The 144,179-nt window shown below is 39.7% G+C and overlaps 1 protein-coding gene across 9 annotated transcripts; it reads left to right on the top strand.

The window, feature by feature from the left end:
• The first annotated feature begins 25,769 nt into the window (after positions 1 to 25,769).
• On the top strand, positions 25,770 to 142,222 carry MBNL2 (muscleblind like splicing regulator 2). Of its 9 annotated transcripts, none has more exons than XM_064504565.1 (10): positions 25,770 to 25,912; positions 69,866 to 70,721; positions 107,661 to 107,825; positions 110,959 to 111,159; positions 112,531 to 112,611; positions 116,849 to 116,902; positions 117,550 to 117,703; positions 121,079 to 121,114; positions 122,455 to 122,549; positions 139,289 to 142,222. In XM_064504565.1, exons 2-10 carry the CDS (start codon positions 70,548 to 70,550, stop codon positions 139,301 to 139,303), a joined length of 975 nt encoding a protein of 324 aa, XP_064360635.1. In that variant the 5' UTR covers positions 25,770 to 25,912; positions 69,866 to 70,547; the 3' UTR covers positions 139,304 to 142,222. The 9 variants fall into 9 exon arrangements, with proteins under 9 accessions (XP_064360635.1, XP_025975213.1, XP_064360643.1 ...); XM_026119428.2 differs by having other exon boundaries at positions 112,348 to 112,611; XM_026119427.2 differs by lacking the exon at positions 25,770 to 25,912 and adding an exon at positions 46,468 to 46,702 and having other exon boundaries at positions 112,348 to 112,611.
• Positions 142,223 to 144,179: the final 1,957 nt, after the last annotated feature.

The raw sequence follows: 144,179 nt of genomic DNA, 5'->3' as shown, positions 1-144,179 counted from the left end.
TGTCTGGGTATGTCCCCTCACGTCTGGTAACTTTGGAATAGAAATTCTGCAGTGCTCCTACCACCCTATGTATGAAACATACTGGCAGTCTGAGCATAATTCTTCCCTTGAGGAGTCTGTGAACATGACATCTTAACAAAATGTTTTTTTAAGATTAAAGCAGATTTTAAGAGTCAAGACAAATTATAATTTTAAAGGATTTTAACAGGATTTACGATTCTCCAGACACTATGTGGGTATCTAGCTTGGCAAAGCTTTGTCATCATAAACACTCTTCCTCAGCCTTCTTCCAGGCAGAGGTTTGTTCGGTGCAAACAACTCCCCAGATCTCTGTAAAAAAAAAAAAAAAAAAAAGAAAAAAAAAAAGTCTTTGTCAATTTAGATTTTTGCTGTTTCATTTCCTAGAGTTTTTGACCTTGCTAGTCAAAAATGATTTGGTGAGCTCTTGGAATAGGTCCTAACCTTCAACGGACTGTGGCCATGTTCTATATCAAATTGCAAGACTTTGCTAAATGATTGTCTTGTCTTCTGCTTGCTTTCTGACAGCGTATCAACAAATTGCTATCAAACTAGAGTAATATAATCTGACTGTGACTATTCTAATAACCAAGCCCAGATCCCTGACTGTTTTCAGGTACTTAAGCCCTATTAAAACCAAAGACGCTTACAGATTTATGAGTCTGGGTCCCTGTTGCATACTGTACACGTAAATTACCACAGGCCTGCTGTATCCTTCCCAAGAAGCAAACTCTTGGAAGGGAGACAGACAACAAGCTAGAAAATATTCAAAATTATAGCACAGGAAGGCAAAACTCTGACTATAACTAGACTGACATAACTCTGCTCCTTCCTAAGCCCAGCCACCAAGTATAGCATAATACAGCAGGAATAAAAGTGATGATTAAAGATGAGGAAAAAACAGCCTAAGAAAGAGAGAGATAACAATAGATGTAAGGCAGTTAGCAGCACGTGATTCCAAAATAAAGCAAAACTTACGAAAGGTTAGAAAAGGAGCCACTGCCATCATCTCTTTTTGTACAAGACAGAGGTGGAAGAGAGAGTTCTGTAGCTCCAGCACAGATTTAAGGAGGGAACTGGAGGAGGAGCAGAACCGATGGTCTGACAGAGCCAGCTAGAGGAAAATAGTTTCAGAGAAGAAGTGGGCAGAGCTGAGAGACCACAGAAGGAACTTAAAGTGTGACAGAACGATAGTTTCTAGTGCTTCTTTGAGGTCTCAGCTTTCCTTCAAAAGAGAAGTACAAGTCTCAGGAAAACTGAGCAGTTGCTGTAATTTTATTCCTTCGAGGGGGATGTGTTAGCTCCAAGAAACTGAAACAAGCCCATCCCTTGTTTTTACATCTTACCCCAAGTGCATCACGTGGCTTTCTCTTGTTGTCTTGTAACATAAATGCAGCATGACAATTTTACTCAGAATTGTTTGGCACAATACAGTTGGCACTCGAAAACCACACACCGCATCATTATTTTCCTAACACCTTCTGCAGGATTATTTAACATCCAGCCCCAAGCCTCAGAGATCTTGGTGTTGAGAAGTGATTAAACCGACTGCAAGTGCAAACTCCCCAAGAGCCGAGTGACTCACTGCCAACCACTCCACCACCGCTGTTCAACACCCGTGTGCCCTCGTGCGAAACAAGGCAATATTGTCAACAGGGAACGGAGAAATGCGGATGGGCTGCAATGTCACGGACAGGCCTCCACCGTGACAAGAAACGAGCACACTGCGGGTGAATGCGGGGGAGCCCACTCCTCCGGGGCCTGGTGGCCCAGCCGTGACACCCACCCCGTGCACTTGTGAAACCGAGAGGTGTCGGGGAACAGCGGCTAGTCCTGCCGCCCTCCCCTCCGTAAGGAGGATGGATTTCGGGCCCAGGCCTCTCTCACTCGCAGGAGACGAGGGGCCGGCGCCGGGCACCATGGCTGCGGGGGAAGCAGGGCAGCCGTTAGAGGGCTGCCTCATGGCGGCCGCCCGCACACCGCCAGCCGCGCCCGGGGTTGGCGAAGGGGAGGGGGAGGAGGAGAAGCAGAAGGAGGAGGGACGCCCGCCCGCCCCCGCAGAGAAGGAGCAGGAGGAGGGACGACCGCCGCCCCCGCAAGCGGGAGCTGCTGGCCGCGCCGACGCCAGCAGGGAGGGGAAATGGCACCGGGGCGGCCCGCCCCGGCATTGCGCAGGCGGCGAGCCCGCCTGGCCTTCCGCGGCCGGCCTGCCCCTTCATTCCCCCTTCCCTGCGCCTCACCGCCGCGGGGCGGGGGGGACGTCCCGGGGCTGCGGGGCTCGGTGGGGGCCGTGTGAGCCGGGCGGCCCCGGTCGCCGCCGCCACGGAGGGGCTGGCGAGGGGGCCCTGCGCCCGGGGCCGGGGCCCGCTGTGACTAGCACAGAAATTGCGTCATTAAAAAGCTTATTTTTATCCCCACGCTGGCGAGCTCGCCTTTATTAATGGGTTTATTAATGGAGTGTCGATGCCGGTGGGTTGTCCTCCGAAGTAGCTGTGAGGTCTGGGCTTCCGCACGCCTTGCGTGGTTCGGGGTCGCTCAGACGCCCTGTGGGGGATTAGGAGCGTGGGATTATGAGAGCCGAAACCACCAGCACTGAAATATGGCTGCATCTAGCACAGTTTTGTTCTTCAACTCACTTGCCTTTAGCAGGTGATGGGGGGGGGGGCAGGTAATGTCACCTGTCAGCAGTCTGCTCTGAAATATTACTTCGTTTTCCAGGAAGTATTTTATGTACGGATTTTTTTTTTAATTTAATTCGCTTAATTCTGTTAGTTCCAAAAAATGCAACCTTCCTCTTGTTCCAAAAATAATCCATGAAGATGACTTCATGTCTTTCTGGACTTCACCGCCTGTCCTGTGTACCTAGGGCCAGATGCCTCAAATTGGCCTCAGTCTTCAGACGTGACAGCGAAGCAGAACAGAAACTCACTGTTGTAACCTGTCTTTTCTGTCTGCTGTGAAAGTCCCTTTGCAGCCCGTTCTTTTTTAGGAAATCCCCTTTTACATGGTTGCGTGTTTGTGCGCATTCAGTCCCATAAAGCGAATGTTTGACTTCCTTTGAATAGACAGCTCCTACCTTAATCAAAAATAGGCACTTCTGCTGTTTATTTAATTGAAAGCCCCTCAGCGAGGCAACAGATGGATGGTTACAAGGCTGGACAGAGAGCGTGTTAGTGTGGGTTGTTCTGTAGTAACTACTTAAGTTTGTGCTTTTTTACCCTACCCTCTGTGGTAAGTAGCTTATTCTTTCACTGAGAGATAAGCAACCTCAAATTACCCCCCTATACTCAAACTTCCCAACCATGCCTCCCCACCATGTCCTCTAATTACATATTGTGTTAAAAAGTGTTAATTTTTACCAGTTTTTAATTTGCTACCTTGCAATTTCACTGAATGTCTCGTTAGTCTTGTGTTGAGCGAGGGAACAAAGCTGTTTCAACAAAGCTTTTCATCTACCTCTCGCTGTACCATTTGTTACTTTAAATACTATTATCATGCTCAATTTCAACTGTCTTCTTTATAAAATGAACGATCCCGATCTTTTCAATCTCTATTCATAAGTTTTTTCTCTACTCCTAATGACTCTTGTTGCCTTTCTCTTAATACCCACCCCCTCTGTTTTGTACAGTATTCTGTCTGTGATGGAGCCATCACTTTTGCAACCTGTATTATAGAGGAGGATGAACTTCTGGTTATACAATGGGTTTGTAATATTTTCTGGTGTTTTTCTCTGTCCCATTCTCAGGCATTTTAATACCAGTTTTTGTTTTTGAACTGTAGTTGCATACTGAGGAAGGGTCTTCATTTGAGCTGTCCCTAGTGGTAAGCAGGTATCTTCCCTGAATAAGAATCCTGAATAATTAAAAATTTCCCCTAACACATGAATTATCTTGTATTTAGCAACATTGAGCTCAGTCTGCCATTATGCTGTCTATTTACCTAGCTAAATTAAGTCCGTTTGATGTTCCTTAGGGTCTTTTCAGGACTTGACCAGCCTAGGTAGCCATCACTGCCTGTGGCCTATAGCCAAGTCTGTCATTTGAGGAACTCTTTAAGCCAGAATAAGCTTTCACCAGTCCCCAGATGCTCATTCTCTGCTTTATAGTCACATGTTTGCATGGCTACGCAAGGAGCTGGATTGGGAGACGATTGGGCTGAAAGTTAATATACAGCCAGACCAGGTCTCCAGTCTGATTGAGCATGTAGCTGCAAAAATAGTCATGTCAGCAAAAAGGAGGCAGCGACACAGAGGTGGGAATGAGCTGTTGAGAGTGGAGGAGAGTGGTGACCCCTTCTTTCAGCAGCAATGCTATCTTATGCCATTAAATAACTGTCTTTGAATTACAGCCTTTCTTACAAATGAGCAAATATGGATTTAGAAGAACAAGCTTTGTGTAGAAGTTTCTGAATCTGTTATAAATGAACAGATGGATAACACCCAAACTGAACACCTCTCGTGAACTCTTCCAGCCCCTACTGTGTTTTGCTGTGTATGTATTTCTGTGCAGCAGAACTCTTAATTCTGGAATCCAGTAAGAATTTTTAGATCTTTCATCCAAATTTTCACATTACATATGTTGAAAAGCAGAGCTGGAGCACTGCATTAAAAAATTAAATTGAGTTGGTTTGTTTGTATATCAAATGTCAGATACATAGAGGCTATTAGAAGCTTGCAACAATAGGCAAAGGAAGAATCATTAGGCTTGGAAACTTAGAGGATGAGATCACAAAGATACAATCCAATAAATCACAGTTTGGTTTTGGAAGAGCTGATGTGGTATAACAGCAATTTGTTTATACTGTGACGGGTCACTTGGATCACTGTCAAATCTTCTGTGGGATAAAAGATTTTTCGTGCTCTTCCCAAAAGGCTTCTGTGCAGCTTTTTAAAATCAGACATCCTTGGTCAACTTCAGGATTACAAACAGAAAATTGAAAATAGATGAAACTGTTAAAACAGAATTCTTGCAGATTTCTTTAAAGATGCAGACTTGGCATTGGAAAATCTCTACAGTGAAGTCGCATTATATGATTTAAGTTCAATTTGTTCCCATTGCTATTAAATGTTTCTGGTGAATCCTTATAACCTCAGCTTTAATTACATCTCCTTTTGAGAGAGAATTCCTTAATCCATGCCTTGCAGAGGGCGACTTCAGAGCTAAGGGGATATTCTTACTAACGATTCTAAAATCTTGTCTAACATTGTCTAATCATTGTCGGAAGATCCAGAAATAGTAATAAAGTTGGAAAGCATGATACAGATAGAGAGCCTTGTGTTTTTTATGGTTGTAACACTAGTTCAATTGCTATGAATTGATTTGATACCAAAAATCCCTAGTTATGAAAGCCTTCCCTGCAATAAGGCTCAAAATATTTGTAACATAAATATCCTATTTATTAATGTAATGAAAGTAAGAAAATACAACTAAGGCAAAGAAGAGATAAACAGAGTCTACAGTGTGTGGCAAGCAAAAGATAATCTAACTACTCTTAGTGTTTTAACAGAGGTGTAAGTAATATTTTATGTTTCTTGCCATCTGTGCTTTTGTCTGAGTTTACTTTGAGGGGTTTTTTTGTAGCTGCTAATAGACAGAAAAACAGTTAAACAATGTGAATAAGTCCTTTCCTTCCTCTTGTGCTAACTTTCTACTGCTGCATCCTAGATCACCATCCCTTTTGTTCTCCACATATTATAGATCACAATTTCAAATGTAACCTATTGGCACATCAGAAATATTTTTTAGATTGCCTTTGTGCCTCATAAAGAAATCAAGTTTGACATAATCTCATCTTTATTTTCATTTGTAGGTCACTTTTGGTAGGAAGTGAAGCTTTGATAATGAAGAGTCATCCTGTACTTAGTTTTTTTTCTTTTTGTTTTAATGGTGGTTTCTGGCTGCTGTAAACCAAAAGGGTGATAATTAATGTCTCCGATTGTTTATGCGTGCTGCCATCTACAAGAATGAACTATTATTATTCTGTCTGCTAATACTTAGAAGGGATATCACTTGGACAGCTAATCCAAAATAAAGCATGTAAAGATCATTGTCACAATTGGAGACATTGGTACAGATGTTACAAATTGAAGATGTTCATTATATTGGGTCATCCAGTCCATTTGGCAAGACCATGCTTTACTGTGCACACTTTAATGTCTTATACAAGTGCTAGGATATCGTAAGGATTAAATATATTCCTTGAAATGTGTAATGTTCCCTTGAAAGAGTGCTCCATAATTAAGGTGCTAGGCAGACCCAATCTTGAAGTGCAGTCCAGCTCAGTGGGCTTTATAGCAATGCACTGATCTTCCTGCACAGGTCCAGCTACTGACCTGGAGTGAGTCTGAAGCAGCTGTTAGATTAGCCAGGCTTCCTGTGAGAACTAGACTGCAAAACAGTGCAGAATAAAAAGCTGGATTCATCTCTATACCACTAGGCTGAATATAGGAGGGAAAGACTAGAGAGAGGAGAGAAAAGACTGGTTTGGGGGCTGTGTGTTTCCTTTTTGTTTCCCCCTCCTTTTTTTTTTTTCGGAATTAGGATTTTGTGGAAAAGAAGCCCCCACTGATAAAAAAAAAAAAAAAAAAACAACAACTTTGTCAGACTATAGTTGCAGTTGTGAGTTTCTGTGTGGTTTCTTCATGGGGATGTATTATACATTCATCAAGCAGACAAAAATGTGAGGCTTTTGTACTTATGTTCATTGTTACTCTCCCAGGTTTTCTGGTAGAAATCCAGAAGACAAGGGCCACTAGAGTGCTCCCAAAATGTGGAAATCACAGTCTTTTTGGCTGCAGAGATGCGATCCCCAGCAGCGGTATGGTAGAAAGTGGCCCCTAGCAACCTGGAATGATGCATGCCACCCTGCTGATTTATGTGATGCAGGACGACTCCTTGCAGCTCATCATATGGGATCCCCTGTGCTCTTCTTTTCTCGATTCTTCTCTGCTATGGGAGGTGTGTGTGTGTGTGAGTGTGCGTGTGTGTGTGTATGTCTCAGAACACATGCTGCTCCACACAAATGATGTAGAAGCCACCTCATCTGTCAGTCTTCCTATTGCAGATAGTGCAGGACCCACTCCACCCCTCGCAAAGACCTCCTTTACTGTTCCTTATTGCCTTCTTGCCCTCCAGAAAATCTGGCCTTGGCTACTGTGTGACAACCTGTTGCAATCAATACCTAGTGCTAATTAAGCCCTGACCACTAGGAGAAAGTTGCAGCAAAGGGTCTTACTGATTATAACCATAGGTAAAAGACCATAATGCTTGAGTATTTCAAATAGGATTTAAGTCTTGACTGCAAGTCCTTCCAGTTTGGTGGTCTGTGCAAACTTTTGACTTGCTTCTTGGAAATGAATGTGGCTGAAAAAGAATCATATTCCCTCATGACATGTAAGGGAGGAAAAGACAACATTATCGTATGGAAACTCGTGAATGGCAGCAGCTGAAAGTTAATCTATTTGATCATTCCTTCAGCCTTCCAAGCCAACTGCTTAAATACATTGAAATGTTTCCGTGGGATGTTGAAATGTCGAATGTACCTAGGAGGGATCTACACAATGTAGGGGACGAGGAGACAGTGCTGCTCATAGTGTACTTGTAAAAATAATGAAAGTAGGTGCTTTCTTGCAGTCGATAAGCTACTGATTCCAAAAAAGCAGGGCTTGAAAAGGAACCTCTCTGAAAGGGGAGGTTCAGTCCAAAAATCTTGGATAATTGACTTGCACCTCAATTTTAGTTGCTTGTTGAACTACAACTCCTAAAATGAGGGCCCAAGATCTTTAAGAAGCGAATGTCTGGAGGCCTTCAGAGGCACCAATTTCTCTTTCTATAGGGAAGTCTTAGTGAACCAGTCCCTTTAAAATAAAAGTGTCTAAATGCTAAAATAAAGGTGCCTAAATTAGGCAGAATGGATTGCACCTAGATTCACTAACCAGATTGCTAATTTTTCCCCCTCAGTGCAATTCCTTGAACTATATCTGTTGTAATTTAAAGTAATAATACAGTATGCTGTTTATTGTATCTTTTATGTAATTGTTACTACTTGCAGTCTGTATTTGTTAAATAGAGAAACTCAAAATATAATATACTGCTACAGCTGATCAAAGCAGTAAAAGAGCTGTTGTCTCTCATGGCTTATTCAATGCATGCAAATATCTCTTGCTTTTCCCTTACCTCTCTGTCTCACCATCGTTTTCTTGTTTAAGTAGTGTTTACTGTCACTATACATTTTTAATAAGGTGTTCACAGCTGTCTTTTTTGCCTAGTTTCCTAAGAAACTATTGATACTGTCTATGCACCTGTCAGTTAATCCTTTTCAGTCTGCCAGCTTTTCAGCTGAATTTGACAGAGATAGAAAGTTCAGATATTAAGTTTTTATGAGTTTTAAGGAACTCAAAGTTTTGCTAGGTAGGCAAGACAGACTCACATCAGTAGGCCACTGTTGGAAAGGCTCCAGCAGGACTTTGATCTGTTTGGCTTGCCTGTTAGCCAGTTAGCATGTATATCCCTGGCCAGCTGGGCAGAATCGACAGAGTTTGGCACACACCCAGGCATATGACATGAATCATGTTCCCCCATAGTCATCATTTTGCTAGACTAAGCAATCCAAACCCTTTTAATTTCCTCTTGTAAAACAAGCTCTCCATTCCCTGAATTATCTGAATATCATTTGCAATTGTTGGAACTTAAACTCCTCTCTCTGAAGCATGGGTGGGCAGAACTATGCATGGGAGTCCAGATGAGGTCACGTTAGGACTGGGAGATACTAATTTTTGCTTGACTCTAGTAGGACTATCTTGACTGATTTAAGACTCATTCTCAAAAACAAGAGAGTGCTAACATTTGTGCAGCAAATGTGTTTGAAGAATTGCTGAGGGCAGGGGTCCCTTTTTCACCCATAATCAACTCATTCATCCATTGAGTTGCATTGGAGCAAACTGCCTTGGCTATGACATTTCTGTTGCTGTACATCTTCTTAAATGCCTTGAGTTGTATGATGACTTTGAACCTCTGGCTGGTGACTACAGTTTCAGTGAATATCTCCAGAATATGACTTGCCTTGGCCTAGGACAGTCAGGAGTTACTGAACTTATGTTTTCCTTTTTTCTCTTTTAGTTGCATGATGTTTTTAGCAGTAAGATCAATTTTAACTAGCTAGAATGTATTTCAAGGTTACATTCAGAATTTAACTTATACAGGACATTAATAGGTACTCCATCATTTCTTGAGTTTGCCCTCATTTGCTTCAGAGGAATAAATGTGCTAGAAGGAAATTTTGCTGCTTAGCCATCCAGTCCTTTCCACTCTGCAGGAATAATGCTATTTTTTTGGACAAACTGTTATAGGAATTAGTCTTACAATGTCCCTAAGTCTGATAAGAAACTATAGACAAGCAGCTGAACTTACTGGAAGACAGAAGAGGAAAATGAGAAGCCTTTTTTGCATGGTGGTTCTAGGAATGGTAGAGCATTTAACACTGGGCATTAGAATTTAGGACTTGAATGTGTGCTCGAACTGTCCTCTCTAGTTTCTAAAAGATTCTCTGTCCAAATGAGTGGGTCTTCTAGTAAATGTCTTTTGAAGTTGTGTCATGAGATAAAACTGTCTTTTGGCCTGTTTGAAGTTTGGCTTTTTCAAACATACTGGTGGATATTTAACTGAAATACTGAACATACGTTTGAAATTTGCTCATCTCTAGTTTGGTTGGTAAAGAGAAAAGAGTGAAATGAAAACAGAGATTTTTTTTTAACAAGGAAGGATTCATTTTCCTACCTAGGGAAAAGTATTGAGTTCTGCTATTTCTTATGAAAGCCAGTTCTCAATAATGAAACTGTTTTTCCTTTTATGTGTTAAGATTGGTAGACTATAAAATATAAAAGAAATACGAATAGGAAATATATTGCCATAAAGAGCTACACTGTGTGCTTTTTGTTAGGATTGTTTTGTAAAACTGAGTTGCTGAAAGTAATTCAGAAATAGGCTTAAAAATGAATAAGCTTCAGAATTTTATTCTGAATATCCCATCAACAACAATAAGAGAAACACTGTATATTGACAGAAATGACTCTTTGTATCAGGTGTTCATTGTAATTTTAGAGCTGTTGCAATTTTAAGTGTGCTTGCAATACATCTTTGAGTCTCTTGGACCCACTAAAGTCACAATTATTTTAATCTCCTGTCGGAATCTGATTTTCCATGATATCTGTTGAATAATGCAAAAAAAGGCAATGACCCACATACATTTAGATAACCAGAGCTATAAGAAGCATCTGTTTTCTAGACAACTCTGTGTAGTGCGTGACCTATAGTCCTGATTTGGCTGAAATTTGATAGCGTTGTATAATTTTGCATTCCATCATCAGAATGTTCCTCAGAGGTGTAGCAGAACAAGCCCTGAACCTGGGAGCTGCCTGTTGGTGGTGTCTCCAGAAAGTGTCTTCTTGCTCTGGAAGAAATCCCTGTGCAGCATCACAGTGAGCCCACATGGAGGTCTGCCCTGAGGGCGAGCACAGGGTTTTCGTCAGGTAGGCACGAGCTAGCTGTGCAGTGAGCCACACAGAAAATGTGTAGCAACGTTCATGTGATGATTAATGTGTCTTCTGGTAAGGCTTAGTTGCTGCAGTTCAATCAACCGCAGTGATGGCTGTCTCAGAGTGGAGGTGGAGCTCAGCCACATCAGTCTGCAAAAAACTTGCAAACATGTTCCTCCTTCTAGGTGTACCAGGTCTACACATGCAAAGAAAGCTAAGGCTAATGGCATGTTAGGTGCATTAGAAGCAGATCAATAGATCCACTGTCAGGTCTTGAGCCTCCTACATCTACAATAGATGGGGTTCTGGAGATTTTATTCAGACTAGGTCTAATCTGTTGCCTTTGACCAAATGTCTTGTACACATGTGGTTTGAAACTGTCTGAAGTCTGGTTTTGGCATTATGGTTTGGACCCCCGCATTGGATTGGAGCACATTTGGGGAACATCCGGTGTCGTGCTTCTGCTTTAGTTCCTCTGAAAGGAATCTAGTCTGAATACACCAAAATCATTCCTCATATGCACCAATATGTTGTAAGTGTGAACAGCTGGTGACTTTGATTCAAAACTGCATTAATGCTCCAAGCCAAAATGCTGATTTAGACACAGCCTAATTAATTTTCTATTTATATTTGGTCACTTTCTTAACATTTTGTTTAGATCAATAAGACGTGTCGAATTCATGTAACTTAAAGACAGTGTCATTGCATATGCATTCTCTTTCAAAAGGGCACTTAAAAGTAGCTTGAAAATGAAGAATGAACTATCATGAGGTAGAAGAATCTGTTTTTGTTTCAATGGCTTTCTCTGGAAAGGAGCGTGAATTTTATCAAAACAAATTTTAATTATGTTGTGATGCTGCACATATAATGGATCCAAAGCCAGAGAAACAAGTTAAGCTATCAGAAGTTCTGAGCTGATGGTGAAATACTATGTATTTTTCATTCTGCCACTGCATTGTTTATGCAAACTTCTGGGTTTGTTTTTTTTTTTCATTTTTTCAGTGCAATGTGTAGAGGAGGCTGAACAAAGAAAGTCGTTTGAATCCAAAGCCTGCGTAACTACTTTGAATGCTTAAGTGCATCTACCTTGCAAACCTGGGGAAAATGCAGCAGAAGAAACTTAAAAAAAAAATTTAAATTTGAGTTATAATTTCTAATAAACAATTGGGAGTTGTACCAAGGAAGAATGAAATATGCATGCTATCCATTAACATTCAAAGAAGAAAAGTCCAACTATAAATCAGTCTTAAAGTTAATCTCTTCATCTGTTATTCAAAACAAGTCCAAGTCAATAGTGACTGAAGGCTGTTATCATCAGCATGACCATTTCCTAAAATGTCAGTCTGAATTCCCTGAAAGCTTGTGGGTTTATCACAAAACTCTCCATCATGCTTCCACAGACCTGACAAATAACTGAACAATCTGGACAATAAACAAGTGGAGGAGCACAGAGATGGAATTGCCTTCTTGAGCCCACTACCTCTTTCATTTGAGGTTCAGACAAAATGGTGAGACAAAGTAAGCAAAACTGCAGTACTGCACCTTCTCTGTGAGACAAGATGTCAGATTCCAGGGGTCTCCCAGTCCATCACCTTTCATAGCTGTGTAATTCTTAAAAAAAAATGGTATTCATGTTGCACTAAAATTGAGTAATAGGGTAATATTTTAAAGCAGTTTACCAATGTGAAGTTCAGAGGTAATAATTGCAAAAACCGCTCAGGAGTCTCAACAGAAAAATACCATCAGAGAGGGGAACTTAAATGTCAATCCCAATGTAAATTCTCAAGTGAAGATATGAAAAAACTGAAAAATCCCAAATAACATCATAATTAAATAAATTCAAAATTTTTACCTCATATTCTACAAATCAGGCATACCTTTATGATCTGATATGGGGCAAATTTGGATTTACATCATTACACATGAGGATAAGAGTTGTCTGAGTATCTTTAACCCGTACTGTCGACAGAACTGATGCCAGAATTATTATAGTGAAGTCACCACTCCAGACGACAGCAGTGTAAAGCATTACCAGCCAAACAAGTTTAAAAGGGAAAGAAAAAGGTGAATACAAGCATCATAAACAATCTTCTGTAGCAATACGGAAAGTGCTTTGAAGCAACCATTCATTTCTTACTCAGAAAAGCTGGAGGCTGAAAAGGTCTCCTAGATTACCATAGTAACTAAAAGAATAATTTAATTCTGCCTTTTAAAGAGTTGTAAATAATGCAAGTGTAATATCAGTCACTGCTCCTTGCCATTTCACATGCTCCAGAAGACAATTCAAAGAAGACCGTGGTGTCACAGTTTCTCTTGTAAGGAATTCCAGCATAATAAAATGATGTCTCCAAATCTATCCTTTTCTCTGTTATTTCTTTCTGGATCTAGCTGATGATATGCAAGAACTTGTAAATCAGACTTCATTTATGTGCCTCTTTGGGAAGCTGAAATGCTTATAGACATCTACTTCTCTTTGTGTGCCCAAAACCCATCATCATAAAGGATCAAAAATATTAATAAGACTATATATGTTTGTGTGTATGCTGAGTGTTGAAGGATATGTTGGAAGCATTACAGTGCTGATACACAGCTGCAAAACTCATGTAAGGGGCTTCAGCATGATCTGCAGGAGTGGAAATGTGGAGATATATGGGTGCTGCTTTCAATACTATAAAGAAGATTTTCAGAGAAAATCTTTTCAACAGGTTTAAATACAAAGATGAAATGGTACCGATGATCTACAGATTACTGTAAGAAAAGGGAATGAAAGATTCTAATCTTGTTTGTTTGACTAAGAAATACAGCAGACCAAGAAATTCCTGAAGAACCACAGAGAAAACCTTTTTGGTCATCTAGAAAGTAGGCATTATAAATAAATGGGAAGCTATCCAAATATATGTATTAGCAGGATAGATGTAGTCAAGAATTATATGGAAATTTGGAATTCTAAGCCAATTCCCATATGCTATTTTAATTCAGTAAGGTATGCAGTGATTTCACAAAACACAGTACAGCAGTGGTATGTGATTTGGAAAAGCAAATGCAAGCGAGCATGCTTTTAAGCTTTAGGTCTTTGTCCCTGTCATGTGTAGGTGTGGAATTTCATAGCATTCCTCCCCTTTGACTGGAGTCAAATAATACTGTATCTCCCAGGTCAATCTCTTGTTGTCATGATGATCCATCTGGAAGATTATTTTTTGTTGTTGCTGGGGAGCCTTGGGACTAACTCCATCAGGAATGAGAGAAGAGCCTTCTGAAAACAAATACACTTATTAGCAAATTGAATAAAGTGCTGCTTTGAAATGATTTTCTTTAGCAAACAACCTATGCATATTTTTGTCTCATCTAATCTTAGCGGGGTGTCCCTCTTCAGATACAGGAAAAGAACAGATCCAGTTTACATCCTTTTAGACAGCTCAGCATCTTACGTCTGTTTTCCTTCCAGAGTGTCTGTCACCGTGTTCGTCTTCCCCCTTGAGAAGCTGTATTTTCTCAAAAAGTTCATTCTCTCTGTGCTCTCTGACTCTGCATTAGTATGTTGCTTGTTAGCTTTGTTACAGGGCCTAGAAATTAAGTCTTCCTTTTGCTTCAGACTACTCTAAGTCTCGGCAGCTTGATCTGTTGAGAATGTATAACTGTGATGTTTGCTCCATGGCTGTTTGGCAATGATCCAGTCAGCCTTTATGTCTTGTCCTAAGGGAAAATGTGCCTTAGCTCCCTTTTCTCCTTGACATATGAGGCACCATCTCAGGAAACCTATACAAAAGATTTATTTTGAAAACAATAATATTTACCACTGACCTTTGCTTCTATTATGCCTGTGATAAATACAGGAAATAGGAAAATCCACTAGTATAGAAAACGGTACACCCATGATTAAAAGACAAAAAAGAAAAGGGGGGCATTCTGTCACAGGCATTAATCTGTTAATGTATATTCAATACAAAGAATCAAGTTCAGTGGGAATTATTAGAGGACATGAGCCTTTGCCTCTTTAAAGGTACAGGGACTTTGTTTATGTTGCCATATTGGTAGGAAGTATACAAACCCTATGATGGCTCAGCCAGGAAGACATTAATAGAAAGGAGAGCCTTGGGATTGGTGTTAGTCTTGTGTTAAAATAGACAGGACCAGCATAGATGGACTAGCACGGAGCCTTAGAAGAAAGCTTAGACAGTTCTAATCAATAACACAAACAAGAGGACTTTAATGCAATTTTTGACTTGATAGTATTCTTTTAAACAAATATAATCCTTAGCCTATTAAACTTTAGTGTAACATTATACTGAATTCTTAGCACTTATGTTGTGCTTTGAAGAGGCAAAGTGCTATAAGTATTGATCATGCAGCAAAGAGCTGTTATTGAGTATTTAAAAAGACTGTGGTAGTATGTGGCTATACTTGGGGGTAGAAAAGACACTATCAGTTACCCAGCTTTTGTTTTTGGTAAGGAGAAATTGAAGCCCAAAACTGAGATTCCACTGAGTTAATTACTCTGTATAATTCTTTGTTTCTCCAAGTTTATCAGAAAAGATCAGCAACAGAAATCGTTCTGGAATAACCCCCTCAATTTATATAGTGTACTTTTTTATTATTCAGTGATTTCATATTCATTTTGCCTGACTTATTTTCTTTATGGTGCCATTCTTACTTTGCATTATTGTTCCACTGAATTGAATCTGCTTTGCGGATACTCAACTGCCCCAGCAATAGTACATTTAAAGGCAGATGATGGTAGGTAAAATAACAGGATAAGAAGGGCTAAATCCTACTGACTTTTCTTATTACCTGGGAATTCGCATAGCTGGAATTTGTAACTGCAGAAGGTTTTCCCAATCCAATTTAAAATCCATCAGAGAGGAACTGAAATATTCTTACATAATTTGAACCTTATCCAGTTCCCTTAAGGTGTGTTGCAGCAGAGTAACTGTACTTTTGAGTTTTGACACTACAATATATAAAATCCCCCAAGCATACAAAGAACCTCACATACTTTGAGCACTCCAGGATAGTGCTTGGAGACATGAAAATTTAGAATAGCACAGACCAAGCAGGTCAAACAGCGGGGATCAGATTACGACTATGGAACATCATTTACATCCCAATCTACTTGTCACCAGAGGCTTTGAATGCTACTGCTCCCTCCTCATGAAATGTATAGATTCTTCTACCTACCAGAAGTGTTGGTCTCATTGAAACTATGTATGTAAGGTTAATTACCTAGAAATGTATTATAGTATTAAATTAAGCTAATTACTTAAATGTTATTGGCATAGTATTATTGCAAAGGAAACACTATGCCAGTCCCTAAGAAGGGACACTACAAGCAGATAACATATTTCAGAGGGACAAAAAGGATAGTATTCAACTCACCTAATTTCATATGTCTATGATGCAGATGTCTATGTATGAACTAACTGTCTAGACTTCTTTTTCAGTCAACAGACAGACATAAATCTAAGATGCAATTCATCTCTTCCTAAAGTAGGAATCTAAAGTTGGTAAAATAAACAAAGCTATAAAAGCACAAATCTCCACCGGCCATAAAAGGCGTAAAGTTAGCTCAAACACAGATTTTTACAGTGTAGATATCAAGTGGGACTCAGCTGTCCGAGTCTACAGCCTAGGTGTATATATGTGAACTATCTGTCTGAGCTTGCAATATAGTCGATGAACACCTGGTCGACATAGTCAGCAGAGCTTAGAGAGAGATTCAGCCCATTAGGTATCAACATCAGGGTGAGCTACACTGCTTTCCAGGTGCCACTAGCAGTACTGACTAAATGTCTGTAGATACCTGTCTTATGTATAGATACCTACATTTATTTATTTATAATCTGGAGTTCAGTCCCACACCCACATTACAGACACCTTTAGGTAAGTCTTTTGCTCCTAAGGTTAGGTGAGATGAATCCCAGTGAAAGGGCTCATGCTACATGCTATCACAGTTTTAAACAGAATTTTTATATATATGTGTGTGTGTGTGTAAGTGTGTGTATATATGTTTGTATATATATGTGTGTATATACATATATGTATTTATGTGTATACGCTATGTAGAGTAGATGTAGTGTATATATACACTCTATATGTTTACTCTCTCTCTCTGTATATGTATATATACACTACATAGCATACCTTCTTCTAGCATCACTAATCACAACCGAACTTTCACTGATGAACTACCATGTTTCTATAATGCTTTCAGGTAGAATAGGTTTCACAGCCTCATTTTTTAAGCCTTTCTGCCAGATAAAGCTCTACTTAAGTTTTTAAAATAAAAAAGATTTTAATCTGGGTAGTCAGAGGACTTCCACTGTTAAGTTCCTTTGAGTTTTGGTGTTTTAACAAAAAAAATGGCACCCAAAACGTAGTAGGAGAGAAAAGCCAAAGATAAAATAGCTAAGTGAGATTATACCTAACATACGCGCCTACTCAGATTTGTAATACAATGTGTAGACAGCTATTTAAGTGTAAAAGCATACATTCGACATACTTAAGACAGAATTTGTACCCTACATGCTGTAAATTTGGTCCAGACTAGCAAAGTCACACTTAGAAATAGTGTGATGGCAAATCAGAGTTTTACTCCGTATGTAACATCAGCAAGTACAAAATTTCCCAGTTTGGTGCCAGATGCTCTGTTACTTAACCTACAGATGCACTGCCTCTTCATAGTACAGCTTTGGATTTATCCACAATAAAATGTTTATATGAATCATATATTAGTGGTGAATCGTATAGGTGTGAACACGTGTCATTTTCCAAACTGTAACTTCGTTTTGTGTTGGTATATTTATTGGTTTTGAAATAAAACTCTTCTGTTGTTTCTCTGGTTGCTCAGTCGCAGTTGCATGTTCTGCCAGGGTCACCCAGCATTAGCTTGTCCTCCACAGCTACGAGCTGGCCTCACTGAGCATTTGCTGTCTGGATGCACTGACTGTGGGGTAACACACAGTTTAGATGGCACAGTCAGGACTGGAGCACTCAGTATTAACTGGTTGTGAACCTGCTTCATGGCAGTTGGGACAATTAAACTGTATAATTTTCCCAAGAGACACTGGATTTTATTATTTAAATGAATCAGCTGCTTCCTGTTTTCAACGCTTATTTTGCATGTCAGAATTTACATGACTGCGTTCTCGATTATTTTACTTTTGCACCCTTCTGCATTTCCAGAAACTCTCGGACTGTTTTATCACACCATAACTGAGGTTCAGGTAGCTAGCAGGGGACCTACGCTTATCAATGCGCTGCATGTATAAGGGAATGAATTATTTAAACAGTCTCCATCTGCAGCAGTACTGCATAGGTATAAAACTCTGACACAGCTTCTGTGAAGTGGTGCCAGTAGCTTCAGGTATCTGTTAAGTATTCATTGAACATAGCCCTATACAAGTCATTTGAACATTTTAAAAATTCACTGTAGATTTATAAGTCACTGCATATTTCAATGCTTTGTTCTGTATTTCAAAGGATAAATTATGAAAAATATTTGCATATATTTCCTAGGTAATTTTTAATTTAGAGTTCTCAAACAGCTATCATTCTCAGACATTCAATAGGAAAAACACTGAAAGTATTTATCTTGTATATTTGAAGTATATACTTGAAAATATATACTGCAGAACAAGTTGCTACTTCAGGAAAAGAAAAAAAAAATCTGAGTATGTGCTCAAATTCATCTCTATTCATCAAATCATTTAAACATACCAAAGCTCCACTGGAACTTCAAGACATACTTAAGTGTTCTGACAAATAGTGGTCAACTTAAACAAATGCTAGAAGTTAAGTGGTTTGTTGAAACAGAATTCAGTGATGCAATTCCCAACCTGTGAATTATTAAAATAGATGTAGGAGCAACTGTAAAGTATCAACTTTACCAACCTTACTAATGAGTCTGAGAAAACTTCTCTGGCAATGAACTAACGACAGTTACAAATGTTTATGCTGTCTTTTTACAGAGTTTTACAGTTTTACTACATTTAGGTTCAAAAGTGATATTTTAAAAAGCAGGTGTAGAAACAGATATACAGAAGAGTTTTGTTTAAAGCAAAAAGAATACTGCTTTAGAAATACAACTACCCTAGCAAATGAGTATCTGCAGCATTAAATTTTGCACTGATTTATAGTGTGTCACAGCAGTAGGAATAACCGGTGCAACATATGGCCTCTTGGTGCTAGGAGTCATTAAATGAACAGTTTTATTGTGTGTACCATTGTGTGCCAATACATCATTTTTAAGCTAAGGAGTTCCATGATTCCAAACCTAAATACATTGGGCCATGGATAAGCTAGATATTTTAAAGTGAGAGTAATTATCATTGGAACAACTTACTAAGGGTCATGATGGAATTTTTCAGCCCTTGAAATCTTTTGATTATCTAGAAATCTTTCTAAAAGAGGAGGATATGGGCTTGATGTAGGTCCTTTTTTAATGCACATGTAATTAGATTATTGCTGTGGCCTCTGGTTACATTAAGAAACTGGGGGGCAAAATGCATGAAATAGGTTCTTATATATATGAATTGTCAGAACATTAGGATCTTACTCTATGATGAATTGTTTCAGACTAATGCTTAGGATCTGTATATGGAGCCTCAAGAAAGAAAATACATACCATTGGTTAATTCCACCTAGGAAACATTTTCTGGATAGCTGATATGGCCAATGAAAAAATATGTGACAAACATTAAGGGAAAGGGGTTTTCTTCAAAGCTTCTCAATCCAGTGTGCACTGCTTCCAATATGAAATGACTCATTATCAGACCTCTTGACAGACAAAGAATAGTTCATTGTCAATCTAAAAATTACTCTGTTCATGTATTTCTGATTAGAATCTGATTACTCTCCATTTGTGTAAACATGTAATGGTACCACCAATATTCATCTATGGAACTCTAAAAGAGGTAATTGTCCAAAGCTTAGAGTAATTGTCAGCTAATGGACAGAGAACATGGCTTTGAAGTAGCAAGCGTTAACAGAAAATGCCAGTTGTTCAAAGATACCCAGTTGGATATGTAAAAAGCCATGATTTCATCAGCATGTAAAGCTTTTACTGGGCAGAAAGCCATCCTGGTTAAAAATGAAATGAGGAAATGAGAAAATACAAAATCAAGGTGGGAAAAAAGAAATTAATGACAGGGTTTAAAAGTAACAACAAAAAAGTTACTTGCTGTAGTACTAGTGGGCAGCTGGATTAAAGGCAGTAATAGATCATTTTAAATAAGTACTAGGAGGAAAAAAGAAGAATCCTACATCAAATATATAAGTAGACAATGTAAGAAAAGCAAAAAATGTTCAACAGGTTTCTGTTTCGTATTTGGAACACAGAAATATGTGTCCATGTGAGAAAGTGACAATAAGAACAAGTATCACCTGTAAGAAAGAAAGGGGGGCAGGATCTGTTCCAATTAAACTTCTGTCTTAACATAGCTAGATGAGGACCTGTCTTCAGCTAATAATATATATTTTGTCATGGAAAATTGACAAAATTGTTTCAATTTTTAAAAAGCTTAAAAGGACCTACAGATGTCATTTACAACCATAACAAAAAGATTGCTAATTTGGGATTTTATCAACAAAAATTAGAGGTTAAAATATAATACAAGTCAATAAAGCATCAAAGAAGGTAGATTTTATTAAAGCTGGTTGGCTGGGGGTGCGGGTGTTTCCTGTGCTTCTTCGCATGCTTTGAAAAGAATATAATTCTGAGTGCTAAGGACAACTGTGTTCACATAACAGCCATTGATTTCTTCAAAGCATCTTAGTCAATATCACAACAACACTTTGGTTTAAAAAACCGTCTATTATATGAAATTAAAATTACATAGATTAAAAACTGACTCACTGGTTCATCCTCAGATGTCACTGTTAATGAAGAGACCTCACCAAAGAAGGTTATTCTGATGAGGTTTTTCCCAGGGATCGATTTTTTGCCCAATACTTTTATCAGTTATCTAGACAACATAAAATACTATGGTTGAGTTTGCAGATGATACAAAGATTAGTAAATATTGAAAAGCATGTATTACTTTTGACAGTGGGACTGAATCATATGATTTAGAGAGTTACAGTCCAACAAAAAGGCAGTTTTAGAGGGCAGAATGCAATGTATTACACACAGGATACAACAATAGTAGCTATTGCTATAGAGTAGGGGACTCCTGGGGTCAGTAAAGAGTTTTACACTGTGAGGTTTGAGGGATGCAGTGTGCTCTGTTTATCAAAAACAGTGAAGAGCATTAAACTGATCACTTAGTATAGCAGTCTCAATAATGGCTGGCTTTTCAACCTGGATGTCAAAGGCACAACATTATTTGGCAGCCGAAAGTTTGAAGATGGGTAAAAACAGACTTGAAATCAAAAGGAACTGGCTACCAAGAAATACAGCTAATTATTGGAGCAAGTTATTGGGGAAGGTGAAAGACTCACACTCAGGAACTGTGTGCAAAACCTGATCAGAATTCTTTTCAATACGCATAATTTAGGCTAGTTTCAGCATGGATGGTTGTAGTGCTACATGTTTCTTCTGGCCGAGGAGTCTGTAAGGGTATGTGTGTACAAATGAACTACACATGGCAATGATGTGGGCTCAGTATTGGCTATTTGCTTGGTTCAGGCTGTTTAATGGTTACCTGACCCATGGTATAGTTAGTTGACAACTAACACTCTTCCAGACAATGCTGAGCGTGTTGGCAGACCATACTATCCCCTGAGATCAGGGAATAACAGTGTACACCATGCAGTATAGATGTGGCCAGCTTTTGGGGGGAATAGAAGAAAGTTTAGCTGCCTGTGTGCAATGCACACTGTGTCACTTGGCCGTAGGGTCAGAGACGAGTCCCTATCCTGTCTAATTTAATAGTATAAAGATGGCCTAAGTGTCCCTTTGTAGGCCTCCTGGAGAATATGAACACTGTATTGCCCTGAACATGCTCATAACATCTACAGCTCTTCATTAAGACAACAAATGTACTAAAATCTTGTATGTCTGGACTTCAGCTGGTTGGCTGAAATAGCGAGGAAAGGCTCCTCTGTGATGCACACTATCCCAATTGTATTTTGTGGGTGGAGGGTTATCTTCCTCTGAAGCACTGGAAATTAGTCTTTCTTAGAGCTAGAACATCAGTAGGAATGCGCTTGTTTTCTGAGATCATATGAAGAACCTTTCTTCTCAGATGGTTGTCTGCTGTGGCTTGTTCACGAAATGAACAAAGTGTCAAAGTGTTCAATAAATTTACAAATGGGAAGGAATTTTCTTCCAAGTCAGGGGAATTCCTAGCTTCCTTTGGAGCACAGGGTATGGGTTTTCTGCTAGGATCATCTGTAAATATGGCACCATTGCAAATTAAGAAGAAACTTGCCCTTGCCTGGCTCTTGGTCAACCTTTGTTTCTCCTGTTCTTTGAGAATAGCATGCGAAGCTCAGTCTGCAGTAGGATAAGATATATTCTATTGTGACAGTCTGTTGAAGATGAGTAACAAAGCCACTGGTCTGGCTCTCTAAGGCAGTGTCTATATAAAATTAATAGGACATGGCATACAGTGGCCATAATCTATTGACCCACTGTGACCCTTAAGTGCTGAAATAATGAAGATCTGTGAAACTTCCTAATAGATATATCACAAAAGTATTTGAAGTATTATTTCCAAAAAGCCTCCTGAACAGATGGGGCAGATATACTCATCACATAAACACATTTATTGTTGTATACATAAAAAAGGCAGCCCAAACCTTGTAAAGAAGCAGCAGGTTGTAAACTTGATTTCCTTGGATGATTGCTTTCCACAAACTTGGAGTGAATTGTTCCCACATATGGGAAAACTTCATACAGCACTGAATTTTTTTTCTTTTAAAAAGCATGGGATATAGTTGAACTACCCTGTTCAACCTGCATTTGAAACAACAACTTAATCTCAATTTGTGTAGACAGGCATAATTTCAATGAAAACATGCCAACTTTCCCTAGATGCAGCATGTAAACAGAGACTAAGAAGGGTCTTTTGTAAAGTTTTTTTTCACTGGTGGTCTTGGAAATTAAGAGGCAAAGAGAACTCATGTCAGAACTTATATTGACTTTGCCATGATCTAGAATAGGTTGTTTTATTTCCTTGGTACCTAAAGGCATGGCTTATGCACAGTATGGGCTCAAGCTATTTCACTCCATACATCTTCCTTTGACTGAAATTCCTAAACTGATTTGAGATTGCGGAGAAAGGGGTTACACCGTGTACAGATTGTGTGTGCCAGATTTCTAGTGTCATGTAAAAGTCAAACAAATTGCTGGAATCCCAATGTTTGACATTCATGTAGGGAGATACATGAGGGCACCACTGGGTGGGGGGATGGCTTGCAGTTACAGGCTGCTGCTGGAAAATTTATGTCTAGTGGCACATTCCTCAAGCTAGCTATGCTCCTGGACTCCCTGTACATGACATAATTGGTTGTCTCACTGCAAACACCTGAGATGCAGGTGGCATGGCAGGGGAGTACAGTGGAGACCAAAAGAATGAATCTCCTGTACTCTTTAAAGATTTGATAGATTCTCTTTAAGTGCACTTAAAATCTCTGTTTATAATTTTATCTTTTTTCAAAATATTAATGGCTCTATTCATACTCCCTGTTTTAATGGTAGGATACCTTGAGTCTTTGAGGTATGTTTTTGGTAAAAAGTATTAATACAAATATGACAAAAACCTCCAAATATTAAAGAATTAATGATATTTAACTTTTCCTTGTTTTCTCATAAATTTTCTAGGCTGTAGCTTTTCAAAATGAGATAATATTGACTAAGCCCCATTAAACTGTTCAGAGATTTTTTAAAATGTGAAATTAATAAACCATGTTCAAATATCAATATGCTACTTCAGAATGTACATCGCTAAACTGTTCCTACTAAAACATACTCTCAATTGGTGGAGAGATGATCTAAAATTAACAAGATAAGGATAAGTATTAGGTTCTAAACTTAGGAAGGCATAAAATTCATATATGGAATAGCAGGCTAAGAAGGGGTGCTATCGGTATCAGCTTGGTTTTATAAAAGAACCACATACTGAATAAGTCAACATTAAGTAGCCATTGCAACAAAGACAGATCTTATCGAGGGATTTATTAGAAAAAATGCTAGACATAAGATACAGAGGTCTATTATTCTACCTTGAGGAGAGCAACAAGTATGATAAAATTTTTGGAAAATATGACAATTTGAATCGAAAGGAAAAGTGTGACTAGAATATGATACCTCCTGATGCCTGTATACATACATGTAAAAGATTGTCATAAACAGGGGAACAATCAATTGTCCTCCACAATCTAAACAGAAAGACAAAATTTAACTGGCTTAATTTGCAGAAAGAGAGTTTTGGGCAAAAACAGGTTAATCGGCACAACAGGTTGCTTGAAGAGGTAATATGCTCTTCACTTGAGGTTTTTAAAAGCGGCATAGAAAACCATGTTAGATATGACCTAAAATATATTTAATCCTGCTTCGGTGTGAGTAGATGCCTAATAGAAGGCCCCTTGAGATCCTACATTATATGATTTCACTTGTGCACTAAAATCTGACTGGTGGAACATCCTGTTGAGGCTTTCTGCATATTTAACAATGCCTTTTTCCATTTTTCTTCTCTCATTTAATGAAGACAAAAAGAGAATGTGCAAGGAAAGATTTTTACACTCTTGTTTATTTTCTTTCATAGAATTGCAATTCACCAAGAGCAAAATTGTAAGGAGGGAAGGAAGGTGTAGAGATGTTGCTGCTGCTCCTGGTAGCGTGAGGACTACAGTCTTCAGCAGTGGGATGAGCTGGAGCACCAGCGGCTTTTTTCTTTTTTTTTTCCTTTTCAAAGCCATTCTCTCCTCCTACCAGCTGGGGGAGGGTGGGTGCTCATCATATCGTGTTCTTCCTGGTAGCATCTTCAGTTAGGATCTAGCTGGTCTTTGTACTTATTCCATTTATTATATTTCCTTTTCAAAGTAGAGCAATATTAGCATACTTTTATGATTGGTTATGTTCAAATACCTTTATTCACAGGGTCGCCTTTAACAAACTGGTTTCCAATTACCCTTAAAATATTAATCCATCACTCTATTCATTAGTTTAAAAAAAGGATTTTCTTTTCATCTCTCTTTCAGCCTTGGAATGCCAAAGGAAGTGAAACTCTGAGATAATAAGTCTAAAAGCTTACTTTCTTGCTCAAAATGTAACACATTTTGCATTAACAGAAATTTGAAAGTTCACTGATTCTTCTTGCAAAAGACTTCAGGGATAGCTTAAAGCCATTTAGTTGAAATTGAAATGTAGATGCTGATTTTTTTTTCAATATATTGTGATTCTACAACAGTTTAAATCTACTTGAACTAGCTGTTTGTGGCCTCACTGTTGGTCATGCATTACCATCTCTTCATTAATGGTCTTTCTGGAGAACCTCCTGCTCAGGGAGCCAAACCGCCTGGAAGCGAATCGTTTTTTGTCAAGTGAGGCTTTAGCTCTTGTGGCTCCTGAACTGTCACAGCGTGGGGCTTAGCTAGACCAGTGCTGGGGCGAGGGGATGGCAGGAAGGCACCGCCGCAGTGGGCAAAAGGAGTGGCAACGGCAGTGCCATGATGGGCCAGGTTCAGGTATTGCTGAACTGCACTGGTAGCTTCATCCAGCAGAGGAGCATGAGTGGGTGAGGCCAGAGGGAAACCAGGGAACATTACAGCTTCTTCTTCACTCTGCCTGTGGATATTTTGTTTTTTAGGGAAAGCTGCCAATCCTTGTGCCATGGAGACCACGGTCCTGCTGAAGGATCCGGGCTGCAGCGGGCACTGCGGGCCTCTGCTGGCTCTTAGCTGTGAGAGGAAAGCGCACTTTTTGCCTGTGGATGTAACTTTAGGGGAACGCAAACTATTCAAGCATTTGGGTAAAAATCTGTGCAGAAAGAGCGCTGGAAGCAAAACAATGTGTTTTCTGCAGGCATTGCCTACGCCAACCACACTTCACGGCTCCACAATAAACAAAGCAGAACAACATGCGCCGCCGGAGACCAAGTACTTTGTGTCCCCGCGCCCCTCCTCGCCCCCGCCGCCCCTCCCGTCTGGCCGCGGACACGCTCGGCTCTGTCCCCCGCGGCCCCGCTTGGCGAGCGCGGCCGGCGCGGCGCGGCGAGGCGGGGCTGGCGGCGGCGAAGCAGGCAGGCCGCAATCGCGGGACGGGGCGGGGCGGGGCGGGGCGGCGGCTCGGCCCCGGCAGGGAGGGGCCGGACCGCCCCTACGCGAGCAGCCGCCGCCGTCGCGGCGGGAGAGGTGACAGGCTGCTCCGCGGAGGCGCCTCAGCGCGGCAGGGAGAAGCGGGTGCGCCTTCCCCTCCCCTGCGAGGTAAGGGAAGGGAAGGGAAGGGAAGGCAGCCCGCCCGCGCCGCCGCCGCCAGCCTCGCCAGGCCCCGCGCCTCGCCCCCCCTGTCCTCCGCAACGGCCTCCCGCGCGGCGGGTCGGCGGCGACGCGGGTCCCGCGCCGCTTCCTCCCCGCCCCCGCCTGGGGCCGGCGCGCGAGGGGCCGTTGGCGGCGCCGGGCGGGCGGCGGGACTTGGGCGTCCGCGCCGCCCCGCAGAGGAGTTGGCGCGTCGGGGCCGGCAGCCCCGGAGAGGGAGGGTGGAGGGGCGCGCGGCGGCGGCGCCTCCCTCTGAGTGGGCGCCCGCCGCCGCCGCCGTGCGTTTCCTCTGGGGCGCGCCCGGCTGAGCCGTTGCCCGTCCCGCGGCACCGAGGCGGCCGCTCGCCAACCCGGCTCAGCCTCTCTCCGCCTCTGCCCCGCAGGCGGGTGTCGGCAGCCGCGCACTTGTTCGGCTTCCCCCCACTCCCGCTTTCATTTTTTTCCTTCCTCCTGCTCGGAGAAAGCAGCGGTGGCTCGGGAAGGTCCCGCGGGTGCGAGGCGCCGGCCAGCCCTCGCGCCGTGGCGGGGCGGCGGAGGGCTGCTCCCTGCCCATTATACCTGGTTCACTGGTGATTTATGGTTTTGTTAACTCAGCATTTGGCAGCGGGTGCGTGCTGGGGAGTCGCAGTGAGCAGAAGTAATAAGTTTTTGTTACTTCTGGAAAGGAAACGCTCTCCGAGGCCTTGATTGCATGAGCGTTTTCCTTCAAATTTAACCCCCCTCTTGACTCCACCATTAAAACTCTGCAGTTGGTAGCGATGGGCTGGGGCCTGTGGGGGCTCCCGCTCGATATCAGTATAAAAAACACTAGGCAACACTGAAAGATTTTTTCTTTAAAAAAAAAAAAGGCACTCACTTTCTAACCAAGCTTTTGCTTCACACCATCAGTGAAGGTGAATATAAGGAGGGAAAAACTGAAGAAAAGCAGTAGCATAAATGCAGCCTGAGAAACTCTTGTGTGTGGAAATCAAATGTTCTTCTTTCATTCAGAAGCTATTTATTTTTATTTATTTATATACATATGCATGTACACATTGCACGCATGCACATATTTCTTGATGTATGACAACATTGCCTATAGGCTTCTGTTTTCAAATGTTTTGTTTTCTATTTAGAAATAGTTGTATGTCTGAGCAGATGTACAAATAACAGCAGAATTTTTTTCTGTATATGTGTTTGAAACAACGTGGAACAACTTGTATGTATTTAATTCAGCTATAGAGCAAATCCATGTAGGATTAATATACTTAAGTGGTGGTGTCAAACTGCTATGTCTCGTTCAGGGTTGTAGGTTGTTTGTTTGTTTGTTTTTTAAAGCAATGCAGACTTGTAGGTAGTAGCGGAAGTGTAATTAATTTTAAATGGGTGACTTGGCCTAGTGCTTATGATTTTAACATGGTATTCATACGTTGGTAAACATGCATAGGTGTAGCCATCTGTCTTCCCTTTCCCCTATGTGTGCACATACCGCAATGTGTATGTGTACACAAACAGCAAAAGTACTTGTAGTAGGTTTGAGGGACAAATAGGCATTTAAACACCTCTGGGAAACTCTCTAAAGTTGTTGTCCAGGGCTAAAGAAAAGCTTCTTCGACACATTTTTGGAGTACGTTTCAAAAAAAAACCATGTTGCTTCAGCATCAGTGATACAAATTTGTAACTTGCAATGTAAATTTGGTGTTGACTATTTGCATGCATACAATACAGCTGATATTGCTGCTGAAAAGCATGTAATTCTTCCTAGTATGGACAAGGCCCTTTTCTGTAGCGTCAACTTTGTAGGCTTTTAGAGTGTATGTGAACCCCTGGTAGAATGCTGCAGTTTCTCTCTTCTGCGATAAGGTGGTCTGGGGGTGCTAGCTCCTACTTTGCTTACTTAAAATTGAAGGTTGTGTCAGAAATTTTGTTGCTAGTGTTCCACCTTAGAGCATTTCAATCATTGGCACTTGCTGTAGTTGCTGGTATATACTATGGCGTACTTAGATTCTGCATGAAGGTGACGTTTGGAATAGCAGTGGACTACAGGACTGATCTGCACTGGTCTGTCTGCCTGAAGTAACTTGCAGGATGAGGGCTATATAGTAATGTTTTTCTATAGCTTGAGAGATAGTAAGGATACTATGACCAAACAACCTGTCACCACAAGACTGGAACTTCTGCATTGTGCAGATACAGTGATGGCCCGCATGGCATGAGTCACTTCAACATACTTTCCCTCTGTAACTTGTCTTTTATCATTTACGGAGTTCACTTTGAAGAATTGGCCTGTTTTTAGACCTGAGCAGACCTGCCAAAATCTCAAATCTTTGGCAGTGATATGTTTGGGATTGTGATGCTGAAATCTTCATTTGAGCATCATTTTCTTAAATTTGGCTTTTACAGAATAACAGTTGTCATAAGAAGATTAAAAATAAAGTCTACTTGCTGTTAACACTGGGTGGGTGAAATTTTCATCTCTTCTATTACATCTGCTCTGTAGTTTCATTCGTGATTGTCTAGTTTCTGGAATTGTAGTATGCAATACTAAATAAATTAATGCTTTTACTGTGTGCTATCTAAACTAGGGATTCCTAAACTGCTGTATATGTACTGTAGCAGAAGTGGCAAATGAGTCCTGCCACCAGTGAGATGTAACCGCTATAAGTTTGGGAACCTCCCTGGTCTTTCTTCTTAGGTTAAAAGCTGAATTGTAAGACAGTGAAAAAATTCTGTTAACAATTTATGCCAGTTAGAAGTGCTGGGCAAGCATAGTAAATTGGTATTTCTATTGCTGCCTGATGGTCTTAGATGTTTCTGCATCCTCTAGGCAGCTTTTGGAATCTCAGTAACACGGTATGGTAATTTCACTCCTTACACTGCTGAGTAAAATCATACAGCCTAATTTATTTAGGTTTGGCAGGTTCTCACTGAAACTAATTCCATGCTAGGTGAATGAACAGCCTGCTTGTATATATTGCCTCTTTTTCACTTTTAATAGTCCCCAATAGGTCTTATTTTGGTACTACTAGAATCTTTCAGAATTTGGTCCAGTCCGCCTATAGAAACAGAAATAAAGAACCATGAACCAACTTAAACCTGTTATCGAAGAGGATATTTTAATACCATCAGTTATCAAGGTAGAAATCTCACTTCAAATGGCTGCATCAAGTCCTACAATCACATTTATTGCTCTTCTATAAATTTTTCTGACAGTCTATTATTTGGTTTCTGGTGCTGAAGTACTCAGGACAGATGTGAACATGCTGCCTTATTGCAGAATTGCAGAGTAATCTAATTGAGTTCTAGATCTTGCTGGGGTTTTTTTTTTTCCCCCTGTCCCTCTATCATATTTCAGACTCTTTCTGCCTACTCGTTACTCCTTTCCAAATGTCTTTTACCAATTGAATCTTTGCTGGATCACTTTTCCCCAGGTGAATTATTATTCATTTTCTCATAGACACCCAGGAAAGAAAATGGCTGATGGAATTTTCTTTTTTTTTTTTTTTTATTACCTTTCTTCAATAATCTCCCACGTTCATTTGCAACTTTATGTAAGTAGAGCTAGTTAGAAAGTGTTCATTAAAATGCCATTGAAGTGAAAGCCAGGAAAAGTGTTGATCAAAAATACTTTTCATTTTCTAGTCACTCATTTCTGGTGAATAAGCCTTTAAAAATAAAAACAATCTCCTTTTTCTACTGATGATATTTTCCTTGCACTTTTTGTATAGTCTGGATTGTTATTGTTGGATTCTTTGTGATAACTGTATTTGCCACCATTCATTTGCTTAAGGCTTCAGAGAAAAAGAATATTGAAACACTTACTAAATTTGGAATAAAAATGTGCTCAGCTATGGCTCAAACAAATATGGCTATGAAGGAAGAGTAGAACTCTTCAGAGAGCTTAAAGCAGTGAACAACTCAATAGTTTAGAAATGTCTCTATCCCTGACTTGCAGCTTCACACTAACATCTTTGGCTTGTGTTCAGTGACTGATGAAAATGATTACTGTCTGTGGTTATTCTTCTGTGCAACCTTAGATAGTTCTTTTGTTGCCCTGGGCCTAGGCCACAGAATGTTTTAAGATAGTAAGCAGATTCTTGAAAATGTGAGCGTGCAGTTTGGAAGATGGGAGGACAAGTTTAATGATGGTATGCAGCCATGTTGCTGAGGAAAGACATGGCATGTTCTGGTTTAATAAAACTTCCTAGAGTGGAAGGCTTCATGCGCTATTGTAATGTGTTATAGATATGTCACTCTTTGTCTAAGTAGAGCCGAGATGGCAACACTGTCATTGAGCAATAGTCTCAGTATGAAAGTATAATTTCGGTGTAAAGTCCAGGAATACTTTTGACCTATGACCAGCTGGGATCACGTATCATAAAGCAACAAAACCAGAGTCTGTCTGTGGCTGTAAACTCTCAGAAATTTTTTCCTCTGCCCACTAGTGAATTCTAGGGTTAGGTTTGACTTAAACTGCTCCTCCACAGTGGGTCATTTTGATGGTGCTGTAGCTATTTGTGGTGAAGGATGGGTAGGTCTGTTGTTTGCATATTGAGACAATTTGAGTCTGTGCTTTCTAACTAGTTCACCTAGTGGTTTGATGCTGATGTTGGAAAGTAGTATAGACAGAATTGAGCTTTGTAGGTCTGCACAGGGCAAGGTTTGAGTGATGGACTTTGCTACTAGTTTGTCCAGAAAGGACCTGGACAGTTTATCATATTTTTGTGGGCCCTCATGAAGTTTCCCCCCCACAAGGTGAGACATAACTATTTCATGCCTGATGGTATCAAAAGGAGACCAAGGAGGCCAAGTATGTATCAGCCCGCTATCCTCTGACAGGAGATCATTTAAAGTATATCAAGGTCCATGTCCTCTTAAATTTGGTGTCCCTGGTCTATAGCGTTGAGTTCAATTAGGTCAGCCTATAGCTGGCTTTGCTACTGAGCTTTCTCAGGAATGAGAGATTTGGCACTAGCCAGTGGTTGCTAGGGGTGGTACATCCATGGTGAGTTCCTTCAGTAATGGTAGGACTGTTACATTTCCAGGGAGGAAGGGAAACATTTGAACATTTTGTTGATTTAAGACTGGAAGTAGTGGAGTTCGAAGGTCTTAGAGGAAAAACTTTTAAGGTACAGAGATGTTTAAATCTTGATGTCTAAATGTATTCAACTTGGGTTGTCTGAGCTGCCTGTTAAGTGTGTTCATGTTAGCTGAGAAAGCATTCCAAGTGTACACAAGGTTTTCAAGGAAGTAGAGCATTTCCTTGCAGTGCTCTATGGTTATATGGACATTTTAGGCTCTCAGCTTTGATGACCTAGCTTACAGGCCTGGACAATTTCCTGAAGAGGGGATTCGAAAGCTTCAAGGTAACAGGAATGTTTTCCTTGCCTTTTCTTGGCTTTGATGAATTAAGTATTTCAGCCTGTATTTGCTGTCCTCAAATGTGGAATTTCTGTCTTATGTGTGTATACAGTGAGATGTCAAAACATCAAGGTGTTTTTTGTGAGCATTACTGGAACAATGGTTGTTGGGGGTTAAGTGTGTTTATGATCAGTGTTAGTGATACCAGTTAGTGATTCCCTTGGCCCTCAGGCCCCTGTCCTGCTGCTGTCCTTTTATGAGCTGTAGAGGTTCTTTGAATTTCTCAGTCTTTGCTCTACTGGGGTTTCTCAAGTTGCAGAAAAACTGGAAGTTCTTTCACTTGCTTAAATGAGATGATGTTCTTTCTAAAACAGCGGTAGTGTTGTGATATCCTTTGATTTCTACGCCAAGGGTCCAGCCCAAAATATGGTGAACTGTGCAGGCTGGACCAGAGGTAGCCTGTGAAGATGCTGAGGAAGGTATAAGGAAATTGGCTTTTGGTATGAAACTATGAAAAAGATGAGTTTTGGGGACTTCAGCATGTTCAGCCTTGTCAGTATGTTTGTTGAAATTCCCAAGATTTTTTCATCCCAAGAGATTAACCTTCCCTTACAAGATACTGGGGTTAGCCTTCCTAACTCCGTTTGTTTGTTATAATATTTAAGTGAATAAATATTAGCTTTAACTTTTTGGATGAATGAAATCTAAGGTGCCTCTAATAAGGCATCTTTATTAGATTTCATGTTTGCAGAACAAGTGAATGAAGTGCTTCTTGCCTTCTGCTTATGTCCGAGTCTTTGACTTACAGAGCATCATGGAAGAACGAACAGGGGGGAAAAAAAGGGGAAAAGAGAAGAAGAAAAAAAAAAAGGCACAGGATGTAGATATCGGCCAGACAGCTTTCAGTGATGCAATGTGTATTTGGTATTTTGCTCTTTGGATTCACAGAATTATAGAATATTTGAGGTTGGAAGAGACCTCTGGAGATCACCTGGTCCAATCCCCCTGCTCAAGCAGGGTCAGGTAGAGCAGGTTGCCCAGGCCCATGTTCAGTTGTGTCTTAAATATCTCCACAGCTTCTCTGGGCAACCCGTTCCAGTGATCAGCCATCCTCACAGTGAAATGTTTCATAGTCATAAGGAATTTCCTGTGTTTCAGTTTGTTCCCATTGCTTCTCACCATGTCACTGGGCACCACTGAGAAGAGTCTGGCTCTGTTTTCTTTACACCCTCCAATCTGGTATTTATACACATTGATAAGATCCTCCTAAGCCTTCTCTTCTCCAGACTAAACAGTTCCAGCTCTTTCAGCCTCTCCTTGTATGAGAGATGCTCCAGCCTCTTAATTATTTTTGCAGCTCTTCACTGGACGTGCTCCAGTAGGTCCTTGTCTGTCTTGTACTGGGGAGTCTAGCACTGGACTCAGCACTCCAGATGTGGCCTCGCCAGGGCAGAGTAGAGGGGAAGAATCACCTCCCTCAATTTGTTGGCAACGCTCTTCCTAATGCAGCCCAGGATACAGTTGGCCCTCTTTGTCACGAGGGTGCATTGCTGGCCTGTGTTCAACTTGTCCATCAGGGACTCCCAAGTCCTCTGCAAAGCTACTCTCCAGCTGGTTGGCCACCCGCCTGTCCTGGTGCATGAGATTCCTGCACAGGTGTAGAACATTGTATATCCATTTGTTGAACTTCATGAGGTTCCTCTCTGCCCATTTCTCCAGCTTGTTGTTGTTGCAGTTCAACCATCTGGTGTGTCAGCTACTCCTCACAGCCACTCCAATCTGTAAACTTGCTGAAGGTGCACTCTATCCAATCATCCAGGGCATTAATGAAGAGGTTAAACAGTATTAACCCCTTAGGTATGCCAGCAGCGACTGGCCTCCAGCTGGACTTTGTGTTGCTGATCAGAACCCTCTGAGCCCAGCAGTTCAGCCAGTTTCCAGTCTACTTTGCTGTCCCCCTATCTAGCCCATATTTCATCTTATTTTCTGTGAGGATGTTATGGGAGACAGTGTCAAAAGCCTTAATAAAGTCAAGGTAAACAATATCTGCTGCTCTTATCTTCCAAGTCAGTCATCTCATCATAGAAGGCTATCAGGTTGGATAAGCACCATCCCCCCTTCATAAATCCATGCTGACTACCCGCAATCACCTTCTTGTCCTTCATGTATCTGGAAACGATATCCAGGATTACTTGCTCTGTTGCCTTCCCAGAGATCGAGGTGAGGCTGACTGGTCTGTAGTTCCCTGGATTCTTCTCACCTTTCCTGAAGATAGGTGTGACATTTGCTCTCTTCCAGTCCTCAGGAAGCTCTCCTGATCAGCAGGACCATTCAAAGATAATCAGTAGTGGTCTAGCAATGACATCAGCTAGCTTCCTCAGCACCCGTGGGTGCATCCCATCAGGTCCCAGGTACTCGTATGTCCAGTTTGTTTAAATGTGCCCTAACCTGATCCCCCTCCATTGAGGGTAAGTCTTCATTGCCCCAGACTTCCCTTTGGTGTCAATGGCCTGGGATTCCTGAGGGGGCCAGTCTCATGAGTAAAGACCAAGGTGAAGAAGGCATTCGGTACCTTGGTCTTTTCCATGTCTTTTGTCACCAGGGCCCCTGCCCCATTCAGCAGTGGGCCCACGTATTTCCTAGCCTTCCTTTGGCATAAGCTTATGCTTATGTACTTGTAGAAGCTTTTCTTGTTGTCCTTCATGTCCCTGGCCTGATTGAATTCCAGATGGGCTTTGGCTTTCCTAACCCCATTCCTGCATGTTTGGACAGTGTGTCTGTGTTCCTCCCGGGTCACCTGTCCCTGCTTCCAATTCACATACACTTCTCTTTTATGTTTGAGTTTAGTCAGGAGCTCCATATTTATCCATGCAGGCCTCTTGCCACCTTTGCTTGAATTCCTGCTTGTGGAAATGGACCATTCTTGAAATTGGCGGAGGTAATTCTTAAATATCAGCCAGCTTTCTTGGAAGTCTTTTCCCTCCAATGCCATATGCCACGGGATTCTTTTCCAAGCAGGTCCCTGAACAGGCCAAAGTCTGCTCTCCTGAAATCCAGGATTATGATCCTGCTTTTTGCTCTACTCCCTCCTTGCAGGATCTTGAACTCCACCATCTTATGGCAAAGGCTGCCCCTAGCTTTCACATCTTTGACCATTTCTTCCTCATTTGTAAGTAGGAGTCCCAGCATAATGCCTCCCTTTGTTGACTTCTCAGTCACCTGTGTTAGGAAGTTGGGATTCTGTTGGCAGTTACAGATAAGTGTTAATGTTACTCAATTCATTCACTTAATTTCATACTGCTTTATGCTGTTTGCTTCCTGTTTGTTGTGGAGTGTATTTTTTGTGCTACTGGGAGCTTTTAGAAGGTTTCTCTGGTTCTTTTCATAATTCCTTGAACAGCCTGTTCTGGTTTATACCATGGCAGATAAAGGAGATTGTGCAATTCAGATTGCTAGTTGTCACAGGAGAGGTATGGATACCTTGTGCTTCTTTCTAGAGACATAAGCAGTTGAATCCTGGGCTTGGTCAGAACTAGAAACGCATCCTCTGGGAGTAGTGGTGAGTGTGGACAGGAAGGGTGAGGACATAATAGCAGTAATGGTAAGATTAGTGTACATTCCAGCAGAAGGAGGAATTGTCAGTGGCCTCAGTCATTCATTTTCTTGAAATAACCTGTCCTCACTGTTGTGAATTGGAGGAAGAGGGAGGAAAAAATCAATATATTTTCTGAGCTGTAAAGTGGTCTCTTGACTAATAGTGTGGCACTAACTGGAGGCCAGAGCTGGGTGGAGCTCAATACTCCTCCCTCATGAAGCAGCAAAGTGATCTGGTAGTCTGAGTTGTGGTGATGGCCCAGGGCTGACAGACGGATTATCAGAGCATTCTTTTCACTTTCTGGAAAGCTCATCTCCTTCTTCTTTAAAAATTTCAAAGATGATTGAAGCACTTTTTTCTTACAGGGGCACAGGCAGTAGCAAACATACTAGAGCTGATCACCGCTACTATTAAGTCCCCGATGGAGAAGTTTCTTCTGAGACAATCTCACACTGGAAAAAAAAATGAAAAAAGGGATAACATGGAACTTCACGCTCAGAGCTTTTAGGATTGAGCTGTTGCCCAAGAATCTTCTAAACTGAAGGAATGATCGAAATTGCTGTAGTTGCTTCAGCAAGATTTTTTCAGTTTGTTCATTGTTTGTGTCTTTCAGCAAAAAAGACTGAAAAAAGGAGTGAAGGGCATATTATTAAAGGTTATGTTTTTCAGATACCAGTACTCTTGAAGTTATGTTGTCCCAAAAATAAATCTTTGGAGACAGCCATACATGGAACTGTCCATACCAAACTTTGGATTCTGAAGGATCTATAAGGAACTCTGCTAGGATATAAGCACTGATGACTTTACTCTTCTGTTGGTCAGGTGTCTTTCAGTAGTTGGAAGAGATTTTGATGAAATTTTGTGTGTGTCATTTGTAGATATCTTTGTAAAATGGAAGTGCACTCAATATATGAAATATCTGAGAGGATAGAAGTAGTAGGGCCAAAAATTCTGTGGACCTTTATGTGCCCGATTCTGGGCATTTTATCTGTTCCTTCTGTCAGTAGTTCAAATAAGAATCAAAAGAAGCAAATGCAAAACATTTGAGTGATATTCCCTTACCCCCACCTGTGCTGCGCCAACAGGAGATGGAAGAGAGAAAGCTAGAAGTCTTTCTAGTTCTTCCATTGGGAACTGAGCACATGGTGACTGCTTTTGCTGAAAGGCGATGCTTTTAGCTCAGGTTAAGTGATGTTGTCATCTCTAGATCCAGCAAAGGTCTACTAATATGAATAGGGGATTAGAGCTAGGAAGAGAGGTTGATGGTGCTGGGCTGCTTTAGGCTGATGAAAAGGAGTCTAAGAGACAATCTAAGGCTTAAAAAAGGAGGTTAAGGGACAGCTGCTTACAGCTACTGGAAGAGTAGTTACAAAGATAATAGGGCCAAACTTGTCTTCGTAGTGCGAGATGACATAACAGCAGGCAATGCCCAAAAATTATTGCTTGGAGATTAATATTGGACATTAGGAACATCTCTTTCACTAGAAGGGCGGTGCAGCACTGGAACAGGTCATCCAGAGAGGCTAATATCTGTCCTAGGAGCTTTTCAGGACTTGAGACAAAGCCACAGCTGATCTGATTGAGTGTTGCTCATAGTCATCTCTGAGTGAGAGGCTGGACTAGGTAACCTCCGGAGGTCTCTTCCAGGCAGTGTTTCTGTGATTTTTCATTCTCAGAATGTGAAGCAGTATCTTTTGTACAACTTTGAACTGAGCTGACCAGCTACCTTGTGATCCTTGGTGCTAAGCTTAATTTTGTGTTCTCAGTACTGCTTTTCTAGTGCCTACAGTAATGCTCCAGTGATCGATCCTGAGATCAGTATGGTGGGCCTAAATATGTACAGCCTGATGACCTACAGGATACTTCTGCCTTGACAGGTTTTGTTGTCACTCCCAACCCAAAGAGAAGGGGCGGCACCCTCTGGGTGGTTAATATGGCCCAAACAAGCAAATTCCTCCTTGTGTGCCTGCCACAGGTGGCTTCGGCGGGTGAGGTGTCACTGGGGTCCCCAAGAGCACTGTGCACTGTGGTGGAATTAGCCTTACAGTCTTAAGTTCACAGGACTATGTACAGCAAAAGATCCAGTCTTCATCTTGCTCTTTTCTTCTGCAGTCCCTTTTATCTAGTGCTTAAGTAAGCCAAAGGTAGCAGACAGGATGCCTTCTGAGCTTACTTTGGATGTACTAATATCTCTTGGTGCCAATATTTCATCATTATTAGAACTGGTATAAGGGGGAATAGCCAAATGAATGGCTCTGTCAATTTTACTTAGGGTTTTGGGGGGATTTTTGGTTTTGGTTTGGTTTGTTTTTTGAAAGGAGAGTCAAAGTAAATACAGAAGAGGTAAAGCACATGCTGTTAGAGAGCTGGAGTCTATCTGCTTACAGACTTCTCCCTACAGATAAATTCTTGGTTCTGTCTTTGAACCCCTAGTGAAAGAACTACTGCTTTTTTTTTTTTTTTTTTTTTTTGAGGCATTTTTATATAATTTTTTACTTCAATTTTGGGATGGTGGGATTAAATCTTGACATATGCTGTGTGAGCCATACTGCCATCAGAGATTAGGCTTTTGGATGCTATTTTATCACACACTTAGTGCTTCTGCTACAGACATAAGGACTTTGTTTCTTGTCTTTCATTACTTCTACTTGTTTTTTTTCTTGAGTGAAAGCAATTCTTGTTTCCTTCTGTTTATACAGCTACTTATTTTTTATGTTTCTGTTAATTTTTGCTGATGTCATCTGAAGTTAAGGTTAGTGATTGTATATAGTATTATGTGGCAGAGTAATTAGGCCAAGGACCACATGCAATGAATAAAACTGTTATACAAATAGAAGTATTGCAGGCACTTCACAGTAATCAGACAGCAAGTTAAAACAAAGCAACCTTTTTTGAGGTGAAAGTTGAAATTTGGTGCAAAACTAATGGCTGTTTGAATCCATATAACTCTGATGTTTAAAGAAAAACTTGCCTAGGTGAACACAAACGCGTAGACCTCACAAAACAGAGCTGCCTGCTAACGAAAAGACTAGTTGCTTGCCAGCAGTTCGCTTGGCATTGCTTTCTCCTACCTGTCATCCATACTTCATAGAAAGAAATAAAACCCTGTACTTACATACTCCAGGCCTCCCTTCCTTGCCAAGGTAATGCGTTGTTAATTATATGGAGTCCTCTGCTCTCACATATACAGGCCATTAATTGTTGTAAAAGAGTGAGGGATTCAATCGTACTCTTAGTGATTTTAAAAAACAAAAATTATCCAATTGGCTCTCATTTTCTGTGAAGTCTCTGAGAGCCTATTTTCTCTGCTTACAGTGAAGATTGCTTGCTGGTTTTGCTGCGTGCCCCTGGGGGTCTACCTTACAGGCTCAGGCTGTTAAGTGGCAGCTTGTAGGGAAATGGTAGCTAGCATCACCTGTTAAATGGCAACAGAACATTTTACACATATATTGCAGTAGTGTGCAAAACCAATAGAATAATTTTAATGAATTAAAAAGAGTGAGCTGGATTACTTTTGTGCTAATTGAAGATGGGGAAATTCAGAATACTAGTTTAGTTTCAGTAGCATCTTTTTCCCTGTGAATTTATAATTGAGTAATAAAATACAGCTTTTGGATTTAAAAGATAATTCAAAGGTCTTCATTACATCACTGGTCAGAAGATTTATTATTTGCAGCCATTGCTTCAATTGTATGTAGGATTTCGGATACATTGGAGGCTGATAATTGAAGTTTCATAGATGATTTTAAAAGTACATATTTGGTTTACCTGCACAAAACATGATTACATAAAAAAGTATTCCAATTATGTGAAGGATTAATTCTGGTAATTTAGGAACTGCTTAGATGACAAATCTTACTGCTTTGTCTTCTCAGTAGATCGGCTATTATAGGAAGCCAGTAAATTTTAGCTTCTCAGATTAAGCGGCAGGAATTTAAGTATACACATCCTCCACCTATGCTTCCTGAAACACAAGGGGGTTTTCCTATATACTGTATATGGCTTTGTGGATGGGGTTAGCAAGTTCTCTGCCTAGATGATTTATCAAATGATTTCCTCTTGTTGTGAGTTTGAATAGGAACTACTCCAAATCTGAGGCCAGAACAATAGCAATGGAGGAAATTAGTCATGGAGGAATCTGAGGAGGAAGGAGCATGTTTTTACCAGCAATGGAAGAACTTTCCAATACTCAGTGTCTTGTTAAAGCTTGTTTAGGCATTACTGAATAGTGGCAGTTTACACCTTTCCATTGTTTCTAGCTGGATATTGAAGACTTAAAGCACAACTCTTTTTTTCTTTTTACATTTGACACGTTTGGAAAGTATTCTTCACAACCACGTGGATTTAAAATATGTTTTTATGAAGGCTGGAGCATTCAGCATTTATTTCAGCTAGAGTAAGACTTGGGAGACTTCCATCAGATCTTTCCCTGATTGTGGTGGGTGCTGTACAGAATAAGGGGGCATGAAGTCAGTTAACCAAGGGAAGGATTTATCTTGAATTTATTACATATGTTGCTGGCTTAAATACTGTTTGTACCCTTACCATATGATTTCTTGTAAATAATAAATTCTAAATAATAATAATAAAAAAATTCCTTGTAAATAATGTAAATAATTCCTCGTAAATTCCTTGTAAATAATAAAAAGAGCTCTTCTGAATAGTGTTCAGGGGTTGAGGTAAAGGACTTGGCTTTGGGTTTACCTCTTTCATATTCTGCTAAAAGAGTTGGAAACATCTGTTCTGAAGTGTGTTGAGGAAATGATTCACATTTTGTGGTGGGTTCAGATATCTAAATATACAACATCTGAAATGATACCAGGCCACTTTATATCTGAGACATCTGCATGGGGCTGACAGATATGACCCAGGACATGCCAGTGACCCAGTCTTTTCTGCAGTGGTGGATGGAGGCCAACGGGAATTCCCTAGGCTGTCTAAAATGGCACTAAATGTTTGCTTTTTGGATGGCTAAACTTTTAAAGATTAATATTTTAATAACACTTCTGTGATTTGATATTTCAGATCATCAGCCTGCAAACAGCTTTTTCAGCTGTCATGAAGAAAAAGTCGTTTTCCTGATAAAACTTTTGCATAAGTCTGCATTCTAAAAGTTGATTAATATATATGGTTTGCCCGTTATATATTACTGAACTTATACAGACAGAGTCAGCAAGAAAGCAGTTGTTTTACCAACCCTCCCTCGCAAAAAAATCCTCAGCAAAACCAAAAACAATCAGAAAGACAATCCCAGTCCAACTCCTTTTTGGTTAACTTGGTTTCACTCAGTCATTGAGAGGAAATGGAAGAAAGCATGAACAAATGTAAGAATTGATGTTTAGTCAGAAAAAAAAAAAGAAATGTGTTCAACATAGAAGAACATGCAACAAAGGAGAACAAAAGTTTGTGGCTTATATAGCAGCAGAGCTGGGACATGCTTATAGCAAGCTGAGGATTTACACCGAAGTTCTCACTGCATGTTGTCAAAACACAGGTGTTCTTCAGCTATGTGTTAACGTCTGTAGTTATTTTAAATGAATTTGAAAATCAAAAGTACTATCCCATGTGTGTAACTTAAGTATCTAAATTTTAGGTTCCTACTAAAGCTTCTTGTATAGTAAGATTTCATCTTTTATATGTTTAATGAAAGACTTAATAGAAGGAAAGTAAGGGTGACAAGCTCAGGTAATCAATAGAGAGACCCAGGCACTTATAGGATATGGTACATCTGTTAGAATTCAGATACCTACGTTTGGATAAGATGAATCACAGCCTACGAATGCCTATTTCTCTTCAGTGACTATAAAGAGAGAGGGGGAGTAGAATGACTCAGTGAGATGTGGTTGTTTATATTTGGTCAAATAATATTTCGGGCTAAGTGCATAAAGCTATATGCAGAGGCAGCTGAGCTCTCCAGTGCACCTGGGATGTGTTTCAAATATTCAGCTATAAAACCTTGTTGGAGCATACTACAGCTCACTTTTGAGAACATGCCAGCCCCAGCCAAAACCAGTGTGTGAAGGGAGGGTGCATATGTACTCAGTTTTCATCCTAATGGGGAATTGGTGTCATCCCAAAATCAAGTCAGGATGCAGACAGGGTGTGTGCCTGAACCCATGTGTTTGGATCTCTCAGTTTAGATGTGGCTTAAATTCCCTCTGCAACCATTGGAATGAGAGAGGGTATTTGGAAGGCCTCCAGAAGCCACCTTAAGTTTGGTAAGATTGAATCCTAACATGTAATTTGCATATATAATGTTTGCTTTTGTGGTGTGTTTTCATTTCGTATTTCTCTCAGCATAGATGATGAAAATAGAATAGCCTGTTGTCACGTCTGTTTACAATCAACTTTAAGTTGTTCTAGGTTAGGGAGACCTTACAATGTTTGGTTGCTAGGATGTTTAAACAATGAAATACTGTTTTTACTGATAAGTGTATTTTTAAAACCAAAATTAGACCTAGCAGTGTCTTTTCAGAACAGTAAACCTGTTTCCAATTACTAACTTGAGTATTGGGTAATGCTGGTGGGTTTTTTTTGTGTGTGTGGTTTTCTTTTTTTTTTAAGTAATTCACAATGTTTTCTACCAGCAGTTCAGCGCCATTAGAGATGGGAATAGGGAGGTAGCTTGCAAGGGCAAGGCTCTGGCATCAGTGGTATTATGTATAAGTAGGTCTAGATATCTAGACTTACACTATCGGCAGCTGCCTCAAATTTTCTGTATGCTACTGCTCAGTCCATAGCTACCAAGGTTGAGTTTTGCTTGTAGTAGTGGCTGTGAAAGTTACTAGTGGAAGAGTCTGTTACTGACAAAAGAAATAGTTTTGAAGTTGTTCTCACCATTGCCGAACTTATGAAAATGTCACTGTTGCCACAAGTCATCTATGCGTGGCTCAAAACATCTTTCTGCTATAATAAATATCATGTAAATTGCTTAGCATCTTAAGCGCTCAGTATTATACATGTTCCACACATCTCACCTAACTCTGTTTAAATTGAGAAGTTGGATGTTTCTGGGATTAGATCTAATTCTTATTATTCAAGACTAAAGAAAAAAATGCAAGCCTTGTATGTTTCAGTTTTTTTTTTTTTTAACCTCCCAAATAGTGCAGTTTTCTGTAAAAGTTACATCTGCACTGTTCAGAAAATCATTTGTAGCAGTCACCTTTTGTGGCATTTTTACTTTGAGTTGTTAATTACAGAAGCATGTCTGACAGAGCAGATGGCATTTTCTGTATTCAGAATTTACCTTTCATTTGTTATTCTTTGTCGTGTTTGACATCTGAATTTCTCTGCTCCTCTTTGATTATGCCATTTTGCAATTAAATATATAATAAGATTTTATAAATAGGCCTGAAAGTTAAAATTGTGTCCTTTTGTAACTGATGTGAAAGATGAGTGATCAGCTGGATATGTCTCAGCTCTGGATCAGTCACTATGGAACACCTCACTCAATGCACCAGAGCAGGTATTTTTAAAAATCATTTTTTCCCCCCCAATGAACTCATGCATTATTTGCTGCACACTACTCAAACACCACTTTTGAGACAGATTATGTATTTTCTCATGAGCTATGGGGCATACCGGATGGGTTCACAAATATGACATGATTTACTTTCAGCACTGCCTTGTGAGTTAAGGGGCGTTTTATCCTTTGACTTGAGAGGGACTAAAATGTAATAATGCACAAGAGGATCAAGGTGAGCATGTGGCTGCTGGTTTTGGGCTCAAAATCTGAGAGGCATAGGAATAACTTTTTGGAGCACTTGAGCTTTATAGATCACATTATGTATACAGACCAGAATGCCCCTTTGACTTCAGCTGAAGCTCTGCAAAATCAAATCTAATTCTGCAAAAAATTCTGATTCTGCAAATCTGACTCTACATGTTTCACACTGAACTAGAAGATGAGGAGACATTGCCCAGTTGCCAGCTAAATGTTTTTAATTTAACTGATTGACTTATCTTTGTATGGGAACTTTTTGGCAGAGACGGGAAAAGCTCCAGTTTTTCAGAACAATGCTTGGCTTTTCCTTAATTGTGAGACTACCTCTTCTCCTCCTGCAATCCCTTGTCTTGTTCACTCACTTTATGCCTTCCAGCTTTGTGAGGAAGGAGGCAGGAGTCCTGCCCACAAAGCTGTCATTCACCACAGGACTGAGTGATTCCCCTAACAGTCTGTCCTGTACGTGGACTGAGGCAGTGGTTTGTGTAGTTAAAGATGGAGCATATGCATTATGGAGCGAGGATGCTGAAGCAAGGTTGTGTGGACGGCATTGAATCCCAGTGCTTCTTGTCTTAGTCTTAATGTTTTTGAGGTAACTTGCTAATTTCCATCTTAGAAACAAACTAACCTCCTCCAAAAACTCATAGTATCTGTTGTCAGGTGAGTGTGGATATGGTTCATGGGTGAGACCTTGACTGTGTGCGCTGCTGCACAGAAAAGGGCCAGGGACTGAGGGCTGGCCCTGAAGCCAGGTAACATGATCAGCTTGCATCTACAGTGCATAGGGCTAGCTCCTTTGAGAGCAGACTGGCAGTGTCTAGGCTATGTACCATTTGGCTGTGGGTCATCTTTGGACCCTGTGTGGTGTGCCTGGGCCATAAGGCATCATTATTATTTTTGGAGGGTGTGTTTTGGGAGGGAGTTGACTCAGTGCCCGAAATAATCATAAGGGCTGTATTGCAGCCAACTGGTGTGGTGGTCTTGCAGCTTGAAACTGAGGATGTTTCATGCCCTCGCGTGTTTGAGAGTGTAAGGCCTTCTGGGAGAGTTTTAAAGGACTGCATAGGCTGAAGGGAGCTGGATTTGGCACATATTCATCCTTTGGAGAGACATGCCCAGTACTGTATCCAGGTATTGACCATGAGAGCTGGTGGGAATGATTCAGAACAGATCTGGGGAGGGGGCCAGCTGTTAAGAAACCTGTACAGCCGGTACCTGCACTAGCCCCATGGCCCACTTCTGCTTAGCAGTGAAGAGGTACCCTTACAATCCAGGTTTCTGACAGTTGGGCTGTCTTTATTTGGGAGCAATGATAGTGGGGAGCGTTGCCAACTTCAAAGCATGCTGTGCTCTACGGCTGTTTCACTGAAGTTTAATGGCCACGGAGGGAGTGGAGGGGATTTAAGTTGTGGGCTCCCTCGAGGATGAAGGACGGAGTGTGTTAGCAGGCATGTTTCTCTCTGAAAGTGCCTCTCCATTTTGTCCTGTCCATATGATATCTTGCTGCCCCTCACTGGCAAGTCCACCGGGTCTCTGCCGGGTCTTCTGCCTAACTTCATGCTTCATGTTAGCTTTCTCCTGCTCCCACTGCAGTTCTCTCTCAAGGGTGGTCTTCCTCTGGTATGTCCTTGGGGCACTACCAGAAAGGGTCACAAAAGCAGCAGGAGAGACTGTCATCCCACCAGCAGTTCCAGCCTCTGAGGTTTGGCAGATGGGAGCAGCAGTTACAGGGGAAATCCTGCTAATCTCCTACAACTTGAGCCCATTACATGCTCAGTCGGTCCAGACTCGCAGTGTCTGGACAGTGCCTTTCTAGTTGCATACAGACATTTGGAGGAGTTGAGGGGCGCTTACTGCAGAAGGTTTACATTGCAGAGTTCAAAAAAATGTTATGGTATTTATTGACTGAATTCTAGCAGGTTTTGTAGCTTTGCCAAATATGAGCATGTTTTCTTAAGACTAGCAAGAGGGGTATCCTTGATTTAAAAAAAAAAAAAAAAAAAAAAAGAGAGAGAGAGAGAGAGAGCAATCAGCACTGTCAAGTTTGAAGACTACCCTGTCAAGGGCAGGGGAACCAGAGAACCTGAGTAAACCGGTGAGAAGAATGGCAGAGCAACAGATTTTTGTCTAGGCTACCTCAGAAATGGGCAAACTGTTTGTGGCAGAAAAACAAATCCTGCAGCAGATGTCCAGCGCAGAAAATTTTAACACGGGCAGTTCACGTTTGGCAAAGTCGAAAGAATGTGAAAATACCAGTAAGAAGCACCAAGCCCCATTAATAATAGCTGGAGTGGCCAACCCTGCCAAGAGCGTGGACTGTCTCCGGGGTCTCCCGAGACCTGGCAGAATCAGCTATTTTGTTTTTGGTTTTTTTTTTTTTTAAATAGTGCGTGAATAAAGCGAGACTGGAGGGGGTGATTCAGCAAAGAGGAGGCTGCCTGGTAGGAGCCTCCTGGGCAGGAGCGAGCAGCCCGGGCGCGAGGCAGTGCAGGAGGGGGAGGCGAGCGAGCAGCCCGGGCGCGAGGCAGTGCAGGAGGGGGAGGCAGCGTGGGCGCAGGGAGCCAGGGCGCATGGGGCTGGGACCGCGGAGCCACCCGCTGCAGCCCGCAAGTGGACCAAGGCCTGACCGGCCTGCGCTGGAGGGGAAGCAATTTTAGCAAATTGGATGAGAGCTGATGAAGCCCAAAGGAGAGTTTTCACTTGTGGCAAAGAAAAATAGTGGGGTTTTTCTATTATTTATTTATTAACATTATGCAAAACGGTCAATTGGAAACAATGGGGCCTTGGGATAGGACTGCCAGTTGAATGAGAGCTTTGTTTTTCTCTTGTCTATTCATATTTCTAAACTTTTAATAGATTTTTTTAAAATACATTTTATGCATTTTTGTACAATACAATCCATTTAGTACAGTGTTTTCCAAAATAATATTGTGCTGCAATCTCCACCCTTTTTCATTGCCTTTCAGGTTGTGTTCCTTTCTGTATTTTTCCTTTTTGCAGCTGTTGCTCAATAATCCTTGGCTGCTTTGATTTCTTGTCCTGAAACTTCAGCAGAATTTGTGAGAAAACTGGTCAACATCAGGCATTGCGTACAAAGTACATCAAGCTGCCAACAGTTGGGCCTGAAAATGGCAACTGGTATCATGGTTCTTATGCCTGAACCTCGATACAAATGGACATGAGTTGTAAGCTGATCACACATACCACAGTTTGGATGCTGCTAATATGATCTGTCTGCCAGGGATATTAAAATAGTTATCATATTGATTATGTTTTCATCAAGAAGCATCCTATACCTGTAGTCCGTAGTAACTGTTTTCAAATTTTCTGGAAGATACTATGTATATATTGCTGTTAAATGCAGCGACTACACAGTAAGGATATGCAGTATTAAAAAGGAAACACATTTGTCTGAATTTGGCTGCATTTGAAAATAAAGGGTAGATTATGTGGTTTGTGCTGCAGGACTAACTCTTACCTGCAAAAGGGATAGCACCATTGCAGTTCTAGTGTTTAAAAAATGTTGTTTGCCTATGCATTTATGATTAACAAAAGCTTTTAAAATGATTGTGCAAGGAAGGGGTTGGCTGCGTTTATAACGGAGGGGAAGGGAGTTGTTTGCTTTTGCTACGTATGTTCTTTCGCGAAGGTGTCACCTTACCCCGCCAGCAAAACTCCTTTGCTGCGCAAGGGAAATTCCTGGTTCATCAGTATGGGTGCATTGTTTTTACACATTACAAGCACTGTGTTGCCATGTCAATCATCCTATTACAATCAGTTTAAGAGCAGTAGGAGTGACGAGCTTGGGTGCGATTGGCTGCCATATGCTGGGAGGGATTTGTTAGAAGGGAGGGCTGCAGTCTTTCAGCAACAGAGTTTAGGCTGTGTCTTTGCTTCATCATCTGAGGAAAAATCCCCCGATAAGGCACAAGGCTTCCTGGGCACAGAAAAGCAGCAGTGTTAACTATTTCACGTGAAAATTATTCATCATCATGATGCAATGGGAACGAGACAGTTATTTGTGTATATCCGATGTTTCAGTTGGTGCTGGAAATGTGCCGAGTAGACAGAGCTAAACAAGGTAGGAGGATCACTGTCTTTTATTGAATGTTTAAAGAGTTTGCTGCAGTATGCTGCATACCATATGTGTTGCTCGGGGGAGTCGGGAAACAAGATTTCTCTGGCGATTTGGGTGTAATAAGTGAATTTTATGTTATCTTGTTTGCTAAGGGAATTTAATTTACAAATATAAATAGCTCTCTTCAGAAATAGAACATGAGTATATGTATATTAAAAATAACACAAGTAAAAAAAGAAATAGGTCAGTATGTTTTAGAAGTGCTGTACCCTAATTGGATTTTTAGCTGGGTTGTCATCTGGTAGTGCTTCCTAGCTTTAATACAGAGAATGAGTCAACCTGGAAATCTGTGAAGTTTATAACAGATATGTTTGAAGATTTATGTGAATTAGAGTGGCTGATCTAAATAACTCCCTGTCGGAGGCTTTAACTAAACCAAGATAGACTATATTAGATATGAAGGAGCCATACAGTAAGATTACAATATTTTATTCCCTTGTGAAAGTATGGGTATTTCTGAATACACAGTGGTTCCTTGTGTTCTTGAAGGCAAGCTGCTGGAGTTTTTGACATTGTAGTTCAGTTGAACATTTCCCCTGCCATTTCCAGGTCTTTGTCTTGGGGGCAAAATAGAACCTTTATATGAAAACAAGGTTGTTAATACTTACTGCAATTATCTGATCTTTATACATTTTTAATGAGAGAACACACAGCTAGCAGAATAATTTAATGAGCAGGAGGGCTTTTAAAGCGATGATTTCACTATGCTGAGACACATTAACTTTCTCGCTAAGGAGGAGCCTCAGCAAGCAGTGGTGAAGATTTATGTTAAATGCTATGGAGAGGAGGAAAAGGATATTTAGACAGAAGCCTGTAAAATTTTGGAAGGAATGAGGAGGTTCCTTTTTTTTTTTTTCCTTGGAATTGTTGTTATTATTATTAGACTTTGGAAACAAACTGCACTAGGTTATTGCTGGGAGGGTCTGAGAACATTGCCTCATCATAGGAGGTCCTAAAGATCAAGGAAGGCCAACTTTCCTTGACTGCTGTATGCATTGATGGTGCTCAGTACCTTTCAGGATCCCACCCGATCAGCTATCTGAATTAATATGCTGGCCTCAGCTATGTTATAGGAGCATAATGTGTATACATACAATATATTGCATAGCTTTTTTTTCCTTTTAATTTTCTGCCTTTTTAAGGCTAGCAGACCATTGGTGAAACAGCAAGAAAATGTTGTCTTATTTTTCCTGTAATGCCATAAATACTGCATTCAATATTTGTAATTAAATGGGATGTGCATGGAAAAATTAAGTGTATAAGCTGAGGAGGACTCAAGATCAGTGTCTTAAAGAAGAAACTAGATAAAAGGACGTTTTTATGGCCTAGAAAAGCTTTCGATAGTATAATTTCGAGGAATGTTTAAAATTTTTTTCCTAGTAACAATCTAAACTAGTTTTAAAGCATTGCACTAAATAATTCCTTCCAGACCAGCCTTTTCCCCTTCCCCCTTCAAGGAGAAGTGCAGGACACAGCTCAAAACTTCTGTTGCCATCTCCCAACTCCTCGGAGCCTGCTCGCTGTGCAGATGAGCTTGACTCAAGCTCCCAGTTACCTGCCTATGTGCTTGGTAAAGACCTGGAGCGAGGATGTTGACACATCTTCAGTTTATGAACCGGTCGTTTTTAAATGCTAAGCTCCTCTAAGTATAATCAACTGTATATGTCTTCTGAGAATTTCAAACCCAGTATCAGGATCACTTTATATCTATATCTTATATCAGGATATAGAATGTTGTTGTTAAAAATCCTTTTTTTAAATGCAGTGGGATATGAATATGTACAGTGTGTGTTTAACCCATTCGCTGGCTATGTTTAAAGCTAGCGTTTGTGTGCAGAGTATGTGTTAAGTATGTGAAGCAAAGATTGATCATGAGAAATGTCATCTCTTTCAAGCTATGAAATGTGAGCTAATATTTTAATTTTCACAAATAAAACTATTTTCATGCGTAGTTTAGAGACAACTTCTTGGTCTTATGTTTTCAGACTGTCTTTCAGATGATAATTTTTATTTTAAGAGGCTTTTTTTCATATCACTGAGATGGCAGTGTACAGAATTACTGTCCCTGTGCCCAGCTGACAAGGAGAAAATTTGTATTCATTACTCAATGAAATAGTTTGTATCCAAAGACCAGGCAGAATACGCAAGCAAGCAGACAAAGGGATTAGAGAGAGAAAAAAAATCTTTCCTGCTCGAGGTATACTTATATGGATAGTTAGGTAGACTTTGACCTCAGAGGATAGCGATAGTACTAAATAAGCAATATTTGCATTTGCTATATGAATACTTGGTAGTAAAATTATTTCAGGCCAAATTCTGGTACCTCTTTTTATTCAGAGTAATATCTTTTTTCCCTTAATTGTTCTGTGAATTTAATCAGATCTATTTGTGCAGTAATATCTTAGTGTGCAGTCTGTCTGTTTACAAGCAATAATTATGTTTATAATTAGTTTCTTCATTTTCCTAAATTAGTATTTACTAATAAGTTACTCATGCTGAAGGATAGTGTTGTGCTTACAGAATGTTTCATAAAATCAAATCAAGTTTTTCACTTACAAGTATGTATTTTATAGACACCTTGAAAAAACCCATATACTCTAAGTATTATTTTCTGGGGCAAGGAAAACAGCTGTTAATGTGATTTCAGGTACTCATGTCTGGGTAACTCACCTCTTCTGTAAACGAATGTTGTTCTTTTGTTCACAAGTATGTCAGAAATAATCTATATTATGTTTATTTGTAAAGAGCTCTGTAAAATGTTTCTTTTTTGTAGTATTGAGAGAAAAGAAAAGAAGAATTGTAGCGTTCAAATGAAATTCCTCATTCATAAGCGCACATATGGTTTTAATTTCTTGTATCACTGGTTAGACACATTGCTGAGCTTAAGCTTCAAATATTAGCTATTAGTGATTTCTTGTTTTCTAATGTTATTAGAAATCCCTGGCTTCAGACATTTTTCTTGCTTTCAGGGAAGAAACACTTTTTTTCTTTTTCTTTTCTTTTTTTTTTTTTTTTTTGTAAGCCCAGTCATTTTTGTTCCCCTTTGACTAAAAACACATAGTTGTTACACAACTGTAGCAAAAGAGAATATAATTGCTTGCTTTAGAATTTGTTAGTATGCGTTTTCTTTTTAAAAAAACATTTATTTTCTTAGCCTTTGACTGTGAGACTCATTTGATATGTTGTGTTTAACACAATGTGCTGTGGGTAACTGGTGTGAACCAGTGCAGTGCAACTTGTCTGCAAACAGGCAGAAATTATAGCCTGAGGAAAATAAAAGTCATTTTAAGAGGGTGGAAATAAAACTCATTTTAAGAGGGTGTCAGTGCTGAAAACAAGTACAAATAATAGTAGTATTAACTGCTAGTGTAATTAAACTAATCTTCTTACACATTACTAGCAAATGCAGTGACAGTCGTTGGTCATTGATAAATGGAGTCCAAAGTCTCCGTTTAAAAACAAACTTTTCAGCTGTATTTGGGATAGAGGGTAGTTGAGAAGAAAGAAATTATGCATCTCCTTTCCAGAATCTGCCAGTTTTTTAATCTTCTTATTTCTCTCTCTCTGTATTTTTAAAGAAGACTTGTAACAACATCAAGCTCTCCCTTTGACAACATTGGTGATGTCAAGTTCTGTGTTATTAGCTATTTTGAGCATGGTGAAAAGGAAAATTTGGGAGCTGTGAAAATGGAAGAATATTTCCAACACGAGATTAAATGAAAAATCCTTATAACTGATAAAAAGGGAATAGTAATTATGCAGAGCACTTTTTGTGCTAGCAGTTTTTATTAAAGCTGTTGAGAATTGCCAGCATTGTGCAGAATTCATCATGCTGCTTTGCAGAAGACCCACAGGTCTCCTGGAGCTGCAAATCTGGCATCAGATCTGGTGTGCTTGTGATACCACCAGCTCTGCCAGTTAAGAGCTCAGCTCTAGTTCTGGTAAGTAAAAGGCAGGAACGCGCACACACGCCCTTTCTCCTGTTTTGTATGTATAGATGTGCGATGTGCACACGCACGCATACTGTCTTTCCTTTTTGTGATTTTGAAATACAAAAAACCTCTAATAAGACAGTAGGAGAGTTTTAACAGTACAATTCTTGCACAAAAAGCAGATGAAGAAGTAGGAACAGATGGTTCACATCAGAGTCTATTAATTTTTTCTTTTTTAGATCAGTAACTTAGAAATGTCTGAGTGGTCGATCAACACCAGTGCAAGAGTGTCTGGTTATCACACAATGAGCTGCTAGAGACAGGATTGGTATGGAGGTTCACGTGTTGGTAAAAGTCTTTCATTCTGTGAGAGTATAGTACTTCTTACAATAGGCAGAGTTAGAGAACTCAGATAAGGAAAAATATAGAAATATTTTACCTATTTTGTAGTTTTATGGAAGGGAGCTAAGGTTCAGTAGAAATGCTTTTTATTCTTTTTCTGCCCCCTCTCCTGTTCGTCAATTCTGATGGTAACTTTCAAAATGGATTTTTTGTGATCGCTTTTAATAGGCAGGCCCAGTAAATAACATTTCTTTTCCTCTAACATTGTCTCCTATCTAGGCATAATATTTCTTTCTTGGGTTTTTGAGGATTTTTCTTTCTTTACATGTTCTGTTTTAAAGCTTTGTGTATACCAAATGGCTCAAAATCCTTTTTTCACCCCGGTTCCTGAATCTGTTGTCGTTTTTGTGGTTTATATATACAATAGACAGCGTTCTGAACTTACAGGCTGAAACTAAGATTAAATTGTGAAGTGACAAGATTTCCATTTATTTTCAAGAGCTCAGAATATGATTTTCAATGATGGATTTCAGTGTGTTTGTTTTCTGCTTTAAAGCTTTCAGCTGAAGCTTTCTCTGAGACTCCTTGACATTGAGGCAGGGGAAGCGGCGGCCTTGTAGAGTATCAAAGCCTACCTTTCGTCCAGTTTTCTTTATTATTCCTTTCCCCTTTTTAGACAGTTTACCCCACTGTTATCAACAGCTATATAAATATTTCAGCCCTACAGCTGTTGTGGTTTGTAAACAAACCCCTCTAACTGTGTCTCTGGTCTCCTGGTGGGTCGTTCCCTTCCCCTATCTGCAGCAGGAGTGTAGGTGTGTACCCGGTTAATGATGCAGGGCTTCAGCACTGCCTTGTGTTTTATTTATTTAAAAGGTTGCCATGATAATTATGGGATTTCCCTGACAGCTGTATTGGTTGATAGCACAGTATTCCTGTGTACTGCCTCTTACTGCTGTGAGGAAAGCAATGGTTGTCTTCCTCTCCTCGTCAGTCTGATCGTGACCCGCTGCCCAACGGCGAGGTTTGGGGCGCCACGAACAAGTGGAGCTGGGCTGCTGGCCACCTGTCGTCGCAAGTGGAAGAGCAGAAATGCCCCTTGCAGTCCTGGGAGTGAGGTGTGGAGCTGCAGGGCAAGCAAGAACTCGATGATTCCTGTGTTTTTTAGCAGACCTTTATGTAGTGAGAGGTTTCTGTACAAGAGCTCACTTGCGTGTGGAATGCTTGTGCTACAGATTGCAGTGCCGCAGTCCTTATTGGCATGCTAAACAGGCGCTAGCAGGACCGTGTGCCACTGTCCTGGAGCTGTAGCATGTACATTTAAAAACTTTTCACTTCGTATGTATTTTTCCAGTTCTCTTGTGCATTTTAGTCCCCTCTGCTAATCCTGGGATACACTTCCAGCCTGGATTTTTTTTTTTTTAAACTGCCATAATTTGCAGGGGGGACCCCAAAACCTGAAGTTTTTCTTTGCCCTGGTGGACAGGGCATGAAAGCCTTTGAAAGTGACTGTATTGAAATGTTTAGAAAGCAATTTTTTTTTTCTTTTTAGCCTTCATTTAATGCTCACTCCTTTGACTGCGCAGTGAGGTCACTTTCAAAGGCTTTGCAATCCATGGCTTAATCTTCGGCATTAAAAGACCTAAGTGGTAAGAAGCCACAACTTCCATCTTAAAGGAGGAGGGTTGAGCTTGAGAGCAATACATGGAATTAAATCCATCTCATGGACCTGGACCTCATCCATGGAGCTGGAAATGGTTGGACTCTTTGGTAGAGCATAAGGGTCCTCCTCCCCTCTGTTTTCCTATTCTCCTTTTGTCCTTCCTTCTTTCCCCAGCTTCTTGAGGAGGAGAACGCAAAACCTGAAGGGCAAGGGAGGGTGGCCTGAGAACAACCACATGTTTCTGAGCGTTTCTGCCTGCCCAGGTTGCTAAATCATTCCTGTGCAGCACAACCACTCTTCCACTCTTTTAGGGATTCCTATGTACAATAACATCATCAAGGTCTGTAGCTTTTTGGTATCTCCAGGAGATAAAGCTGTGTCTTTAAGGTCTGAATACCTCTTTGGAGGAAACCTGTCTCTCCCTTGGCACTGAAGAAGACTAAAGAGACTGTGCTTTTCAGTCACCAGTGGCACCTTTAGGTGTCTGAAGATAGGTGGTACAAATCTCCTATCTTTGAAATCTGTTTGTTTGAAATAAAAGATGAAAGTGTTAGCTTTCTCATGGCTGGATTTGAGGACCAGTATGTCCCTATGGATCTGTAGCCAGTTGTAGTCACAGAACTAGGCTATGTGTAAGGAATTGCAGTCCTAAAGTTGAGAAGGAAAAGAGGTCAGCTGAGGACAGGAATATATCACCCGACTGGCAAATGATTCTGGCTTCTAGTCATCAGAGGGTGGAGACTTTCTGATGAGGAGTTTCCATCTGAACCTATTTAGTGATTTTGATGACTGTTAAATATTCTGAATTTTTTCAGTTGAAAATTTGACATTTTAAACCAATTTGTATTTCTGACCTTCAGCAGATCACCTATCCTAAATCACCTCACCATCAGCTAAATTTCACACCTTAGTTGTTTGCCCTGAGCAAAAATGACTGCCTTCTGTATGTCTTCCTGAGTGGTAATTCACTGGCTGCTAGTCGTATTTAGTAATCTTCATCATTCTATATGAATGTCATATTCTTTCTGCTGCAAAAGCCTTGTTGTTGTCTCTGCATGTATGGCGTCTTTTTCATAGCAGTGATCATGCTGCTGCTTGCTCTCTTTTCTAGTTCTGCTGCAATCTTTTTTGAGATGAGGCAGATCAGAACTTCATTTCTTATGCAAGATTTATGTCCTTCATGACTTCATGTACTAGTGTAACTTTTTTCTGTTTTCTGTCAATATTTCTAAATGTTCTTCTACTTTTATACTCTGTCAGCCACTGAGTATTTTGCTGACATTTCCATAAAATTGCCCATAATCTACAAGATCCCTTTCCTGAGTGGTAGTGTCTTGTTGTGTGTGTATTATTGCTTTTGTTTTGGTTTTTTTACCCCATGTGCATTGTTTTGCCTATATTTATGTTATATTTGGATGTCATTTTATCATCTGGTGTACTTGGTTTAGTGAGATACTTTTGTAACTCTTCACAGTTGGCTTGAGGTCTGACTTCTAAATATTTTGGTATCATCTGCAATCTCTTTATTTTTCATGGATAGGTTGCAAAGAGCAGAAGGGGGGACTCTGCTGGTAGTTGTCTTCATGAAAATTACAGCAGATTATTAGAAATAAAAGCATCCTATTTAACCACGTGAATTTGTTGATTTTGGACGCTTTTGTAGAATTTGTTGGCCCAAAACTTCTACTCTAACTTCAGTCTTCATGCTGTCTGCAAGTATTTTACACTTTTAGCTGCTTCTTTTAACTAAATTTCTCGAAACAACCATGAGATTCATAGCATCAAGACTGCTGTGCCTCCAAAATCATGAGGACTAAGTCTCGCAAAGATCATCAGGTTACAGACAGAGGGGATTCATTTGCTTTCTTTTTGTTTAATTTTAAAATTTTAGGATTTGTATTTTCTAGCTTCTCTCTGCAGTTGTAAGAATTGTACTTTTAAAAACACAAACTGAGGCTCCCTTGTAAACATATTTGTAGGTGATACGGCGCTATGAAAGGCACTCAGCGTTTTAAGGCTTCCAGTGAAATGGGTGAGAGTTAGCTGTGCCACAGTAGAATTGTGTGGTGGATCCTTAAACTTAAGTGTGTATGATTCTTGTGATAGGAATCAGTATAGGTTATTTTCTAAAAGCTAGATGAAAATAAAGCAGAATTAGTAGTAGTGTTCTGCTTTGTTATATGTGGTAGACGTTAGGGAGATAACTACCTTGATCTCAATCCTCTTGGCCTCTGGATACCAGAAAGTTAGCATACTTTTCACTTAGGAGGAAGGTACATGATGATTTTCATCTTTGAAGTGCCTCATGTGGAAGGTAAAAATGATTGGCTTAAAATAGGACTTCAGAAACAGCAGAGTGGTTTTTATTCTTGTGTGTTTCTATTCTTCTGATTTAAAGATTCTGAACTTTTTTGTTCGTGTGCCTCTGTTGATTCTGGTACTGCAGTTACAAGATTTAGACGGTGTTGTGCCTTGTGCATCAGCAGGGTTGCTCTTTAAGTTGTCCTTACAGAGCTTGCTCATTTGGTGAAAGTGTGCCAGTAAGGAAGCCAGAAAACAGGGGACCTTAAATTATGAATCCCCACTGAACTTTACAAAACCATGATAATTAATTTTTAAAAATCTTTTAATGTGCAAATAGAGCAAGCTTTGTTTGTATGAAGTCATGAAAGCATAAAACTAGAATACCACTGCACCTTTTTTTAGTCTCTCCCTTTTCTGTCTTTTCAGAGTATAATAGTGCTTTTTTTGGTAGCGGACAGGCAGTTGAGTTGCTGTAAAGTGGTACCATGGTTACTACTATTTCAGATGATGGACAGAGAGATAAATATGGAGAAAGGCCTTTGAAATAAGTCTTCAGTATTATGAGAGTCCATGCATTGTAATAAATTGGGTATCTCTGTGAAAGCCAAATATTGGTAATGTATACTTTTGCAGCCCATAAAGTTGCAGAGGGTTGCTTGAGGGCATAATTTTAACTGAGAGTGAGTTGCTTGGTTTGGGGTTTTTGTTGTTCTGGTTTGATTTTGCATGTTACTTGCTTTTAGTTCTGGGAATAATGTAGGAAATGAAAAGAACTCCTACCGAGTGTTGCAGGCCAGTATGTGTGTATAGGCTGGAGGTTAGAAAAGATAAAATCTCTGATTTACAAGCTAAGCAAATATTGCATAAAAATGAGGCACGTTCAACATAGAAATCTGTTAAGTCATTTTTACAAAGTTCGTTTCTGGGGTAGAAACATGTTTAAGCATAATAAGAGCCGTCCTTTTTTTTCCCCCATTTCTTTTTTTCTTTTTTTCTCAATGTTCATAAACACGCAGTATTTGAAACCTGAGTGACATTTTTGGTGTTATTTGACCAAATCAAGAGTATTTTTTTGCACTATGTGGTGTCCTGAAAGACCTTGTAACACAGGAACTTTTCTTTAAGGAAAGAAGTACTAGGAAAAATCTGACATTATCTTTTAAAAATAGCGTTGTCTATCAAGGTGAGATTTATGCAGGGTTAAAGCAAGTTTCTGAATTTGAATTTAACACAAGTTATTCAAGACGAATAAAAATGATATAGTGTAAAACGAAATGTGGATTCAAATACCCATCTAGGACTAAGCCTGAAGTACAGCAAAAAAGTTAAGCTTTTAAAAGGACGAAACTGTTGAGACTTATTTTTAACAGTCCAAGTTTTATATTGGACTATGAGCGGAAACCCGTCTCTTGCCCAAAGCCAGCTGGATTGACTTGCTGTCATGAGCATATCCATTGCACTGGAAACATGCCTGAATGCCAGGCTGTGCTTAGCTACAATGTTATCCCCGGCAGGGGAGATAAATCTCTACAGTTTGAGGTAAGCAGAGATTGTAGAAAAAGGTCTGGAAAAATACTCCCATCAAAACATTTCTGTATTCAGTTGAAATTTTCGCTGAAAAAATATCGCGCTTTGTTTCAGTAAGACGAGAGAACTCTGTTTTAACTTTCATACTGAAACACTGTTTATAACTTATGCCGGAATAAATGTGTACTTATCTATGATAATATTTAAGTTACGATAAAATGATTCAACTATATGTAAATAAAGTGTTCAGGTGGAATTGCTTCAATATTGCTAAAATTCTTTTTTTCTGATACTCTGACCTTTCAGCTTTGGGGAAGCATCAAGATGCTGAAATTCTCTTCAGGAAAGTTTTCAGCAAGTCCTAGTGAGAGAGGGAAAGACTTTTTCCTATTGCTGTCTTTCCTTATTAAATGAGTTAAAATAGAGTGGGATAGTCATTTAAAATATTGAAAAAAATTTACAATTTGTTGATTTGAGTCAGTGACATGCCTTTGTGTAGAACTGAGGAATGGTAGGACTGACACTACCTAATTCGGTTAAGTAATGTCCCCAAGGTGAGTGTTGCTTCATGAGTCCGATGTCTTTTTAACTTTCAAGCTAAGAGAAATAAAAAAAGAAGGACTTTGTACGTTAAAATTGTTCTTACAATAGTTGTTTTTCTTCCAGAAATCTGCATGTGATTCATTTCTGCTTTTACTGTTGCAGGCAACTGAACTATAGTTCTGCTTTTTGCATGTGGCAGAAAAATAGGTATGAACTCATCTGATGTCATCACTACAAGCTGATAAGCCTTCAGAGTTTGTTCCTAAGTACCCTCTCCTCCTTTTAAGTGCTTTGTCTACCATTATTTATTCAAAAACATGCATTTTATTTTCTGAAATGAAAAAGGAGTTAAAAAGTAATTTTCTTCAAGTGGCAACAAAGCAGTGGTGAGCTGCTTGGACCAAGGGCGATGCATTTGAAAAATTAAAACAGATCAATATGACCCATTTTTAGCGTGTCACTGCTTCTTAGTCAGCTTTCAAGCAAAAAGAAAGTTCAGTAATAGTATTGTACATAAAAACCAAAATTCATTATCCTAGAGAGCAGAAAAAAATTAATGTTCACTGCAGTGAGCTGCATCTGCAGGCAGTTCATGTGCCCTATTTTCAGCTATAACTCGTTCCTTTTGGTTCAGAATTGCATAGAAACTTTCAAGATTTCCTGGAAAGCAGATGTTCACCAGAATTTGCAACTACTTTGAGAAAGAGTATTCTCCTTATTTGCCCTCAGTTGCAAAAACACTGTTTTTGAGAAAAAGAATTATTTTCTTGAACTCATGATAGGTATTTGTCAACAAAATAGGGGTGTACATAGTGCACATCTATTGTATTCCAGGGAGAATACGTTTCCATTATATATTATCTAATACAACATGCATAGCCTCAGAAGTTTTAAATGGTTTCTTGTAGACAAATAAATGACATGAAAATTTGAAATGAAAAAGTCTCTTACTGTCGTCTTCACACTGGGCATGATTGGATGTTTTCTTTATTCACTCTGGAGGCCTGAAAAAGAAAAAAAGGAGGAAGGAGCCTTTCTGTTCCAAACAAAAAGGCAGACTACCTTTAGAAGAGACCAATGAACCTGTTTAATACCTATTTTGGGGATATTTTAAAAAAATGCCAAAAAACTCTCCATGCTTAAAAATCTTACCATTTTTTCTTTGACTAAGAAGGAGCTTTGAAAAGTGGCTTTTATTAGGAAAATTTCTGCTCTTGTCATGTGAGATACTTGCTGTCTGAATGTTAGCAGGAGAGTTTTCAGTATTTTAAAAAGATACAGAATTGCTGGTGAAGATACTTGGTTACAATCTTAACAATCTGACATTCATAGGCTAATTTAAAGTTAGGTTACTGTAACATCTTTTTAACTGTTATAAGGTATAAAATATTCTGACCACAGATGGGAAACTCTGGGAGTTCTCACAGAAAATGTTTGTTTTGTTTTGTTTTTGTTTTTTGTTTTTAAAGTTTTTCTATGACATACACTTTTAATCGGGCTGTGCAGTACATCCCATAAGATATGTAGGAAGCAAGCAGCCTCATGATCATTGCTTTTAATTTTGGAAGTAAATAAAAGTGTGTGGGCATGTGTGTGTATTACATGTGCCACTAATGCAGGCAGAAAGGGCAGTTGAATACTTGTGATAAAACAGGCCCGTGATGAAGGCTCGCCTGGGCAACCCTTTGAGAAGTCAAGCCGCTGGAGACATCAGTTATTTTTGCCTGTGGTAAAGTGCTTTGTAGTCGTGATGAGCTGCTACTTCCAAACTCTGTTTGAGGTGGTTGTGAAATGCGTAGGGTCTGGCAGAGCCTGATGTCTGTGCACAGCCCGGGGTCTTCAGGACATGCTGGCAGGTTCGGCTCGGTGTGATCCCCTGCGGGGTCACTAACAGCGTCAGTTCTGCGAGTGCCCCTGTGTAACGCACCTTGGAGCACCGGGGAAGGGAGCTTAGTGTTTCTTCCTCTTCTGGTAGGTTTTAAAAACACTTTTCTCAAAGCTCCACCTTTGCTGGAAGCAAAAGGGGCACGCTCTCTTCTCATTTAACCCATTCGGGGGTAATAACAAGCAAGCCAGTAGCAACACAGATTTTATCCACTCTCCTCTCTCGTGGGTCCAATCTTTTGTCAACAATTCAAAACCAGTCAGACTCCCTCCTAGTATCGCACTTTCCCAGCATGTGCTGATGGAAGCCTCTTCTAATAGGGCAGCATTCAAAAAGGGACTGGGCAAATCCATGGAAGAAAAATCCAGTGAGGCCTATTAATTACAAAGACATCAGTCACAGATTGCTGTGGAGGATGGGAGAATATTCGCAGAAATTATCACGCTCTGCTTGCTCCGTTCTTGTGTTCTTCTGTAGGCATCTGGTACCAGCCACTGCCGGAGACAGGATATTGAGGGAGATAGTCTTTCTGGCTGACCTGCTAAAGTTATTCTTATGTACGTAGTTCAGTGTGCTGTACTCAGTTAAAATGCAAATGGTGAAAATGGCACAAAAATGCACATATTCTGTCTCAGACCTCTGCTGCTGCTTAGGTTTTGTGTAGAGAGTCATTTCTTTATCAGAATGGATTTAGTGCTTAAGACACAGTCAGAGTTAATAGCATTAGGTAGTTCTCTTGCTGTACGCTCATCAGGAGCTTTGTTTGAACATGCCATGCAATTTTCCAGAGCTGGGTAATTTACTAGAATATATTATTAACAATGTTGTTGGCAGTCTTGAACATATTTTCAGCTTGCAAGTTTAACATATCTTAATTTATATGGAGTCTTGGTTTATTCAGACCTGTCCCTTGATTTCACTGTGGGGGAATGTTTGTCATGTAAATAAAACCTTTGTACAGATTCTCTTTTCTAGGCGTAGTGTAAAACTGGAGTAAAGAAAATAGAGAGTCGACAACAGTCTAAGCCCTTTTAAATTGTGCTCCTTTAATAGCATGTTATTGGTCCTTTGGCAGGTGAAAACAGTCATGTTCATGTATTCATCATGTCATGATCATGTCTCTGTGTGCCTGTCCAGGACTATAAAAATTTTAGAGCACGTAAGCACACTTTTGTATAAATATTTTTAGACTCCTGAAAAATACAATGCATGTCCACAGCTGGGTGTGAGTAGAACCTCCTAATGTACTGGGGTACCCTTCCTTGGGGAATTCGACTTGATTAATAGCTATTACATGGTACACTCTGCCAAAAGCAAAACATTTGCATCCACAAGAGGCCAAGTGATACGTCACTGCTGCTGGGGATGATTAACTACGCTCACAGAGGCACAGTAACAAAAATTACTTCAGCCCTCTTGTCAAAGTGGGAGCAGAATTTTATATATGAAATTCATAAACCTAGAGAAGTAATTCAGTTTTCTTTTGACTTGAGAACAGGGAGTGTTTAAGTTACATACTAAGAGAAGATACAGACCAAAAAAAGAGTAGAAGGTGCAGTGGAGCAGGATGAAAATTATTGTAAAAGCCAAAAAAGAAGTTTGCTAGAAGATGAAAAAATCTGTTTTCTGAGATTGCATTTTAACTAATGTATAACAAGCATTAGTTTCATCAGCATGACTTCTAAGTGCACTGACATTAGAAAACACTCTTGTGGGTTCCAGTCATCTACAGACTTAAACTTCAGAAATATTTCATGGTCCATTACCAGCGTAGTTTGATGGATTGCCGAAGAGGTCCTCAGCTGTCCGTTGTTTCACAGTTGGTGGTACACTTTCCTCACCAGTTTCCCAGAGGACAAAGGACATTAGTGCTATTATATTGTAAAGCCAGCTTTAAAGTAAACCGATAGATTTTCTGAATAAGCTCATTGCTATACTGTAAATAGCATGGAACATACTAAAAAACCTGAACCTCAGTTAGAGCAGCAAAAGGATCAACATATCAGATTAGTGATCTTGGCAAGGAGAATATGGCTCATTTAGCAAAACTGATTATTTGTAGGTCATGCTTAGTTCAAATAAAACAGACCTGTATTTTCTAACCTGTCCCTGGACTTCTGTCAGCTTAAGTAAAGTTGTTAGAATTGACTCTCAGTAAATTATTCATTTGAATTATAGTTGACTAAAGCGTCCATCTCTGGTTGTATAACAAACAGAGGTGTTGCAATAGTTATCTCCAAGTCAGGCAAATAAATAACAAGGTTTTTTGTAGGTCCAGAGACTTGAGTTTGGTAGGTTTCAGGTCAACTTAATAAAAAGACGAAGAAGAAAATTCTAGTATTTATGGCTCCTGCCCACTTGTTCAAACTACGGTGCTACTTCTGTGATAGAATTGTTCTTTTTTCTTCCTCACTTGAGCAGTAATGGTTTATTCAATGAAAAATGAAGTCTGCTTTCATCCTTAAAAAAAAAAAAATTAGAGAAATGTTCACAAATTTCATTTTTAATCTATCAAAGAGAATACATTCATTGCTTTCTACTGTAATTGATTATTTTTTTCCTAAGAATGTTATGGTTTTCCATTTGCATTTTCCATGAAAGAACAGATGATGCTTCATGGAAGTCTTTCGTGTTTTCTTTTGTTCCTTGAATATAAGGGATTTTTTTTCTGCGATATCCCAGTTTTCTTTAGTCACTTTCTTGGGGCACATCAGCTTATTTTCCATCTGAAGTCATTATTTTTGTGACTTCACAATAGTTCAGGAAAGAGCTAGTGGGCTCATTCTGTTTTTAATATGCAAATCAAGGGGGTTGGATTAGATGATCTCTAGAGGTCCCTTCCAACCTGAATCTTCTGTGAAATTTTACTGAACTATGCAAAAAGACATTATTAAGCTCTACCATACATTGTCCAGTTTTATCAAATACTCTGATATTAGGTTATATGTAAAAAAAAGTATGAATGAGAGGTTAGATATTGGTTAGAGAGAGATACAAAACCAATGTTGTACTCACTGATGAACGATACCTCAGTTTTGTCATATCACTTTCTGGTCTCCATTTCCTAATCTGGTAGGCTGATGAAGTGAGAAAAGCTTATCTACCACAGAGAAATCTTCTTGCATGGTCAGTCTTTAAGAATGTAACTTATTCAAATGTGATTAACAAGCATGCCAACTGTCATATTATTTGTCTGCAAAATAACTTTTTTTTTTCATCACCTTCAGCATCTTTTGAAATAAGATCCTCTCTGTATTGGCTAGCAGGGGATTTTGCAGTGAGGCTTATAATAGTGTGGGATGACTCAGAGTCAGCCTTGCTTTCCAGGGATAGGGAGTAATTTAGGTGAATTTAGGTTATTTTACAGATTCACCGCGTTATATGAGCGTGCAGCAAAGAATAAGACATGCTGCAATAGAAAGGGCAGCCTGAGTGCAGGGAAAGGAACGGAGATTGAGCACATGGTTTCACGGCCTGTAACCTCAGGTCTGCTGCATGCTTCATCAGGTGTGAGACATGGGCACACAATCACATTTCTGTCAAGTTAGCCAGCCGTGTTGGTGCAGGGTTGGTGCCTGCTGTATGGTTGTGTGTTGACTTTATTCTGGATTTGAAGAGATGGATCATGACTGAGCCAGTGTAACTCTGACGTGATATGAATGGACAGTAGGTGATCTGTCAGAAAACCTATCGGAACAGAATTAGCTTTTCCAAAATTATTAACAAATTTGAACTGCTAGAGTGGGTTATATGGGATCAGCATACTGTCATATTGCTGGGGTGTTTACTGATTTGGTAGCAGGAGCTTTAGGCCCGGCTGTAGCCAGCGATCGAACTGCAGCTCTCCTCTCCTGAGCTTTTGGGCAGAGTCCAAGGAAGGGCACATGCAAACAGGGCTCGGGGAGACAAGGGACTGACAGGTAGGTGGGATTTTAAATGATGCTGGAGTGCAGTCATGTGGTTGTGGCCATTTAATACACGGCTCCTATTCAGTTTTGAGGCCTCGAATGCTGTTTAAAACACAAAGAATGAAAAATAATGACACTTGAAGGAATGTAACAGTGAGCTTTAATTGAAAAAATAAGAACTGTCTTTTGGACTGAACTCCCTGCCAGTGTCCCATAGAAACGTAGTAGTCTCCTGAGTGCTTTGAAACTGCAATCTACTGTGCAGTAGATAAGTGTGAGTTAGCAGGATTTGGATGTCTTTTCCTTTGGCCTTCGTTATTTTAGAAATTCACCTTAAGGATGAGGGGGCATCTTCAGTAGTTGTCAGTCTTTGAATAACTGTATTTCTGTTGTGAGTATCTAAGATATTTAACTTGATCTGGTTCTGCTTTATGTGGAAGAATCCCTATGTATTAGATTTATATTGGGAATCTTTCCAGTAGGCTATAAACGTAGTGAGCTGCAAGGCAAGTCTCCTTTACAATTATGGTCAGCTGCTGAAGAATTAGCAACTTCCTGAAAGGGAGTGAGGGTGATTTTCCAGATCTTTTTTTTCTCTCTCGGACTGGAGTTTAAAAAGTATTCTGGTGGGTAGTTTTCCAGGGTTGGCAGAAGCTGTTTACCAGAGGAGCGAGATGCTGCTGATCAGCAGGATTGTGGCTTTGCATAAGGCGGAGAGCTCTTGGCTTCTGCTGCGTTTGGGACTTGCCAGGAGCTGGGAGCCTCTCACCACCCCGCAGCTGCTGCTATCCCAACACCAGTCTTCCCGTGCCTCGGCCCACCTGAGGGCCTTCGCGTAGCGCGCTGCCTGCCTTCCCAGCATTGGAGTGCCAAAACCGAAGACCAGCAAGAATAGTAGCTGTTGGAAGAAGTATTCAGAAGGATCACATGGCATTGTATTTCTTAAAAGTTTGACTCCTTGTCAGTGATCTGAAGATGTGTCCATAGAGCATGGCACACTGGCTAGTCATTGCTTCATGCATTTCATGGGATATCCTGGGGCATCTGGGAATGGTTGTGTTTTGTCCTTTATTGCTTGTTACAGTGCCATCCCAAGCAAGGTCACTGACTCGGAGCTTGTAATTGTTGATGGAAAGGAATGACTAAACTGTTATTGTTTAGTTTATGCTCAGACCAGGTGCCTGGAACTCACTGAACATCAAGACTCATGAGGACCTTAAACCATCGATAAGGTTATCCTCTGTTAAAGATGGGGTTGCTGGGTCTTGAAGCTAGGCAATTCTGATGGTCAAGACTGTCCAACAGTTTTCATTGTAAGAGAGCCTGTTTTCAGCTGCTAATAACTTTCATCAACCACCTTAAAATGTCAGCCTGAAATCTGATGTGCCTGGTGTCTCCTGCAGGTTTATTTTCTGTTTGTTTCTTAAAAATTATTTCTGAAGTGAGTTTAGGACTAAGGATATAATTTTGTGGAAGTAGCCAAAATAATTTTGTGTTTGGGTATGTAAGCATATAAAAGTTGTAATAGCAACCTGCGTGGGATCAAGGGCTTGAAATTTGGCAATAACATTTCCCCTGGGGTTAGAGATATGACTTTGGGCCTCTTAAACATGTTACCAGATTTGACTAAGCCAATGATCTGAAAAATCACACTATATGCATGCTGTTTTTGAAAACTTATCTTCTAAAGACATTCTTGTGGCACTGAGTGTTCAGCACACCAGAGCTGTTTGCTCCAGCTAGGATTTTGTATGACTGCAGATTGCGAATGCTAAGGTCACTGTTGGGGACTGTAGGTCAGATAGGTCCTGGGGGTCAGTTTTATCCCACCGAACTTCAGGTGAGTTAAGCTGAGTAACTGAGTTGCCTAGGTTCCCCTGATAGAGAGTGAGACAACTTCACAGGGCGAAGCCACCTCAGGGTTAAGCCTAACCTGCACGTTCAGAGTTTGCCTTGTTCCCACTTGGGGCTTCCTGTTCTGCTACCTGGGCTGGGTTGAGGAGACAGACATCTGAACGCAGAAGGAGATGGGAGCATGAGCTGGGACAGAAGGTGGCTGGCTGGGAGTAGGGAGATGAGCCAAAGTATGAGGCTGTGCAACTACTTGAGGAAAAACCTTTTGTTTTTCAAGATGAACGCAGGATTTCTTGGCCGCCTGGATTCATAAAGTGTAATGCAGGAGGGGGATGGTTATTAGATAAGTTAGCTTGATCTTCTCTTGTATTGGAGCCCATCCCATTTTACCTATTCTAGTGACTGGCTATGAAACCCATGCCAAAATTTGTGTCTCATCCCAACTTCAGGACTACTCCACACTGAAAATAGTTCCTGCAACCACTTACAGTGTGAGTTTGGCAGCAGATAGCTGGGCTGAAGGTCAATGGGCCCTGCTAGTGACCTAAGGGAAGGTCAGCATGGTTTCACCACACAGTGGGGTAGGTTTTTGTTTTGTTTTTATCCCTTAGTTTTAAAACAGACCACTGTAAACAGTAGAGCTTGTTTAGTGTATTTAGCAAATCTTTTCTGGTCTACTGGGAAAGAAAGTTTGTGGTCATTTACTTTAAACTTATGCAATCCTGCTTAAGTACAACTGAGGATTTTCTAACTTTTAGTTCTTGTTTTCAGGTGTGTGTGTGTGTGTGTGTGTGTATATATATATATATACACACACACACACATATATATATATATGAAAAATGAAATGGATTGTGTTGGTAAAGTCTGACAGTGGGATCAATAAATAGAGCCCCAATTCTTATTGAAGATTTTCATTTGGTGAATATTATGGAAAGCTTAATTCTCTAAAGTGGAAAATTATAATTCCTTCTGAAATTAGTGGTTTCAGTAGTGATCTGTGTTGGGACCATGCATAGGACTCTGCTCCTTTACTGGAAGTTGTCATCTGCAGAGGTGACTTCTTGATCCTCAGGTCTTAACTCATTATTACACTGAAAAAGTTGTTGTGACCTTGCTGCGATTCTCTGCTGAAGTGTGAACGGAACGCATCCAAGAAGCCTCAGCTTCTCCATTACACAGATCCACTTCACCACGTAATCTGCCTGATAAATAAAAGCTACTGGACTGGAGCAGCCCGTATTTTTTATATAGCAAGAGCTCCTATTCTCTAGCTAAGAGATCCACTGTTTTATAAGAAGGTAAGGCTTTGTGCTCACCTGAAACTCCCATGCAGCTGCTTAGTGTTTCTCTGAATTGAAACCTTTTCTAGGGGTTCCTAGTGCCTATGTGTTTTGCCTTATTTAAATATTAAAGGGAAAATTTTCATCAGAAAGAATATATTTAAATGCATTGGTATATAATGTCTACTTGGAAAAGGAAAAAGGATTCTGTGGTTTAAAACATAGCACAAAGATCTGGATTTGAATGCAAGTTCTTCACTGGTATCTCAGGGGAACATGAGGTTGGCAAAAACCACCTACTCCTATGTGCCTTCCTAGGATTCTGCCAAAAGGAAATGAAAGGGGAAGGTCTAAAGCTAAACAGTGTTTCCAAATGGATTTGTTCATTTGGTATATGGAAAACTACATTTGTGGATCTATTCTGGATCAATTCCATTGATCCAAGTGCGTGAAAGACTGAAAATAAGCAGTAATAGTTGTTAAATAAATAAATAAATAATTTAGTTGCTTTATCTGTATCACGTTTAATGTTTTCTGCAGCTTTACTAACAGTGTTTTGCATCTCAGTTGTCTATGTATAAGCTTTGGTAGTTCGTTTAGCTCCAGTGGAAGATGTAGGGTCGAGTTGTTTTGCCCAGAGAGCTGGACCAAAAAGAGCAAAACCTAAGCAACAACCCCAGACAAACCAAAAAGCAAACTTTTCTGTCTGGGGAAGGGGCTCCCTTGGTGCCGAGTGCTGTAGGCTAGTGTGCGTTTGTTTTGTTGTGTTTGAAGTAGGACCAGCTAACTTTGCCTGGTACATGGGACAAATTTAAGTTAGAACCAGTGGAAAGAAAAGCACAGTTTACACTTGCTAGAGGCCCCCCTCTTCTCCATGTGGATGGGTTTGCAACACATAAGATCTGAGTTAGCTGTGACATTAATAATGGCCTATGGCTTGGGGGAGGCATTTTATAGAGGCTTTTTTAATATTTTATTTGTATTTTCTTACATAAATCCCATGCATCTTTTACCTCATTTCCTTCCATCTCTTTACCAAAACCACTGGATTTTCCCATGTAGCCTTATTCTACTCTCCCTTCCTTCTAATATTCCTTTTTTCCCCCAGTGTTCACTTCCTCCATCTTTCTCCTCTCACCTCCCTTTTCCTATGAAGCCTCTCCCTTCCTCTTCTACAACCAACCATTTTACATTCTGTTTTTCTGCTCCTGCATTTTCCTCGAGCTCTTTCCACATGTCATGAGCTCTTCTTTTCTTTATTCCTTCTAGAATTTTTCTGTTTTTCCTTCCCCTCCCTTCCTTTCAAATTTGAGCTTTCCAAGTGGCCCTTCTTCCTTCCTCATCCTGACCCAGAAGACAAGAGGAGGAGGAGGAGGACGTATGGCAGCTGCCTGTGGTGTGACAGTGAGCACAGAGGTGGTACTTATGGGGCTCCTTGAATTCCTCTGTCCTCACCACATTGGCGCCTGCTTCTGCCTGAAAGCAGTGTCGCCCTCAAAAACATCTCGGCTCTGCTTCCAGGGCTCTTCCACAGCTTCGAGTGACCCAGGCTCAGAAGTACTCCACGCTTCTTGGGAAATCACATAGTGGCGTTATTTTCGACAAGATTTAGGAAACAAACTTTGTGCCCTCTTTTTTAGAAAATCTTGACTAGTATGCTCAAAAATCAAGAAAATGGGAAATACAGTGAAATTTTCTATGTATACTTAATTTTTCTTCCACTCTCCTCCTCCTTCCCTCACCCCTGATAGGCTTTGTGGTATTTATTCTTGTTACCATTTCATATTCGATTCTGCTGTGAACTTTTTTTTTTTTTTTTTTTTTTTTTTTTTTTTTTACTATGACTGGAGCTGTTTGTCTAATGTGTAGTGTTTGCTGTGTCATGTTATGTAATGTCTGTTTTTCATCAGTCTCAATACCTACTATTTGAGAAATGACTGTCAACTGTAGTGGTATACAGTGCAGCAAAGTATTACTGCTTGTGGTTTTTTTTTTTTTTAAGCAGTATGCAGTACAACATAGACCGAAATTTTAAGAAAAATATACATCTCCTACATATACTTCTGAAAACCATTACTGACGGTTCTGAACTTGAATGAGTGGCTTTGGAGAGAATATTTCCTCTTTTTCATTTAGCCAGCTAAATCATCAGCCCAACAAGCTCTTCTGGAAAGGCGCTCTCTCTCTTTTTCTTTTTTCCACCTTTTTTTTAATTTTCTTCTCTTTATTTTTAATCATTTACAAGTATTTTCTCACCTCTGTGTACACTTTCAGTTTAACTCCATTAACTCCATTCTTCATTGATGCTGTGGGACAACATCAAAGGAATAATTAATGAAACTAATATTTAATTCACATACTATACTATGTTACAATTGTGTAGAATTGTTTTAAAATGTACTCTTTTGCAACTTGCAAAAGCTAGAGGTGGAGCTAGCTAAGCATGATCCAGACATCTCACTGCACATTTGACTTGAAACAGAATTTCTGAGCACCCAGTGTTGTATTACCTTTATCTGTGCTAGTAGTAGCAAATTTTGTTGTAGGTATCGGTTACATAGTAAAACTCTTTTTGGTAGCATTGCTAAGTAATAAAGAGCCTTTTGATGTGGTGAAGACCTAGAAGTTAGAACTGTTCCTGAAGCTCTGTATGAGTAATTCTTACTCGCATTACTTCTAACAATACTGACTTCAATTAAACCAGATGAATCCAAGCACAGAATGGTAATTTTTCTGGAACGGGAAAGCCGACAATGTGCTTAGAGCTATTTTTATTGGTACATTTTAAAATATCACTTACTCCAATCATCCTCTTTTCGTTATTCTTGCAAAGAAATAATGCATCAACTGCTTCTGGCTGGTATCTGCAGAGTGGAGTTTGTGTTCTTTAGAAGCTGAATAGAAGGAAGGAAATACCATGACTGTGGTTTCATGCTCTGCATGTAAAATATAGTCATTTATTAAAGATTGTAATATAATATCTAACCCTTTGTTTTTTCAGATCTGTCTGTAGAACTTAACATGGAACTTTAAACTATTTGGGGACTATAAACTATTTGGGGACTATAAAATACCTACAATATTTTATAGTCCCCAAATAGTTTAGGTTCCATATTTGAAAGTCCAAAATTTTGATGATGACCCATGTATTTGTAAAGGGACATGAAAGCCAATTTAATCAAAGAAAAATTCAGAAAAGGATTCTGCATGTTAGAAAGTACTCATCACAGAATGGTGACTTCGGAAGGTGTAGCCTTTCATGAAGCCTTCCAAAAACAGCCTTTAGCGTAACAGGGAAACTAATTATCGTTTCTGGACAAGGAAGGGTTTTTTTTGGTTTTTAGGGGTTTTTTCTTTTTTTTTGTAATTTTGGTGTGGCCATTTTTTTTCTTTTTTTTTTTTTTCCCCTCCCCTGTGTAACAGAGAGGGAGAGATATGGGAAATCTGAACAGAATACTACTATCTTCATTCTAAGAGAAAACAAATAACAGTTTGTAGTGCAATAACACAATCTAAAGGGCCAAATGATAAATTAATGGAAACTTGTATATTGTTTTGGAGACTAAGCACATTAGATTGAATTGTTTCACAACCAGCATGCCTAATTATTGTGTCTGCCACATTCATCTATTTAAATCATTCCCAACTTTTGGATTGCTGCCTAGAATATTACTGCAATACGTGTTTCAACTGGTTATTCCCTTGTCACGCATAACTTCATGAAGGAGGCTGATTTCATTTGGAGAAAGGAATACAAGTAAGCATTGGCAGTATATTTATCATTTCTGATAAGAAGTGTTGATAGGTTTCATAATGTTGATTCAAGTAAGTTGAATGTGAACTGATATTGTATTTGTTTTGTCAGGTCAGTGATTTAAAAAGTGCCTTCGTGAAGTCACTTTTACAAGAGAGGACTGCTACGCCTGTGTTTTCAAAATACTGTCTTTGCTGGCTAGACGTTGCCTTGACCTTGCACGTGGCAAAGATACCTCAACTGTCTTGGTTTGCCAATTCATTGATGTGAAACAGACTTCAACGTGAAAAGAAGACGACAGCAAAGAAAAAAAATTATTACCGGGACACAAGCAAATGACTGCATTGCTTTTGTTGTGTAATCAATACCAGCGAGCGACCTACAAGGGGTTATTGTTCTCTCAAGGAGTGCCATTGCATTGAAGAACCTTTACTTAAAACTGGAGTGTCAGTGACACGATCAACAGACCCAAACATTTTACAGACAGAAATGCTACTGAGCATGTTTTTTTTCAGCCAAAAGTCTACAAGTGGGACTTAATGATTGATGAGTGACTGCTTGCTGATAAACTGTCTCTGCTTTTTTTGCTTTGTGTGTGTTGGACGTTCTTAATCCTCCCCCACCACTTTAAAAAAAGCAAAACAAAACGAACACTTCCTTTCCAGTTGGAATTATTTTTTCTGGTTAACTTTTTTCTCCTTTTTCCCCCCTTTCCCCTGTCAGTGGTTTTTGGAAATTTCTTTGGCATAAATCCATTGACAGCAATTTACAGAATCTAAATCAGCTTTTCATCATGGCTTTGAATGTTGCTCCCGTAAGAGATACAAAATGGCTAACATTAGAAGTGTGCAGACAGTTTCAGAGGGGAACTTGTTCACGCTCTGATGAAGAATGCAAATTTGCACATCCCCCTAAAAGTTGCCAGGTTGAAAATGGAAGAGTTATTGCCTGCTTTGATTCCTTAAAGGTAAGGAAGAAAATTGCATGTGTAATGAAAAGGCTAATGTATCAAAAGTAAAAAATGAAATTATGAGTTAAAGCTCAAATTGATTAATCAAAAAGTGATTTGTTTTAGTAACATATATATTAATACAAATGCTGTCTTAACTTTTGTTTATTGAAGCTTTGAAAAGATTTCTTTCTAAGGATTCTCTTTTCCAGTGCCAGTACGTTGTTTACAAAAATTGCATATGACTGTGGAATATAGGATTGTTTACACTTGGTACGACAGTTGCATTCACTAGAGTACATTTTATGAATTATCATTGTTTCATCGCAAATGAAAATACATAGTGGCTTAAATACTTGGCAGTTGTCAGAGTGATGATGAAGCAAATTATGTTAAGAGTACAGATTCTTTTATTTAAACCCACGAAGGTAAGAAAAATCTGCCATTACTTCAGTTTTGACACAACATATTATGTTTGTTCTTGGTATTGTGGAATCTCAGATAAATGAATAACACTACTAATTATATATATTAACAGTGCAGATAGTAGCATAAGTTTAGAACAGAGCACAGAGATTCTTTCCTCTGGAGGAAATTTAGCTATTATGTTGGTAAGACATCAACTTTTCCTGACTTGTTAATGGTGTCAAGTATGCTTTATAAAATTATTATAAAAGTTTTGCACAAATGCTGTATATACTGCAAAATAAGAAGATTAATAACCCTGTGGGATTTAGAGTGTAAACAGTGTTTTCTATAATGATACATATATTCTCATGTAAACAGAAGGGAAAAATAATTAAGCTAAATAATTAAGCGGAAAACTTAAGCATTTCAGATTTTATTTTTAAAGTTTCAGTAGTGGCTTTGTATCTTGGGCATGTGAGAATGTCTTGGCTTGCTTTTTAAAATTAGCTCTGTAGAACAAAATTTCAATTACCCATCAAGAACTGTTTTACTAGACTTGTGAAGACACCAGTGTGAACGAGAAGAAAATCTTATTTTATTTGAAAATGTCCAGTTATTTTCATTGTTTTTGTGTTTTTTGTTTTGTTTTGTTTTTTGTGCCATGGCAATATTGTAGGAGGCATCTTTTTCTTACTAAGCATCTTTTTCCTGTGTGTCCTCTTATGTTGAAGATCTGGAAGAAGAAAGTAACTCTGTAGAAATGTTTGTGATGGGTGTGTGTTCTGCACATCCTTCAAACCAGTATGGCCCCTTTAGAGTCATTACAATGTGTCATCAAGTGCTATTAATGACCTTAATCCATGGATTACTGCATGATAAACTGTAACTGGTTCTTTGGAGATGTTCTAGTATATTGGGTCATCTGCCAATGGGATTTTTTCTTTAAATGGTCAGCCCAGCATCTGCAGCAAATAAGCAATAAGTAGCTTTTACAAAAGATATACAAGTCAGTAAAAACTTGTTTAAATGTAATTTTTAACCGGTGTAAAATATTTCTTGAGTCGTCACAAGCTGCCTAAAAATTTTTAATTTTGAACTAAAGCATTTTTTTTCTTACATAATTGTAAGATTCAGAATCAACCAGAACATGGCTTAATCCTTCACTCCTGACATCAAACCTGAATCACAGCTGAAAAATTTATGGTTCTTACCTATAACCTTGGAAGCAAAGGATTAATATGAGAGGAACATTTCTTTTCAAAAAAGATGTTAAAAAACTCAGTGGAAAGCGAAGTGTGCTACCAAAGCCATAATCTTAATTTCTCAGTTCAGAACTACTACACTGTGAGGCATGTGGGCAAAACAAATTTGGAAAAAACCCAACCAACCCAAATCCCAGTGCTTTGGGTTTGTGTGTGTGTCTCCTCCCATTTCTGGGGGGAAAAAACAGTTTTACAAACCTGACCTCATTACATCAGTCATTGCAGCAACACTCTTCTAGTTTTAGCACACGGAGCTGTTTCCATTCCAGTGAGCCGTACTGATCCGGGAGATCACCATCAGAGCCCGGGAGGTGGGGTGAGCCCAAGGGGTGGCGTGGCCAGCGACAGGTCCTCAGTGCCCCAATTGCTGTGACTTGAGCTCCTGCGACTTTGCCGCACGAGTGGCAGTGGGTGCCTCCGTGCTGCCCTGCGCGCCCTGACATCCATGGTGCTCCTGGTTTGTCCTGCTCTCCCTGACACCGCTGCTAGCTTGGAGCCAGGTACTCTGAGCTGGGAACTTTTGCGCGGGGATGAGAATCATCTAAGAATCAAACCTGAGTTGGAGCCTGAGCTAGTAATACAGTGAAGAGAGATCCTAAGGGATCTCTGTGGATAATTTACTGACAAGCAGTGTTACTGCTCAGTGGAAAGAAGTCTGAAATCATTTCAAAAATGTAGTTAAAGTAAACAAGTATGTTCTGTTCTAATGCAGTTGGGTATCGGCTCTGACAGGTTTGGTCTGTCAAATCCTGCTTCAGTGGCTGAAGTCGTACCGCTCTGTCCTGCCCGCCTGCTTCATGTCTGCACCCTTGTAGCAGTCGGCAAAAGGGAAGAGGCACCTGCACCTCTGAGGTTCTTTGTTGTCATTGGGTATATTTGCTTAACTTGCCATTAAAGATGGGATTATACTAAAATGCCAAATTGTGGCCCGCAGCAGCAGAGCTGGCGGTACAGGTTTCTTTCCACTGACTCTACTGCAGGCAGAGTGCGATCCAGTGAAGGGATGATAATGCCTTCAATTGCTGCAGCTCTTTGCTGGTGAGCGTGAGTCACAGCCGTGCATTTAAGTGTGTTACCTGACAGTTAGTACATAAAAAGCTTTTAGGAATCATTGCAAATGCATGGCTCTTGGCTATTTCAACTAATATGCTCACATCCATCATCTTCATTATGCTGTGAAGGGTGTTCATGAATTGGTGTATGTACACCAAGATTGTGCCTGGTTAGCTCCATTTGTTTATGCTGCCAGTTGAGAGACTTCTGTCATTAGTCAGGTAAATTTATTTGATCTGTAGCTTTCTAAAATACTGGCGTTAATCACATAGGTTGAGAATAACAGTTTGGAATTCAACAAGCAGGATAACATTTTATGTAAATAAACAAACAGAACAGTCTAGAATTAGAGATAAAATCAGCGTTTAATTAAAAAAAAACAAGAACTGTTTTCCTTGCTGAACACTGAGCCACATATCAGTGCAGGCAATGATTTAGAGTTTATTTACATAATATCCAGCTTTGAAGACTGAGCATTTTTACTGTCTTGATTGAGTGTACCTGCTGTAAAAATAAATTAAGAACTTGAGAAAGTTGAGTTTCTTTGAACAAATGTCTTCCTATTTCGAGAAGAGGAAGACATTTTTTACTCTAAGATTGAGGTATGTGTTGCGTTTTGGTGGTGCCTAGTAGTTACGGCATAAGAAGTCGGTCACATACAAAGCACGGCACTGTGAGACGCTCTCCTTTAGACACTGACCATTAGAATCCCTGTTCTGGGAAGGAGCGTGTTGTGCGCAATCCACTTCTCTCCAGTTTCCCAGGATATAAGAGAGAGCACGGTATCAGTATCTACCATCTGGATGAGATTGCTGAAGGACCAGAAGCATCTTCACTCTGACTCTTCCCATGGCCTAATGGTTGCTCTAAATTAGCAAGAGCTGGTCCTGTCTAGGATTGCAGGAAGTCATCCCACCTGCCACATCCTCCTCTGTGCTCCCCCCACTGCCTTTCTGGGTGTGCAGTGCACCAGGCTGGGAAAGTGATTACAGTTAAAACTAAAATATTGATGTTGTAGTTGCCACTGACACACTGGAGAAGAGCCATGTAGCAGGAGTGTCCACGTGGGCCCAGCAGAGCGCTGGGTTGCCTCTTTCAGTGATAGAGCCATGGCCTTGGACCCAGGCTGCTGGAATAACACAACTGTGTCAGACTCCTCATTTTCCTGTGTTAAAGTAGTGTATCAGTAGCTCTGCTGTTTGCAAGTAAAAGGTGAGCAGAATTTAATGGACAGTGTTTGCTTTTTAACTCGAAAGGGATTCTTAGCTCTGAATGCCTATTCTTGTCAATGCTTGACTTGAAACCCAGCAGAAGTTGCAACAACCCAGTGGTCTAATTACAGTGTTGAGGATCCAAAACGTTCACTGTTGAAGACTGGCCTCTAAATATCCTTCATCTGCAAGTTGCTCCGGGCTAGACAGAAATAGCTAAGGTCTCATGAACTTGGTCTCTCCTGCCAGAAATGTGTTGTTGCGGGTTCTGCAGCATGGGTTCCTGAGATGCAACTTGGCATCTCTTTCTCACTCTTTGGTGAAGGACAGAGCCTGGTCTGTCCTAAGCAGGGCATGTGGGGGAATTAGTAGGAGAGTGTGGGTGGACCAGTCCTTTTTTTAAGATGAGCATCTATTAACTGATCATAGTAGTACCTCTAGCAATTTGACACTGTGCAACAGCGAACCTCCTCAACTCTCCCAGCCGATGTGATCATATAAGCACACCCTAAATTGTACCAGGCAAGTAGGCTAGGTTAGTGTATGGATGAAAGTGGCTCTGACCTAATCCGGTTGCCTGTGCCTGAAGTGGATTAAGGAGGGCTTACGTGATGAAGCCCAAAGCCCTGCTGGTGGAAGGGAAAGCAGGGAGTTGCTGAGGGAAGCACCATTACAGCCAGAGCCTCGTTGCAGCCTTACACCCTTTTCTGAAGCCTTTTTTGGGCTGCTCGTTTCTCTTTACAAGCTCCTATTTGGATGCTGCAGTGTTTCTGCTCTGGAAAAGGGCTGTGAAGGGGCCTGTTTATCTTGGAAGCTCGAATTTCAGGAACTCCTCCTTTTATACTTGTATATGTCCTGCTGGTTTAAGTAGATTCATTTTTTAAATTTCTTATACACATGTAGATTTCTCCAAATTGAACACTATAAGCAAACCTGCTTTTGAGTATTACTTGAAGAACAAAGTCCTTTCAGAGAAATATTAACATGTAATATGATCTCTGGGGACAAGAACATGCAACCTTTTGCTGTATTTGAGCTAGGTTTAAAAAAATATTAAAATGAATGGTGAAGTTTAGGAGAGGAAACGGGGGGAAGTTTGGCAGATAAGAAAATACAGTCACGTGTGTTTTACTAGAAGCTGACTTGCTCATGTTCACAGGCAAGCCTGGGTTTTAAATTCTGGTCTGATTTCCCCTGACTTCCCCTGACAAAGATTTATACTCTTTCTGCAGGTCAGCTATTAGAAGGGTACATTGTCTAAGCCAGTATAGATAATGGAGGAAGTATTCTAAAGATATTGTTGTTGCAAGTTTTGCAGTAGTAACAAGAAAATGAAGGCTTCTTTAGAGCCACAGATGGATTTTTTTGGTATCTTCTTTAAGTCTATTTACTAGTGTCTAAATACTTTGAACTGTTCTGTTTATTGAGCCAGCAGACTACTGTGAACTATTCATTTGCATTTTCATGAAAGCCTTTTAAGAATATGCCTATCTGGTCTCATTTAGCCCTACAGAATAAAAGGTAATTGAAAACTGTACACAGAGACCTGTTTACCGAGTTAAAAGGGTTCCAGGAAAAAAAAGAAACTTTAGGAACATCCACTTCGTTGAAATATCTGGAACTGAAAAGAAGCTGTTTAGGATGGACTTGATTTTAGTCCAAAAAAAAAAAAAAAAGTCTTTGTAAACTGAGCAGGCCATTTGTAAGAGTGTGATCTCGCAGTTAGGATGCACTAACTAGTCATTTGCATTTTTGTGATTCTTTCCTGGATCTCCTAAATGTTTCACAAATGTGAAGGAATCAGGATCACGTCGCACTTTGAAGTAGGGTGATACCTCTTCTCACTTTGCAGTTGAGACAGTTGAGGCAGATTGTAGATGAGCAGCAGACACAGAGAGGATTGGCTAGACTTACCTATACCAGAAAACATTTAAATGAGTGTTCATATAGCATTTTAGTTGGCTGAATCTCTGCCCATCACATAGCTGGGTAGACTGAAACCTTTCAGGTGGAGGATTCAGAATCCGGATCTGCCTCTTCCAAGCCATCAGTATGTTGTTATTACAAAAGGCACAGCATCCTTTTTCTTTTCTTTTTCTTTTTTTTTTTCTTTTCTTTTTTTTTTTTTTTACTTAAGCTTTTAAAAGTTCTACTAGTTACAGACAGTCTGAGAAGACCTGACAGAAGCTTTTCAGTTTCTGAATTGCAGCAAACTGTAGGCATGAAGAGGAAGTGTTAATGAAGGCCAATTTTAGCTTACTGAGACTTGACTCCATGGTCTCCTTCTATGTTCAGAATAACAGTGGCTGTGCTGGATCAGACCAAAGCCCCAGTTTAGCCCAGTTGACCCAGTAGTGTCTGTATGCTGGGAGTGCTGAAGGTGTACATGGTTCCAAAAGCAGTTAGACAAATCCAAGGGAAAAATGTGTCCACTGAGAGCTATTAAGTACAACCACATGGCATCTGGCTCTCAAACTCTTCAAGCATCAAACACGTAATAGTTTCGTTGAATGCCCTCCTGTGCCGCTTACAGCAGCGAGGAGTTCCACAGCTTAGTTGTGTGTAGTGTGAAAACCAAATTCTGTTGTTCCTTTTGAACCTCCTGGTTTCATTTGATATCCCCTAGTTCTTGTATTGGAACAGCAGAAAAGAATCTGCTATGAGTTGTCCCAAGGAGGAATCTGAATGTTTTTGTTTTGTTTTTACCCCGCTGACTTTTCTCTGGAAGAAGCCCGTCTCTCTCCACTGAGTTCAAAGGAAGTCTCATTAGAGAAGCTACACTGTTTTAAATTTAGTCTGTGACAATACTATTACTGGGGCAGGTGTATCTCATGGTGGCGACTTCAGGCTGTGGGAATTTTTTGGCTCACAGTAAAGTGCTAGGAGCTGGATGTTGCTTGGAATTATGTCTAGTTTCACATTATACCTAATTCATGCAACTGTCAGCTGCTGCTGAAAGAGATGGTTACGTCCAGTCCTGTATCCCCGTCACACTGATGCTAGCCACGTTGTTTTTTGTCTTTGTTCAAGCGATCGTGCAGCCATGCAACTGTTTGAGCTGACCCAAAGGAAAGGAAAGAACTGGGTTAAATGTAGCATGAAATCATGAGTTTAACCATCAAAATTTAGTGTAAATTGAAATTTAGTGGGGTTTAGGAGAGGACAGTCTCTTTCTGAATCGACCCAGACACCCCCATATCTGAGTTTAGCTACCTGAGTTTAGTTTGCACAGCTGTCTACGTGCTAGCTGTACTGGCTTGACTAAAGGTGTGATTTAAAACTAAATAGCTAAACTGGTGTGTGGACACACTTAAAAATGCATAAACTTGGCTTACCTTAAATAGGTTAGGAGCAAGTCAAACAAAAGTGAAATAAACCCTAAACCGATGCATTACAGTGTTTAGCATCATTTTTACAAAGGCCTTGGGCATTCATGCACTGCAGAAGTGGCTGCGTTGTTTGCTGGAATTTGTCCTTCTTTCAAGAGGAACATTTCTCATCTGCTTTGGAGCAACGTCAGGAAGCTTAACTCAGCCTCGTGTCCTGTGGTGTCAAACTGCCGGGCTGTGCCCTGGGGGGAGTATGAGGTCTCTCCTGTGGGCTGAGCCAAAGGGTCGGATACTGCAGCTGAAGGCCTTCAATGATCAGATTGACTTAGAGGAGCAAGGAGGACCTGTCACCAGCATTTCTGCAGTGAACAGACCGAAATGAAGAGAAAGGGAGGGACCAGTTGAAGTTCACTGTATAGACAGTGTTTCTCTCTTTTAGAAATAGTGGATGTCTCTGTCAGCAGCATGAAGATATGAGTGCCTGAAGATACCCTGAGTGTTGCTAGTCAGGATAGTATCCTGCTAGCTAGTATCCCCAGTAACTACCAGAGCTGTCAAATTTTAAAACTGGGCACCTTATTTTAGCTTGATTATATTCAGAAGGTAGAGCCAAGTTGGCCATTTGATAACTGAGATGCCTAGCCCCTCCTTCCCTTTGGAGACATGGGAACCCCACTTGCCAATGGGGCAGTTAAATTTCAGAGGCTCACTGTCATCCGAGCACATGGAGTCAGGCCTTTTCACGTGGAGACTTGTCATAGCTTGTGCTTCTTTTGACCCATGATGACTGACTGCCCTCTCTGAGTGAGTGGATGTTTACTGGCAGTTTTCACTGTGTTCTTTGGTGTGGTGCCGTTTGCTGAGCAGGTCATCTGCTGTGTGTCCTGCCTGCTGCTCCCACCTCCTGGCTTGGGAGAAGAATAAACAAGAGGATCAGTAACAGCTGAAAGAAAAAACAATTAAAGAACACTGGCTGAAGGATGAAATACAAAGGTATCTTGTTCCCTGTCTCATGTAGTCCCAAGGACCCGCATTACTCCTAGCGGTTCCCAGCAGTGGCATTGCTAGGTCCTGGTAGCTCTTGGAGCTTGATGCTTCCAGAAGCCCCAGCAATCCTCACTAATGTCATTCCTGGGTAGTCTGTTGTGCCCCTTTGCCTCAGATGCAGCTGCCACTTTGTTATCAGTCTAAGTTTGTTTATGTGAAGAAGTGCAGCTAGGCAGATTGGTGACAACTGCAGAAATGCTGGATGTAATATTTAGCAGATGTTCTTCAGATTTTCAAGTACTTGGGGGTGCTTTGGGTACCCACCAACTCACTGTGTTGTAGTTTTTGTTGCTGCACCAACCCGTGCTTCCCTTAGCTTTATAATAACCAGTCTGTGGGTGTAGTGAAGGCAAAATTCAGTCAGAATCTGACTCATCCCATCACTAGGATTTTGAACACGAGCAATTGCTTGCTGCCCACTCTTCCCCCACACTCCCTATTAACTCAGGTCATCGCTCCTACAGGCTTGCTCTCTCTGGGTCTCCCCACCTACTCCTTTGTTTTTCCATCAGGTGGTACCTCTTTCATTCCAGTGGTGTGTTTTGGTTTTTATTTTTTTCCTTCTTTTCCCTGTTGGCCCTGTGTAAGTAGCTTTTTCTTGGCTCAAATGTCAGCCATTCTTCCCAAGCTGTTGTACTTAAAGGCTGCATTATCAGTGCAAAAGACAGGGTTATGCTCAGATACAGGGAGCTTCCTGATGTAAAAGCCTAGTAGAAATGAGACATGTGTTCCTGCTAGAACAGTCAGCCAGAGGACAGGAAGGAGATATTTAACAAAACTTTTAGAATTTTTGAGATTAAAAAAAAAAAAACCAACAAAACACAGACAAAACTCAGGTAGGCAAGTCCCAGTTGACAGTCAACCCTCTTCCCCAATTTCTGTCTCCTCAGACAGAGACTGACACCTTGTTTTTGAGCAGGTAGATGATATTGAAAAATCATTGCAAAAAAGGAAAGCTGTAGTGGGTTTTGGAGATGCTGGAACTTAGTTTTGAAGGGCTGCTCTGAGGTACCAGTCCCATGATTGAAATTCAAGAAGAAATCATTAGTTTATTTTTTTCTTCAAACTGATGTATTTCTGGTGACCACAGGCATACCATGCCACCCAGGATGAGATTCCTGCAAGGTCCTGACCGCAGCAAAGAAGAAATTGATAAAAGGGAAAAGAAATTCATCTCACCATTTGGTCCAGCTTGTGAAACATATGACAAGGTGTTTTGAACGACACCCTAAAAGTCAGATAGCACCAGTGCTTGGAAAGGCAAATCATTGAGCCATGACAAGAGATAAGGAGTCATCAATCAGTAGAGAAACAGCACCACATATGATAGGCATCACTGCACTAGCGTCGCACTCCTGTAGGCTGCCGCTCAAGGAGCCTCCAAGTAACGTAGCCATCCTGCTTCCTGCACTCGCATGTAAACCTGCAAGCTCACATGTTTCTGTATGATACTGCACTGTCCTGTGCCATATTCCTCACCCCACCCCACCCCCAAATGCAAGATGACTTGGTGCAGTCACCACAGGGCGGACATACCCCTTTCCACCAGGCTTGTGAGTTTTCAACCCTTGCCTCCTGTCAAATTTGGCTTCAATGAAAGGGAATCCATGCTGTGCAGTGTTGTTCCTGCTGCATGAAGGGGTGCTGCCAACTAGAGCTCTCACCTACTAGTAGGCCAGATAGCTTTTAACCTCTTTTTGAAATTAATTTGTTTGCTTTGGTTTGAATTTAATATGGGCCTTATATTAAGACTGAAGTTCAGTCTGCAGTGAAGGTAAGCCTCTGAGTGAGGTGATTCATGCACAATCTCATGTGTTGGCAGCAGAGGAGCTTACTGAGTGTCAATCTGGTGGCACCTGTGAAGATACCCGATGGCTGTAAGAACAGCTCAGCTGTAGCTCAGAAACTAACAGAGACATAAAATGCCTTTTTTTTTTAAGATCACTTTCTATTAGACCATCACTTAAAAATTAATGCATGTTTATTTGCTGTGGATGGGACCTGACTCTGGGCTTAATTCGGTTGCCATACCTTTTGAGATGCCCTAAAGTGCCCTTGCCAGCTTTCCAGTGATGTTTCAGAGGAGTGTGTCGTACCTGCTGGCACCAGGCAGAGGTCCTGGATGTCCCAGGGTGCTCCAAATGGCCCTGCAAAATTTTCTTCTGGCAACTCAGTGAAGCCGTTGAGGCAGCAGCATTAGCTGCCATCACGACTGGAGATTATGACACCCAATTTGAGGAAAAAGGCAGACAGTGCATTTGCCACAGTGATGACCTGGCTGCGAGAAGAGCTGAGGTATAGAATAAACCCCAAAGAAACTGCCTTATATAACAGAAGAATGCAGTCATCAGGAGCAAGAAGGGGATGAATATTTTCAGCGTGTACTCCATAGTTCACTCTCAATAATGCTAACAACTAATGTAAATTCATTGAGTTGACATAGGTGTAAACAAGTGTACTACAAGAATGAAAATCTTTCATGGCATAGCGATGTTATGACAGTGAACTCAGTCTGTTTAAAGATAAAAAGGTGGGCAACTTTTTACAAATTTAAATTGACTTGCAACCATAACTTCTTTTTAATAAAGATTTTAAAACTAGAAATTAACCAGAATATGGTCTATGCACTTTGAAAAGCAATGGAAGGAAAAACAAAGCCCCTCCCTCCCCGAAATACAGTTCTCCATTGTTTCATGTTCGTCACAGATGTGAACGTGTGTCACATGCCATGAGATAAACATATAGCTGGTTTACAATACAAAACACAAAAAACGATTTGCTTATCAATGCTAAGGTAGTGGTTTTACATAATGAATGTAATGAATGTGCAGGCTGCTCCCTAAATGCATCTTGCCTTACCGATGTGCTTCATAGCATTAGTCATACCGCATATATCAGTGTCATTAAAAGTGAAGACATAGGATGTGCATGTGTAAATGTGAAGGTATGTAGATATGGATATGGAGATACTGCATCTCTGTGCATGTATAAATTATGGAGTTTATATGGTAGTTTTGCTTTGCATGCTGAACATAGTTATACTGTTGAAATTCTAGCCTACACCAGTCCTTGGTATAAATCGATACAAATACTGATTTGCTGCAAAACTCTCATTACTTCAGTGAGGGCAACATTAGCTGATTAGTATGCATGAACTGGTTAGTGTTAGAAGTGCAGGAAAAGTCTATGGTTCTTTTTCTTTAATTGAACCTTCTGGCTACAATTGTTTTTAGCCTGGATTCTTAAGGAAATGAGGCTTATGCAATCCGACTGCCTCTCTTTCCATCCTCCTCCACTAACTTTTGAACCCACTGGCCAATTTCAGCCAAGTTTGACAAAGAGATCATAGTCTCCGAGATAATTAAGTTCCTACACATTTTGTGAAAACAGGCAGCCGAAGGGAGGACCAGAGAAAGAAAGAGTGACCTTAAGCCTCCCAAATGAGGGAGAAAGTGTTAGTGTGAATTTGCTTATTGTTGCCAGAGAGCACAGGCAAGAGGAGATCCTTGTAACTGAATTACCCACAGGAAAGGCTGCATTGGGAATTTGCAACCAAATGTGTAGAACACCTACCTTCTTTTGTCCTAGTGTTTGCAGAACTACCTGTTTAATGATGCTAGTGGTCTTTAAGTCCTTTTACTGAGAAACAGCTATTGCTGAGGGTTGTGTTTATTCATTCCTTCCTAGCTTGAACCTCCACTCATTTTTAAATGCAACTTTCTTGGTATTTTCCTTTTACCACCTTTCAAAGAGCAGATTTGTAATATTGAGGCATTGGTACTTACCTTTAATTCTTTTTAATTCAGAGAGATGAAAAATTTGACTAGGAATGCAGGTTCAGTACTTACTTTAGGTAGTTGTACAAGGCAACAAAAGGATCCGGGATGATGGGTGGATCAATTTGCCTTGCTGAAGCTGGCTGTTGTATAAAAAGCACCGCAGAATTCGTAAAGGCAGTAGGAGATCACAAGGGAAGGTGAAGCCCTGGACTGTGTGGTTAGAGCTCATCTGGAAGGAGAGAGTTTGTAGTTCTCATCTCTCGTCAAATCTTTATCCATTTTTACATTAGACAACCACCTGATGAAAAAAAGGAAAACTGCCCTGGGAGCAGAGGTATTTATGTGTTATATGAGAACTGTATGGCATTTTGTTGTGAACTCTTAGCATCTCATTTTGTTTTCAGAGCAGCGGTCCATAAGGCTTTTCCTGTATCCTAACACGGGGGTTAGCTGGACTTGTATTTTACTCAGGACTGGCCCAAGAGATGTTTGCATAAGTTCTTTCTTCTCCCAAACTCGACATTTTTGCAGTGTCGTAGGTCCTCCACTTTTTCATGTGTAGATCACCTTTTAAACAAATGCTATTATAAAAAGGAGGTTTTGCCAGATTTCCCTAAAGCACGAACAATTACTCTAAGCAGGTTTTTCTTTATCAGATATTTCAGCATGCCAGCTGTTACAGTATATATAATGTGGTTAATGAGCAAGGGAGTTTATTATTAGATTTTTTTTGAATAATGCTTTTTTTTAATTAGTTATTCACCTTTAAATCTGAATGTTGGAAAAGATCTGCTGTGATCTGTGTCAGTTGTATCATGATGTGCTTTGATTTGGTGTAAAGCGAGCGTATATCTTGGCAATGCACATGAAAGTAGCCATTAAGATTTTACATGAAAGGGGAAATGTTATCACAAGCTAATTAAGTAGCAAGTGAAGGTCAGTTAATTTATAAAATATACAGATATTGTACACATGGCCAGATTCTGCTTAGTGTGCTTATTTATAGGTACAGGAAATACCAAAATGAAATCGTAGTGCGATAACTTAATAAATTTGAAGCTTCTTTAGAAACCATAGAGAAATGATGGTCAATTGATTTTTAGTTCAGTTCAACAGAAGTTAATTAACTGATGCAACTAACAAGTCTTTCTGATCCCAACATGCTTGTGATCTTAGACTACTTCATCTCTTGAAACAAGATTTAAGTAGGGCAGTCCAAAGAGAGAGGATGGACTGCTGAGCTGGCACAGCCAATGTTGGGCTATGCTTAATCATTGGTATTGATGTTCTGCAGTGCTGTGGATGCCATGAGGAGACTACACAGAGGACAACACCTTTTGGAAAATGCTGTGCTGATTTTTCAGCTACGTTTTTAAGAATAAAGTAAGCATGTGGAAATGGGAAAGCTGTGGGCAGAACTGGGTCCTCCTGTTGCACGTAACATGAAGGAACCTTCCCCCCAAACTGATTATTTTCTTGTATGATGATAAAAAGTGGCAGGCATAGAAAGTACAGGAATGCTGATGCTGTTAGGAGGGTGTTCAGACTGTATCAGGTGTGTTCTTGCTTGGGCGTTTAATTGAAACTGACTTGGAGAGCAATGTTATCATATGGAAGAAAAATATGCCATACAACTGTAGATAAAGACAAATGTAAAAATGACTTGAAATGAAGAGAGCCCTGGAGCTTCCTGTTATGGCATATGCAGGATGTCTCTTAAAATTGATTAGTCTGATATCTTTTTGACTTTGTGTTTCTTATGTGCATATGCAGTTAAGTCAATATAGACAACCATAATGTATCAACAGAAATACAGTAACTTTTACATGCTCTTACCTGAGGCATGTGGAAGGGGCCTGGTTACATTGTATTTAATTATAATTTCCTAGATACATTTTTTTTTCTTGTGTTCTTTGTAAGGCAACATTTGTCCAATGATGCTGTTGAAAAACCTGTGTAAAATTTGCAGTGTTTGACTAACTCTTCCTAAATACAAATCTGGCTATAGCTATGGCTTTTACGTGGATCTTATAATTAGTGAGGGGTAAATTAGAATCATTTCAATATATCAGTATCTGTATGTGTATTTAAGCATGCCTCTATTCACGGAATATGTGTCTGCCTGTACTAAGCTGTACGCATGTCTGCAAGATGGAGTAACCGCTTATTTTATAACAGAGCTCTATTGGATCAGAAATAGATAACCTTGGAAATTGGAAGATGTTTATTTAAATGGTGGCTTTTGAAATGATGTTGCCTCTGCAGTGCATCTAGCTTATTTTTCATGTTTGAGTATGCGAATGCATAGGTTACTGGTGTATGCATGATATTGCATACAGGTGTATGCATGACATTGAGGATGTGCTGTGCACTGGGGTTGATGCATCTGGAATGCACTGGGCTAAGAGTCACTGCTGTATGGCAATGGCAGTTTGCCTGCAGGCTTCCAGCTTCCAGCAGTCTGGCAGATTATGGCAAAATGGTAGAATTGAGAGGAATTAAGAGCACCATTGATTTCTTCTGCAGTTCAGAGAAGCAATTCATATCCAACATTATAGGAGGGACCTTCGTCTGCGTGTAGGAGCTTTGGTGGTTGACATGTAAGTTCAGCGCCCAGGGGGTCTTTTACAGAGGCCCCTTAAATGTAGTGCCCAAATTTAGGGCTCTCCCTTTAGAGATGCTGGTCCAGGTCTTTAAATCTGGGCACCCCAAAATGGAGGCACGTTGCATGAGAAACCCCTTGTGCTGGGGATGCCGAAGTGGAGGCAGCGAGCACCGTTGCCTAGCAGCCACGCTGCCGTACCGGGACCTGGCACTACGCTTGAAAGGCTTTGCAGAGAACAGGTTAGAAATACTAATTTGCACTGGAAGATACTAGTGTCTGTTCCCATAGTGAATGAGACTTCGTTTTTAAAAACATGGCATTCCAGAGATTCTCAAAACCTGTCAGGTATGCAGTGTTTTTACTTTCATTTTAGGGTAAAGCTTGATATAATCTTGTTAACTTCAAAGTGGAAATGAATACTCTTTTGTTGAGATTTTCTCTAGATGTAAGAAGCACCACTTGGAAGGCGTAAAGTAATGTCTGAATATACTCTTTCCTAGCCTTGCTTTTTACCTGTAATGCAGCTACCTGTAACGTAGTGTGAAACTGGAGGTTCAAAAATCCAATGGGGTTGATTTTTTTCTGTATTTCTAATAAATATCAACTACTTTTGCTTAGCATTCAACTTCTTAGCTCTCCTCACCTGCTGTTTAACGAAGGTTTTCCCGTAAGCACACTGATGCAGTGTTTTATGATTAGTGCTTTGCTGAGCTAGAAGGGGGGCTGAGCACACTCAGATGCTTTGCTTGTTAGGTCTCTGTCGAGCAAGGATTTCTGCATTCCTGATATCTTTCCTGTACACCAGCAAATACCTATTTTATTAATGAATGGCTGGTTAGAAATGTAGCTTTGAGGCAGTTGTGTAAGTCAGAAATTCCAGTACCTTTTTATCATGGGCAGCCCTATCACCTCTTCAGTAGGTGTTTTACCAAACTCCATCCTAAAAATGGGTGGGTTTTGTGGAGGGTTTTTTTCTGCTTCCATCAGACCTTCCTGTAACTTCGCTTCCCATATGCATTCTTCTATTTTCCAGTATGATCTTATTCACAACCAGTTTACCTCCATTTAGTTTAGTACCACTGTTATTCTGTAGCTGAACTAATCGTATTGCCCCTTTCTGTCACCCCTCCCCTGCTGTCCCAACTTCTCTAGGCAAATTCACTGAAAACAATCGTATCCCTCTTCAGCCGTTGTTTTACTAAGCTTAAAAAAAAAAGCACCATGCTCTATTTCTCTGCTTGTAAGACAGGCTTTGCGCTCGCCGAGTCCCCTTGGCAGCTCTCGCCTGTGCCTGCTCCAGATCGAATCCATCTTTTTTGAATATTGGTGACCAGAAGCGTGCCCAGCATTGCAAACAGAGATTCACCCCAAGAGAAAAAGCCTCACTACAGAAGCTCACTGTCTTTTTTAGATGGTCCTTGTTTGATATATCCTTAGGGCTATGTTTGCCTTTTTCACAGTTTCATGACACTGGTGCTTCCGCCATCAGTGGTCGGTTAAAGCATCTGCAGTGTGCTCTGGGCATGGTGTCCCCAGTTTATAGCTGAACACCTTCCTATTAGTATCTGGACTGATGTCTGGAATTGATGTCATCAGTTAGAAATACTGTGTTTTTTCATACTGGTTCTCATTCTCCAAATTTCAATGTCATCATCTTCAGTCATACCAGATTCCTCTCTCTTCCCATTGCCAACTGACTTTGAGTCATCAGCATATTTCATTAGCTTGTCTGGAGCGTCTGAGAAACACGAATCTGGTGTCCTGGAGACACGAAGCTAAACGGTGTAATCAAAGTGGTTGTTTTTTGCATCTGTGACTTTATAGCCCCTCCAGCCTACGTCCCCATGGATGACTTCTCCGGGGACAGATTCTCTGTTCAACTAAGTCTATAATATACCCCCAGTTGATATCATGGGGCACTTAACTGGCCCCATATTCTCTGTGCCTTTCTAAATTCAGCCTGTTTTGCCTGTTTCCAATGTGCTGACTTAATGCTTGTTCCACTACGTGGGGAATTAGGTGGAACAGGCTTTCCCTCCATCTTACATATATTTTTGAAGTCGTCTTTATAAATCCATTAATTTAAATACAGTAGGAGCTCTCAGCTTTGGTATCATGACATAAATACATGCAGCTATGGGTTTCCGTGAGGACTGTTTCACGAGAAAAGAGCCATTGATACCCGTAGTTAAGGGTTCTTAAAAATTTATTTAGTCAGTGATATGCATCAATATGTGTTTACACTGTTTCTGTGAACAGCGAGTGGGATTTTGGTTTTGTCTTGCTCCTGAAGGCTTTGCTCAGAAAGGGAAGAGAAGGAAACCTGTAAGATTTATTTTCCTCTCAATTCCCTCTTTATTTTGAAATGAACCTTTCATGCTTTCGCACAGGGTTTGTGTGTTCAACTCTTTGTTTTCCTGTATTTTTTTCCCTTTTCTGTCAAAATTCCATCTCTGTTTTCCATCAAGGATATGTGAAAAATGCTTTCAGTATATATCATTAAATGGTTTCCTTGTTCTTATACTACTCCCTAGGCATCTGCTGGTGTCTGCTTTTGGAAACAGGACACTGGGCTGGACCTTGTTCTGACACAGTACAGCTGTTTTTATTTTCTTAGATGCTGAATCATTTATCAGAAAAAGTGATTTTTATTTATTTACTTGTATGCAGCTACAGTGGCCCTTGAGAAGCAGAGTCTGTGCTTTGCTCTTGAGAATATAAAGACAAATTCAGAGGTATACAACAGCTCATCTTAGTAATTGCAGAAGTGTTCCAAATTGTGACCTTCTGCAGAGTGCAGAATTGGGAATCGCAGCTCGCAAGGAAGTCTGCAACTTGCAGCAAGGCTGGATATTTCCGAGGAGCAATAGGCAGAGGTCTCCCAACTGCAGCGGAAGAGAACTACACTAGCTTGCACTGCGAAGAGAAAAAAGAGTGTCAAATGGGAACTAAATCTGCCCCAAACCTAGTAGAAGAGAATCAGAGAGTTTTCCAAATTCCATAATATCTTATCAAAGCTTTAGATGTTAAATGTTCTATTAAACAGTCCCTTCAGCAAAACTTTTAATGGCACATAAATACAACCTTTTCATATATTCTTTTTGAAATGTCTATATTCTAACATTCATGAATTTTGATCCTTAAATATTTTATTCCTTTTAATATGTAGAATAATACAAAGTTACTTTTTTTAAAACAAGTAGGCATAAGACTGCTGAATCTATAGTTTCATAATTTTTGCGGGGGGAGGGGGTGTATTCCTGATTCTTCCACTGAAGTCACTAACAGCTCTGTGGTATGCTTCAGGGAGCCCAGTCTTGACCAGATATTATAGAAATATTATTAATAACACTAGACTAACAAAGATAGCCTTATAGTGATATCCTTTTAGTGAGGTCTTTTAAGATTCTGGCATAAATTCTAATTGCTTACTTGGTCAGGTATGAAAATGTCAAAGCCCTCCTGGTTTTTGGGGATTGGGATCTGTACTTACAGAATTTTCAACCAAATTCTACATTTGGACATCAAAATTAGTTTAGCTGTTATTTTTACCTATCAGAAGTGATTTTATAATTAAGTGTACTGTCATCTGATTTTATTATTTTCCCCAAGGTTAACCTTTTTCACATACTGTTTTTTTAAAATTTAATTATTTGATGTGTTCACCTTCTAAGTGTACGTTCTTTTATATTATTAAAAAGAGGCCAAAAATTTTGAAAACCTTGACCCATATTTTTAAATTTCAAATTGTCTGAGCATTTATAGATATTGGGCTTTGTTGACTTGTGACTCAGCAGTTAGTTAAAGTTGGCAGAATAGCTCTCCTAAATACCTCTTAGCTGTGGTACTGACAGCAACAATTTTTCCTTCTCCAGCAGCGGCCAACTAGCCAACAAGCAGTATATTTTTATCGGACTCAGCAGTCCTTAAAGGGCTTTCATTCTAAGGGACGCTAACAGGTATTTTTGTTTTATCCTTAAACACAGAAGATTTTTAACTTCTGAAACATGCATTTATTTTTCAGAATTACAGGATGAATACAAGTGTTCATCCCTAATCTGTTAGCAGACATGAGCAAAAAATAGACCTGATGCAGCTTCTTATGTATATGTTACCTTTCTAAATGGAGGATGATTAGCTAAAGACCATTAAATAAGTGTGTATGTACAACTAATTATTTGAATACACAAGCTCAGGTTGGCCCACCCTGTATTTTGTGGGACCTGCCAGTGCCGAGGTGGAGGCGGGGAGTTGGGTGGCATTGGGTTGGGCTGCTTTGCTATGTTTTCTGCTGGGACCTCAGAGAGACCTCAGAAGAGATGGGTACTGGCTTTTTGGGCAGTACGTGAGACCAGCAATCCCAGAGCTCCCAATGCAGCTACTCACAGCCATCCTGGTAATCCGTCTGTCAGCATGGGAAGAGGGAATGGGAACTGGGGGCATTGAATATGGCCACGGAGTACAGTGCGATATCCAACGGTTGAAGGACTCCGCCAGCCTCCAGAGACAGCTCTGCTCAGGTCGGTAAACCACAGTGTCTGCTTGAGCCATGCTCAGGCAAGGAGAAATGTCCCAGAATGACTGTCTTGTTCCCAGATGGGCAAATACTCCCTTTCTCTTACCTCTGTGATCCTCCCTTATTATTAATAGGCATTTTGTGGGAAAGCAGTGGTAGCCATCACATTTCCACCATAACAGGTTGTCCTCTTGTCTGCAGTCAGAGAAATCTGAAAAATAGTTCATTATATGTTTACAGTCTAATGTTTTTGTTTGTTTTTAATAGCAGTCATAAAAGGTAGATTTAAAGCATTAGACCCATACTTTTAGAGGTCTTTGTAGTGTTATCAGCTCTTTGTATGTCTACAAGAAATAAATGCTAAATTTGCAGACAACTATTTGAAGATATATAATTTATTGTCTGGTCCTCAAATATCTTAATATTTTCTATCTGGGATTCAGCATGGTTTGTATAGGACTCAGTTCTAATTTCCATCACTTGCTTATAGCAAGCTGAATATATTAAAATGTATCTGAAATTGCTCAGCTTTACTGTAAGAGACCTTCAGTTTCTCTTTAATTGTATTCAATGAGTAGTTAACAACTCTGTAAGGCTTTGTATTTCTAAGGAGCCATATATAAGAAGCCAAACACCTAGTGATTGACCTGTATGTTGGGGTTTTGTTTGGTAAATGCCAAGAGAAATTGTTTGTATCGGACTTGCCTGGTATTTTTGTATTGTTTCCCTCTAGTCTCCAAACTGGTAATTCCACTTGTTAAACTGGGGTGGCTTTTGCAATGTCTTTTGTTGTGGGATTCTCCTTTGCTTTCCACAGTACATTCCAGAAATTGCTTGCTTGCAGGCAGTGCTGTTTATAATCTTCCTTCATTTCTGTTTGATGTTTGAAAGAAAGTCTTTCATAGCTCTTACCTTTTCTTTGTTTTTACTATGACATGCTAATCAAACATTCCTTAACTCGTTAAAACTGAACACTTATTTGTTAAATACAGCTAAGGAAATCCTTGAGGCATGCTTCTCCATTTTTTGCTATCCTCTTTTTTCATTGTTCTTATGAGTACAGCACAGGAAGACTAATCAAGTGTGGTCTACAGTGTGGTGGGTGTCTGTACATATGATGAACCTTCTATTGAATCCTCCTTTAATATACGCTGCATTTGCTCCACTCAAAGCAGTGTTGACATTTAAAGCTAATTTGGAATTCTCTGTTCACTGAAACTTTGAGACTTGGGATTGACATTGCTGGAAAGAACTCAGATAAATACTTACTAGTGACACACTGGGATTTCAGTGTGGGTTGGTAACATAAAATAAACAAAAAGCCCAGTGACGTCTACTAGAGGAGATAATTTTCTTTAAAAATGTTAACACAACTGCTGTATTCTTAATGTCAATTTAATATTCATTAAAAGAGAGTTACCACATTGGCAGTCTGTTCCTTTCTACTGAAGTTACTTGCCGAGGAAGATTGAGATTATTTACTGTATTACATTTGACCTGGAGTAGGAGAACAAGATACTTCTAATCAATCTGCTTTTAAAGTATCTAAAAAATTTACAAAAACAAATGGAACCAAATAATTGTAAAGCTAGTAACTACGTGCTTGGGGTGCAGTCTTGTTTAACTCATCGCCAAAGCAATCTCTGCACCAAAGACGACATCTTTGAAGGCATAGAGGTGCCCTTATGAAAATCTCACTGTAATACTGTTTAGAAGGTAAGGTACCATAAGGTAATGGTATAATCTTCATTGTCAAAGTCCATCTGTAGAGATTGCCATTTGTCCTGTGTCAGTCTGCCTATATGGAGTCCACCTACCCTGTAGTATAGGGCCTGTCTGCAGCCGAGGGGAGAAGATCGCAGTCTTTCCAGCCACCTGCATCTTTTACCGCACACTTCCTATGCGGTTGGCTGTGCTTGGGGACAGGGCTTTGCTCTTGCTGCTCTGAAGGTAGTCACTGAGGCTCATAGGTGTGCCAGACACTCCCTATTGAGTTTTAAGTTTTCATACCGTACTTGAGGATGCCTTGACAATTAGCCCTGTGTCCGCATGACTAGCCTGAAGACATGGAGACATCTGTGAAGGAAGACCTTTCTTTTTGCTTTCATTGTTTTATTTGTTTGCTAGTTAGTGTCATGTAGGGAATTAATAGCCTGAACAGTGGTATTTTGCAGGCTGCCTTGTGAGTGAGTGGTAGGAGGTAAATGACTGCTTGTATCAGGAGGTGTACTTTTTGGGTGCAATTTTATGTCACATTTGACAAAGAAAGCCAGACTATAGCCTCTGGCTTGCTATCGTGACAAAACAAGCTCTTGGTGCGACATATTCAAATCATCACACAGTCAGTATTAGGTGAGCGAGTTGTCTTTCTGTGCTGGGAAGTCGACAGCGGGTTTTACTGAGCACTGCACACACTGATTGAAATCTCTTTTTTTAATATGTTAGTGCTAAATTTGTAGAATTATCTAAACTCCCTCCAGCCCTCTCTCCGTCCAGAAACTGAATCCCCATTGATTAAATAAGGGAGTTGGTTAAACCCTGTCTGGATGCTGGTTAGTGATCTCATATTATGACTATTTCTCCTGATGAATGGTACTCATCCGTCATAATTTTTCTTCACTGAAAAGCAGCAGGATGGGAAAAACACTGATTTGGCCATATAAATACTTCTTTTCCAGACTGTTTGCAATTGCAAAGGCATTATGAAAAATCTGAATCTTGAATGTTTCCATAATGAATAACATTTTGTACCATACTACACTTTAACTTGTATGTCCTTCCTTCAGATCAAATTTGAAGTGCCATGGCAATTTTAATCACATTATGATGTGCATATCAGACAAATAAAGATAGAAAATAGAAACAAGTACTTCATGGTTTCTGGCCCTGAAAGAGCTGCTTTTGTGAAAAGCATGAGATCATTACATATATTTTCTTCCATAAGATTTTGTTTTGGTTTGTGGAGTTTTAGTTTAATCCATTCTTCAGCCTTGTGACATTTATAAAGAATATTTAAACTGAAGTCCTTTCTGACCACAGTGTAGCTGTGATGAACATTTCTCTCAGCAATGACGAAGGCATAGTTCAGCCACAGAACCAGGCCAGGTGGTGAGCTGGATGACTTCTCCAAGTCTGAGATGGGGTTTTGAAGACTTTATTGTTTTTCTCTTTTCCTCCTTCCTGTTTTAGAAGAATAAGTTCTCAATGCTTCTGTTCTCTCTCTGTTTCTTAATGGGAATGGAGAGAAAAGGTCTGTCAATCATAGGTGGCATAATCTTCAACTAGAGCGGCCTGATTTTTGCGGTGTTGCCACTTTTGCATAAAAAGGAGTGACAGAAGCCTTGGCTTAGCCTTCTGCTTCTAACTGTGTCCTGCTCCTTCCTTCCTGGCACCCAAACAAGGGAAGCGTTTTGACAAAAAAATATTCTGTGGGGATCTTTGTCTTGTGACTGCTGCTCAGATATGTTGCAGATGAGCAAAAACACTTAAGTCGTGGAGGAAAGTCATGGATTATGTGGTCTTGTGATTCCTGTTTAGAGTATAGTATTGCAAGACCCTGAGTGAGTTTTTCCTCAGAAACATGAGAGTGGTGCAAAACCTGTGAAGGCTTCTACTAAACAGATACAGAAGGCTGTTGGTTTGTCACCTTGGTGGAGAGAACCCTCTTATCTCCTGTAAAAACCCGTAAAAAGAGGAAGGAAGAACAAGTTACAAAGGTGATTCATAAATTCAAGTAGATCTGCTCATTCTACAGTAGATCATTTGATAGCCTGTCAATAACTGATGAATTTCTTTTACGTGCTAAGAGTTAGGGTATGAAGGTAAATGGTCACTTCACCTTCAGAATATTAAAGAAAACAAATCAGAGAAGTCCTTGTTTAAGTCAAATGGTTGTGATTTACTCAGTTTCTGCATATATAATTTGGGCTTTGCTTTGACACTGAAAAAGACTGGGTAGACTAGGAGAACGTCCCTTTTGATGGAACTTGACACAGAATGAAGAGTTTGTCTTGGCACGCCACTTGTGCTCATGGGCGTCACGTTCTCCAAAACACTGTTCAGTGACTTTATTCCATCTATGAAGTGTGTCAGCTGAGGTGCACAATGGCCAACTGCTTTAAATTATTTCTAGACAAATGGTCATTTGGCCTACAGATGTCATTTTTAACATGTTACTGAATGTTTTATTTACCGTCACTGTGTTTTAACAAATGTATTTCTCAATAAGTCCTTGGAATGCATGCGATCATTAGCCTTTGTTTGGGTGTGTTAATGAGGCATATATGAGTGTTTTATTACCTACAGTGTGCCATCATCATCACCTGGATTTAATCTTGCCCACCATTTTCCATATAATATTCTACTTTTCAGTGGTTTGTATTTCTCTGAAATTGTAATTATCTGGGGTGAAACATAGGAGTAGTTGACTCGCACTGTTTGGTTAAAGTTTCAGTGAGACACTTGAACCATTTTTGAGAAGCAGTGGAGAGGTAAATACCTTGCTTTTCCTCCTTAAGTGTTTCTTAAAACTGGGTCATTAATGAACTTTATTTCTCATTTTTTACAGCTGAAACTTGAGATCTAGCAATAAAAGGGTTGCTCTTTTATCAGTAATTTGCCTTTTGCTGTTTTTGTAAAATTTCACCCAAATTTGCTTGTTCTGTAAGGGTCAAAGCGTGCACTTCATGTATGCATAGTAGATACTTCACATGGGCTGGCATCCAGGTTAGACAGACTCTATGTGCATTGAGCTTGCTTCAGCTCAGTGCTTGGAATGAACACCACTGTGTCTGAGTTTGCTCTTCCGGGTATCAGGCCTGCAGCTGGAGAGCATGGAAAGTTTCTCTCCATTTTCAGCACTCCCTTCAATTTCACTCCTTGTGGGAAGGAAAAGAAGGGAACGGGCATCATAAAACACAAGTAAATGGGAGCAGGAAAAGAAGACAGGCTGTAGGAGGTGGGCCATGAGGACAGGCAGAGGGAGAGGAGACCTCAAACAACATGGGGAGTTCACCCAGCTGAACTGGCGGGAGCAGAGGAGGAGAGGATTGGGACAGTGGAGGGACTGGGAGGAGAACACAGGGCATGGAAACTTTTGGGGCAGCGGGGGCCAGTGTGTCTTCATGGTCTGTGGTCCCTGGCCAAGTGGCCTTCTCAGGGCTGGAAAGCAACATGAAAGCCTCCTTCACTTTCTTCTCTCCTGTGTTGTCAGCAAATAGCTCAGAAGCCTTCAGGCAGGATGTGTTTCTTTCCTTACTGCAGATCACTCAGCTGATTAACACAGGTGTGAATTTAAAGGTTAGGACCCTGTGATGATCCAAGACTTAAGGAAAATAGACTAAAGATGTATTGTTCAGATAATGTTAGCATGCCTTCTCTTCCAGTCTTTAATTTTGCATAGGCCTCTCAGCCTCAGTGCTTGGATGTTGTGGACTGTGTTCTGGCAAGAGGGAGGTGTATCAAGTAGGTAAGGTCTCTGTCCAAAGGATGCCCATCTTCTTCATGGAAAGCTGGGCAGCAAGGGAGGCACACAGTTGCAGAACAAGAGATGGTGATCTCCTGGTGAAAGAAGTTCACTGCCACTCTTGGGAACAGGGAGTGAGTCCCTTAAACTGGCATTTTCACTGTTAGCCACTAAATGGCTGGACTGCCCGAAATCGACAGCCGTGGGCGTGAACTGGAGCACCTGTGTGTGCTGAGTGGGCATAACTGTAAAGTGAAGGCAAGACAGACATCTGCAGCCAGAAGCCACAGACGCTTCTCAGCATTTTAACCATATTTGGCCTCAATTTGTTCTGTGTAAAATGGGAAAAATGTTATCTAATCTCACAGAAAGACTGAGAAATCCATTAGTGTTTTTAAAGAAAGCCATTCATAGTGTGATCCTATATGGTCAACGATCCAAATAGGCCCCAAAGGAAGTGAATAACATTGCATTCAGGACAGCGTATAGATGAATGTGAGTTAAAGCACTAGTATCCACTGACTGTCAGGGTTAAAAGGAAGTAGTGTATGACTGCCTATTCACTGACTGGGAGAGAAGCCTGTGCAAAACAGTAGATATGATCATGTAACGGAGGTTGGTATCACAACTTCTGCTCACAACATTGAAGAAGTAAGATACTGCAGACATCAGTATAGCTGGCGTTTGACAGTATAGTTGCAGTATAAGAGTTGGTAGTGGTGTCTGTCAGTCTGGTGTGTACATTCCCCCCAAAGTCATGGATATTTGCCCTAGAAAACCTACAGACAGTCTTTAAATTTGAGATTAACCTAGAATTTTATTTAGCCATTGCTGAATCTTTTTGAAAGAGAAGGATCGTTATCTGCTCCTTCAGCAGAGTATTGAGCAGGTATAAGCACTCTCAAGACCACAATCACATACTCCAGTACTTAAAGGAATGCAGCATTCAAATAAGGTAATAAGGCATCCTAACGTGTCTTATCTTTTCTCATGGCCATGATTTAGCAGCCTGATTCTGTATGCTACCAGTTGAGATAAATGTAACTGCTTTATACCTCTTGCTTTTTTCCTAGGTCTTCTGGAATTTTCCTAATAAAGAGCAGGGAAAGAAGAGCCCTTCACCAAAAAGAGAAGCTATTTTCTGGTCACTAAGCTGTTGGGGTTCCTTCTTTCCCCCTACTAGAGTTTCTGGGCTTCTAGTCACCCTCTTCCCCCCCTTTTTTTAAGCTGATCTATTTTGTTGGTTTTCTGGCTAATTTTCACAGCATTAACCCTCGTGTCCTGCTGCTCCAGAGGCAGGGATCTGATTAATGCTCCGGTCAGGAGTGCTGCTTTCTCCCCTCCAGACAGGGCAATCCAAGGTAGGTCAAACTTGAAGAACAGAGAGGAACTGAAATAAATCACTGTTGTTCAGAAAGGCCATGTCTGGAGGAGGAGGAGCATGGGCTGTGTATGGAAAAGGCTAAGAAAGGTGTCTGCTCACCTTCTGTTTTTCAGTTAGGGCACGCTTGGTAGAAAGTTGTTCTCTATAGATCTTACTAGAAAGATATGGTGTCTTTTAATGTTGTCTTGGTAGTTTGTTTGCTGCTTCTTGTATGGCTATAGATAGTACAGGAGATTTTATCTGTGGTTCTTTTTTGGAAATACAAGAATATTTCCTTTTTCATTTTAGGAGTCTTTTTAATTTGCTTTTTAATGCTGTTAGAAACATACAGTGTTTTTAAAACTTTAAAAAATGTCTGTGCATTTTCACAATCCTTCCTGTGGATTGGGAACTGCTGTCAGATCCCAGCCCTCACTGGCAAGTCCCAGCAGCAAAGCCCATGATTTATTAATAACACAGCTGTAGCTTCAGCACTGCCATTAAGGACTGGTAAACACTCTTTCATTTTGTAGAGACAAGATAGTGTACTTTTCACCTTTCTAATTATGTAACATGCGCTAGACTATTTGTGTATTTAACTACAGTATTGCTTTCTTCTTGTTGTTTGTTAAGTAGACCCAACAGTCTACACAGGAAAGAAACCTTTTTTGTTATTTGTAGTCTGATGGTGCCTAGAAAGCCTCAGCTTAACTCAAAGTCCCGGTATATTATTGAGTATAGATGCACAAGTAAGGAAACCTCTGCCTTAAAGAGCTGTTTCTGAGCTCGGCAGACGAAGGGTGACAAAGATGGAGTGAAAACATCCGTGCAAAGAGCGGTAGCATGACTTGCCTACAGCAGGCCAGTGGCCAAATGGCAGTCACCCAAGCAGCAATTCCTCCCTTGGCCCCTGTGGAGGTATATGGCTGCTGTGCATCCTGCTTGAGGATTTGATGCTGGAAAACATGTGTCCCCAGGGTTCTCCCTTGGTACCTATACGTGATGTTTGTCATTCTCTGTGATACGCTAGCTGAGTCCATTGATACATAGCAGACTTGCCAAATCATACTGATTAGCCTTTCCTAAATGGGAGCATTTCTTTTTAATTGACTGCAACTCTCAAATTAAACACCTTCTCAAGATTCTCTCCAACGGACAATATTTTGTACAAGACTGTATACAGTAGCTGATTTATAACATTCCCTTCTTGTTTTGTTGTGGTCCAGTCAGCCAGGCACCTCACTGCCAAAGTGTGTCTTCTACTCCTTTTTGATGCCATATGATGAATTTTGTAGCCGTTTGTGAAGAACATGAAGACATCCTGACAGCAAAGGCCTGTCCTCATATGTCCACCATATCGCATGAGCATTGGAGGGTATAGTCTGTGTGCGGAGATGTTGTAGGGGTCCTTCTCAGTCTGTCAGAGAAATAAAAGTGTCTCAGGGTGACAATTGTCACTACTTCAGTTATCTTTGCCTATGTTTTCACTGCAAAATGTTGTTTCCAAACCAAGGTAAAGCACAGCCTGGAGTTTAAACTCACTTCTGTTCATGTCAGCAGGCGTGAATTAAAATAAGCATATGTCTCCTTGATGACTTTTATGCAAATTGTAAAAGTGGTGAGCAAAGAAGTTCATTAGGAGGTGGAGCTGTGCCCCACTCCTTTTCTTGTCTGGTTAGAATTTAATATGTGCTATTCTTCTGTTACACTGTTGTTCCCTTTTCTTTTGCCAGCTGACCTGCAGTAAGACAATTCATCTTTCTTTACTGGCATTACTTCTAGAGTGGCTATTTTTGCCTGCTTTTGAGAGAGTGAGAAAAGTTGAAGAAAGTTACCTCTACCAAGATTTTCAGCTTTACCTCTACCAAGATTTTCAGCTGTTCTTGTTTTTCAGTTCAGTCAAGTTAAACTTAATGATCAAGTATGCTGTTTACCAGTGGAAAAATCAGTGTCACCCTAATTTACTGTGTGGTCCCATCTAAAATTTACACAGCTCATTTCCATGTTAAAAACAGGCAGTCTTTGTAATGAGTTGATGCGTTAGCGCTGCCCGGTCATCATTTAACTCTGTGTAACACTCTCTATACAGTCCCTAGTGAGACTCCATAAAGATTTTAAACATATTCTCTGCCATATGTGCATGAATCTGCAGATACTTTTACTTTTCAGAATATGCAGAGTTGGAGTGTTTAAATTTACAGCTCTGTTATCTGTTATTGCAACTCTTCTTGAGTTACTTTGCTGACTGCATATAGTTTTTTCATGAGAGGAGCTGTATGGTTGTAAAGTGCTTTGCACAAGGTGACTTTGCAACCTATGAAGAGTCTCTCTGCTAATGTAATAGAAATTATGCATTTTAAGTATTTTATGTAAATAAGGTTATGCTTTCCTCTGCTTCCCTTATGTTAGTTTCATAGGAGTTTTCCCCTACATCTTCATGTTGGCTGCCTTTTATTCCATGGAAGTTGCCTGTGTACTTTAGAGTGAAGATTTATTTCAATATTGTCCACAGTTTCTTGTGATATATTCATCAATGTTAACAGTCAAGCGAGCTAATGTAAAAAGAACTGTTTTAGATTTTCAGCGCCAATGACAGGGGAAAATGGAAAACAAAAAAGGAAAGAGGCTAAGTAATTGTGGAAGAAACCTTTATTTCCCTATTTTTCTCAAGTTATTTTTGAGGCAACAAACATAGAAACAAAATAAATTAATACAAATTTAAAACTGTTGTTCCTTTGTCTGAATTTCTTTGTCGTATTTGTGAAAGTAATCTCAAGGCTGTTTGTCAAATGGCTTACAATTTCATAAGCATCTTTTTTTGTCATCTGCAATATCTGCTTGAATTCTTTCTCTTCTGAGCAATTTAATATTGAGTACACTTCCCTGGATATCATAAGGCGAATTATTAAACCATTTTCTGTAGCCATCCTTCTCAACGTTTGTTTGAAAGAGCATCTTGAGAGACTCAGAGCTCTTTGTGCATTGCAAATGTGTTCTTCAGTAGAACATTTTGTCTTTTTCCATTTAAATAAGTATCTTCTATTAAGTCTTTAGTGTTAAGACCCTTACGACATTTAGAGATTCCATCTTTTTGTAAGACTTCCATTTTTCTTCATTATTTTTCTATCTTTTTATGTCAATTACAGGCAGTTCTTGTTCTCTGAGTTTATGAATAAAATGATCATTTGTATTATGCCAGCTTTTAGTTTCTTACAAATAATTGAAATCGTTAGAAGAGTAGCTAATGGGTTTTCTTATCTTTTTGGAAACTGAATCGAGCTAAAGTCACCTGAGAATTTTTTGCTTTCATTTCTCTTTCGACTTTCAAGCAAGAAGGTGAATTTGCCTTCTAGTTCTTCTTGAAACGGAAATGTGTAGGTTCATATAAATATGTATGCACACTCACTAACATTGGTGGGTGGACTTGCAAGGTAGCTTTAGAAATAAGGAATTAATTTGCTCTGCAAAATTTCTACTTTTTTTTGAGAAAACAGATCCAACAGCTGAATTATTTCAAGTGTAGCAGATAAGATACTTTTGTTTTTTGAAATAAATTTTTTCCTTTAGGTCTTTGTGTTAGTAAGGTGGATTGGCAACAAGTGAATTTTAAGGCAATTGAACCCTCCATCAAAAACTTCATATTCCTGTTGCTAGTATAGTTTGGTCCTTTTGAATTATTTTTTTTTTTCTCAAATAGTTCAGGTATGTCTCATTTTCAAGATACAGGATCTTATTCTGATCTTGATTTCTTTCTATAAAATAAGATTCTGCTTAGGTTAAAGAAATCATGTTTTCTTTTCATAAGCGTGCATATTTGCAAGTCAACATACTCCCAATACAAAATTTTGCAAAACTTGAAAACTGTTTGAAGCTTTTTTTCTATACCTTAAAGGAAGAAATAAAATAATAAGTTACATTTTAAAAAAATCTATTACAAGTCACTTTTAAGGCTTAACTAAGTCCTCTAAGTCTTTGCACATGTGCTTAACTCTACAGGCATGTATATTTGTATAGATTGAGATAGTATGTATTCATAGCAAATACAGAGGGAGCACTTAATGGTGGTTAGTAGTCTACTTTTTTTTGCTTTCTGAGAGAAGTTAACAAGCAGAGAGACTTGCATATGTAAATTGAATCCCAGCATTGTGGTGTTAGATGGAAAATACTTTTTAACTCAACCCAAACTGGAGTCTAGTATTTTTCCTTAATTCTGAGTGTCAAAAGTGCTGTTGGTGTTGGAGCTCTTGCATACTAAAATGTAAAGGGAAATACATAAACGTCAGTCCTGTAGAATAAGAGGAATCATCACTTCTGGATACCTGAATATACAGTTAATGTTTTCTTTAGACTTTACTTTCTCTCTTGGTATTTCTGCATTTGAAAAATAATTTTTGAATTAGATGTTTTGGGGTGGCAGAGTTAGTGTCGCTGCCTGTGGACAGGAGCATAGTATCTCAAAATACCCTGCCCTCCTACTGACTGAGTCTATTTTTAGCCTTACAGAGCCCAACCTTACTGGAATTGAGAATTTCTTTTTTTATGTAATGGTGAAATTGTTAAATCGATTGAGTGAGGCTGTGCGCATTCCCGTTCAGCATTTGCCAAGGGACCGCTGAGGAGGAACCCCAAAGGAGAAGGAACAGTTCCTGCGCTCATCAGAAACTCTTTCGGAGGAGTATTTCTGGCTGAGTTACCTTCACAGCTGCTGACATTGCTGTCTCGGAGGTTATTCTTGCTGTGTGCCACCACCGTCCCAGACAGTGGCCTGCCCTAGCTCTTCCTCTGCCAAGAAGTAAGAGTTGAACAGTATGTAATATCTTCAGATACCTGATACCAACATCAAGCAGGTGATTTCTAGCTAACTAGCATGCCTATGATTGCAAATACATTAGTTGATTAGAATGCCACCTGATCTTTATAACTACGTGTTAGTTTGTTGAGGGTGTATGATATAGAAAATAGCACTGATTTTCAGTTGGAGAGGTGTTTGTAGCACCAGGTGGTTTTTTCTTTTTTGTTTTTTTTTTGTTTTTTTTTTTTTTTGATGTGTGTGTGTTTTAACTCCAGCAAATGTTTGGATCTGAGAGTTAGTGTCTGAGAGTAAGCTAGAAACCAGAAAATCTTTTTCCTCTTGTAGAACCAGTTGCTCAGATACCTTCTAAAACCTCTATTCATGCCATAGAGGTCACATACATTTTTTCATAAAGCTGCATATATAATGTGGAGAGATCACATGATGTCATCTGCATTTGTTGATTTTAGCTTGTGTTCTTAAACAAAGCTTACATAATTGCACTATCCATATTTTTGTCAGTCATCCCCGTGCTCTAATAACTTTTGAGTACCCTGGCCAATTTCAGGCACATTTGCTAGAAGCAGATATCTCAAAGATGCATCAGAAAATTCTCGCTAGTTATGCAAACATTCGTGTCTGTTTAAAAGAGAGAGACCCAAATTATTGCCCAGTTAAGGAAAAGGCCACAGCACGAATTGAGCTCTTTGCTAATCTGGTCTGCCAGCCACATGCACATTCTGGCTGGCCGTTCAGGACATGCGCAGTGTGAGCAAGTTATATTTACTGTGTGCCTGTTTCCCAGTCTATAGTTAGGAGATGTGGGAGGGGAAGAGGGTATCTGGGGAAGGAGGAAACAGGCAGGGAGGGAGGGAAATGGGATACAGAAGGAACCTGGGAGTTTATGGAGATTTGGCAGGTGTGGGGGTGACTGAAAGTACCATGGGGAGGGAGATGAGGAACAAAGGACAGACTTCTGCAAGAAAGCGGGTCCCCGAACTCTGTTCCTCATCGGATAACCTTTCCCTCAAATGTAATGAGGTGTCTCAATTCAGACCATGTGGTGCTACGCTATACTGTGAGATGGGGGAGGCAGGCTTTGTTATTTCCCACTAATAGTATCAATAAATGGCCCTATTTTGAGTTGGAGTTCTATACGCAGCATCAGCTTCAATGTGGATTTCCCCAGTTTCAGATGTTTAACAAAAATATGTTGGTTGGTTCAATGACGGATAGCGCTGCTACTTTGATAGGATGACAGGTAACCAGGGCTGCCGCCTTCCCAAAGTACCATGTGAAGCATGATGAGGTCTTAGCGTATCTGGTATGGTTTAAAAAACCTCACGTGAACTTTCTGATGTCAGAGTTCAAACCTAAGACAGAGGCACTAATACAAGGCACCTGTGGTGCTGCACAGTGATGCTCCCAAGACGGACCCTGGAGTCTTGCCGTGCCTGCGAGGAGGTTGTGCACAAAACGCAGCCAGGCTCTTCACAGCAGTGCCTGCTGGGAGGACATGAGACAACTGGCATAAGCTGAAACAAGGGAGGTTCAGACTGGATACGAGGAAAAACTTTTTCATGATGAAGACGGGCAGCGGAGCAGGCTACCCTGAGGGGTTGGGAGGCTCCATCCTTGGAGGTTTTCCAGACCCAACTGGATAAAGCCCTTAGCAACCTGGAGTGAGCTCAGCACTGACCCTGCTCTGAGCAGGTTGGACTGGAGACCTCCCGAGGTCCCTTCCAATCTGAATTATACTCTACTTTTGCCCCCCAAAAAATCATTTCACTACAGGAAAGTATGTCATAGGCATTTTGGATTGACTGCGTAAATCAGGGCTGTTTCATTTACTACCAGGTTTCTATGGTAAGTGTTTTAACAATGTGTATCGACTCCTGTCTTAAAAGCTGACTTCAGTGCATGGCCTAAATGAATGTGGATATGTTAGTTGATTCTCAGCTTCAAATATAATAGAAACCTTACAATTTTGCTTTCTTTTATAATAAAATTCAAACATCTGATTTTTATGAAAGATAAAGGTAATTTTAGTAAGTGAAAGCTAAGGGCCATGTTGTGAATCATTATTATGCACAGGCAATTCACCGCCTGGACCTGGATGAATTATTATTATTGTTACTATTAAAGCAATAGTAAAATACTGAAGAACATTGTGGATTAATAAAATATTCAAGAAAGAGCTATAGCCATACAACTTGTAGACAGGAAATGATTTCTTAGTATTTTAATATGCACAGTCATGGGGTGTTATTTTTGCACTGGCTTTATTTTGCTTATTTTAAAATTACAGTTCTTAGCCCATACGTAGCTTTTTAATATACTCCAGCCTTTCGCCTGTTTTGTGCTATTGATTTTAGACAAAATGATCCATTGTTCTTCACAGGGAAATCTGATGATTTAAAAAACAAATGGTGTTGTGACGTGGCTCATCATTAAGAGATGTATTTCTGATATTAAGCCAGTCTGATGGCTGCTCTGGAGACCATTGCTCCCATGGAAGCAGAGCCCCCCTTTGCTGCACCTGGGTTGGGGATCCTGGGAGTCCTTTGAGCCCACAGCCCTGTGTACACATCCCGTCTGTGTCCCGCTTCCTTACAGCAGTGAAACCTGTGGCACAGCCCTGGCGCGAGCCATGGCATGTTCCCAGTCTGGGTAGTTAGCAGTAGAAAAATGGTGTTTGTGCCAAAGCGTTCCCTTACCTGCTTGAAATGTGGCCCTGCACATCAGGGTAGGCAAGGTACAGGAATCAGAGCTGGAGAAATGAAAGGTCAGAGGTAGGCACAATCCTTCCGGGATGAGGGGAGTACCTATGTACTGGGAGTTTAATCTGATGTCCATTCGTGATTGCTGTCAATTCCGGATAAGGAGATAGCTCACTGAAAATGAACTTTTTAAGTGAACATGCACAAGAAGTGAACAACAGCTCATGATGTGCTTGCTGATAACCTTCCATTCATGGGTGAAAGAAGTTTCTGGGGACAAAGTTTTCAAGCCAATCTATCTGTCTGCACCCTCAGTTTCAGGACTCTGACTCACATGTGGGAGTGGATGTCTGAAGCAATTATTTTGCCTGCTGCCTGCCCCATCCTTCTAACAGAGCTTGTGCTGCTTGCACCAGGAGGAGCGAATGTCTATGGAGCAGCTCCCGAACTACCTTGGTTTTAAGAGTTGGTGTGGTACGATGAACCAAGCCTCACTCCAGGGGCTTGATATCATTGCATCCTAAAATGAAAGCACTCAGTTTTGCTTCTGCTTGCTATGAGATGGACTGCTAGCCTAGTAATTCTTTGCAAGAATCCTAAATGGGCTAGCCGATGGCTAGGTACTCTTCTTGTAGGCGTTGACCCACGACGTTGAGTACTCTTTCATTTTGTGTACAGTTGTTTGTTCTGCTGTTCAGTTGATGTGCACTATCATTTCGTTTGGACTTCATGTTTGATTTCTTAGTAAACAAGAAATCCAGGGTCACCTTTGACTGAGATGATAGAACAAATTTGACTTTTTGCTTTTGGTTTTGGACTGATCAGTAGTTGGGCATCATCCCAGTTGCGCTCTGAAACGGTTCTCATCAGGAGTTCATGGGCATGCAGAACATTTATTGACAATTGCTGATGAAAACTTACTTGCAGGGATTTTCCTCCCACTGTTGCAGGTCCAAAAAGTGAAGCCTGGTCTCAGATTTTATTTCATTTTGGTAGACAGGACTGAATTAATCTGCTCACTGTTTTCAGTGGTCATTCCACTGCAGTTTGTTTTGGGTCATTTCATTTCAACAAGGCTTGGTCTGTTTACAGTGCTTTCTATAGAAGCGTGAAGGGGCCACAGAACTCTTTTATAGTGAGTTCATTGCTAACCAGCAGCTCAGAAAACTAGTAAATGAGGCACAAATATGAGCAAGTTTAGAGAGGCATGGAAAGAGAAGGCAAGTTTTCTATATGATTCAATTATTTTGGAAAGTTTCTGGAATAGCAATCTTTTGTGCATTGTGGGTTGCTTTGCAGAACTTGCTGTGTTGGTATATACTAGCTGTGTGCTTTTTGAAATAATATTAGAGTGCTGCCTGTTCCCTCTCTTCAGACATAAGACACTTCAAAAGCCACGATAGTTGAGAGCTACTCCGACCCCTTATTTCAGGATCACTTTCATTTCCATAGACAGATATCTCCATCAGATATAAGTGATGCTTGATTTTATTTTGCGCTTTTTGTTTTCATATTTGCTGTATAAACCATTTACATATAAATTAGATTAAGGTTAAACAGGGCTCAGTTAAAAATGTCTTAATCAGGAAATCCTCATCCATCAACATAAAAGCATGCTTGTTGCCTGCACTAAACATGTTGTGATTTAACATCAAAAGGCGATGGCCTTATTACCCAGTGAATGGAAGAGCCAGCCGCCTTCTGTGTCCAAGGCAAATCATAACTATTCCTGTTCCTGTTTATGCCAGCTCACAAAGTAACTTTTATTTTCTGTACTTAATTGAAACAGACAGAATTAGTGATGCACAGACATCAGAAAGAAGGCACAATATAGTGAAAATGACTGCATCTGTACTAGCAAGTTAAACAGCACCAAGAAATGTTCCTGAGCACTGCAACCTGTTTTTCTATATTGGTTTCTTGAACTCTTTTGGCCTCTGCTCTCTAAAATACTCCCAGACAGTTTCCAGGCACAGTTCTGGAGTTAGCAGGGGATAGGGGCTGTTTCCAGTAGTTTAAAAGTGCGGATATGGCTGTTTACATACCTTCCCGTTGGCCTCAGTGCAAGAGAACATGGACATGTTGTATTTACCCCTGTATAGGTAGCTATTAAATCCTCACAGAAGATTAGAAGAATCAGCAGCATGAGTGTAACATTAACTCTGGGACATTAGAAGAGTTCAGGAGTGTGGAGAGTTTTGTAGGAGTCTGTGTATGTTCATGTACAGTGTCAGAGTATGCTGTGATATGTTATTTCTTAGGCATCTTAATGAGTTAGTCTGGGCTATAGGAGTGTGTATTCCTGTCTGGCTAAGAAAGTTCAAGAAGCACTTTTTAAGAATTTCTCGACTTAGAAACTTATCCTCTACAAATTGAGTGTGTCAAATCCAGTTTGACAAATGCTCTAGGACCTCTGGCCACAGATCTTGAAACTTTATGACTATTTGTGAGCCATGTTATTGAGGAGCCTCTCATCTTAGCATCCTACTCTGCAGCTGTGGGGACACACTCACACCCTGCTAGTGCACCATGTGGTTTCCTTTTCTGCGGGAAAATGTATCAGTGCTTCTTACACTACCTACATTTTGATCAACATGCACCACTTGTAGAAGCGTGCTCCATGTCCATCCCTTTAAAACATGAGCTCTCAAAGACCACAGCCCACCCGTGTTTTCCTTGTCTGTTTTGTTGTATAACTGTCTCATACTCCTGCTTTCAGGGTCATCGGGAACTCTGCTTTTGCTGTGTACCTTCAGATTTAGCCCCATGTACTGCTACTAAATTTAGTCTCCAAAAATACCAGCTTGACTTCTTTCTTTTATACCAATGCGTGGTCACTTGAATTAGTTCAAAGTTGTGCTGATGCAGTAACGCGGGAAGCTAGAAGCCAGTGAACTGCAGTAGAGACGAACATACAAGAGAACAAATGCAGAAAGTTGCTACTTTAGATCTTTACTGACACAAGAATGCAATTATTTTAATAGAATGTGCTGTATTTTCTGAAAGAATGTTTAGATTTGTTATTGATAATGTAATTTATAAAAACATTTATGTTATGGTAACACCAGATAGCCTAGCAAAGGTATCACAAGAGGCGATTCAGGCTGTCTGGATAATACTCAGAATATTAATTATAGAGCAGTGACCTGTAATTAACAAACTAAAATGCCATCCACTGTTTTCGAAGTCTTTTTCTTTTTTCACAGATAATAGCCTTAATGACCAATCAGAGGTCATGGGCTGAGGCAGAGCTCTAGGCCATCAGCCCTTCCCAGCTTGCTACGGAGTTCCCAAGAAACACCCAGTATTTCATTAGTTCTTGCTTAGTTTATGGTGTAATATTTTGCCTCAAGGCATTAAGCTATCATCAAAAGCAACAGAACAATTAGTGTAACTTTTATTTTCCAGGGTCGTTGTACAAGGGAGAACTGCAAGTACCTTCATCCACCAACACATTTAAAAACTCAACTGGAAATCAATGGCAGGAACAACTTAATTCAACAAAAAACTGCAGCAGCAATGCTTGCCCAGCAAATGCAGTTCATGTTTCCAGGAACACCGCTACAGCCAGTGGTAAGTATGTTTCTCAGATGTTACAGGCAAGTGAAGTTGAGGTACAAGACTATACCGACCTGCAAAAGGTCTCTAAAGTAATAGCAATAGAAATAATCGCTGTCTGTTAACTTACAGAACTGCTGAGATGCTAGAAATATATTTATTTAAATTTGCATATGAAGATATGAAGGAGTATTACTGCAGGTTTGAAACATTTTCATCCCAGTTTCATCTGCTTTTCTCTCTCTCTCTCTTTCTCTCTTTCAATATCTCTCTTTCTCTCTCTCATTCAGTTCATGTCAGGTTTTGTCTAGATTTGCAAGGGTTTTACCCAGAATCCTTCTGGAACAGAAAAGTTGTATAATAATAATTTGCTGGTAAGTTATTTGAGTAGGAATGCAAAGTTCTCCTCACAGGAGTCTATGAGGTTGAGTGGCTTTGAGTAATATTTAATCCCAATACCAGGAGCAAAGGGTCATGTCATTCCAGGTAGTATTTTTTTACTGTCTTGAAATCTGAAATGTCCCACGATAAGACAGATGAAGAGAATTGATGGTGCATCCACTTTACAAACTTCAGCATTTTATCTTGAGGTAATGCATATATTACCTGGAACACTTCAAATTCCGAAGGTGACATAAAGCCAGAGTCTTGCAGGCATGAGCAGCATCTTTGAATATACATGAATATGATCAGTTGCTCTGAGCTGCCTTTGCAGTTCATTCCTGGATGGTACCAGACTTCCATAACATTGTTAGGCAAGTTAACTGAATTGAACTTTTCACACATGGCTGTTGCTGCTGTTTTCTCAATTCAAACACCTAGTATAAGGCAGGGAAGTGAGATTTCTTTCTCTGACTTAAGGCATCTACAGTGTAGGCATCAACTTCAGAGCTGGGCTTCCTAGGTCCCTTTACAGTTTATCAAAAGAAAGAAGCACTTTTAAGTACTGTCCAATTGGCTTGTTTCAGATGTCTGTATTAGGATTAGATTATTTGGTTTTAAAAGTGCCTTTTTCTTTTCATGGACTGTCAAAGGAGCCAAGTAGTGTCACCATCTTGGATGGAGACATCTGTATTTGGTCAGATGAATCTCAGCCCAGATTCCTTTATTTCAAGTCTTGCTTTCCACTTGAAATATCTGCTGTAAGGTGGGAATTATGAGCAGAAAATGGGTGGTAGGAGTCCCTGACTTTCGGGTACATGTAGTTTTCTTGGGTGATTTCACCTTGATGTCTCAGTTTCCAGTCCTCCCAGTGGGGAAGTTCATCAGCTTTCAAGATGTAGGTAAGATGTATCTTGGATATACATATTGTCATAATGTGTTTTCGTATTTCCTTAGGTTTTTACTGCTTGAGTTTTCACCACCCCCCCCCCCAAATTTTCATGAAATAACACAGATTCCACCGCTCAGTATTACGAGCAAATTTTAAGTGGCAAAATCATCCTTTTTTCTACTCTCTCAGTTCATCATTTGAACTTTACAGTTTCATCTACGTAATGTCTGCTGTACTGATTGCTGCGATAAAAACGAAGACCTGTTTTTCTCTGTCTCACATAAATTGCCGGATTAAGATGACTCAGCTTTGACCAAATGGATAAAAACTAGAAAAAATTCCGTAGAAGTCATCTGATATGTGGATTTATTCTTGAAATTGTATCTGATACAAAGTTGGCATTTATATTTTATATAACACATATTGTTCCAAAATAGTTGAACTGTTACTTCATATAAATTTCATTATTATGATTTAAAGAATTTAGCTAGTACTTAGAATATAAACTGTGCTGTTTGATATCAAGCAGTCTTGATCTCTGATAAAAACAGAGCATTATTTGCTTTTAACTCTCCAGGGCAAATAGATTCCATTTCCATATGCTTGAGTATCCTGGCTAATCTGCTGCTCTCAGCATCCTCTCGGTACTAACTCAGACTCATTTATAATTTAGGAATTTGTTCCTAAGACAAAAAAACAAAACAGAAATAAACCCTCTAGCTCCTGTGCTTTATCGTACATGTTTCCTGCATCATGTGTGTGGCTGGCTTCCCTTTTCTAATAGATGCCATGCAGACCACCTTGACGAGGAAGACATTCCTCCTTCATTAAACGTTCTTAAGTTTTTCTCTAGTGTTCTGCTATGTGTGATTTATTTCTAGCTGCCGGCTTATTTGGAAACTTAATTTCTGACAAAGCTAATCTGAGATTTGTCCTATTTTTCTGCATACTTTTTCCTCATTTATAATTATAGCTTCACTCTCTGGAGTAAATATCAGTTCTGCAGAACTAAAAAGCTTTCCAGTTCTGATCATGGTCTGACCATGGTGATGTTCTGTCTCCATCCCCAGTGGAATAGGTGGTAACAAATGGGCTATTCTGCTTTAGTAGAGCTGGGTTTTAGCATCACACAAGTGCTCTTTCTTCTGGTCGTGACTTCACTGACTTGCTTTAGGAAGTCATGAAACAGTTTTTTACATGCCTATCATTCCTTCTAGTCAAATTTTTTGTAAGATGAACTCTCTAGCTAAGCCTGAATAATCCTTTTCTAAATATTGAGTCCAGCTGAGATTATAATATTTATTCTGCTTGCCACTGATGGCAGCTGAACACACAAACATTTGCACAGGTGAGGGTTTTATACTTGTGAGCCGTAGTAACATAAAATTGCATGAGGGGCAAAATACAGCATGCAAACAGATGGAAGTTACATGCTGAAGAGCTCATTATATATACTGTTATTAGAAATATGGCTTTAATATAGTTAATAATGCTTCACCTATGAAATCTGGTAGTTTAAAAAATAGCATGTTTTCCCAAGGAAACAGGTATTGAGAAAAAGCAATAAAGTCTATGTTATTTCTACTTTTAGATGTGTAAATAAGCCTGCAATATAAACTGGACCTCCATAGAGATTCAGGTTAGAAGTGTAACTTCCTTTGCATTGGCAGCCTCTTTTCCAGTAACAGAGCTGCAAAGTGCAGTTCTTAGTTCTTAGAATATGCTGTGTGTTTTGCCAGCTGTTTGAAATTTTTGAATAAACAGATGAATTGGTGCCAGAAGGAACAAGCAGAACACAGCTAATAAGCTCTTGGTTAAGTTTTTTCTAAAGGTAAGACTATTTTTTTCATCTTGGTCTGTGTTTTCATTTTGCAGCCCACATTTCCAGTGGGTCCCACAATAGGAACGAACACAGCTATTAGCTTTGCTCCTTACCTAACACCAGTAACACCCGGAGTTGGCTTAGTCCCGACCGAGATCCTACCCACGCCGCCTGTCATTGTTCCTGGAAGTCCACCGGTTTCAGTCCCTGGTTCAACTGCTACCCAGAAACTACTCAGGACTGATAAACTGGAGGTACTGTAGACACCACTGTGACTTGAAATACAATTCCCTGCTAGGCTGTATAAAAGATTCTTGGGAAAAACTCTATTGTTTTATCAGCTATGCTTAAATTTAATTGCTACAAGTACAGACGTCATGAATAGACAGGATTTCTACTCTTGCAGCCATTGGTAATTAAAGCATTCTTTTTGTGTTGTTATTTTTAAGGTAGCATGTTTGCTCAAATTTAATACACAGAAAGCAACAGGAAGTTGCTTTGTTCGTAAAATTTGCCTCTTCATTCGTGAAGCCCTCCATGGCAGAGCCTTTAAACCTCAAATATACAGGCCTTTAGAGGTATGCTTTGATGAAATATGTAACAACGACACTTTTATTCCAGTATGAATTCTGTCCTGATCTTTATGGATCGATATTAGGGGAATTTTATAGCCTTTCGGCCTTGAGCTGCAAATACAGACATTGAATGTTACAAACCCTGGAACAGACTGAATAGGCAAACCCCCAGTTATACGCAGAGCCTCACTGGAGGTGATGGATCTCTGTATGGCCGAGCTCGGCAGAGTCTGTCGTCCAAGTGCGTGAGAAGGCCAAATGGCACTTGCAGAAATGAATGTCCTTTCCCAAAAGCCTGAGCTCTAATGTCTAGAGCACGTTTCTTTTTACAAAAATCTGTGTGTTCATTCTGTTCTTTTTTTATTTTTAAGGAAGCTCTCCATTTTGTTTGTAGACTGTATTAAAATACGGTGAATCTGATTCATACCTCCCCCTGATATCAGCAAGATGAACCTCTTGTCTGCCTGTGGAGTTGCATGAATATAAAGGGCAGTCAGAAAGGGACTGAATATTTTGTGATCCCGAGCTAGTTTTGCAGGGGCAGTTACTTCAGTGAGTATCCTTCCTGGGTGTTTTCTAAACAAGAGAAAAAAAGAAAGATATTTGGGAAAGCTTCTGTTCCATATCAAGTTCATTTAGCTGTTATACCACAAAGCTGCCCGTGGAGCCAAATATGTAAGGGTAAAATGCATACATTTTCCTCTTCCTTCTCCCAAAAGGAGAGGGTTAATTAAGCTGAATTCACTGAAAAGCTTGAATTAGCTGGAGGAGGGGGAAAGTCTGTCTTTTGAGGGTGTGGGCTCTCCCTCCCCTTTAACCTTACGCTGTTGGGTCCTTCCTCTGCAATGAATGCTGTTTTGCACGTAGGTGTGCAGGGAGTTCCAGAGAGGAAACTGTGCGCGTGGAGAGACTGATTGCCGCTTTGCACATCCTGCAGACAGCACAATGATTGACACAAATGACAACACTGTAACCGTGTGTATGGATTACATAAAAGGTCGTTGCATGAGGGAGAAATGCAAGTATTTTCACCCTCCTGCACATTTGCAGGCCAAAATCAAGGCGGCGCAACACCAAGCCAACCAGGCTGCGGTGGCAGCCCAGGCAGCTGCGGCAGCTGCGACTGTGATGGTAAGTGCTAGAATATATGGCTGCCTTTTTTGACAAAAGCTCTTTGATGGCTATTTTGCTTCAATTTAATGCTGTTTGCTTATACTTTCTTTTCTCTTTTGCCTTTTTTTTTTTTGGTAAAAGATAAGAATTTGTAAAATTACTATTGCTTTTTGGGAGAAAATGCTTTTTTCCCCTTTATTCCATTATTTTAATGCTGTGTTTCTATCCAAGACAGTGAAGCAAATGACGCTCTATACCACTTATGTTCTCTGCCTTGATTATATGTTAAATTTGCCCCTAGTTTTTCTGAACAGAAATAAAACTGATAAGATGCAATGTCCCCTGGAAGATAGGGGCATGTATGCTTTTTCAGCTTTTTGGTGTGCCTATAAATGTGGAAATTTGGAAGAAAAGGAAGAAAGGCAAAGAGAGTGTTATTTGTCTCAGAGATGGGCCACAGAAAAGAAACCTATATTGGGATTCAACTTGCCTCAATTTAGATGCCAGACTTTTAGATATCTGAGCCTAACCTAGGCACCCTCATCTGCCTTCAGTTAGCCGAGAAAAACAAGCACATTCAGATAGCTGTTCATCTGATCTATCATTAGTGCTTGTCTGAGGATAAGAAGGATTGCCTTCTAGAGATACACATCTTTATCCATTGACTAAAAAGTGTTGACTAGATCTTTTTGAACCTTGGTGAGGACAGAGGAGTCTCATGCCTACCTAGACTCTTTACTTAACTCTCCCGCTGTCATAGGCAAGTTGTGCTACAATTTTGCTGTTAGAAAAATGGGTTTAAAAAGTAGTAAACTAAAATGTGAGTATTTAAGAAAAAGCAGATTAAGTATAGTCAGACAAAAAGAGATTGAGAATGTTTTTATTTTCAGAAGTTTTAAACTGTTGCTGAAAACTGTTTAGAGCAGGCAGTTCATCCATTTACAAGTACTATATATCTGGTATGTTCGCTACCAGCAAAGTTGATAAATTTAAATAGATAGGGTGGTATTGATAAATAAATAAAGCATGCAGGATTTGACTTGGGAGACAACATTGCTGCCAGCAAATCAAAGAATCATTGTCCTCATTGCTGGCACTGGACGAATAGTTAAGCAGATGTGGTTTGTGGACTTGTGGGCAGTGCATACGATAGTTACAGACAATACAGTTATTCTCTGGGTAAGAAGCCTAGCAGAAACACAATACAGTACAGTATATAACTACCCCAAGCTATTGTATTTAGCAAATTAGCAAAGACCAGACATTCTGAGGGACAAAGGGTAAGTTATGCAAGAAAGTAAACCTCCAAACAGAAGAAAATTTCTTCAATTTTAATACTTTTTATGGTATCTCCAATCTCTATTTAGAACTAGATCATTTTTAGTTAAACTTCCCTGTGCTTGCAGAAATAGAATACCATCTGGAAATTAAAGCAAAGGAGATTTTTTTTAATTCTAATTAGCTTCTATTATATAATTTTTGTTGCCCATTTGGAGAACATAATATTTCTAGGCAATATAGTAAAGATGAGGGGAGAGAGAGTTGAGGAGATTCTTTTTTTGCACTTCAGTAATAGTTGGATATATATCTTGTGATTTTAAATAAGCCATAACTGAAGTTGCATTAGCCTCAAATGAGAAGGATGAAGCATCTCTGGAAACACAGAACTGAAATGTTAGCATTCTAATGTGGTCAAGAATGACTGGAGTACTCAGTTGGATCTCAAGAGCAAAAGTGAGGGAGAAATAAGAATCCTTACCTATAGGGCTTGTTTGCAGGTTGCTCCTAAGTTGAAACTGCGTCCAAGAACAGTTGTAGCTTGGCACTCTGCAATTGCAGGGACAGGTATATTGAGAGTCTGAAGTGTGTAAGACCTAGATAATCAAGGGCTTTATGAAGTATTCTTGTCAGGATATAGAATTGTTTTTATGCTTCACTATGTGTAGATGTTCATCTCTCTTCATGGTCCCATGAATATTTGCAGTTAAATGTATTAGCATACATCTCCCTCAGCATTAAAAGTGTGTGCTGGCCATGTCTGCAAAGACTCAGGGTCAGACTTAAGCTGCCTTCAGATCAAGGCCCTGCAGGGGAGACCCTGGGGCCTGTCAGCCTTGCCCAGGCTGTTTCTCAAGTGATGCCACTGAAAGAGCAGATGGAAGTCACAAGTTAGGCGTAGGGTGCCAGGGCCTGTTCACAAGGCAGATGAATGCACTGTGGATTGTTGGCAAAAATGCAGGAGGTTTTGCTTCCTGGGTGAGCAGGCTGGGTTGTTCTGGTCCGGAGGGTGCTCTTGCAGGTGAGTGTTGTGGATAGGGAATCATTAGAGCAGTGGAGCTTGTAAGACCTTTGGAGGTCAATGAATTCTGTAGTCTGGGACCTTGCAGAAAATGCCCTGCCTATAGTTTTGTAATTTAAGCTTAGGAATTTTTACTCGGATGCCTTAGCTGACCTCATCATTTGAAGTAAGAAGCAAGGGGAATGACAATCTGTGAAAGAGGCTATAGACCATGTAAAGCTTAAATGTGAAGGGCATTAGAAGACGGTGTTATCCATCATTGTACTTAAGGAGCTCCAAATGCTCATACAGCAGAGAGCATGAAAAGTCACTGAGGAATGTACAGCCTAAATTAAAATGTGAATTCATAGACGAGTTCACAGGAGAGTTGAGGTGGGAAGGGACCTCTGGAGATTGTCTAATCCAACTCCCCGCTGCTCAAAACAGGGTCAGCTAGAGCAGGTTGTCCAGGACCATGTCCACTTGGGTTTTGAATGCGACCAAGGAGGGAGACTCTACAACTTTACAGGAGATGTTTCTTGTTATATCTCTGTCTTCAACTCAGACAGATTCTTAGGAACCGCAGAAGAGCAGATCCTGTAGATCAGGGTATATAATCCAGAAATGTGCTGAAGGAGAGGCAGTGAGAGTGGTGAGGATCCTCATGGAACATAGGTGCAGCAGAGCAGGAAGGAACATGGAATAGGCAAAGCAAGGGTCATCCTACAAAATTTCCTGCTGGCGTTAGGTAGTCTTGTGACCATCAGCTGTTTGAAGGCGTTTTGTGCCTTGTTCTACCTTTTTCACTTCCCTGTTTCCACATTTCGATGTCAAGATAGACATAATCCCACATATCCTAAAAAACAGTAGATGTCAATCTATTTAAAAAAAAAAAGTAAAAATTCTGATTTATAAGTAAACCTTCCTTTCCTCTCTAAACATTTTAAAGCATTCTTTACATTAAAATTTGAAAGTAATACTTAATATGAAAAGATTTTTTACAGAATGCTGTCATACCAGACATAAGTTTTATCTTATTATGGAAATATACATAAATGTTGTTTTACTATGCCTAAATATTTTCCTTAAACATTTTTAATGAAGCTGGACTAGTATCAGAAGTCATACTTAAATGTTCATTTATGCAGTGGGAGCAGTATTTTCTGTTACTGTATGCTTCTGAAGCTAGTATTAAAAGTTGCAACAAAATTTAGAAAATATGTTTTAAATTCTGAAGGGCTTTTTTTCCTCTCAATGTAATGTGGTAAGTTACAAGGAAAAAATCTACAAAAATGCCCCCCCTGTACTGAGAAATAATAAAAAAAAAAGAATTAATGATAAGTTAGTGTAACTCAACATATTAATCTGCTGTGTCCTGGAAAAGGAGAGCCTCTTTTATCTTGAACCCCACATCTATTGAATTATGCACTGTTATTAACTAAGACCCCTAGCTTGCAAACATGTGTATTAGTAACCTTCGTAACACACTATGACGTTCACTAGTGCCTTTTGTTTTAAAATGTAGTCTTCAAAATTCATTTTATGCTTTTTAATTTGACTTAACTAACTTATCAGAAATTCTTATAGGATTATCCTTAAAACTTTCTGCATCTTTGTGAAGTGTTGATAAAGTGCTTAATAGTGTCTGCAAGCTGCTATTTTACTCAACTTTCCTGAATTTCAAACATCTATATTTTACTCTCTTGTATGCTTTTAACTAAGGTATAGTAGATGCATTTTTGCTTCAATACTAATTCGAAGTGTAATATTCATTTCTTTAGAAGACATTTTTGTTGTTGTGCATGCCTAGTGTTTTGTATGTTGTATATTGCATTCAGAATATTTTTTTCCTTCTCACCTATCCACAATGCAATGCCGTTCCCATGATGCACCTCTGCTTGCTGTTTACCTGTATGTTAATTCGCTTGAATCCCATTGGCCCACTGCCATCATGTGCTCGCTGCCTGTTATTAAAAGACTCAGTCGACTGCCAAAGCAATGAAGCGACCTCTCGAAGCAACTGTAGACCTGGTACTTTGACCTTTCACCTTTTGCTTTGCATGTAGCTTTTTTCGGAGAAGCAACTAATGAAACTCGTATTGCTTTCGTTTAAACATCAACCGGAAATGATTTCACTTCTCGTTAATTTATGGGGAAAAAAAAAAAGCCTCCGTACTGTAGTTCTCCATCTCATTTTCATACGTAATGACCGCAGATGATTTAGTTCGGTTCCTAACATGGTTTCATTTTTAAATATCTTGTCATAAAAAAAGTTGAACTGAGATAAAACTGCTTCTGTAATTGAAAATGCTTAACATACTCCATTAATCTATATAATAATAGGAAATGGTATTTAAATTAAAAAGATACTTGGCAATGAAACACAAGTGGTTTTTTCTCCCTATAATACTCAAAAACCTCTTTAAAGGAAATGCCATTTTTGTTGCTTTAAAGGCCTTTCTTTTCAGTAGTTGTGCTGCTACAGTTTTAGGTTAATAGTACCATGCTTTTGCTATCAGTAACAATATTTCACTCATTTTACATTGCTATGCTTTGAGTTAATATGCATGGCAAGGCATCTTTAGCTGCTTTAAAAATAATAAGTTTTTGTATTTATATGTGTGTTACAGACAATGCCATAAAAATTATGTGATTTTAACTAACTTTCTTATTTACAGGCCTTTCCTCCTGGTGTTCTTCACCCTTTACCAAAGAGACAAGCACTTGAAAAAAGCAATGGTGCCAGTGCCGTTTTCAATCCCAGTGTCTTGCACTATCAACAGGCTCTTGCCAATGCTCAGTTGCAGCAACATGCAGCATTTATCCCAACAGGTATGTTGCAGTCACATTCAACAAATTTTATATTACTTGGGTAGCCTCTATGTAAGACAGCTTCTGTTGCACTTGATAAAATGTTTTATTATGTTCCCTGTTCTTTCTGAGATGAAGTCTGCACATGCATTTACAAGCTATTTTAATCCTTTTGCAAAGTATGAGAATTCAAGCGGTAATTTCAGCATGCCATTAGATTGCTTTTCATATTCACGGTCTAGTTAATCATTGTCCACAGTTTGCCCTTTCTTCCTACATTAAATTGGTTGTATTTTGACTTTATCTGCCAGAGCTCTCCTAGGAAATGAGAAGGCAAAATATTGCTAACAAAATACTGGGAAAGGCATTCCACTTCCAAGATGCAATGGGAAGTGTGCAGGCGCTCCGCACCCTCTGCATGTAGCTTTATGCTCCCCCTGTTGCTGTTTTGCAGCCATGAGATTACCCTTGCTGCACATTAGCCAAGTGAGAACTGGAGCACTAGCAATAACCTTGTAGCCAATGCCTGCATGGAAGCACAATGAGAAGAAATTGCTCCCTGCATCTGCATTAAAGGGTTTTCAGGTGTCAGATTGGTTTTTGTGGTTTTCATTTTGGAATGAAACCAGTACTTTTCCTAGCGTTTATGGCTAATAGTTGGGGTTATAATTCTTTGTGTAGGTGTTCTAAAAACAAGAGAATGTAATTTGTATTTCATTGTTCAGAAGTCTGTAAAGTTAGACCATTCAAAGATCCACCGTGGCTTGAGCTGCATAACGGCTGGTGCCAGAGCATCTTTTTAATGCTGTGAAAGAAAGAGGGTACTAGATATTTGCATAAACAATAACAATATAATTCTTTAGATTATGTCAGTCACCCCCACGCCAAACTTTCTAAAGGTTAATAATCTGTGTAATGAATTACATGATTTGATTTGTAATTAACAAATTACATATTTTAGTTTCAGATTGTTATCAGCTGTGAACTTCCAGAATTCTTTAAAACTATGCGTTTTCAAATGCATTTGTTGACATTTCAACATTTTATTTTATTATATAGAAATAATGCCAGTTAAGCAAGGGATGAAATGCAACATGCACTGATTTCCTGATATATCAACATTCCATATGTTTTTAAAGATTAAAAACAAACACAGATGGCATTGATTTCATGGAATTTTGGTGTAAGACCTAAGTAATAACCTTGGAACCTTCCCCTGTATTTATGATAATAAATTATAGAACGCAGTATTTTTAGCACGTTTGTGCAGCAGAATATTTGTGGCAGAAAATGTGCTGACACTTATGGGAGTGTTTGAAAAAAAATCATGAGCCTGCCTATTTGGAAATGAATGGAAAACTGCCCTGCACTTACAGACATTCAGAAATTTCCACAAATTCATCTTATATCGTCACCCTAAGAATTTGCAGTAAGATATGCATTATTCCTTCTCTTAAGCACTCCCTTTCAGGGCTTATCACTATTGTATGCAACTACCATAGAAAGTATATTAACTGTGGAAAATACAGTAGTCTGTAAACTTTTTTCAGTGAAATAGCATTTAAATATTTTCCAGACTTTTGGAGTGCTCATGCTTCCTTGAGTAGCTCATTCTTTGTGCTGTTTATTGTCCTTTCCTCATTCCAACTGATGGTCAGAGTTATAGTTTTAGCTTATAAATTTCTGATTGTAGAAAAGGTGGTTCTTGGAACCAAATCTTAAGGGCCAGATTGTTGGCAAGTCTCAAAACAAGCATACAGAAAAGAAGAAATAGAGGGATAGCATAGCAGATGAACCCCAGATCCACAGTGGAAGACCTCTTTAACAATACTGAATCTCCTGCTCTTTGTGAGCACTGTCAGCACCTATAAAGGATGTTAGGAAGAGGAGTGGGGTATGGGAGGAAGTTAGAAAGGGGGGAAGACACTTTATAAAAATGGGTATAATGAGCTTTTCATTAAAAATGGTGCATCAGCAATTCCCATATTTCTTGGGAAGTCTAAAAGAAGATGCACCTCTTTGGGTTTGCTGGGTGTAAGGGCTGTCATGTCACTCAATTCTAAGAAGCAATGCATGACATTATCTATTGGATTTTAAATGATTATGTAATATTTTCTGAACTGGTATAATTTTAAAATGTGTTGCTTTTGTGTGTGTGTGTGTGTGTGTGTGTGTGTGTGTGTGTTAAAAAAGTTTAATTTTAAGACAAGTTTTGCTGCTGGAATATATATAAAACTGAATTGTTTTATATAACTACTCTACTTTCTTAACCACTTGCTACCCTAATAAAAATTGTGGGGCTTGATTTAGCATGGCTTACTTCCAAATTTTTGCACTTTATTTGTTGTACATCATTACAATTGTTTTGTCACCTCTCCTTATTGTTTGGTGAATGATCTTAAAAGCAACAAGTCTTTTCCCTCCTTCCAGTGCTGTTTGTCAGAGTTTTTATAACCACTAGACTAGGAACTTTGTGTATTCTCTGGGAATTATTTTTTGATAAGGTCATTCATAGTTACTTTGCTACTGTGATGGTTGGATAAAAGGCCGCTGTAATAATCAAGGAGGAATACAGAAAACATATCTGACTTTGTAACAAATATGGGTGCATGTGGCACTAGTCTCTTTACGTGTCCACCCTTCACTGGCTTGCTATATGCACTGTACTGAACATATATTGTTCTTTTTCTCATTTGGCCTTTCAGAAAGGTTGAAGGTTGACTAGGCACCGAAACTAAACTGCATGGCAGGTGAATAGTCTTTCCTGAGCATTGCTTGAGGCGTAAGGGATGTTAAGGAGTTCTGACCACATTTTTACTTGTTTAGCTTTGAGAAGTGTCACAGCAGCATTTTTATTGGATTGGTCAGAAGCACATCTCCACTTAATCTTAGTGTGCTGTTGAGAACGTGCACCTTAATATTAAACATAAATTTGACAAAACCTTTGCAGAATAATGGTGGATAATTCCATTTTGCCTTCTTTCTCCGCTGCAGATCAGAAAAGTTGATGAACGTTGGTCTGTGCAACCTTAAACTGTTTGAATTATGTAATGGGTTCTTAAAGTCACAAAATAATGTGATATTTACTCAAAGAAGTTTTTGTAAACACAAATATATTGCTGCAAACATATTAAATGAAGGGGTTTACAAAATATCTTGTATGTATGCAGAAAAATGCAAAAAGCCATATAGTATACTGAACTAGGATTTTAGTATGAACTTAATCACAATTTGGGGGTTAAAACAAAGCAAAACTATGAATGACCTTAGGGTTTCGTTTAACTAACTAACTTATCTGTGGTTATGCTTGAATCTCACTTTGAATGTTAACTCTAAACAGCTAACCTGTTTCTTCCCTTTATCCACTTTTTTCACCTATCATTGCATGACATGCAGGGTCAGTTTTGTGCATGACACCCGCTACCAGTATTGGTAGGTTCCAAATTTCTTTATTTTATACTGTATATAATGTATATTCACTTGTTTCAAAGATCTTAGCCAAGACTTAGACAATGACTAGAATAAAGGTTCACTTGTCCTTCTGGTTGACGTTGTATAGTTTTGTAGATAAAAACTGCAGTTTGGATGTGGTATCACCTGCTATAACAACTACACTGCAAAAGCATAATATCATGAATTCCAGTCTGCTTTTCAGTTTTCAGAGTTTTATTTCTCTTTATATTTTATATTGTCTACTACTATAAAATCATAAAATATTGGAAAAGCCAGCAAATTTCATCAGTGTTTTAAAGTTTCATAGTGGTGTGCCTATTTCTCCTTTTTGCTGTGTGTTAGAAAGTTTTATCAGCGTTTCCCAGAAATACATACTTCCATCCACAGAGGTTCTGTTGAGACCTGTGATCTGAATCTCACTCCTCCTTTAAACATATTTGCAACTGGAAAAAATATTTTTGGCAGTGCAAAACTGAAGTCCAACGCAACAGACTCTAACTCAGAAAAGTAATCTTTGTTCCATTCTGTAGCCCTATCCCAATGACTTTTTACTGAGCAGTTAAAATATCAGGCCTTTAAAAGTCAAATTAATACCCTGGCATGAAAATGCTGACTGAAATTCATTCTTAAAATGAACAAAAGCAGAGCATTTCACAGAAAACTCAGCTTTGCTTTATTAGATCAAACAAATTAGTGTTTAAATCAGGAAAATGATCATCATCCTACTCCTGATTTTTGCCTCAGACCAGATGGTAATTTAACTCTGATGAAGTCTAACAGTTACGGGGTACTGGTAGATAAAATGCAAAATTTGGCCTGTAAAGGAAGACAGCAAGTATCTGGTTTACTTCATAATGAAGGTAAATGAATATAATTCATTTTTAATTGTATTTCAGAATTAATAAACAGTTATCATTTTCCTTCCCCAGATGAAATATTTTGTTTGTAGAATTCTATTCTGGAGTGGTTGTAATACAAGTACTGGGAAAAAAAGCTCTCCTGGTAACAGGCTATCTTGGTAGAGACCTAATTTGCACAGCCAGCCCAGTCCGTCGCCGCATTTTCGATGATCTTTGCTCTTTTTCTGGGAATCGCTGATTGTGTTGACAAACTTCCTTTAATTGTACTTGTAATAAGCTATTTTCCCTTTTTTATTTCTCTGCCACGCTTTTCTCGCTTTGCACTGTGATTGCATGCCATCTGCTGGTTTAACCCATGATGGCTTGCCGCTCTGATATTCACCATGCCAAAAATACCACTTCTCTTACCATAATGCTACACCCTCCTGTTCATTGCTTCCATGGTTCCCCTCCTGAAAGTACCCATGATGCACAGCGCTACGGCCGCCACTGTCTCTGCAGCAACAACTCCTGCAACAAGTGTTCCCTTCGCCGCAACAGCCACAGCCAATCAGGTTTGCTCCTTTTAAAGCTTTCTTTCACGGATCCCGAACTCTAAATGAGTGCTGAGATTTTTTTTTTTTTACCCCCCCAAAAAAAAAAAAATTCTCCCGGAGAATTTTTTTTCATGTTTACCCATCAAATTTTTTTTTAAGTCGTTTATAGCAAGTGTTTGTGCGACAGGTTGCACTTATTTAGAGTTAACATTTATTGCAAATAATGATGTAGCTCTGTTTTGTGTTGCAATGTTTGTACCTAATTATCATGTAATTAACCCAACTGGAGTTAGAATCACTGTAGTGCCAGACTACTTATAATAGTCTTTTATTAACTTCTGTGTTCAAAAGGAAGATCGTGACAGATTTCAAATGTTGAGGTGTGTTAATGTAATCTTCTCTATACAGCGTTGTGGAAGTGACTAATTTGTAAGCATGGAAGCTGTCTAAAATAACAAGTGGGACAAGGCAGCTGAGAAAGAAAATGTGAGAAACAAAATTGAACGTTTTCTGTAAGTGCTAGCTCACAGCACTCTAGATATTTATGACTCTGTCTGCTCTATGTTTGAAGGAGTACCTTCAACCTGGAAATTTGATTTCCCTAAGGAGGGACATGGTTACAAAGAATCCCTAAAATTATTGGTAGAGACAGAGCAGGAAAGAAAATACTTTCTTCCTTTTTTATGTGGTTCATTATGCTAATGGTAGTTTTCATTTTGTTAGGGTTTCCCCCTCTTCCTGTAGGATCTGGTTGATACAGGAGATGTTTGTTGCAGCTCTTAGTGTGCAACTTTGGCTCTTCCATTCAGGCTGTAGCTGATGACCCCTCCAAAGCACAAGACATCTGCTAGGAGAAGGGCTATCGCATCCGTTTGTGCTGTGGTCGCTCTGGCTCTTTTCTGGCTGCATGATCATGCTCAGGCATTTCTGTGTGAGAGCTGGGATGCGCTGTTCTCCCCCAGGATTTTAAAGGTCAAACTGAAGAGGAAGCAAGCGGATTTGCTCCCCAAAAGAAAGTAAAGGGTTGTGTCGTGATCATGCCACCTTCTGGCGGTCCTGGACAGACCAAGAAGCTGCTGTAGACCTAGCAGAAATGCACACCCCTTGATTGATTCCTCTCCCAGCCACCAATGAATTGTGAAGAAATTAGTGAGAATGTATTGCTTAGTAATGTTATACTAGAAGATTTATTTTTTAGCTGTCTGTCCCAAAACTATTTTAAATATCCCATAAAAAAAAATAGACGTTTCCATAACAGTTAATGTATAATAATCTAGAGAAAATATACTACCTCTGAAATACACCTTACTTTCTTAAAGAAACACAAACCAGTCCATTTTCTTGTCTCTTTTTTTCCAAAGGGCTTGTTTACCAACAGAGTGGCACTAGCGCTTTTAGCTTTTTGACCAAAAGAGGGCTCTTTTGTGCATTCCTTTCTGAAAGCTAACTCATTTTAGTGAAGAAAACGCTTGGGACAAGAAGAGAAGTGTAATAGGCCAATGATCCATTTAACTGTCCTCGTCTTCTGTGTCTCGGGGTAAGGTAATGCAGTGAGTTAACACCCTGGGTGGGTAGGTTGAAGAGCCTGTGAGTGTGCTGGGTTGCAGGTTCTTGGTAGTGAACACAGAAGAACAGTCTCTGCAGCAGAAAATGGTCTGAGAGCATTCAGTGTAGTTTTGTGGTCCTAAAATGGTGGCACAGGGACTTGAAAAGGACAAGGGAATATGAGCAAAACAGGGCTGTTTTGAGAGTGGATCAGCTGGGGGACACTCTCCATGCACTACATCTCTGCCCTCAACACTCCCGGGCCCTGGAGAGAAGTTTTGCATGAGCAGCAAAGGTGCTAACTGTGGCTGAAGTAAAACAAATATTTATATACCTACAAAAGGATCAGTAAGCGTTCTTTTTTTTTTTTTTCTTTTTTCCTTTTTTTCTTTTTTTTTTAACAGGGACTACTTTCACATGAGTAACTTTTGCTAATGGGAGAGGCAGAGGTGTGCTATAATGCTTTCAGTGCAGATTTTGTTTGCAGTGGAGGATTAGAGCATTTTAAGAGTGTTTACAACAAGAGGTATAAAAGTGTGTGTATTGTTGTGTGTATGTGTGTGTATATATGTATATATACACACACACGTGTATGTCTGTACACACATATGTATATGTATACATGGACACACACACACACACACGTATAATTCACTGCTGAAACTAGAGGATAGTTTAACACTGGGATGGGTTTCCTCTTGCTTAATTTCAGCCGGGTAGAAGTTTGGCATCCAGTTCCTCTGCTTTTCTAGAAGTCTGTACTAGGGCAAGATGAATTGCCCTCTGGAGGTCTTGTCTCTTTCTGTTGATTGTGGAAGGAGCTTAGATTAGTAATTCAGATACAACACCTAAGCTCTGCACCACTGCGGTTAGCGGAGATGAGTCCTACACTAGGAGTTTTTCTTTTTGGTTTCTCTGTAGTGTGTGCCATTGCTCTTTTTTTTTTTTTTTTTTTTTTTTTTTTTGGTCATTCCTCTCCTTATTTTAGTCACTGTAAACCTTTAGAAGCTACTGTAAGAAACTGTGTATGTCAAAGTAGCACTTCTTTATAAGAGGCGAAGCTCCAGCTTTGCTGTTTCTTTACACCCTTCTAACAGTTGAAGACCAGTCTAAACTGGGAAGGGCCCAGTAGAAACCTTCAGTATTTCCCTAGCCCCAGAAAAACAGAAGCAGCAGGGAATTAACTTGCGTTCACCTGTTACAACCTAGTTCATGGTCATAGAGTCCTTTGCTGTTGTCCTCTTTTATGTATTTAAACTCTCCTGTATATTTCAGAAAATGATTTGTTTATTCCTGTCTGGATAAAATTTGCTTTCCTGATTTGTGCTGCATTGAGGCCTTTCAACTCATGTGTGGGATACAGTCTCCTCTTTTCAGTGTTCTGTTGCAATTTTCTTATCATCGTGCAGTCTTCAGACCATCCTGTTTCTGCATCATGCCAGGCATGAAAGGAAAGTCATAGCAGTGCTTAACCACTTGGCTCAAGAGCATTTGGCTTAATATTCTGGTCTTCTCCTGAGGAAAGATTGCTTAATTTCCTGGACGGAGTCTGATGTTCCAGGTGTCCTAGAAGCACTGGTGGGAGAAGACACCAACATCCCAAAAGCCATGGAGTATCAGCTGATAGCTAAAAAAACCCCAACTCTGTTGAACACAGAAGACTGTAGTTTATATTTTGAGAAAAAAGAGCTATGTCTCTCTACATCTTTTCTTTCTGAAAATAGCATTAGTAAGAAGGCACAAAATGTGCTGCACTTTACCCATTCACAGTCAGTCACACTCAACCAGCAGCTATGTGTGTTTTATGTTCAATATGAGCATGGAATGAAACAAATGAGAAAATTTATAGGATTAAAGGCATAATAGATATGTGCTGGGGGACCCAGTTAAGAATATATGGAAAATTGGAAATCTCTTGCTTTTCCTAACTTATAGAAGTTTGGTTTAAAACCAAAATAATTTTCTTTTATTGTACTTTTGAGGGGAGGAAAATTGTTTTGGCTTGGTACAATGGAAACAGGATTCAGTAAAAGCTATTCTACTTCTAGCAAACTCTGGTTTACAAATTCTGATAAAAACAAATTCAGTTCATATAAGAGATGGTGGTGTTGCCACTCACTGCATTTAGACATCTTGCAAGGAAGTGTCCCCACTTTCTCTAGCTGACAGGCTTTGATGGGAAGCGGGTGAAGGGGGACTTCTGCCCTGTTTGGGATCTCCAGTGGAAGGCAGATTGAATTCTAGAGCTCTGTGAAGAGTCCAGGAGCGTGATCTGAGAGAGGTTCAAGGAGCCCTTCGTAACTCACTTCCCTGCCTTTTCCTTCCTCCCACAGTCGTAACTGCTCCAATCATTCCTACCAGAGTGATGGTGGAAGTCGCAGCTGTTTAACCTTGCATAGATCCTTAACTAGTTTATGTTCAGTTGTCATTTTGGGATGTTGCCAACATTTTCTTGCAGATTGGAACCAGAAATGTTCCAAGAAATTATATAATAATTATGAGGAGAATCCTTGGAGAATATACATGGAGGGTTTGGTAATAGCTCCCTCTAGTACATGTGCGTAGACAAAAATACGTAAAACATTTTATTTAAAACATTAATACAATAATTGTGTGTAAATATATACTTCAAAGATCTTTAACAAAACTTTTAGTTATTGCTTATATAGAGAGTGGACTAGCAGTATTCAAGCAAGCAGTGCTACTGTTACTCTCTCAGCTTTGCTCACAGGTAGCTGTATGATTTTAGAGAATGATCTATCCTAATAGTATTCGATAGAGGTGTTATTCTCAGTTCTGGGACTGTGTTACTCCAATTTCAAATAAGGCCAATGTGCCAATTGACTTACTGCTTTTTTTTTTTTTTAATTTCTAAGTAGAAAGCCTTACTATTGCTTCATTTACAAATATTCATTGGTGTGTCCTACACGGATTACAGAGATGGAATTCAGTTTGAAATTAAGACACCTAAGTGTAGGTGTCTGAGTTGTCCACATGCAAGCTAGAAGTTTAGGTGCCCATTGTGGACTGTGGAGATTATCAGCACAGTAAAATAAAGTTTGGAGGACAATTTGGTTCACTCTATGGTAGGCATATAAGGTTTGATTCAGTTGCCTAAACATGTGTCTACTGACATTTAAGATTGTCCTAGGACAGCCTGAGATGTCTAGGTTATCTGAGACATTTTGGCAGACTTGGAAGAGAGAAGGACCTACAGACAAATCTGCATGTTTCTGAATTGGCAGCTGGATGACAGACAGGAGACCTTAGCCAAAATGGTACTAAATATCTGGCGAGCAAATAAACTGAGCCTGTAGTAGATGATCACATGAAATGATCTCCAGGCTCCATTGACTTATTGACTAGATTGTATCATGCAATTGATTGCAGTGGGAATTTAGATACCGGCATTTATGTGTCTCAATCTTTGGCGTCAAGCTCAATGAGTGCGTCTTCAGTTCTTGGTGGTTACAGGGCAACCGCCAAATTCCAGGTTATTTTAACGAAAATAGTCTTGCTTATATCACTTCAGTAGAGAACAGTACATGCTTTTATTTTCTATAGCACTAAAAGGTGCCAAAGGCTAGCATTATAAAACAGCATTATGGAGAATACAGATTAAAGGTATTATATAGTCACTACATTATTCTGCTGGTTATAAGGCCTTTAATCAAGGAAAAAAATTAAAAGGCAGATGTAGTAGAGAAAGGAAATACTCATAGGCCATGTCTGAAAAAAAATGGAAGATCAACAGGCTGTCTCATGCTAAGGCTTGTGATTATCTAGCACAGCTGTTTTAAATTATGCATTGGTTTTTGCACTAAATTAGGTGGCAATTATGCAGAGATATTAATTATGAAATCATTCAATAGTCTTCAGTTTTGTTGAAATCCATAAAAATACAACGAAGGGAAAATAAAAATAGTTATGTTACATTCAAGTACCACAAACAAAGAAACTGTTAAAATATATGCCACAGCATTCAAAAAGTATTTAACATAACGTAAAATATAAACACACCAAATGCTTAATGAGGATCTGAGAAGCTGCACCTGGCAGCTTTTTCAGGAGTGAGGGGAACAGGAGAATGCAGCAAGAAAACACTTCTCTTGGGAAGAGGAGGTGCAGAGCTGTGAGATGAGATAGTCGGCTTTCCCAGAGACAGGTTCCCATGAGACTGAAATGTCATGTGGCACCAACTCAACCCCATGCAAGTGAATTTCTTCTTTCTGCATAAAGCAGAAGCACTTCATGGCAGTTCTTCCCTCTTGCAAATAGACCCTTGTGTCCCCAAAAGGGCTTCCTTTCCAGTCCACCCATTTATCCCCATTCTGGCAGGGCAGGTGGCCGTCATCAGTGTTGCTGAGGACTGAAACAGCCTTTTGTGTTTTACATGCCCTTTGTTCTTTGTGGAAACTTGCTGAACTTGTCAACAAGGAGAAGGGTAACAAATACCGAGTAAATGAATTGAGAACCTGGAAGGGAGAAGGAAAACAGGCGCATTTCTTGGTTAGAAGCAACCTCTTGAGAAGGAAGCTGGGAAGGCTAAAGAAATATTATTTGCATCTTTAGTGCCAGTATATAACAACATTACGTTAGCAGTCTATGTTAAACTATTGTTACTGTTTTGAAAGGCTTTACGTTTCTAAGGGGAGAGGTAAGAAAGTAAAGAAGAGGTATCTAAACAACTCTTGTCTTTTTTGGCTAAAAATGTTGGGCTAAAAATTCTAGAAAATCCAAAGTACATCCTCCTATAGAACATTCTGTTCTTAGCAGCAGAAAGAGTGCTTTTAATCTGACATCAAAAAGTCTAGAAAAGGAGACAGAAGTACATGTTCTTTTCTCAGAAACATCATTAGAAGGGCATGTTTGCAAAGAGCAAGACCTGGGCAGAAAGGCTTTGGGCATCGGGGGAGCCCATGCTCAGTGCCATGCTGGGCCACGGAGAGGTACCAGCCAGCTCTGGGATCTCAGATGCAGGACTGGATGACTCACCTTGGCAGCTGGCCCTAAGCCAGTGCGTGAAAGAGCACTGGGTACCTGCCCAGTCTGGAGAAATGAACCTTCAGAAAGTTGAATGTAGTTATATGTTCCAAAATACTGCTGTGAACACTCCAGCTTTGTGATTTACCTGGGCAACACCCAGCAGTTCTGAATACCTACTAATATGTTGCTCTCAAAGGCCATCCAATTGACCCGACACCTGACTGCTGTTTGTGAAGGGGCAGAGGAACAAGATTTGTTCTCTAACGCATTTTTTACAAAAGGTTAAAAGCTTCAATTTCTTTGCTTTATGACATATAGCAATAACAAGTGGATTTACTGGTTTGCTGGGGTGTTTCATTTTTTCCTAAACTATCCTTTGTCATGAAGGTAGTGGAGAGTAATTTCTCTTGGGAAGGTATTTGAATAGCTATAGTTAGTCATGGAATGAAATGGAAACTTAAACTGTTTGCTGCCCATTTCATGCTAGAAACCTGAGAATCACAAGCATGATTTCAAGCAAGTCTACTGTCTTGAGACACTGAGTTACATGCAAGTAATTTTAACTTTCAAAATCAACAATTTGTGGACTCAAGAAGTCAAAGTTTTTGGTCCGAAAGGCCACAGGAAATCTGAAGTAGTATCAAGAAAAGACTGTGAATCTCCTTGGAACAATTGACATTACAAAATGCACGGCAACACTTTGTTTTTATAAAGTGTAAAGGTGGCAAAGAAGCAAACCCAGACGTTTACTCTCTAACATTTAAAGGAACTCTAATTTAAACCTAATGCAAATTAACTTAAGTCTTTGTTTTACTTTCAATAATACTTTTTGATCTCTTCAGTTCTGACAGTCTGTTCTGTATATATGATAAAGACTGCTGGCAGGCTTGCATACAGAATTTTAGATCACATGCTAATACGCAAGAAATAAGTGGGAAAGATGGAAAATCTGTTTGGTTTTTATAGGAATTTCCCTGCCCACTCCCCTCTCTCCACCCTGTAGAGAAAAGTGAAAGCCGACTTCCCCTGTTGGCCTGCTAGATGGCAGCATCACATAAGATGAGAATTAAGCAAAAGCGAACGCTTCTTTTATATAACAAAAATCTACATGTATTCCTCTCTCCTGTTATAGACTGTTTTAACTTTTATAGCATTGCAATTAAAATAGTGTATTTATATTTGAGCAGATAGCTTCCTTTAATGTTCTTGCTTTCAGTTTTTCAACAAATTATATTTTGACGAGTAAAAATCTTTTGGGACATATTTTCTATTTTTTAATAGGGAAACTTTTCTGAGGTCAAGTGATTTTGTAGACATTTGGGAAAAAATGAGTTAGTTTCATTGTTCTTAGCATGTACACACAGCTTATGTAAGTCTGTTATTTTCCATCATAAAATTTTAACAACACAGTGCAATGCAGAGCTCTAAATATATTTGTTTGGAACTCTGCTCATTGAAATAATTGCAGCTGTACATTTCTAGTTGCTTCAACTATTTGCCTTTGAAATAAACTAATACCATATTTTTATTTCAGTGTATCACCTATTACATGAACATTTTGCATACTAGAAATGCCGTTCTTTGGCTTTGAGTGTGCAGGCAGCTGCCCACATAACCACAGTGCATTTATTTATTTATTTATTTATTTATTTATTTATTGCTATGCCTGTCATGCCTTTCAGCTTGAGGCAGAAGTTTGTTAACTTTGACTGACTTCATTTTTGGCACAACATTATCTGTAGTGACACACAGTAATATGTGTCTATATGAGAGTATTCAGATAAGAAGAAAATTAAAGAAGCAGTAGAAGTAGTAGACAGAAGTCAGGAACCTTATTAGGTTTTCTCAAGGAAGTTATATGTATAGTGAGTTTTAAAAGTCTGAGCAAAAGTTCGGTAACTAAAACAAGTATATCCTGTTGTAAGTATGGTGGGTGATGAGTAACCTTGAAGAAAATACTAATTTGTTGCCTTTCTGTGTTTAAGTTAAGTTCTGAATGTTGCAGAACAGCTTTTGCTTTGAACAGAATCTGAATTTGAAACCCAGGTTTTGGGAGGGGAGGCTACAGTGCGGTTGTTACTGCTGAGAAATCGAGAGAAGTGCTAGCTGGGCTCTTTATGTTGTGGCAGTGTTCACCTAATAAAGATGGCAAGTGTTTAGTGACATACTGATCTTGAATGATTTGGGCATGCATGAAATGTAAGAGGAAAATATAAGGTAGGTGCTGTAGAAAAAATACTGAATAAGGAAGACTAAAAGGATTCAGGCTTGAAGAGGTAGCACTCTTTTGTAAAAAAGAAATACAGACATTTTCATGAGGGATGCACAACTTGTGCTTGGCCTTTCACTCCTTTGTTCTCTCAGTTCCTCTGTTCAAGCCTGTTATGGCAGTTTCTAAAATTCAAGAAGAGAAAGAAAATTGCCTAAAAATAGGAAGTGAAAAATACAGATGATTGCACTCGCTCAGACCTTCTGAAAAGTAATATTGAGTGGCTATTCAAAAGAGTCACTGTATGGGTTCTCCTAAAATGTTGTAGTAGTGGTTTTCTCATTTCTATGCAATCCGTTTATTGCCTGTGCAATTAAGAAAAATGGATTTTGGTAGAACATATTAGAGTATGTTATGATCAGTTTTAAGGACTGCATTATTTATTATTTTTGAGAAGAACATATAAGACCAAGTTGCTTTCATTTTGAAAGCAACTAATCCTGTTTCTTTGAAGTGAGTAAATACCTATTAAGTTACACTTAAATATTATAAAGTACTATTTGAGGAAATACCTGTTAAAGCTCATAAACATGCTAGGGAGTTGGCAGCACCAGTGGTTTTGGACTCTTTTGGGATCTTATGATATTAAATGAGAAGAATTTTCTTGCTGAATCCTTGAGCCCTCTGGGGTTCCCGTAGTAGCCTTGATCTTTACTTTAAGATCATTGTGAAGAGCCAAATTCAGACGATATCTCTGTCAGCTTTATAACACCCTAATGGCCAACAGCTTGTGCCTAATGGAATGAAAGTATCCTGGTAAATGTGTCCACCTCGGCATGAATATCTGACCCTCAGCCATTTCCAGACACATATTATCAACTCCTGTTGCAGGATTTCAAGTTTTTTACCCAAGCAGGGTGAATAAGAGGAGGGATAAAAGAATTAGGAATTGTAATCTTGGTTTAATGGGAAATTGATCTTTACTATTTATAAGAGATCACTAACGTTTTTCCCTATAAAAGGAACCAAATACACTAAAAATGTCTATCTGAGAAGCTGATAAGGCATTTTTCTTACTCCTCCTGAAGCTGTAAGAAGGAAGCCTGTATTTGTCCCATTATCTGGCACTTTGGATTTTCACTGATAAAGCATTACTCTATTGTATCCAAAGAAAGTTGATTGAATTAGTTTGCAGGGGTATGTGATTATGTGTTTCTCAAATCATTCTGGCTATGACAACATGCAGTTTTGTGTGTGTTGGCTGGTAAAAATCCAATTGCATGGGATATGTAGAAATGTTGGCAGACCCAAACAAATATGAGTAATCAAATGGGTAGGCATTTTTCCTCAGCAGTATTGAGCAGGTGGACAGAAGGGTAGATGGTCCTGGAAGGAGCGTGGGGCTGGAACAGACAGAACTGAGAATGCACAGATTTAGGGAAGAAGATGGAGGATGGAGCAGGGTGCTAGAATTGCTCTGATATATGGCAAACAAATAGGACCTCCATGCCTCAGGAAGCACCTGAAGCCCACTGTATTAGTTACTGGATGGGCAGGAGACCAAGGAGATCACCTGTGGCCTAGAGATCTCACCATATTTGTATGAGTCAGTGTCATCATTGATGAGCAAAATAGACAAATGTGTTGGGAATGCATTGGATTCATGCAGAAACAAGAAGATAAAATCCATACTCTGTAAGATTAAGAAGAGGTCTGCAGTTTGGCAGGGGGAAGGGCATAGACATTAAATCGTACAATGCTGGAAAGGAGAATAAGGTTTCTAGCCGTCAGGAGAATGAGCAACGTCTGGTAAGAGTAGCAGAGTAGAGAACCTAGTGACACAACATGGAGCTCAGTATGTTTATGAACGGGTTTGTATGAAGTGATCAGCAGGGAGTAGCAGGGGTGACAAGCTGGTTCCAACAAGACCCTCTAATCATATTAGTAGTTCCTGTAGGTTTTGTTTGGGGGATTTTGTTTGTTTTTTCTTTTGCAGTGTTTGTGGATGACACTGTAGAGAGAAATGATACCAGCACAAACTAGTGACAATCAGTAGTGACATTATTGCCGGTTTTGTCCACGTGGGCATGGACAGATCAGTGAGGCAGGCGTGACAGGTGAAAGGGATGCATGAATGTGCAAGTGTATTTAATAGAGGTGAGGTAAGGGGACTCTTGGGACAGTGACAAGAGCTATGATGTAGCCAAGACATTAAGTCAGGAAGGGAGTTCAAGTGCGGGATTATGGCTAGCGTCAAGACCAGTAAAAGAGACACAACAATAACTAAGGTGGGAGAGATGAGGAGTGTAACCAAGCACCTTGCTACCCTGAATTTTCAGAGCAGACAGATTGTTTTTAATGTTATGCTGGTAGGATCACTGAGATTTGGAGCCACCTCGGCTGCTAGCCAGTTGAGGGCAGTGTCAAATCGCATACCTTGCAAGAGCGTAAATGGGTGTCCTCGAGTGGAGGATTAAGAAGCTCCATTTGGTGCGCCATGGAGGTGCTGCTGCTGCAGCCAAGGAGAATTATGGGGGAGAAAAGTCAATCTGTAAGGCTATATAAAAATTATATAAGCATAGCTGATATGATGATTACTTTCATTAAATGTCTAAACATTTAGTCATCCTTTTCCACTTTTGACTGAAAAAAAAAGACTAATTCATTTTAGAAAAAAGGACAAAGCACATGCCACAGAAGAGCATTCTAAGAGAAAATGAAAAATACAGAGATGGATGCACTTCGCAAAGGCATGAAGAAATATATATAGTTGTGGGTTTCATGTCAAAGGGAAGAAATCCTTCATGTTTTATTTTTAGAACACAGAAGAAGTTATGAGACAGCCTGATATGAGCAGGCTGCCTGAAACTACCTGTCTTTTTGAATGTATACCCCAGACCTACCTGCCCATTCTGTTGCTCATGTGAAAAACATGAAAATAGAAAATGTCACCGTGGTAGGATTCATCTGCCCTGATGCAAGTGTCTAAAAGTTAAATATCTCAGTGTGAACTGTTTGCCATAGACTCTTACATTTAGTGGAGGGAAAAAGCACCGTCAGAGGATGGCATGTCTTCTGAGACAAGGTAGGTAGATGTAAGATTGGGTGACCAACTGAGGCTTATGTCCAGGACATGTCCAAAGTCATGCAAGATGAATCTTGTGTTCAAGAAACTCCTATTACTACATTGCTCTACAGACGGAAGGCTGAGTAATCTAAGATGTTTGCTGAGTACAAGTACATTTTTGGAGGGACAGATGCTTTGCAATACGGACATCAGATATGGTCTTAATCCTGTCTTCAAATGTATTAACACTTACAGAACAAATTGTAATTTGGAGAAATAATTTCAAAACTTCTTAAACAGAAACATCTCAGAGATGCATGTAAAGTCATGTTTTTCTGCTGACCCACTGTGACTGATCTTTAGCTGAACTGCTAAAGATCATGTACACCAAATTTACGCTGGATTTTAAAATTTTAAAATTACAATTTTCTGGATTCATGGATGTATACTAAATACGGAGCTGCAAAGAGTATTTAACACACAGAGAATAAAGAAGCTTCATGAGTTGTAGCAATCAGGACAAAAAATCTCAAGCCAAACAGAATTGCTGAATTCATAGTATGCAGTCATGATTTTAGGTTATATGGATGAGATAATTCTGTGAACTGTGTCAGCTAAAGCAATGCACTTAGTAATCCAGATGTCAGAAAAGAATTCACAAAGGTCGAATTTCCACCTTTTTATAAAAGATTTTTTGAATTTTACCTTTTCAGTCTTGAGACAATAACCAGCTACAGCCATCTTTGCAGGGTTGGAAGAAATTCCAAGTGGCTGTGGAGTTGTCCACTACATACAGCAGGCTGGTGGTTTCATGAGAAACTGAAAGCCTTGACAGTAATGTATCTCTCGGTTGTCTTTCCCATGGAGCACATTGCAGAATTGTATCACCATTAGGAGTAACCTAGGTTCCCCTGGCTAAATTAATGGATGTTCTGCGTTGCACAATGGGCTTAATGACACTGTGGTACTTCACAGGGCCTGAAGGCTTGTAAAAGTTTGAATGAGCCATGCTCTTATAGAAAGGAGAGAAAGTCTTGGCATTTGGGGGCCTACACTATTTTTAGAGGTGGCAAATTTGAAAAAGCAAATGTTTCTTGGCAGGTAGAAAGTAGTTTGCAGAAATTCTATTTACTGTATGTCTTACCAGTTTCATTGAGACCTAGCAACTAACACTGGCACAATTTTAGTGATTCGACTCTGCAGAGTGGCATTCTCTCTGGCAAATCACCCCAAACAGGTACCAAATGAAAAGGCAATGGAGAGAATACCCTGTCTGTGATTGCCTCAAAAAATGCACTTCACCATTATTAAATCTTCTATGGTATATGCATAATCATTGCAGATTAGAAGTACCAGGCCATTCTGCTTTTCTAGAAGTGGTGTTCTTTTTGGATCTATTACTGCAGTAGCAGAGTGTTTTCATGCACATCTGTATCCATACCCGTGGATATGGATAAGGTCTTACACATAGAAAGCATGAGAAAATGCCCCCCATACTTGAGCCATAGATCTTTGCACATGGGAGTATGTGTGTACACAAGTGCATGCATGCACACATACACACACAGTCTTATTTTCAATTCTTTATGTTTACATTTACTATGGTAAAAGTGACAATATATTATGTCAAGTTACTGTGAAGTATAATGAAAATAATAGTATCACCGAAAATGAGTCATGTATGCATACATTTGGGATCTCATTCTTCAAACAGTAGTGAACAGGAAGGCTGTTGGACCTATTTGCAAGTAATAAGGGAGTTTCCCCTGTAATAAGTGTTTGCCAAGGTGTTCTTTGGTCAGTATGTTCTGTACAATTTCTCCTTTTTCAACATGCAAGAGATGAGGCAAGTAGCAGTGATGCAGACTTAGATAGCCTACATGTTCCATCACAGTTTATTACTTTGATTGTACGTTAAACAGGAGAGATTCACAGTGTGTTTGCCTTGTAAAGCAGTTTAGTATTTATGTTTCTCTGTCAGACACAGTGGAAAAACAGTTGCAGAAGCTGCTACATGTGTATATAGCTATGGTAGAGATTTGGTATCTTTTGAGAAATAGGGTGTGAACATATAATTAAAGACTACAGGATGCATTTTACACTCTGTGGCTAAGGTTAAAAAAAAAAACATAGCTTCTCAATTCTGAGTCTCTGCAGTGGAGAAGCTGGTTCTGAAGGAGAAGCTTGAGCTTTTTTTTTCCCTGGGAGTACTCCTACGTATACTAGAAATAGTCAGGGTGCAACGTGCCCTAGTTACATCCCCTGCACAAGTGGTGGTGTGGTGAGGAGGTTGCGGTAGGAAGGAGCCGGCTCCGCAGCCACTGGTCTCGGCAGAAACGTGCAGCAGCGCAAGCTCCAGCTGCTCCTCCTGCACCCGGAGCCACCTGAATCGGACACGTTCACCTGCATAAGGAAAGCGCCAACCTTGTCTTTCCTGATTCTTGAGTTTTGAGTGGGGTTAGGCAAGCGGCCAGGAAGCCTCCATGGGGGACACACATGCTTCTGCCTGGACAGCTCCACTCTCTTCTAGCGATACGGCCCAGGATCAGGCCCTCTGCCCCTTCTGGCATACGTTTGGGGGGAATTGGGAGTGTCAGTCTTGCAGAGACGTTTGACCTTTCGGGATATCTCGCCAAAAGGGGCAGTGAGCTCTTTCTGTCTTTTCTCCGTATGTATTTCTGAAACAGTGGTACAGGGAGAAAAAAGCTATAAAAAAGTTTAAGTTGTATCCCCTCAAAAACTGGCAGAGGATGTAGGCAGCTGCAGTATATGAAATTCTAATTTCTTTAAACTGAATAGATTTCAGGTTGTGTTCCATTAAATTAGACTTTAGGATCCCTTAAATGCATTTGTATGATTATGGTTAACCCAGTATAGCTAAGGCTGCTTGTATTAATTACATTGACATGTTGGGTTGTAACATGCTAAAAATACCAGTGCTAATAATCTTTGTCACTTCTTATTTTCAGCATGGCTATATTCTTTGTACTTATTATCAAGCCACAATGCTGTAAATGGACCAGGATTTTATCACAGGAGGGGCTTTATTATTTCAGCAAAAATAATTCTTTATTATTTCAACAGGAAACAGAGAATAGACAAAAAAAACTAACAAACTCACAATGAGTGGAAGTCATTACAAATATATATCCTTGTTGTATGCATCATATATTTAAATATTAAGCCCTTTGCAGCAACAGGTTGTCATTACAACCGGGCTTTGAGTGTTGCCGAATTATCAGGGCTGATAATCAAACGTTACATTTTGGCATGCCAGTGGGTTATGTAGGATCAGGGAGCTTGTAGTTACGTACATATACCAAATATTATTGGAGACCGTTCCTTGCCTCTGTAAGTAGTATGCTTCCAACTCAGACCTGGAGCGGATTATTTATGGGGTGGAAAGCTTGAACAGAATGGACAAATTGTAGGTGCCTTAGGAAGTGGGTTCACATGTTTTCAGTTTGTGGCCCTTCCAGCACAGAGCTCTTCCCATACTCCTCCGGGAGAAAGGAGGGTGACTCTCAGGTGTGACAGCATTTGCATGGCTCCTGCAAATGCTTCACATTATTGACAATTATTTCATTGAATGGAGGTGTCCCGGCAGTTGTCTGGAATAGTTAACTCTCTTCACAGGACACCATACCTAAAACAAAACATTCTGCTGGGTTTCGGGACATGATTCATGCAGTGGCTGCAGGTGTTTATGGTTGCGAGGTGTGTTCAAATGTGATCTCGTAGGTAACCAAGAGCCTTCCACGTGGTAGAGAGTGTGTTTCATCTTGGCAATCTGTATGTCAGAGGTAGTATGTTGCTGAAGTTATTTTCAAACTTTTTTTTCCCCCTTTTAAAATAAGGATTACATTAAGCAGCAGTCTATCTTTGTAATGCACAAGTAGGTCAGAGCGCTGTCAGGACTGTCTTGCTTATTACCTACTAATACAATTTAAAAATATGCTGAATGCCAAATTAAACAGGGAAAGCAAGCGTTTCACTCTGATTCCTCCACTTGTGATTAAGTCTGGAGTACAGATGTAGCAGTGGTGTGATGAAACATCACGCTGCTTGCTTTTGACATCACGTTCACTGATAGCCATTTTAGGCAGATGATAGAAATCTGGATTGTTTTCCAGTCCTGTGAGCTGGCTGAGTTTCTTGTTTTTAAAGAGCGCCTTGCACACTCTGCCATTCACCTTTGCAGTGTTGGAAGCACAGCAGCTTGCCTCTGTAAAATGGTTGCTTCACCCTCAGTTTGAAACATCTGGAGGTAAACTAGCAAGGTCAGCGACTAGCTAGGTTCACCAGGGTCCCGTTCTGATCATTCCTCAGGATCTCCTGACATGAGGAAATGGGAGAAAACTCTTCATTGCATTGACCTGCAGATAATTTTTAGGAAATCAGCAGTTGCTAAAAATGCATTGAAAAGATGCTTTGGCTTATTGAAAACATCCCACCCAGTGCATTTTTCTGCTTGAGAGTGGTGAGTGGCCCTGCCTTCACCATTTCTTCCCCCCATCATTCCCAATACTTTGGGACATGGATTTGAGCTTTCGAATAGCAGCGAACACTGATGCAATTCTCAGCCTCCTCGAGAGGCGCTGAGCCCCTTCCCTCCTGTTGGCACCGAAGGGCGCCCGGTGTCTCTAAGGATTGGCCTCATGTTGCAGGGCCCTTCCTTCGGCACGTTGGCACGGCTCTGTCTTGCACCTCTCTGATACTCTGCTGTGTAAAACGTCCCTTGTGTCTGCTCTCATGCACTTGAGGAGGTATAATTGGGAGGAAGATGACCAGGTTTGTGAAATGCAAACGCTTTTATAACCCAGCATAAGAATGTGGGATGCTGTCTTGTACGAGCTGTGCCTTATTTAATTAGGCCAAAACCACACGGTTTGGCAAATGGCTCTCCTAACGTCACCTGAAAGTGCAATCACATCTTCGTTTCGTTGACAGATAATCCTGAAATAATCAGCAGAAACGGAATGGAATGTCAAGAAGCCTCCCTGCGAATGGCAAAACCCGGTTACTGTACATACTATCCTGTCTCCTCCTCTCTAGAGCTGCCACAAACTGCATGCTAAGTAACGAATTTGTTCTGACGGACAAATCACAAACTCAAAAAAAAAAAAAAAAAAAAAAAAAAAAAAAAAAGCTAGTGCTGCTATGTTATATATGAATATTAAATATGGTATGCTTACTATATTCCAACCTAAAATAGTTAACTACCTGATACCAGCTGTGATGTTTCAAGACATAAAGGGTAACATTTAGTTTTAAAGGTTTTCTAAACATAGTTTACTTCTTGCAAATATTGTCTTTTCTCCATAACTGTAACCTAATGCAAACGGTCCAATTAAGTTAGTCTTGTGAGATTCAGTGTTTATGAATCTTTCAAGTTCAGCAATAATTAATTTGTATTGGCTAAAAACTTATTCCAGTTGCAGGTTTAATTTTCACCCCAATTATTAATGGGTTTCTTCTTGTTTTAAAAATCTTGGGTTTGCTCCCCTAGTGAGTTGATTCCAAGAAAAAGGAAATGAAACAAAGCCCAGTATCCTGCACATCACCCTGCCAATCTAAATTTTTTAGCCAGAAATTCAAAGTAAAGCACAAAGTCTTTAGATGCACATAGTTGACGTTCAACTTGTATGGAGAAATTGCATTTGAATCATAGCAGAATAGCAGAAGAAAATTAAAAATTTTGCACAGTATGAACTTCATACCCCCTTCAATCCCCGAAAAGAACAAAGTCTTGAAAATATTATTTTACAAGTATATTTATAATGTTTTTAAAAGAGACTTTGCAGAAGTGCCTAAATTTTGTCACATCAGACTTGATGAAAGTGAACCTGATGCCAACAGTCCAATCTTACAGGAAGCGAATAATCTTTCAAACTCATAATCAGGTTACCAAAAAGATCCAAGCTGTTAAGAAGCAACTTCTATAAATGTAAAATTAAACAAAATGACCAAACAAACAAAAGAAAAGAAGAAAAAGGTGTAGATGAAGAGATTTGTATGATATTCTAATTAAATTAAAATTCAGTTTAGTCACTGAAACTTGGTAAGTGACTTTAATCTAGATTATTAACTGAACACTAAGAATGTAGGATGAGATTCAGTTTCATAAATCATTACTGTATTTGCATTTTTTAAATTGGATTATAAGATTGTAACCAGATTAGAGTGGAGAAAAAATAGTTCTTTTAATTGTTTTTCTTTAAAAACATATTTTGTGTCACAAAAGTATGAAGATATCTTTAATACAGTTATATACATATTATATATACATACATACATATATATGGATGAAGCAGATTTTAATGTTGTTTACTTTTTTAAATACTTTGTTGATTTACAAGGTAATTATATATGTATAATTAAAATTTCATTTGTTTGATTTGAGATTTGTTTCAAGCACTATTGTACCAAATATTTCATATTTCACATTTTATATGTTGCACATGTATCACATAAATTACATAGTTTTTAAATTATTGTTTAAAAAACAAGACAGCTGTTATAAGTGGATATTATGTATAATTGTTTGCGGCATAAGTTTTCTATGTGGACATTATTAGTGATTGCAGTATTTTAACTTAACCTCTTCAGATTGATTGTAAACTATTTTAAACTTTGGCAGCACTGCCTGTTCTGAACGACTGAAGGCACTAACCATATAATTATTTGTCTAGGAGATTATCTTCCGGGCTAAATCTTGTTTGTCCAATGTCTAATTACTATCTATTTATATATAAAGCTGGAGATTTGATCATCCGAAAGAAAAAAATAATCACAATTCGATTGTAAAATTAACATAGTGCTTGTAACGTTGCGTTAGTTTTAATTTGTGGAAAAATAATGTATCTTAACTTGTTACTTTAGCAGTTAAGGTATCACCATTATATACTATTAAACACTAATATTTGTAGACTTTCTCAGTCATTATAACTAGGTAGTTGACACTGCAACTTGCCTATATCTGTCAAAGTTGTTTTTATTTTTTTATAATAGTTAATTTAGGCATTTGGGTAGCTTATTGTATAATACTAAATGGTAAATTATCCATGTTGTTTAAATATTTTATGTAGATAACTCTTCAAAACATTGTTTGTGTGAACTTTTTATGTTTCAAAATAACCGTTATTCTATGTTTTTTACAATTAATCCAATACTACTATTTTTTGCCCATGGATGATGAAGCTTCAGATATATCAGGTCTTTCATCCAGATAAACTGACAGACAAAAAAGAGAAAATGTATTTTTAATAAGAGATCCACTTTCCGACTTTATGACTTTGTAATATTCCTAAAAGCTCTACAAGTACAAACCTATGCTAACAATAAGGAGGCAATTACAGAGATGTGCAAATACGTGTACAACAGATTCTGCATTTTATTTATTTATAAAGTAATTTTATAGACTATTTCAAAATTTGGGAAGAACTAAAACTATTTTTCTGTATAAATATTATTTGCCAAAACTTTGTTTATATTTTAAAAAGCCTAATGAAAATAAGTAAATTTTAAATGCTTTGTTTAATTAAAAAACAAAACCCCCCAAAAGAACCATGAGATGGGCCAACACAGAGACAGTGAATACTGTAGCTGAGATATAACTTCAAGTTACTTGAGATGTCTCAGTATTTATTTTCTTTAAAAGATACAGCACCTCACCAAAATACCTTTTCGTTTGCCTCTCATACAGTATAATTGACAACACTTACAATGAATATTTCAGTAACAGTTAAAGAAACCCCTTCATTCACTCTTTTTCAGCATAGCTCCTAGTGGTCTGTTAAATAGCCATTCTATTTCTGTTGTGACGTTAAATTCATTCACCCAATGTACAACCACTGAAATAAAAAGAAGCATTTTAAAATGAAAGTGGAATCGGAGCATTCCTTTCTTGTGCCGTTACTCTGCGAAGGGGCAACTAGGGTAACAAAAATCATCGAGCGAAAAGGGAGGGGTTGTTCAAATAAGGTTGTAATTTTTTTTTTCTTAATTGAATGTTCAGTAACAAATTCTTGAATGGGATCCTCTGGCTCAGGATACAGAAAGGCATCTCATGAGGAAGCGCACACTCTTCTTTCCTTGCTGGTACTGAAGACCGTGGGCCTGTTGACTACAGCAGCAGCATCTGCAGCTACTGTGTACTCTGCTCAGGACAGAGATTTGGTGGTGAAATTGCATCCTTGCCGTGTCCCTGTTCTGAGGACCCCCCTTTCTCTGTCTCTCTGCCTTGCACCTACCCTGTGTGGGGCCAGCTGCATGGCACAGATACAGCCTGAGCAATTATTTAGTGCCTTTTCAGTCTGCACATGCCTGCTGGTGTGTACAGACACAGTTGTTATCTCAGCAGTGTAGCTCACAGATGCATAACTGTTTGGGGATTTTTGCCAGTGCATTATGCTGATTTTTCTTCCCCCCTGACATCTTAGAGAATATTATACAAACAAGTAATCCCTATTATTTACTAGTTCCTCTTGGGAAAGCAGCATCTTGGAGGAGTTATGTGCCTAAGGGCAGAGATCACACAGCTAGCTAGTCACAGAGAAGGGATTAAAACTTCTGCTTTGCAGCAGCACAGTTTCTTCACAAGACAGTGCCGATGATTGAGTCTTCGACACCGGGACAGAACCTTTTGTAGTCAGCAGAGAGAAAAGAGAAACATGATGTACTCCTGTTTTGAGAGATGGAGCCATGCTTTCTTGAAAGGGATCAAACATAAATGAAGAGCCTGTATCCATTTGTGTTAGAAGGCAGCAAACAGGGTGACCTCCCTTTTCACCCATAAAAGCTGTAGCTAGGGACACGACCTTAAGTTTTCTGGAAATGCAGGGCTGGTTCCACTGGCCAAGGTAACTTTAATCTCCATGGCTATCAGTTAGGCACCTTTTTTGATCATCTATTTTTTAAATACTTCAAAGAAAGGAAGTAAAATTCCTGTCCCCTTAAGAGTGTGCAGAATCTAGAAGAATTTGTGTCATAAAGTTGTATACATTGCAGCAGCACAGGGCGGGTTTGAAAGGAGTCCAAGGTCACAAGTGATGTGGAAAACCACCAGGTCAACCCATCAATTTGGAACTATCACAAACATACTGAGCCAGAAGCCTGCTGAGAACAGACATGTGAGATGGAGATGAGATGCAGGGGTGACTTGCAAAGATAGAGAAGGACTGGAATATTAGAGGGCTGTTAGGGCATTGTAAAGAAGAAGTAGTTGAAGATTCAAATTGATCTCCTAAAGGTTCAGGGCAGGACATCTGTCTGTTCATACTTTCTTACAGAAAGCCACACCCTGCAGTGACTTTTTAGATGGTTGTCAGTTGCCAGGAAGGGTCAGAACATGTTGATGTTCATGTCTAAAAACTGCTTTGTTTCTTGTCAACTTTGGCATTTACAGCAGCAGCTGAGAAGCACTTGTGGGGGGCATGAACTTCGGGGTGCCACACTGAGCAGGCGAGCTTTGCGCACCTCCTTCAAGTGACTTCCGGGTTTCCCAAAATGAAACAAGACACTCTGAGAGATGAGAATTTAGAAAGCTGTGGTATTCCCACCAAGCAGAGAAGGCTGACAGACTCATGGCTGCGGTCCGGGAGCCTGCATGTCGTCACGCACACACTGGGGCTACAGCCTTGGTGCCAAATCTTCACTGCAGGGAGCAGCCTCTTGCCCCGGGCCAAGTGATGCAGCAATATCACATTGCTTAATGTTAGCCGCCTCGGGAGCAGACTGGCCAGTCCGCCCTCACATATGGCTCTGTAGCTCCTCTGGCCCCACGTGGTGAGGCCATGATGATAATTATTATTTTTGGTATGGTTTTGTTTAGTTTTCAGTT

Source organism: Dromaius novaehollandiae, chromosome 1 (genome assembly GCF_036370855.1).
Source record: "Dromaius novaehollandiae isolate bDroNov1 chromosome 1, bDroNov1.hap1, whole genome shotgun sequence".
NCBI lineage: Eukaryota > Metazoa > Chordata > Aves > Casuariiformes > Dromaiidae > Dromaius > Dromaius novaehollandiae.
This window is presented reverse-complemented; position numbering and strand designations above follow the sequence as displayed.

Bases quoted from the DNA above. Each gene is read 5' to 3' on its own strand.
- MBNL2 (XM_026119428.2), top strand. From the start codon at position 70,548: ATGGCTTTGAATGTTGCTCCCGTAAGAGATACAAAATGGCTAACATTA. The intron at 112,612-116,848 runs GTAAGTGCTAGA...TGTTATTAAAAG, and splicing joins CGGCAGCTGCGACTGTGATG to ACTCAGTCGACTGCCAAAGC. The intron at 117,704-121,078 runs GTATGTTGCAGT...CATGACATGCAG, and splicing joins TGCAGCATTTATCCCAACAG to GGTCAGTTTTGTGCATGACA.